Genomic DNA, 144,179 nt, shown 5'->3' on the forward strand with positions numbered 1-144,179 from the left:
TCTGAAATGGTATAGGGTTTCCTGCCTGAGTAGGGGGTTGGACTAGATGACCTCCAAGGTCTCTTCCAACTTTATTATTACTATACCAATAGTTTTTAAAAGAATCAAAAACCAAGATATATTATCAATTCAGGCTATCTTTTATTATGTATTCCTACTACCAATTCATAAATCACCAGCAATATAATTGTGCTGGACCAGTATATAGTCATCTGGTCCATTATATAGCTAGCTTAGGAATTAAGAACTGTGTTAGAGCATTTAGCATTTAAAGGGTTAAACGCTGTCTCCTTAAAAGATGGCCTCTGGGAAATGTAGTCTAGTTGTTTGTTGGTCAGTCCTATATCTTATCTAGTCAGTGGGAGGGGCTTCAAAGTTTATTACAGGATGTCCCGGCTATATGCCAGGGTTGTAAAAGTCTTTGTCTATCAAGCATCATGCACGCATCGTTTGGCATTCATTACCATGTCTAGCTGAGATGGGGAATTATTCCTTTTTAGCTTTGAGAATGTACAGATATGAATATGACCAGATGTATCTACTGCAAAGTAAGTCTCTGCTTAGAATTCTTGGACAATAAATCTTTGTTTAAAACCATTTTCCTGGAGTTTATGCTATACCAGAAAGTCACTGGACTATGCATAGAGTCGTTTGATGGGAGTTCACAGTCCCTACCGCCGCCATTGCTAGAATGGGACTCCTCACTAGATGATCGCAGTCAAAGTCCAACACCAGAGGTAGCAAGAACCATGCCTCACCTGTCGCACCCGGCAGATCACTTCCCTATCCTAGATAAGACGATCCAGAGTGGACACGCCAAGCCTGCCCCACCACTGAGGAAAGATGAAGAATGCTAGTACACTTCTCTGGAGTGTACCACCCACAAAAACCAAGTCAGATAAGAGTAGTCTTTGATGCCAGTGCACAAAGAGTAGTCTTTGATGCCAAGGCATCTCTTTGAACAAAGTCCTGCTCACAGGGCCTGACCACACCAACAGTCTGCCTGGAGTGCTCATCCGCTTCAGAAAGGAAGCTGTAGCGGTCATGGCTGACATCCAGCAGATGTTTTGTTCATTCTACGTCAGGGAAGATCATCACAATTACCTGCGCTTCCTGTGGTTCAGTGATGACCAGCACAGCCAGCAGATAACAGAATAGAGAATGCGAGTGCACGTTTTTGGAAATGGCTCTTCCCCCGCAATCGCTAACTATGGCCTGCCACACACTGCCTGTATTGGGGAAGCCAAATACGGTGCAGACGCCAGACGCTTCGTAGAACGGGATTTCTATGTGGACAACGGCCTCAAATCTGTACCCACTCCAGCAGAAGCCATCTATCTATTAAAAAGGACACGCCAGATGTTAGCGGCAGCCAACCTTAGGCTGCACAAAATTGCATCCAACAGCGAAGAAGTGTTGGAAGTCTTCAATCCTGAAGACCACGCTAAGGGTCTACAGGACTTCGACTTTGGCACAGACGATCCTCTTATCCAACGCAGTCTCGGTCTGTGTTGGGACTTGAAGAAGGACATCTTCACTTTTAGAATTTCGGCAAAGAACACCACCTTCACAAGAACAGGAGTCTTGTCAACAGTAAATAGCCTGTTCAACCCTTTAGGGTTTGTTGCACCTGTAACAGTCCAAGGGAGCTTCTTCTGTGTGCACTCTCCCAAGACACCACAGACTGGGACAAGCTGCTTCCGCCAGAACAGAAGCAAGACTGGCAGATGTGGTACGGATCCCTAAGTTGTCTCCAAAGCGTCCACATACAGAGCACATATGTTCCCATTTCACTTGCTGCCACAACGAAGAAAGAGCTGCACGTGTTCTCAGATGCTTCAACAAAGGCAATAGCAGCTGTAGTATACATCAGAGTCTACGGCGGGGAGAGTTACAATGTTGGTTTAGTCATGGGAAAGGCGAAACTAGCAACACAACAAGCCCACACAGCACCAAGGTTAGAACTCTGTGGTGCTGTACTGGCTATAAAACTCACCAACCTGACAACGAAAACGATAGACCTTGAGCTACAATCCACCACTTTCTATACAGACAGCAAGGTGGTGTTAGGTTACATCTACAACCAAAGCAGACGCTTCTACGTCTATGTAAGCAACAGAGTAGAAAGAATCAGAAGATCTTCAAATCCTGAACAATGGCGATGTGTGCCAACAGATCAGAATCCAGCAGACCAGGCTACGTGGTCCATTCCTACATCACAGTTGGCAGCTCGAATGCTAAGACATGTGAAAAGAATGGCCCAACAATTGCTGTTGGCTTGATCACCTCTGGTCCGACGAGCACTGTCCACATTGAAGTAATTGAATCTACGGACACCTCTTGCTTCATCAACGCTCTAAGAAGGTCCCAAGCCTACCGAGGCCCAGTTAAAGTGTTTAGATCCGACTGTGGAACCAACTTTATAGGTGCTTCCAAGGAACTGCAGGTTGATGAAGGCATTTGTCCTGATTCAGAAACTGACAAATATCTAAATGCCTACTGTGTATGGACATTTAACCCTCCCCATGCATCCCATATGGGAGGAGCATGGGAACGCATGACTGGCATAGCTCGCAAAATCTTAGATTCCATGCTGGCAAAGACACCAACTCTGACACATGAGGTCCTCACTACCCTCATGGCACAAGTAGCAGCTATCATCAACGCTCAACCTTTGGTTCCAGTATAATAATTCTATTTTTGGAAATTTATGATAAATAGATTCAGTTGGGCATGGCCGAGCCAGAGTAAGCACTGCTCCTGCAGGTTTCTTAGAGCAAATTTCTCAAAAAGCAGAACTATTATATATCAGCTCAACAGTGAACTTAGTCAGAAGATTTGGCTTGCATTTTCGATTCCCACAAAGGGAGAAGGATGGCCTTAAGTAAACTGACCCACAGTTCTCTTTAGCCCACTATGTCACACTGTTAAAATGCAAGCTTTTTATACACCAGGAATTGAGCATCACTGTTTTCAATAGATGCCAGCATCTGGTTGGGGCTTTCTTTCTAAGGCAGTTTGGCCTGCATCATTTGGATGGGAGGTCACCCAAAAAATACAAGTAGTCCTCAACTTACAACAGTTCATTCATTGACTTCGAAGTTACAACGGCACTGAAAAAAGTGGTGACCCTTTTTCACATTTACCATCACTGCAGCACTCGCAGCCACAAGTGATCAAAATTCAGATGCTTCACAACTGATCATATTTGCATTATCCGGGGGTCATGTGATCACCATCTGAAACCTTCTGACAAGCAATGGAGGGAGCCAGATTCACTTAGCAACCATGTCACTAACTTTTAACGTCTGCAGTGTATTCACTTAACAACTGTCTCACTTAGCAATAGAAATTTTGGGCTCAACTGTGGTCGTAAGTCGAGGACTACCTGCAGAGGGCAGTAGATTGATAAAATCAAAAATTACCCAAAGGACATGGCCAGCCACTTTAGCAACAGCACCAAAACAAGCGAGCGTCGAAGTTACCAGCAGTCGAGACTGCCCTCGGACTGGTGTCAGTGAGCGCGCCAGGCGTGGAAAAGCCAGCGCTGATATCTTACCTTTGAAAGATCCATCTAGTTGCTCCTCTTTGGGATGCTGCTGCTCGGTCCTTGTTTCCTTCTCGGCCAGCCATGCCGGTTGGAACTCCACACCAAGTTCTTCTTCCTCTTCTGCCGCCGCCGCCGCCGCCGCCGCCGCCGCCTCTCTTTCATTTTTTGCAGCCCTCCTGGTAAGCCGTCTTCCTGACATCGCAACGCCGTGCAGCCTCGGCTCAGTCCCCGCAGTCGAGTACTCGAGCACTTCCTCAGAAAACCTCACTTCCCGCCGACGACCACCGCGATGGCTTCCGCCGCTGCCTTGGGGGATGGAGGCGCACGTTCTAAAGCTGCCGCCGCCGCCATTTTGCGAGGGGGTTCTCCTCAGAGGCTTCCTGGGTGTCACGTGATACAGGAAGAGCCTCTCCTCATCCCCGCCCGCCTCGCTCTGGCGGGGAGAGTCCGAGGAGGCTACTAACTTTCCAATAGGCATAGTCGCCTCTCCGGTCTGTTATAAGCTCACCAAGCCCTGGCTGGGTTTTTTTACCGCCGATGAGCTTAGCCGCCCCGGGGACTGGTCTTCAGCGTCGCGGTCTTCTTTCTTTTTAATCGATTTGCACCAGCCAACTTTCATTCTGCGCTGCAGGTTGAAAAGAGAAACGAAAACCAATGTTGTAGAGATTTAATCCTTGCCTCTCCGCATTTGTTTCGTAGTTTTCCTTCTCAACTCTTCTACGTTTTTTTTCTACGCCCTTATTTGTCGTCCTCTTCCCCTGTGTCGTCTTCACGGGAGCAAAGCGGTCGAATTAACACACGCCCTTGGTGAAAGTTAATTTGAACCTCTTCAACAGCCTATATTTTTGACGGACAGCCGCTCCTGGCCCGGGCATCTATGGCATGCTTTACTGACAACTTTTTCCTTTTCCGAAGAGAACAACAAACTGATAGGATAGCAACAACAACAAAAAAGAATAAAACCATTTTATTCTCCCCCCAACTCCTCTTATGGGTTGTCGCGAGAAAAAGGGTTGCCTCGAAAACTAAGCCCTGATAAGTGTCCCAAACAGTACCTAGTCCAAAAACAGCAAGTAAGAGTATTTGGCTCAGCCCAGCATCTTAAAAAAGTAAATAGGTCACCGGAACGGCGACAAATATTAACCTCCTAATTGAATCAGCCAAATAAATAAATAAATACTTTAATAAGGGAAAAATATTTGGAAAACAATATTTTGGAAACTGCAATTTCCAAAGAAGGCTGCTGCAATTCAAAGTTAAGGAATAAAGATATAGACATTGTTGTCTATTCTATATAAACTCAGAATGATAATACTGAGATTCTATGGCCTAAACCAGGGGTAAGCAACCTTGGCTCTTTTATCACTTGTGGACTTCAATACCCAGAATTCCTGAACAAACCATGCTGACTCAGGAATCCTAGAAGTTGAAGTCCACAAGTCATAAATGAGCCAAGGTTGCCTACCCCTGGCCTAAACTAACAACTGGCTAATTTTGCCGGCTGATATGCACCATGTTTATTAGAGGGAGACAAGCAGGGAATTGAAAACTCCAGAAAAAGGCAATGACAAACAACTTGGGCCTTTTTGGCCAAAAAGACCTGCATGAGTATGTAGTCTCCAGGAGTCAAGGTCAACTTAACTGGATTTTTCTTAACCTGTTATGTAAATTTAACTTAAATAGGTTTATTATGCAGCAATCTTTGCATGCTCAGGGTCTCTATTTTTTTGAAGTTCAGAAATGTCAACTGAAGCAATACAAACATTTATCTAAAATAGTAAAAGATGTGATAAGAAATTCATCTCAGATACTGCTATACACTGAAATAGTACCTGTTTCGATAGTACCTGTTTTTATTATGATGAGATTCAATATTAGAAAAACTGAGAGCAAGCTAGATGTATAGCATGTTATGATAGTTATTTTTCACTTTTTAAAATTCTACCAGTGCACATTTATCTATAAATTTCTATACATAACTGTGATTCAAAATAAGTGTGCACAAGACTACATTCTTAGTGTGAGATTCTATAAATCTCTACTCAAGCCCCTTTGAGATCAATACTTTTTATTGGTAAATGAATATATGTAGGAGTTCAGCATTAATATTTTATGTACTCAACATTCTATTTACTGTATTCTTTTGATGCTTTTCTACCATTATTGTACCTTATTTTCTCCAGTATAATTCACCATAATCAGTTTTTATTTAGCCTTAAACCTGTTTGGAACGTGGCTCAAGATCCAAAACAAAACAAACACACTTCGAATTCCAGCAACAAAGTTTTTATTTCAAAAGAAGCGTTTGCAAAGGCTTGGTGGACTGAAACACACACAGGAGTGCAGCCACACCTTAGAGCTGTTTAACACATTTTTATATCCTATCCCTGACGCAGATTCCACCTCCCCTATCGCACTCAACACCCCTTCCCTAATCATCCGATAAACTTTCCAGACCGCCTAAAACCACTGTCCCTCCCATGTTCCAGGAAGCCCCTTTGTCCATAGGCTATCTTTCACCATCTGATTTTCTGTTACCACAGGCCATCTCCTATGTTTCAAGAAGCCTCTTACAATTTGTAACTTCTGCTTTTTGTATTTGTACTTGTCAATACTTAGATAAAATATTATTTCTGATCTTCAGTTGGCTTCTGCTTCAACCTTTAGACTCATTAGAAATTTCTGAGTAATACTTTTATTCCTTTCAAACCTATTTGCAATTCCAAATTTCTCTGTAAACTCAGTTTAGATGTAATTGTTCCTAAATAAATTCCTATATGTACAAAAGTTTATTTTATCCCATATTATTCAAAACAATCCCCCCAAAGATTCCCCTAGAAATATCTAATTGACGTCTTAAGTTTATGTCCCCAGATATGTTCTTACAAACTCTCCTAATGAACTACATTAACTTTAATCTTCATTAAAGATTCTGCATCATGATTACAATGCTGTGCTTTCCGAAGAAGATGGTTATCAATTAATTTTATTACTGTCAGAAACCAGCATTACAAATAAAAGCATTACAGGGACTTCCGGATGGCAAGGCGTCGCCGGAGGCAGCCATTTTTAGGCTGTCAGCCCCGCGGCTCCGTAGAGCCGCCGAAAACAGCGCCGATCAGCTGTTTCGGCGGCTCGGAAGCCCCCTCCTCGGGAGAAGAGGAGGGGGTGAGCGCCCAGGTAGGGGTAGAGCTCTCCGGGGCTGCCAGAACTTAAAGTTTTGGCGGCTGAAGGATTGAGCCCCCCGAAGCCTGGGCTTGCTCCAGACTGCGAGGCGCTTCTGCTCCGGGTTTTTTTGGAGCAGAACAGGGCGTCCGCAACCATCCCTGCTAGCAAGAGAGAACTTTGGAAAACTTGGACGCAGGCAGAGCGATGCAGGAGATTCAGGTGAAAATGGATTTATGATCTTTAACTCAATGGACTTTGCGGAGTTTGAAAGTGAAAGTGCGTATCAGGCAATAGTGGGTGAAAATGGCGGCTAAATCCTCTAAAGTTCTTAGAAGCGCGGGGGCTTCTCCAGTGCAGCAGTCTTCGTTGCAAGCTTTATTGCCCCCTGCACCTGCACCTGCACCAGCCTTTATAGTTAAAGATTTGCAGAATGTGATGCAACAGGCTTTGGAAAAGCAATTGCAACAATTAGCTGAGATTATGGATGAAAAGCTGGATGAGAAGTTAACAGAGAAATTAACAGAATTAAGGGCAGACATCTTACATGCATTCCAAGGCATGGCTATATGTATTGAGCGTTTGGATGAAAGAGTGGAAGATCTCAGCCAAAATAACATCAGATTAGAAGCAAAAATGTCAGAGACTGAGAATGTGGTGGAGAAAATTGATAGTGATTTGATCCTGGTACAGTATCACAAGATGGTGTTTGCTGTCAGAATCAGAGGCTTAAAAGAGGATCCTAAAGAAAATTTGAAGGAAATAGTTTCTGAGGCTTTGGAAGGGGTGCTGGGGCGACCAGCAGATGTAATTATGGAAGATATAGATAAAATTTTCCATGCTAATTCGTGGATTGCAAGACAAAGGAAATTACCCAGAGATGTGGTGGTTTATTTTACAAAGAGAGCAATTAGAAATGAGGTCATCCAAGCCTCTTACAATACTAAATTTGCAATTGCGGAGCAAGAAGTTTTGGTTTTAAAAGAGATCCCTCCAAGAATCTTAAGGAGAAGGAAGGAGTTTGCTTTTTTAGCACAAGAATTAAGGCGACGTGATATTAAGTTCAGATGGGAGATACCAGTGGGTATGGTGGTGATGCATGAAGGTACGAGACATCGTCTTACTACAGTGATGCAGGCACGTGATTTTTACAGTAATGTTTTAAAAGCAACCCCCATACCACTTTTGGAATCTACAAAGAAAAATGTCGAGGGAGAGCCTCAACTACGTAGTGAGAATCTACGAGCTGCTGAAGGAACAACGCAGATAGAGGAGAAAGCTACGGGAGTGGATCAAATTTCAGTATCATCGGAAGAGGCTAGAGACCAGCGGGTGACGCGTGCTGCTTCAAGACGAACGAGACGAGAGCAAGAACAAGACTAGCAGAAAGTCATGGGACCTCCAAAACGTACCTATAGCGAAGTTGTGGGAAGGGCGTTACCTAAGAATGCAAAGGGGATCTTGGAAGAAGCGCTCCAAAAGCTTTGGGTTGCGAAGGATGGCGATAAAGTTTCTAATTTGGAATGCTAATGGTTTAAATTCATCGTAGAAGAGAAAGAAAGTTTTTTAATATTTAAAATAATTTAAGAATGATGTTATTGGTTTACAAGAAACACATATTAGAGTCATGGACCCAAAGTACTTATTAAATTCAAGACTGGGTGCTCTAAGAACTATGTCTGATCATAGTCCAGTCTGGCTAGAGATAGATAAGGATAATAGAGATAGGCGCTCCTGGCGTCTAAATGAGATTTTGTTTAGAAATCAGGAAAATGTGGATGAATGTAAAAAACAGATGAAGGATTTTTTTTCTGTGACCCCTGAGGAAGTGGATAGGATTATGGGGAGATTGAGCTCCACCACATGTTTATTGGACCCATGCCCTTCCTGGCTGGTGTATGCAGCTCGGGAGAGGACACGAGGCTGGTTCCAGGCGGTTATATCTGCCTCTTTGAGTGAGGGTAGTTTCCCTGCCGTCTTGAAGGAGGCGGTGGTGAGACCTCTCCTCAAGAAGCCTGCCTTGGACCCAGCTGTGTTAAATAACTTTCGTCCGGTCTCCAACCTTCGCTTTCTTGCGAAGGTTGTTGAGAGTGTGGTGGCGCATCAGCTCCCTCTGGTCCTGGATGAAGCGGATTATCTAGACCCGTGCCAATCGGGTTTCAGGCCCGGGTACAGCACGGAGACGGCATTGGTCGCTCTGGTGAATGATCTCTGGAGGGCCCGGGACAGGGGATATTCCTCTGTCCTAGTCCTATTAGACCTCTCAGCGGCTTTCGATACCATCGACCATGGTATCCTGCTGCAGCGTCTCAGGGGATTGGGAGTGGGAGGCACAGGTCTTCAGTGGCTCTCCTCCTATCTCCTGGGACGTTCGCAGTCGGTGTTGGCAGGGGGGCAGAGGTCGACCCTGAGGTCTCTCGTTTGTGGAGTTCCTCAGGGGTCGGTCCTCTCGCCTCTCCTGTTCAACATCTATATGAAACCGCTGGGTGAGATCATTTGTGGTTTTGGAGTTGGGTATCATCAGTATGCTGATGATACCCAGCTTTTCATTTCGACCCCAAACCACCCCAGTGATGCCCTCGACGTGATGTCCCGTTGCCTGGAGGCAGTTCGGGTCTGGATGGGGAGGAACAGACTTCAACTCAACCCCGACAAGACTGAGTGGCTGTGCATACCGGCATCCCGGGATATTCAGAATATTCCACCTCTTTCCATGGGGGGTGAGTTTTTACCCCCTGTAGATAGGGCTCGCAACTTGGGAGTCCTCCTAGATTCGCGGCTTACTCTGGAAGATCATATAGTGGCTGTGACTAGGGCGGCTTTCGCCCAGGTTCGCCTGGTGCGCCAGTTGCGGCCCTATCTAGACCGGGATGCCCTGTGTACGGTCACTCATGCGCTCGTGACCTCTCGTCTGGACTACTGCAATGCTCTCTACATGGGGCTTCCCTTGAAGACCACTCGGAGGCTCCAGCTGGTATAGAATGCAGCCGTGAGAGTTGTCTTGGGAGTTTCCCGGTACTCCCATGTTACACCTTTGCTCCGCGAGCTGTATTGGCTACCAGTTGTCTTCCGGGTGAGGTTCAAGGTTTTGGTAATGGTTTTCAAGGCCCTACATGGCATGGGTCCGAAGTACCTCGGGGATCACCTGCTGCCGGCGTCAACTTCCCTCCGCCCTGTGCGTTCCCACAGAGAGGGCCTCCTCAGGGTGCCACCGGTCAGAGAATGTCGGCTGGTGGCCCCCAGGGCGAGGGCCTTCTCTGTGGGCGCCCCGGCTTTATGGAATCAGCTGCCGGTTGAGCTCCGGATGGCACCTGACCTTCGCTCCTTCCGACGCGGTCTGAAGACCTACCTATTTGAGCAAGCCGGCCTGGCCTGATGGGGGATGTGCGGGGGTTTTTATTGGGGATTTTTATATTATTCTACTGTTTTTAGCTCGGGCTCTTATTTAATTCTTTTTTTAATTTTTGTATTCTGTATTTTTTATGTGCCCTGTTCACCGCCCTGAGTCCTTCGGGAGAAGGGCAGTATACAAATATAATAAATGAAATGAAATGAAATTATTGAAATGGTTTGGGATGCTAGTAAAGCTTATATGAGAGGTTAGATGAAGTCTGGAATTTAGTTATTACATAAGAACAAAAGGAAGAGATGAATCAATTGATAATTGAGGAAGAAAAAACTGCTTTTATTTCTTTGATACCGAAGGAAAATTAGGATGTCACTCAAGCAAAAAATTATAGACCAATATCACTTTTGAACACGGACTACAAGCTATTTGGTTAAGGTTTTAGTTAACAGATTAATATGGGACTAAAAAGTTTCATTTAGTATTTGAATAAGTATTGATGTGATATTTACATTTCTTGTAGTTATTTTATAAGAGTTAAAGTGTGATAGATTTAATAGTTTATTGCTGTTTGTATATGGTAGATTATGATTGTTTCTACTTTTATATCTTGTATTGAGCTCTGGGAATCATTTAGCATTTGAATAAGTACTGGTGTGATATTTATATTGCTTGCAGTCATCTTATAAGAGTTAAAGTGCGATAGATTTAATAGTTTATTGTTGTTTGCATACGGTAGATTGATTGTTTTTACTTTTATACCTTGTATTTAGCTCTGGGAAGTCGGGGAGGGGGGAGGGGGAGGGAGGGAGGTGTTGGGGAGGGTTGGGAAGAGGGGAAGGGGTTGGGAGGGGTTTTGTTTTGTTATAAATAAAATGTACTGTAAAACTTTTTAATAAAAAATAAAAGCATTACAAACAATAATAGTAATCAATAAAAATGAAAGACAGAATAATACCCTATATTGCAATTGATGGTGGATTATCAGTGGGCAGTTAGAGTCTGTGTAATTTTGCATACAGCATAACAGAATTTGGCCACTACTGATATGATAACAGTAGTTGCACGTAAGAGAGATCAGTATTTCCCAGATATTTTATTAGGTAAGGTGTTATAAACTGAATCTGTGAGTCCTTATGGAAGATACAAACATCATAATTTCTCCTTCCAGTAATTCTCATCTGCTATTGTCTCTACCATTCATCCCCAATCTTCCATTTTATTTGGTATTTGACTTCCAAACGAAATTCAGACAAAAGTATTGGTATTTGTGAGACCCAGCTGCTCTTTACATACTTGCATATTCCTATTCTGACACACTCATGGGAGCTATGATCCATCATAACTGAGTGCAAAGACCCAGAATTCTATATCCAAAGGCCATGTTTATTTCACTTGTCTTTTTTGCAAATGCATCTTTGTAGACAGGCATCACCTTGGGAAAAAGAATCAGCAATGTATTTGCTTTCAAAACCCTACAGTTCGGATTCATCCAAAGCCAGCAAAATTGCGATTTTTTTTTCGTCCATATATACACAACTATTAAAAAAGCAGAAGCCGTATTTTACTCTTTATCATGTTTAAGTCAGTATTTTGTCCTTCCAAAGAAAGCTATCAGCATTATAGCTATCCCGCCCTTGCTCAAGAGATAACAGAGGCGCTGCTGAGTGAGGAAAAATCCACCACAAAACAGAAACATTCCAAAGTGGAATGAACATTGGTCGGGGCGACAACCTTACAAAGAAACGTCATCGAATCAGCTATTGAAAAGACGGCTCCCAAGGATCGCTTTCTCTCATAGTCATGGAAGAGTGGGGGGGAAAAACTACACCTCCCAGCATCCCTCTGCAAGGCCTTGTACTAAGGAACAAATCATTCGGACGTTGCTAGGAATTAAGGATTCTGGGATTGTTGTATGTCCGGCTTCAAGGAAGTTATTCTAAATCTAAAGGAGTTTCACTTTACTTTTAGGAAGATAGAATCTGGATATAATCCTCGTCTCCTTTTAACACGACGAGGGACGGAGCAACGCGCATGACCTTCTGCGGAAAGGTAAGTCTTGGTTTTCTCGCTTTCATTTTTTTGTTGGGGGGGGGGGTTTGGGGAGGGGAGGAGGAGGAAGGGACGCAGCTTCCAAATTCCCGGTACTGTGTTGAGGGAGAGATTTTACCGGCGATTATCTAACGACCCGTTGCAGTTCGCCCGCATAAGGTTAGCCTTTGCCGTGATGCATTTCTATACCAGTCTGAGGCTACGAGTAAGCTCGAAGTATTTAAAAGCTGAAAAAGTAGCACCTAAAGTAGCTCTGGACCCTCTGCAGAGCAGCGAAGGAGATCCATTCGTTCGTTTAGTAGTAGAAAAGTGAGTTCCCGGATTGGGGGAAGAGGACGGTGAGAAAGGCGTTTTGGACTTAGCGCCCACCGAAAGATGACAAGCTAACGTGGCCAGGGCGAGTCCAAAGTGAGAATTGGAGGCGATTTCCTGGAGGCTTCCAGGGCGATATACGTGGAAGACACTAGATAATTTTTTCCCCTATTTCAGGTTAATTTCCCAAAACTGTAAGAGAAGATCATTCTCTTTTCCATTCAAGTATTTCTCAGCGGCTTGGACATTATGAATAAACTAAACAGATAAACGTAAAAATACTGTCTCTATCTATGTTGCTCTTGCTTTTCGTAATGGTTACCCTGTTTTAGTCCTGTTTTACCCGCGATGCGTGGAAGTATCCGTGTCTAGAAACAAACCAGATCCCACCTTCAAATAAGTGTAGCTTTTGCATTATCGGGGAATGACCTAGGGCAGGGGTAGGCAACCTCGGCTCTTTTATGACTCATGGACTTCAACTCCCAGAATTCCTCAGTCAGCTATGCTGACTGAGGAATTCTGGGAGTTGAAGTCCAAGAGTCATAAAAGAGCCGAGGTTGCCTACCCCTGACCTAGGGACATAATGAAGGCTTCCTGCATCCTGGGACAGAGAGGGAAGTGCCGGCTCAGGATGTCAAATAAACTTTATTATTCTCTATATTGAGGCCATACTCTAGTAGTTCATGGTTGTCTAACCTTTGGCTTGCCTGGGCTGCATTGAGTGAAGAGGAATTGTCTTGGGCTGCACATTAACTGTATAATTACCGTAATAGATAGATAAAAAAACTTTCTTTTGTTATGTTTTTTGTTATTTTATGAGGAGCATTACTAGCTGTCCAGGGCCACATGCAGGCTATGGGTCAGACACAGCTGATCTAATTCATCCACCCAAAGCTACCTTTTTTTATGATGTGATGAGACATAATCTGAGTTACCTGCAGTCTAAAATATTTAGGCATCATGTAAAGATACTTTAACTCAGGGGTCTTCAAACTTGGCCCTTTTAATGACTTGTGGACTTCAACTCCCAGAATTCCTTAGCCAGGCACGCTAAGTCATAAAAGGGCCAAGCTTGAAGACCCATGCTTTAACTCAAGTGGAAGAGTATAAACTAATAATGACAATATCTGGTTTGACCAGCAAGGCTAAAAGTGGTATAATCTCTCAAACTGTTATGGTGGTTAAATATTAAAATAATCCTTTATAATAATACTTAAAACAGTCTATTTTTAGTAGACAAGAAGAGAAATTATTACACAGTAAAGAATTACACTGTCTGGTTGTAAGAATGAAGTAATTAAGGAAATGATTTAATTATAAATTAACATTTTAGAGACTAAACAATTGGTGAGTGATTTTAATCAGTTATTTCTATTGCTCTTCCTCCTCAGTTTAAATAAATTTAATTCTGATTATCATTTTGAGAAATATCTTCATTATTTTAATAACATTTGCTGCTAAATAAATTAATTAGACTTGATATTTGTTCAGGTAGAAATTATATTTATATGATTTATTTGAAAGTTCTTAAATTGTGTATAATTAAATTATAAGCCATTATAATTTTAACCTGGATAAATTAAATTTTATAATTCTTTTGTATTACTGAGCACTGCAAAAAAAATAAAGTTTGAGAAAATAGAAAAGTTAATAAATCATTAATCTTGTTTCTGCACAAATCAGTTCTTTTGACCATTGCTTCATTACATTTTGCATCCATAATAATTTGTTATAAAATATAATATTTTAATGTTTTGACATATTCTTTTTCTTGTTTTCAGTTAATTTGTGGCTAATGTATACTATCCAGAGATGCCTCAGAAATTTTTTCATGTTGTAGGAATTACTAGGTTCTTGATAAATATTTCTTATAGAATTTTAGTTGAAAATAAATAAGTTTCAAATATTAAAAATAAATGTGTAGAAATAGTGACAGAAAATTTATTGAGTTTAGTGCCATTCTAAGCATGTATTGAAAAAGTACAGTAAATTCAGTGAGGTATTCTCCTTTGCAACATAGATTAAAGTTATAGTCTTAGTTAAGACTTTTTCACAACTTAATTATTTTGGATGTTTATTTGAATTTTCTTTTTCTTAGCTGGGCAAGATATATATTTTCCAAGAACATTGGGGAATACATCTAGAAGAGATCTTCAGAATAGACAAAATAATGTTTGCTGTTTAAGCAAGAAAGTAAAACTAATCAAATCATTGAAAGTTAAGAAAAGATGGCAGAGGAAAACAAGCAATCTGCTCAGAAAGGTATGGCTCATTGTTTTGCATATTATACATGACTGTTCAGAACTGACGGGACACACTTGTCTACAATGTTAAGAAGTTCTTAGTTCAAATCCACTAAGTGTCTTTAGGCAAGTCATTATTTCTCAGTTCTACTTTGTTGCATGGGTTGTTGTATGGAAGAAATACGAAAGAGTGTTTAGGTATATTGGCTTCAGATTAGGAGTAATACCTTTAAAGATGGGAATTCGATACATTTAGGAAGTAGCAAGTGGTCAAGTAGCAAGCTAGGTACTTTTGTTCAATATACTTTCTGAAAATAGTAAATAAATAAATAAATAAACAAATAAATAAATAAATAAACCTTTATTGTCAAAGTACAACATGTGTACATTGAGATTAGCTGAGCCTCCCCCTGTGCTCTCTCCCCCCAACACACAGTGACAACAAACCCTCCATCCCACCACACTATGTGAACCAACTACACCACACACCGGCCTCCCAAGTCAATTCTGCATAAGATTATGTCCCATTTAAAAGCCTAACAGCCCACGGATAAAAGCTATTTTTCAGTAGTGTGAGCAGAGTGTGTGTGGTAGGTGCCTGTTTTATAAATCGGGGACTTTTCCAGTATGAAGTGGTTTGTCCCCCTGTCTAAATGGATAGCAAATTGGTAGCTGCCAGCTGAAGGAATAGTGCTTAGATCATTTATTCAGCTGGAGTCAGTCGAGTGTCTAGCTTGAAGTTACTGGAGGGACATAAGTGAATCAACTGTAAACAATTTTTTTTCTCAGAAGTTTAAAAGAAGTGTCACAGCTTTGAAATCCTTGACAGAAAGGTGGGATATAAATAGAGAGAGAGCATTGGTTGGCAAAAGCAGAGGTTTTTGTTTTGTTTTGTTTTTTTACTGATGTAAGATACTTAAGCTTCCAGTGTGGCCTCTGAAGAATAACAAGGCCAATGTGAAAATAAAAATTATTAAATTACTAAAAGAAAGCTAGAAACTGGTGAAAAATAATCATTTGTGATAATTCACTGGAGATACAATGCTTTGCTTCCTTTATCCTGGAAAGCAAATAGTTTTCTTGAGCTCGTAACAACTTAAGTTACTGAAACCATATTTTGTATGTTGCCCCATACAGGCCTCCCTGAAGAAGAAAAAGAAAAGTCTACGTCAGAGAGGCAGATGAGTCTTCAGTCCCCCTATGTAGAAAATATCTCAGCCAGCCTTCAACAGGATAAGGCAGAAGAAGCAAAAGGGGATTCCTTGGTAGAAAACCTGTCGAATTCTGATGGATTTCCACCCAGAACCGAGGCTACTGATGAAGCTACAGGGTGCACTGTAGGGCTTCCATCTGATTCTGCTGGTTTGCCTGATAGTTGTGTAGATTCAAATTTGTTGAATTCTTTACATGAAAAGACAGAGTGTTCCACCCATACTGACCTCCCAGATTCTCAGAAAGAGGAAAAATCTTCAACGGAAACTCTTCCAGAAGATAAAATCAATTCACAGGGCCAGCAAAGCCAGTACTCTCCGAAACACACTGAAGAAACAAAAGAAGATAGTTTGGACAAGGAAAGAGAAACAGTTCAAGATCTTAAAGGCACAGAGAAGGCATACCCGATTGCAGGTAAAACAATTAATGAGAAAATACAACAGCATATTCTGTATTAAATTTATTAAGTATATTTTAACTGCACACATATAAGACAAATGGGGTTGGCAAACTCCAATGTCAAATTCGACAAGTGGAATAAAATATTTGACATTGGTCCAGGTTTCATAAACACGATTCTAATTACATTTTCTAGTTGCAGTTAGTGCCAATAAGTACAGTTTTGTTGCAGTGGTTCTTCAGATGAGAGCTTTGCTAAGATTTATAAACTGTAAAGAGTAAAAAGGTTGTTAAAAATCTTTTTTAGTGCAAGTTTTAAGGAAAGACATATCAATCTTGGTGTCCAATAGACTGAGTGTCCTATTTAATTCTGTACACTTGCTATGAAATCAAAACAAAGCTGAGTAAATAAGCCATGCAGTAATTAATGAAATTCAAGTCTTGATAATATAATTTGTAGTAATCATAGCTGTTTATTTCTAGTTTATTTACTGTGTAAAACAAAGGGTATTAACACCTAAATCAAGTAAAATGAAAAAAAAACACCATCTTGCTGTAACTAGGGACCATGAAATCTTATTTAAAAATGGTATTTTAATACAGACTTTGCAGTCCAGGAAATGTCTAAAGAGCTTATACAATTGAAATATTCTAAAATACCACAATACTTCATTTACATCCGCTGTTATGATGGAATTGTGTATGTTGCGCTTCTTAACTGCTGTATATCTACAGAAATTAGTAAGACTGGGACACCAAGATAGTTTGCTGTGCCTTGCTGAATAAATCATGGTGACTGGGTTCACACCACAAACTAGGAGCAAAGCCAAAGAAATTATAGAATGGTTTGGTATGATATTTCAAGTTGAACATAGAATGGCCAGAAGATGTGAAAAGGTTGAACTATTGCTGAACTTTTGCTGATTACTTACAGATTAAGGCAGGCATCTCCAAGCCGCAGCCCACTACTGGGCAGCGAGCTGTTCAGAACCAGGCCAAGGAAGCATCTGGCAAGTGATGCGTGCACATCCCCATTTATGCAAACATGGTTGAGTCGTGTGCGCTCCATTTGTGTGAGTGGCAGGCGTGTGTGCCCACTGCTCGTGCAAATGGAGCTGCATGCATGCGCTTGCTAGCCACTTGCATGGAACCAGTGCTTTTTTTGTAAAAGAAAAAGGTGCCGGAACTCACATATGTCATACAACCCACCTTGCCTACCCTACAAGGTTCCATCCAAAAAAGGTGCCGGAACTCCGTTCTGAGCGTTCTATGAGAAAAAAAGCCCTGCATGGAACCATCCCCTCTCTCCGCCAATCCAAAAGGTTGGGGAACTCTGGATTAGGGCAGTTTTCTGAACTTCAACTCCTCAGTTATTAGATTGTAACATTCATAACTCATATCTATTGGCATGTAGTGAGGAATTCTGGGAGCAATGGTTGAAAAAGCTTGCTGTACTGATTGGAAAAATTGTATAATTTCATATAACTGGGCAGGTTGTTTCTCATAATACTGCTATGCTTTTTTGAAAAAAAGATGAACAACATAGGACATCCAAATTAGTGCCTGAAGTCTATCCTCAGAAGACAGTTGAATGCTTTACACCAGAAGAAAATCAACAGAACTCAGTGAAACAGCTAGTAATAAATAATTCTCAGTCTCATCAAGATAATGGTAAGAATATTCTTGTTTTTTTTACAAAACTGATAAAATAAGCCATATGGTAATTCATGATATTCGTCCCGATAATATCATTTGTAGTCACCCTAGCTGTTTATTTCTAGGCTTATTTTACTGGGTAAAAAAGGATGTTACAGCTACTGTAAATCGAAGTAAAATGAAAAAAGCAATACCTTGCTGTGACAAGGGACCATGAAATCTTCATTTAAAATTATATTTAATACCTTAGAGACTTTGCAGTCCAAATGTGTAAAGAACTTCTTTGTTTATGCATGTGGAATATCATAAAACATCACAATACTCCATTTACTCTGCTGTTTTGATGAAATTGTGCATGTTGGGCTTCTTAACTGCTTGGGGCACTGTGACATACTTTGCTAAGCTGTGACTAGCTAAAAGAAACTATGGTGCCTGGGTTCATGCAAGCAATTTGGTGAAAAAAATTATCTTAAAGCCAAACAAAAGACATTAATGCTATAAGCGAGAATTGAACCTGAACTCTTTATATATTAAGTAGAGGTTCACCTGATGCCTGGGGGTAGGAAATAGTTATTACTACTGTCTCGAGATTGACCCCTTGTCTTTGGGATGTGAGATATTTCCATTAATAATAAATTGCTTAAGTCTTTGGCATGTGACTTTTGCCTTTGTGTGATGTTGTTTTCTGAATGGCTTTCTCTGTCTTCATTTTTCATTCCCTGCCCTTGATTATTAGGTTTTTTCTTCTACGGAGTTTTTCTGGCAATAACATTCGTGTTCATTGCTATAAGTTGCCATTATTGCTACCCTTTACACCCTCCAAGTGTGCCAAAAAATCCAGTGGTGGAAGTCTTCTTATCAAAGTTTGATCCACTGAAAGACATCTTCCCAGGTCAGAGCCCTCACCTGTGGGGACGAGTACGGAAAATATTGCAGAAACACCTTAATACATCCTACCACACTGAACCAGCTATCTTAATCTTTACTGCTGCCCAAGAAGCTAAATCAACGCTGAAGTGTCTGAGCACCCAGGTTGCCAGTGCCTATTCATCATCCCTGGGAGGCAGCACAGTCCACGTAGATGGAACTTCTAAATCCACTCTAAGCAATGATCTTGCAAAGCTGGCAGTTGATGAGGAGCTGAGCGCTGGTTTCCATGGAGGAGGAAAGGCAGCAGTAGTACATCAGTTTGAATCCCTGCCTGCAAGTTCCACCTTAATCTTTTACAAATACTGTGACCACGAGAGTGCTGCTTTCAAAGATGTGGCACTGATTTTGACAGTTTTGCTGGAGAATGAGAAGTTGGATCCTAGCATTGGCCTACAGATTGTGGAGGAAAATGTGCGGGATTTCCTCTGGGCCAAATTCACAAACTCTGATTCACCCAGTTCTTACGACCTTATGGATACTGATAAGCTAAGTGGGCTCTGGAGCCGCATATCCCACTTAGTTGTGCCTGTTTGTCCTGTGCCATTAATAGAAGATAATGGCTGCTTTCAGCAAGTGGCAAATGAAGATTTCGCTTTTAAAAATTAAAGGTAAACGTGGAGCCCACTTTTAAACCTTCCTTTTACAGTCTTCTGAAGGATTTGCACAAATCAGGTTTTTGGTGTGTGTGTTTTTTTTGATTGCTTAAAAGGACTAGCGGTATTAAGAGGAAACAAGCTGATTTTAAATAAATATGCATTGTGATGTTGGTTTTGATTATGGCTTTCATAACAAACCAGAGAAGAAATTATTGAATTGATTTTATACTTGAGTTGGCATTTGCAATGCAATTTAATGCAATATTTTTAAAGATGGGTAACTAGTATAATTTGCACATTTATATATTCATAACAAGTTTGCCATTGGAGGAAAATGGAAAGACTACTCTTAAAATCTTCCTTATGAACAGAATGGTTAGCTTAACCTAGAACTCCTGATTGGCATGTGAGAATTCTAGTAATTAACTAGTGTTCATGTGAACTTCTACTCCTAAACAAACACTACAAAGTTCAGCGTATTTGCACAAAATTTCCATGTACTAGTTCAGTCAACTTACTGAAAATTAGATGCTGATATTAAAGCTAATTGCAAAATAAACTAGGTCCAATTTTCAAATTTTATGCAGTTAATATATTGAATTTAAAAAAAGTTTTTGTAAATACAGGCTCCACTTGGATTGACTTGTCAAATAAGTCAAATGCACTGTATTTGTGCAACTAAGGCAGACATGTCAAACTCTCAAGTCACGTGACGTCACGTGATGTATCAGAGCTTTTTCTCCATTGCCGGCAATGGGGTGGGTGTGGTTTCCTGATGACGCTTCCGGCCCGCGGACCGGCAGTTTGACACCCCTGATCTAAGGAATATTTTCTAAATGGTAATTCTAAAAATACCTTTTACTGTAATATGATATACTATTCTATATATAAAGAAGCTGTTGTATATTGCATCTCTTCTCAGTTTTGGTTATTTTTAATTTATGATGCAAGCTACAATTCTTTCCAAAGATATAATATAAATATCCTTTTAGGAACAGAAGATGATGCCTTACAGCCACTCAGTTTACCATTTCATCTAAATTAGTATTTTTTTTTCAGCCACTGATGAGGACTCTTGGACCTATCTGGATATCTTGGCACTGAAGGTGGCTGAGAATTCTTAGAACTGCTATTGTAAAAAAAGTGAAGAGGGTATAGTTGGAAATGCTACCTTCGAAATTACATAAGTTTAATTCAATTCCATTCTAGTAATAAATTGGGACTGCCAAGTTAGGGACTACAAAGTTCAGAGATTTAGAAAAGTGATGTAGTTGTCTTCACTGAAATGATGCTGGGTTAACAAACATACAGATGTCTGTAAAGAACTGACAGCCTAAGCATATGGTAGCTGCAATACAAAGAAATTATTTTCATTTTATTTAACTTTATTACAGATGAAATAAAAGAAATTGGAATTTTCCCTTGCTACATATATTTCTATACTTTGTGGTAGTTACGAGAATCTATGAGAATCTCCATTCTCTTTTAGTAAATGATTCTCCTGGACAAACATACTGAATCTATTTTCATGTAATGATCCTGTGGTTTTTAGCACAGTTCGGTGCTGGGCAGAGCTCTTCAGATTGCAGTTGAGTAAATTGTTGAGTAATGTGAAAGTAGGCAACTCACGCAAGCATCTATTGATGCCAGTCTGCACTGAACTTAAAATTTCTGTTCCCAAATTTATAGGACCACAAAAACCTGGAATAAGGTAGTGACATACCACTTCCAAAGTAGTGCCCAAACCCCCTGCATGAATAGATCTGTGTAGTTACCAGGAGTAAAGCTCAATTTCAAGACAATTTTTATCTATTTCATAAGTGTACAATAATAATAAACCACTATACAACATAAAAATTGGATCTAACTTAAGTTAGTCATGTGTTTGTCTCATTGAATTCAACAGGTCTGAAGTTGGTCATCACTGCCTTGTCTCATTGGTTTCAATGGAACTAAAGTGGGATGTGACTCAAGTCTAATGTAGCAGATAGGAACTAAGTCAGTACAGATCTTTTTCAACAGCATTCTTCAATGTATATTGAGAAAACTCACCATTCCCTACCCAGGTTTTTTCTGAATATGTTCTACAACAAACTTAGCATGCGAGTTATTTTCCACTGCAGTGTTTTGGTTGAAAAATTACCATCACCTTTTAATCTAACAACTCATGAAAAGCAAATTAATCAAGATTTTTTGAAAGATTGAAATTCAAAAAAGCTCATGAAATGGCAGAATAATTAATGGAGAGTTTTTTGAATGTAAATCTAATCAAATCACCTACAAATCACCACAGATGGAGAAATTGGTTAAGATGGCTAACTTGGAAAGGTTTGACACGAGTGACCCAGAAAATTTTCAGTGCTGCAGAATTAAACTTTAGTGACACGTGTCTTTTAACTGGGCCGCCGAAGTGATGTGCAAGCACATACACAAAGCTGCATTTGCGAAAGCAGCAAGCACACGAAATCATCACCTCTCCCCCCCCCCAACCGCTGCTTCTGCTGATTTGCCAAGCTGGAAAGGTTGGATGCCGCTGTTTTAAAGGGCATCTGTGAGAGAATTTACTGCGTGCCCTTCATGATTTGTATTTGATTTGCATCTAGCAATATTAACAGTTGCTAGGATATGTTCTCATTAAAAATATTATGACAATAAGAAGAAAAATAGCTTTATGACTGGTGAGAGAAAAGACAGACAGAGAGGGAGAGAGAGAGAGAGAGAGAGAGAGAGAGATGGGGCCCTGTACTACTAACCTGGGAATAAATTCTATTGAACTTGGTGGATTTTACTTTTGTGTTAGGCATAGATGTAGTTCTGCTCTTAGGAAATTTAAAGAAATATTCTCAGAATGGATGCTCTCAACATCTGGTTAAATAATGGGAGATTATAGGAGTTGTAGTCCAAAACATCTGGAAGGCACTTGACTGGGGGGGCTGATTATAGTAATAAGTCTAAATTCCTATCTCACTTTGCTGCTCTTCACATTTAGAAAGGTGGGATTTGAAACTATAATGCCATCTAGTGGTTGTATTAATTAAGGCAAACATGTATGTCTTTGTGTAACTATAGTGTCAACCTATATACAGTAGATAGTCCTCAACTTAGGATCATTCATGTAACAAACAACTGTTCAAAGTTACAAGAATACTTGAAAAGTGACTTATGTCCAGTCCTCACACTAACGGCTGTTCCAGCGTTCCTGCAGTCACATGATCAAAATTCCAGCATTTGGCAATTGACGTGTATTTATGATGGTTGCATCCTGGTGTCACATGATCTTAATTTGTGACCTTCCCAAGAGGTTTCTGACAAAGTCAGTGGGGAAATCTGGATTCATTTAACTGTGTGATTCACTTAACAAATGCAGCAATAAACGTTGTAGAGTCAGGCACAACTCACTTAACAATTGCACTGCTTAGTCTTTAGTCTGGTCCCAATTGTTAAGTTGAGGACTACCTGTATTTTTCTGTGGGTGGTTTATGGATATCTTACATGGTTGCTAATGCATCAATGTTTTTTTCATATATCTTTAAAACATGAATCTCACACTTTATTTAAGTGGCTGTCATTCATTCATTACTTTTATATATTGCCAAATCAGTACAGAATTCCTGTCTGTTAACTGCAGCATGAAAGCATCAATTGTGCGTTTAAAATCCTCCAGTTATATTAAAATGACATGATACATATTCAAAATTCTCACCAATCATATAAACCAGAGTTCCCCAACCTTTTTGGCTTTGCGGGCCAGCGGGGTAGGAAGGAGATGGTTCTGTGTGCGCAACAGGCAAGTCCGCACGCAGCTTTCTTTGCATGAGCGGCATGCATGCGCACTCACCACTTGCGCAAATGAAGTGTGTGTGCATGCACTTGCCCTCTGCTTGCACAAGTGGGAATGCTTGGGTGCCCCTCGCCTGCCACTTCCATGGCCTGGTTTCAAAAGGCTCCAGGCCTGGTAGTGGCCACGGCCCGGGGGAAGGGGACTCCTGATATAAACAGCAAAAAGAATAACAGATTTTCCAAGTACAGTTTAAAAAAAAAGACTATCTCTGTTATCCCCCAGCAGTCTCTGGATGAGCTGTATGTTATAGAAATTAGCTCCCAGAAACTTACAAGCATAATTTCTGAAGGGAGCCTATTTCTCAAACTTTGACAAAGATGTGTTTGCTAATCTTAGCCCTCTCTATGTCACATGGGGAACAATTTAAAATTTGTGCCAGGATGTCCAAGGGCTGGTCAGTTCCAACTGGAGAAAGTACCTGGGTACTTTTATTGATCAAAACAGCAATTTCATTTGGAATTGGAATGGTTTCATTTGGAATTGTGTTGGTAACCAAGGCAGGATCCACAATGCAGGTGTTATGCAATTTTAGCAAGCAGCACCATATAATAGGCTGCTAAATTCTGCATTAGTTGTGATTTCTGGCTGATCTTCAAAGGTAGCCCTATATATAGCACATAATAGTCCCAGAGAATAAAGATATGAGCATGAATTACCTTTGAAATATCTTTATATTGGAGGTATGGTTGCAACTGATAGACCAGGTGGAGCTGGGCAAATACTGATTTATCTATCCATCAGTAGCCAAGAGTCAGAGAAATTAGATTTGTTCACTCAGGAAACCAAGAACCTGGATGGACAGACAGTAGCATGGTGTTGCTGTTGTTCAGTTTAAGTTCATTTTGTGCTATCCAGACCCCTATACTCTCCAACACTGAGTCAGGATTTCCATTATATTTGCCAATATTGCCTCTCGCGGCAATTTTCCCTTGATATCGTTATTGTAAGCAGGGGTCCCCAAACTTGGCAACTTTAAGACTTGTGGAGTTCAACTCCCAAAATTCCCCAGCCAGCATAAATTGCAGAATTAGCCTGCAATACTACATTGTAATCACTGCATCATCACAGATAGTCATTGCTAACCGACTACTTATTCAGTTATGATTCGAAGTTACGACAGAGCTGGAAAAGATTATGACCAGTCCTCAAAGTTGCGTCCGTCACTGTGTCCTTGTGGTCATCTGAACATGATTCAGGCATTTTGCAACCAGTATATATCAATTGTGGAGCCATGATAGGGGAGATAAAATCAGAGGAAAGAACAAGATTGGAGCTCTCTATGGATTTAGTCAAATCACAGCTAAATCACAGATTCACAGCCAAGAATCACCCTTTCAATTGCCATAATCAAGAAATTTAAATGAGGTTCAACTTTTGAGCTAAAATCTCAAATACAGCAGTTTATTTTTGCTAGTAATTCTCTTCCCTTTCCTTTTTCTTCCCTGAAAAAGTTTTCTCATTCCCTGGTTTTCATCTTTCAGTATTTACACTTCAGCGTCTTGGGTAGGTCTACAGAGAACAGCAGTTTCTTTTTTGTGCTCTTTGGTTTCTGCTTTGACAGCTAAAGTTGGTTTTTGTTACACAAACCCCAGCTTTAAGATTACCTTTCTAACCAGACCTGTGATGTTGTTCTTGGATTTTTTCATCAAGAGTAAAATATATTTTGCTGTTCAAATAAAGTAATATATCTTTAATTTTACTTTTTTTTCAATGAATACTTTAGGAGTATGACTTTTAACTTGATGAAGGCTTTGAGACGTTTTTTATTTAACGGAAGTGGTACACCCCTGTTTTATATGCTGTTCTATACAGGAATACATCCAAATATTTTAGACGGCTCACTATGGCAAAAAAGAAGCATAAGTATTTTTCGTCCCATATTTTATAAATAATGAATATAAAACTCAATTCAATTGGAATAATTTCACAAAGTTTAATGTATATAAAATCATGAATTTTATTTTTAAGTTCATTTTAATGTTAATGTATAAAATATATAAGGGAATGCAGACAAAGTAATCTAAATGTTGTACAATACCTGATAATTATAAAGAATCAAAACCCAAGGAGAAATTTGGACATTTTGATAATGTCCATAAGGCTGCAAAAACCACATAGGGAGACAGAAATGATGAATTCTAGGTGTCTTACCAGAGTTAATGGCAATAATTATAGACAATTGTTTTTGTGGAATGCAGGGAACTATAAGTTATGGCATATCAACTAAAAGAAGCTTTCTCATTTGGTTGTGAGGTTCCTCCTGAGAATTATTGGGTAAACAACACAGACCATTGTTTATAACTAAACTTTATAATACAACAATATCTGCTGTGATTCATAAGATCAGAACATATTTAAAATATCAACATACAATAGTGGCCAAAATTGTGGAAACCTTTTGGGAAAAGTGTATTTATGAGGTTTGATGGTTAATAACACCATTTTTGGGGAGTAGTACCATAAGATTATATATTAATGGAAAGATAATTTAATCAAGAATGTAATGCAACAAAGCTTGTTGAATTATCTGTACTGTATTCTATGAAAAGTTATAGCCAAATAACCAGAAAAAGGAAGCACAACTTGCTTAGGTTGATATCAGGTAGCTTTCCTTCATCTGATTGTAGCCAATGAGCACAAATGTTTAGAGAGCCAATCAGGTGTCATCTTGTTTTGGCAATGAGCCAATCAGATCATAGTAGGATTCAGTTATTGATGTCATGTATTGAAGCTGAGAGGAGGACATTTGTCAGTGTGTTACATGATCGCTATAAAGTTGGTTGGGGTTTTTTGTGTTCTTTCATTTAGTGAGCTTGTAAAATGTAATAAAATTAAAGTAATGGTGCAAAGAGTTGATTGGTTGTCCAGAAAGCGATGTAAAATAGTATTATTAAGTGAATAAGGCTACAGTTATAAAGAAATTAGAAGAAAAAATGGTGGAAACTTAACCAAAGGTGGCATTTCTACTGTACACTTTTCCCAAAAGGTTTCCACAATTTTGGCCACTACTGTAATTAACTAAAAAATAGGCCAGGGACTGAAATCCAGGAAGAAATCTTTTGCATGAAAAAAATAGTTTCTGACTGTTTCAAGTTACAATTTTCCTATAGTCCATCACAGATAAGAAATTATCATCCTGTTTGTTTATAGATATTTCCAAAATCTATAAAAGCTACTTACCATGAAACTATAATGCAAAAGATTCAGACCCAGGACTGACAGGCAGTATTATTATAGGATCTATTAACTTCTTCCAGTGCCATTTACTTGCCATCTTCCAATGTGATATATTCTATAGATCAACCTGCTAAACTCCATTGAGCAAACTATCCTTATACTAGAAGACTAAGTTTCATTTGGTTAACACACATTTCTGGATGATTCTCACTGAGTTGGAATTAATTTGGGAGTTTAAATACTTTTTCAAGAATTAAGGCTTATCATACTACATCCGCTAATTAGCTCACCAACACAGGATTGCCTTGTAAATAACCAGTCTCTGCTTGTTTGTCTTTTTATGTGTCTTCTCTAAGATATTTCTTTTTGCTATTCTTTTATCACAAATCAAATCATGAAAACACACACACACATACATATAACTCAGGAAATCTGACAAATTAGTCTGTAGTCAACTAAGACATATGCCACAAGCAGCATATGTACTATACCTTTAAAGCGATACATCTGTTGTTTTGTACGGTTATACTCTGGATGTCTAGAGTCTTACAAAAGTATTCCTGAAATAGCTATCTTACCTTTTAAAATAAATGAACAAACATTATTTACTGTTTTATTTATTTAGTTTGTTTATTCAATTTTTATTGCTACTCATCCCAATCAATGTCTCTAGACAGCTTACAATTCAAAATACGGTACCTCAGTACTTGTCCTTAATTAGTTCTGGGAGATGTAATGAGTACTAAAAATAATGTACCAAACAAACCATGTGATTTAACCACATGATCCTTTGTTTCGGCTGGGAAGGATTTCCTATCTGTCCCATATCCTATGTCAGTGACCTTCCCAGCATGGTCAACTTCCTGTCCTCCCTCTGCATCTGTCCCCTGCTTCCTTTTGCAGCGCATTGAGTATCAAACAAATGATGAGTACCAGGACAACATTTTTGCAACAAAATGCGTTGAGCACCAAATTCGACAGGTTTTGAAGCAATCGACTACCGAGGTACCACTCTGTGTGTGTGTATGTATGTGTAATGCATATGTGTGTGTGTATACACACACACACACACACTAAAAACATTTTAAAACATTAAAAATAACCATCTAAAGTAATATACATAGCAATGTCAATGCTGTGACAATGGATGTTGTCGCTCTGACAACTGAGAACCAGCAGCCATTTTTACTTTTGCTTTTAATGTGCCTTTTTATTCTTTTAGAATTCAGATGTAGAAGGGAGGATGGGGTAAATGCCTGAGGGTTTGGCTAGCCATAACAATGTAGAAAGTGTGGGAACTCAAGGACGACTTCTGATAAGGTTTTGGCAGGCTGGGGGGGCCAGAGAGAAAAGCCCACATTTTGTGCTAATTGGGGAATGTGACTTATGACAGCTTTTGTGGGGTGGGAATTGCAGTTTGTTACTTTGTATCTGGGAGGAGGGAATCTCATTTTTGGGTTCAACTATGTAAGTGCCACTACTTTGTTTCCTAATAAAATGTTCTTTAAGGAAGAAATCTTGCCTTGAAGTTTTTTTAACTGGTTTCGTCTATCAGAACCATGACAAGCAGCTGAGAAACCTGGCCAGTTAGCAATCAAACCAGGAAATGGGGCCCTTGACACGTTCAGGACCCCATACAATATCCACATCTGACAGTTGGGATTATATCAATAGTCCATTTATAGGTAGTCCTTACAACCACAATTGAGCCTAAGATTTCTGTTGCAAAATGATACATTTGTTAAGTGAATTTTGCTCCACTTTACAACCTTTCTTGCCACAGATGTTAAGTGAATCACTGCAGGTATTAAGTTATTAACATGGTTGTTAAGTGAATCTGGTTTCCCCATTGACTTGGCTTGTCCGAAGTTTACAAAAGGTGGTCACATGACCCCAGGACACTGCAACTGTCATAAATATGAGTCAGTTGCCAAGTGTCTGAATTTTGATCTTACGATCATGGAGATGCTACATGGTCATAACTGTGAAAAACGGTCATGTCACTTTTTTCAGTGCCGTTGTAATTTCAAATAGTCACTAAGCAAACTCTTGTAAGTCAAGGACTATATTCAGTTTAAAATCCATGTGCATTATTTCTATTGCTTAAACTTTCCCCAAAGATGCTTCTAGATATGCTGCTACTGTAGCTCTCAGTATTATGAGCAAATATGACTTGCTTCTTATCATTCCATAATTTCAAGGTTTACAATTGCTTTTACTTTCTAATAACATTAAAACAAAAAAGTAAGTTATCAATTCTAAAGAGAAAATTTGCATAAAGCAAAGGAAACATACGATCAGATATTGGAAGCAGTATTTGCACAAAAAGGTAATGTTACAATAGTGACATCTGTTGGAGATAAAGGAATGTTTAACATACTGGTACTTCTAAAATACAAAGAAAAAATTCTAGATATACAAAGAAGAAATTCTACATGTTCTGATTCCTGCCAAAAACAATTCTACTGATTTTTTTAAAGATTGAAATATTATTATTTAGAAATTTCTTGACATTACATTATAGACTATAGCTTCTTAAGCCATTTATAACAGATCACTTAAACTTTCTAAATATCTGATGGGTATTCATTTCGTAATTTATACATTTAACAAACAAATACATTTATAAAACAGATAAAACAAAGTGAAAAAATAGGCTTCCTTTGTTTTTTAGCATGTGAATATATTAGTCCTTCTCAAGCAAGGCAATCAACAGAATCTCATGAAACCCTTTTTTTTAAAACAAAAGATCATTCAGATATTTCCATTGGTGGGTAATAATAGACTTTGTTGCTAAAGCAGCTCAAAGAGTAATTGTACCATACTATATGCCAACTATTTGTAAATATGTAAGTAGTCCTTGACTTACAACAGTTCCTTTAGTGTCCATTTGAAGTTACAACGGCACTGAAAAAAGTGACGTATGATCGATTTTCACACTTACAACAGCTATGGCATTCCCATGATCATGTGATCACAATTCACACATTTTGCAACTGACATATATTTATGACATTTGCAATGTGCTGGGGCTCATGTGATTGCCTTTTACGACCTTCTGACAAGCAAAATCAATGGGGAAGCCAGATTCACTTAACAACCGTATTATTACAGTTGCAATGATTCATTTAACAACTGTGGCAAGAAAGGTAGTAAAATGGGGCAAAATTCACGTAACAACTGTCTCAGCAACATAAATTTGAGGCTCAATTGTACAGGGGTATCAATTGTTGAGAGACACATGCCCCTGTACATCCTGTTTTTCAGCCAAGTCTTATTATATTCACTGGCCCTTGAGGACCACCCGGAGGCTTCAGCTGGTGCAGAATGCGGCCGCGCGAGTCGTGATGGGGGTCTCCCGATACTCCCATGTAACACCTCTACTCCGTGAGCTGCATTGGCTTCCGGTTGCCCTTCGGGTGAGATTCAAGGTGCTGGTGATGACCTATAAAGCCCTAAATGGTGAGGATCCGGGATATCTGAGGGAACACCTGCTGCCAGCATCAAGCTCCCTTCGTCCAGTGCGCTTCCACAGGGAGGGTCTTCTCAGGGTGCCGCCGGTTAAAGATTGCCGGTGGGTAACACCCAGGGGTAGGGCCTTCTCAGTGGGCGCGCCTGCCCTTTGGAACCAGCTGCCTGCGGAGCTTAGGACTGCCCCCGACCTCCGTTCATTCTGCCGGGACCTGAAGACCTGGCTCTTCGAGCTCTCTGGCCCAGGCTGAGAATTGTTAATTTTTAATTTTAACTGGGGTTTTTATTTTCTCTCAGGGTTTCATTTAATCTTTTTTAATTGTTTTAACTTTTGTATGGATTTTCTTTTAAATACCCTGTAAACCGCCCTGAGTCCTTCGGGAAAGGGCGGTATATAAATCTAAATAAATATAAAATAAAATAAAATAAATAAATACAACAGATCCATATATGCCCCCCCACCTAAAGGTTTGGGAAAGGCCTCTTTATTGTTGAATCCAATCCCGCCGCCCCCCTCACCCCCATCTAATAAAAGATTCATCTCTGTTCCAACATCTGCAACTCTTAGGTGCAAGAAAACATAGTTCCAAAGAGTCCAGCCCACCCTGGAACCTTGCCTACTTTTCCGGCCCTGCTGTCTAATCTGGCAGCTCTGGCTGAAGGGCCTCTTTGACTGTCAAGCAGGGGAGGATGTGGGCCCCTCCCGCCTTCCTTTCCTCGGCCAGCAGCGGGCAAAAGCTGCTGCAGGAAGGCTCCCGCTGCGCCGGGATCCTTTGTCTCTCCTTTGAAGAGGGAGGAAGGGGCAGACAGAAAGACCCCCACTCTTCCCTTCCCTTCCGACCCACTGGCGGCCTCTTTGGGTGGCTCTCGGGTCGCCTTGTCAATCACCGCCGTCCAGAAGCCAGAGGGTTGCCCCGCGCTCCCGCAGACACCATATCAGATTGGAAAGCCATTATTTACTTACTCGGCCATGCCGGTTTGTGTTCAGGCAGCTGCTCCTGCTGCCGCCGGGACTTCGCTGCCGCCTTTTGGCCGCTCATGGAGCGCTAGAGAGCACGATGGCCGCGCCTCCCGCCTTCTCCGCCCGCCGGCTCCTTACCCTGCAGTTGCTACTTCTGCTATTCGCCTGTGCACTCCGCGCTAAGGTAAGGGGCCAGAGGTGGCGAATGCGAGGCAACCCTTGGCGGCGACCGACTTTCAGCCGCTGCTGCACTTTGGGGGATTTTGTGTGCCCTTCCCGAAGGATTCCCTGAAAGGCACTTTTGCAATGCGCTCCCGCCGCGGCTTCCCCTAGCTGGGCTCGCTTGCCAGCAGACGCCGCCGGCCGTAGCCACCCTGCCCCATTTCGGAAAAGCAATACCCCTGAACAATCCGTTCTTGAGTAAGGTCTCATGGCTCTCCCGGCGACACGACGCTACTCGGATCTGTCGCGAATCTTGGCTCCGTCCGAATCGACCTCTTTTCTAGGGCGTTTTCCCGCCCCATTCCTTTTAAAATTCTACGACCGGTGCCGAGCAAGGAGAGAAATGCGTGAAACGACGGCGCTGATTTAGCCTGCTGCGCTGCCCTCTTGAAACTTCCCACGGCGTCTGCTTTAAAATTCAGGCTGGGATTTTACTTTTAATTATTATTTTGCTTCCGAAACCTTTTTCCCTCTTGCAGCTAGTTCATCTCTACAACTCATGGCATTGTCACTTTAAAAGCGTCTCTGGACGTCTCGAATTGGAAGAAACCCACCCCCCTTCCCCCTCCTAATGCAGGACAGAAAATGGACAGGCGTAGGTTATTTGTGGTTTATCGAGTACACAGTTGAATCACTGAAACAACCGTCCTGCGTGAAAATTCAGAATCTGGTGGTTGTCTTTTAAAATTTATTCATTGCTGAACCTCAACTCTTACTCCGATGTTATTCTAATACTCAAGGTGGTTTGCAGCAATAAAAATAGGGACAAGGAAACAAAGTAACTCGGTTAAAATCAAAATCAAAGTTAATGAAAATAATCAAGAAGTTAAACCTTGCCAGAGAGATCCTAAATAATGGGAGAGCAGGAGCCAAGCTCCTTTCCTTAGGAAGTGCATTGTGTGGCTTGCCCAAGTTCCCGATTGCCCCATCTTCTGGCAGCAGGGGCATTTTCAAAGGACCTCTTCTGCTTACATCAGGAGCTGGCCAGATTCATGCTGGGACCGGGAGTGCAGCAAATAAGCCCTATCCCTATTTAGGATTTTGAAGATCAAAAAGGTACTTTATGTTGTGCCAATAGCTATGATAACCAGTGAAAGTGTTTCTAGTACCGGCATCGTATGATCACAGAGCCGTGCAATAATCAGTAACTTGGCCCCTGCACTTTGTACCTTCTGGACATGTTTCATGAGTAGCTTCACATAAAGGGTGTTGCATGTCAAGATGAGTTGTAACCAAGCTGCTGATAGCTGTTCTATCAAGTAGGTCAGGAAGGGTACTCGGTGGCCCATTAGCTGTAGTTCTGCATATTTATTCTTCACCACAGCCACTTTGCAAATCCAATGACCATGGTGGTCAAAGAGCCTTCTTGATTCGCAGGGGAAACGAGCTCTACCCTAACCAAGTCAGTTTTCTCTCTACTAAATAGCACTTCTGTCTTATCTGGCAATAATGTCAGCTTATTTTTCCTCATCCAGGTTATCAAAATTAAGCATTTATCAATCATGTCAATTCCTTCCATGGAATTTATTTTATTTTATTTTATTTATTTATTAAATTTGTTAGCTGCCCATTTGGTTGCAAGGCATTAAATTAAAAGGTAGAGAGCAATAACAACTGGCTGTCATCATCTTGCTGATGGCATCCCGTTCCAAAACTTCAGTAATTTCATGTATACCTTAAAAAGCACAGGAAGCAAAATAGAAAAGCATATTTCAGTGTCGAACAGGAGATGCCCAAAATACCTTCTGAATATACGCTTATCCAAGCATCCAGTGACTAGCAGGATATTTATTTATTTATTTATTTATTTATTTATTTATTTATTTATTTATTTATTTATTTATTTATTTATTTATTTATTTATTATTGGGACTTATATGCCGCCCTATCTCCCGAAGGACTCAGGGCGGCTAACAACAATAACGTACAATAAATACAGAAGTTAAAATAAAAATAAAAATTAAAAGCCCCTGTAGAATAAATAAAAATTAAAATTAAAATAAATTAAAAATTAGAGTTAAAAATTAAAAAACATAATTAAAATCCCTGTCAGTCCAGGTCAGCCAGGTGGAAAAGGAGTGTTTTGAGGCCGCGGCGAAAGGACTGGAGATCTGGGGCTATCCGAAGCTCAGGGGGGAGGTGGTTCCATAGGGCTGGCGTTCCCACAGAGAAGGCTCTCCCCCTGGGGTCGCCAGCCGACATTGTCTAGCCGACGGTACCCTGAGGAGGCCGCCTCTGTGTGAGCGTACTGGGCGATGGGAAGTTGTTCCCGACAGCAGATCGTCCTGCAAGTATCCCGGGCCTAAGCCATGTAGGGCTTTAAAGGTAAGTACCAGCACCTTAAATCTCACCCGGAGGACAACCGGTAACCAATGCAGTTCACGCAGGAGGGGTGTAATATGGGAGTATCGGGGTGCTCCCATCACTACCCGCGCGGCCGCACTCTGCAGCAGCTGAAGCCTCCGGGTGGTCTTCAAGGGCAGCCCCATGTAGAGAGCATTGTAGTAATCTATACGGGAGGTAACGAGTGGGTGGGTGACTGTACGTAGGGCATCTTGGTCCAGAAAGGGGTTCAACTGGTGTACCAGGCGAACCTGGGCAAATGCCCCCCTAGCCACGACTCCAATGTGATCTTCAAAACTGAGTCATGAATCCAGGAGGACGCCTAGATTGCGTGCTCTATCAACGGGAAGTAACATCTCTCCTGCTATAACCAAAGATGGAACCTCCTGGGCTAAACAAGATGCCGGTACGTAAAGCCACTCAGTCTAAATATAATAACTTTTATAGAAAGAAGAACATTTCACATGTGGGGGTGATCAAGGTATTGTAGGAATGAATTTGCTGTGGCTGTTTCTACTGTATCTAAAATTTCAGCACACGGGTCAGAGAAGTGGCTTATCCTGACTCCTGTAACCTTCTGTGCCATTTTAAAGAACATTTGAGATGCACTTTTCTAAGTATGTTGCACAACACTGGGAAACAAAATTCTATAAAAATAAGGGTGTGCCATGCACAGGCCCAGTTCATTCATCTTAAACTGCTTTCTCTTTCATGTATCATGTTCACAACTGGTAATGTCCAAATGTAGTCAGTTCTAGTAATTTAGCTGAATATGTTAAAAGATTTTGCTTTCTGGACAAAACAACGATATTGTCTATTTCAGAAGAATAGTTCTTTTCCCTGTTTAGTTTCTTCTTAGCTTTTGGATTGCTTATCCCCAGAACGTTTTTAAGAAGAACTGCCAGCTTTTCCTTCTCCCATTTTAGGTAGGGAAGAATGGGGTATTCATTTAGCCTTTTGTGAGACATGCAAAGACATACCTTCTGACCTGACCAACATGAAGTTCCAATTAGAGCCCTGTGCTCTTTAATAATTCTGGTCTCCCCACAGTTGTAAAAAGTTCTCCATCACACCCTTTCCTTATTACAGAACATCCATTGAGAATTCAGGCCATCAAGCACTACCTCTGTCATTAGATGAAGGAGGCAACCCCTCCCCATTTTAGTCCACTTGCTTTAGCTGCCTTAGATTTCATGGATCACTGAACCCATTGTAGTTTCTGTTTTTCAGAAACCCCACAGGGAACCCTCCTCCTGTCTTTCGTTTTGAATAAGAAAGAGTCACCTCTTTTTCCATCTGGGATGGGGAGCATTGCTGGTCCATTCAAATGCATCTCAGTGATTTTCTTATGCAAGAACCCCAAACCTCTATTAGCTGGAAAAATATATCAGCTCTCTTTGTTCAAAATAGATGCACGCTTGTCATTAGGCAAGCTGTGATTTTGTCATCACCTTCAAATGCTCACGCTGATACGTAAGCACCAACTTCCCCCAAATTAACAGAAAAACAAAAGCAGTGTGCAGTGCCAATGGCATCATCATCATCATCTCTCATGGATAGAAATGTAATCAGGATGCACTATGCCACTTCTTTGCAGTTCTGTAGCAGCTACTAACATTCCAGGAGATGCAACAGCTCCTCTCTATTTTCCACTCCTTCCCATACTCACTGTCACTCTCTGGAAGATCCAGGACAGTGACTCACAGATATGCAGCAGACAGTCTTTTTCACGTGCTGGAATTCATAGCTTATCTGTGTACCCTATGTGGATAGATAATTCTGTCAGGAACCGATTGCAGAGGCTAATATGAAGCCTACCTTATTTCTCTATAGCATCTCAATCAATTCTGTTTTCTCTGTATTATTCACATATAGATATCTAACCATCCAGAGTAATGCAGGAAAGTGATATTATGGCTGCAGGTGATACAAAAGAAATTCAGGTTGTCCTAGCTAAAAGACTATAATTGGGACCAGAATCTCTGTCACTAAATGATGTCATTAAGCATGATGTCATATAACTGCACTGCTCAGTGGCAGCAGTTCCATCAGTCTCCAGTTAGTAAGTGAATCACTGTGGGTCATTAAATGAGGACCTCACAATCAGAGCCTTCCACTTCTTACTGGCTTCCCCATTGACTTTGATAGTGGAAAGCCAGGAGGGAAGGTTGCAAATTGCGATCACATGACCATGCAACACAGTGATGTTCAGAAATTCGGGCTGGTTTCTGAGTACCCGGATCACAATCATATTACTGCAATGCACTGCAATGATCAAAACTTCAAGGATTGATAATAATCACCACTCATTCAGTGCTATTGTAGCTTTGAATAGTCGCTGCACATCTTTTGTTTACCCAGGTGTCATGAAACCCATCGAAAGAATTTCGAGGTATTATTTTCCTTAAAGAATCTTTTATTCAGGAAACAAAGTATCTGCACCACATAGTTCAACCCAAAAACTAAATTCCTCTCCCCTGGATAAAAAGTAACAAAGTACAATTCCCACCCCCAATAAACAGTCATAAATCACATTCCCCAATTAGCTTGAAGCGCGGGCTTTCTCCCCAGCTCTCTAGCCTGCCAAAACGTTATCAGCTCAGGACCCAGTTTGTCCTTGGATTCCTACGGCAGAGTTATCATTATTATGACTAACTGAACTCTCATTCCAGTCCCCTCTCCCAGCACCAACTAATTCTAAAAGCATAGAGAAAATGGCTGCATTTTCATCTGTTGTCAAAGCAAGAACATCCAATGTTAGCAGCATTGACATACGGCCCCTCTTACAAAAAGGACAAATCCTGTAATGCAAACAAAATCATACGTTAGGAGGTTGCCTTTTGGTTTGTTAGGGTGTTTCTTATAGAATTTATCAATGGGTCTGTCAGCTTTTACATCGCTAGATTTTACCCAGGTGGCTTCAGACAACGGATCCCCTTTCCTTTGCACTAAGTACTGTAGCTTCCCTTTAAAAAGTCTAGAATCAAGAATACGCCTCACTTCATAGTGAGTCTGTCTTGCTACTATGAGAGGTCCAGGTGCCTTTCTAGGGGGAGGTCTTAAGGTGGAATCCTGAAAAGGTTTCAGCAGGCTACAATGGAACAAAGGGTGGACTTTCCCTAAGAGTCTGGGAAGCTTTAATTCTAACGTGACCAGGTTAATGATCCTTACAATGGGGAAGGGTCCCAAGTATTTCGGGTCTAACAACTTACTAGGTAACTTAAGTCGTAAATATTTTGTGGACAAATAAACCTTTTCCCCCAACTTGGAATGACGTTTGAGGAGATCTCTTTTTATCTGCTTGCTTTTTATATGTCTCCGAAGCCTTTTTCAAAGCAATTTTCATGGTTCTCCAGACTTCTTCCCACCCCCTCACCCACTGATCAAGAGCTTGGGAAGTGGAGGGTCCCTGAGGATATTCAGGTATTGGGCTGAACTCTTTTCCTGTGGCCATTTTAAAAGGTGTGAAACCGGTGCTGCTATGAACAGAGTTATTGTAAGCCACCTCTGCAAAAGGGAGGAGATTAGTCCAGTTTGTCTGCTGATAATCCACATAGCATCTGAGATACTGTTCCACCATTGAGCTCGCAGATTCAGCCTCCCCCTTGGTAGATGGGTGAAAAGCCAATGACAGTCCAATTAGCTTAAGAGAATCCCTCCAAAACCTGGCTGTAAACTGCACCCCCTGGTCTTAGATTATACGTTTCAGTGCACCATGCAGTCTGTAGATGTGTTTTAGAAACAACTTGGTTAGTCGCTGGGTGGACAGGAGCCCTTTGCAGGCAATGAAGTGAGCCAGCTTTGAAAACAGATCTATCACAGTCCAGATAACTGTATTTCCCTTGCTTTCAGGTAGGTCTACTATAAAATCCAAAGCAATTTCTTCCCATGGTTGGGAAGGGTCTGCTACCGGTTGTAATAGTCCAGGGGGGTTCCCTGGAATTCTTTTCATGGTGTCACATACAGCACAACTCTTGACATAGTTCTCTATATCCTGTTTCAATCTCAGTCACCAAAATTGCTGGCAAATTAGGTGTAGTGTTTTTAGATATCCAAAGTGCCCAGCCTGTTTTACATGATGGCCATGCCGGAGCACGTTAAGGCGGAGGGTTTCAGGCAAGTACAATTTGCCCCCTTTGTAAGCCAACCCATCCCTGCATGTTAGGGAGGTTTGATTGTCTTTGAACTCTTGGTCGGTGAGGAGCTCTTGTTTTATTTTCTTTGCCCCAGGGTTGTTGGGGTTTGGGGCTCTCGAAGGTGGGACTCTGCGTGGCGTTAGTTGAGAAGCAGTTTGTGGAGTAGATATAATTGCTTCATTAACCTCTTCACGCTGGATCTTGTATTGGGGCAGTCTGAATAAAGCATCAGCTAAAAAATCCCCCCCCCAATGTACTTTAGGGTGAAGTTAAATCGGTTAAAGTATTGGGCCCATTGTACTTGTTTCGGGGACAATTTGCGGGTAATTTTCAGAGCTTCTAGGTTTTTGTGATCAGTCAATACTTCGAAAGGCACCTTGCTCCCTTCTAGGTAATGTCGCCAGTTTAATAGAGCCCAATGAATAAGGGGTAAAGCAATTTCAGCAATGGAGGGGATGAACTGGTGGTAAAAGTTGGAGAAACCTAGAAAGCTCTGAAGCTGTTTGCGAGTCTTTGGGGGTTGCGATTTGACTACGGCTTTCACTTTAGCTGGGTCCATTTCAATGCCTTCACTAGAAATTCTATAGCCAAGATAATCTAGTCAGGTTTGGTGAAACTCACACTTTGATAGTTTAATATAAAGTCTGGCATTCAGCAGTTTCTTTAGTACTTCTCTCACTAGTTTTACGTGGTCAGTCGTATTCGTGCTGTATATCACAATATCATCAAGATACACCAAAACCCCTTTGTATAAATGGTCATGTAGTACCTGACTGATAAGCTGCATGAAGACAGCCAGAGCCCCCTGTAGTCCAAACAGCATGACTTTAAATAGGTAGCTCCCCATGGGACAGTTAAAAGCAGTCTTCCACTCAACTCCCTCTTTTATCCTCACTCAGTAATATGCCTCTCTTAGGTCCAATTTAGTGAAGACACTCCCTTTTGCCAGGTGGGATAGTAAGTCCTTCAGGAGGGGGAGGGGGGTATTTGTTCTCCACGCTCACAGCGTTTAACCCTTTATAGTCCATGCAGAAACAAAGTGACCTGTCTTCTTTTTCTTTAAATAATACCGGAGCTCCCACCTGAGATTTGGCCTGTTCAATAAATCCTCTTGCTAGATTCTTGTTCACATACTGCTCCATTTCCTCCATCTCCAGTGGGGTCATGACATACATCCTCGGCGTGGGAGTTTATATCCCGATAACAGTTCAATGGAGCAATCATTAGGCTGGTGGGGAGGCAAGGTGTCGCATTCTGTCTCACTAAACCCCTCTGCTAGGTCCCGGTACTCGCTGGGGATGAGTGGCTCTCCTAGTTGAAGCAGAGCAGCTATGTTCGCTAGCTCGTTAGAAGGGCTAAACTGTCCGGTAATATCAGTCGAGTTAAGGGGGGGCTTGGGTCCTATAGGTAATCTCACAGTTCTCATTCCCTTCTCCCACCAGATAAATGGCTTCCATTTGTCTAACCAGGCTCACGGCCTCAGTCATTTTCGGAGCCACCATGAAATGAATGAACTCCCAGTGTTCACCTATTTCTAAGTGTATGGATTCAGTTAATTGCGTGACTAAAGTTCCTCCCATTACTTTGCCTTGGTTTGGAGAGCAGCATTGTTCATATGCCTATTTTCAGGGCAATTGGCAAACTAATAATGCACCGGGAGCATCCTGAGTTTACTAGTACTTTCAGATCTACCTGTGCCTCCGTCTTAGGGATTATGAGCTTGGCAGGCAGAAAAAAAAGTGGAACGGGTCGACTGACCATTGGGTCATTCTCTTCTTTGTCATCACTGTCATAGGAGGGCAGAGCGACAGCACGTACGGTTTGGGCCTCAGCATTCTCATGCGTGGGCAACGTGACTTGGGCAAAGGGTTCCAGTTGGATTTCTCTTTCATCGGCTGCTGGGCTGGTTTCTTTCTTGCCGGTGGTCCCGGTCTATTCTGCCCTTGAGGGTAAGGGACTGGGTAACTCACTGCTCGATGTCCCTGTTGTCTACATCTGAAGCATTTGATTGATGGGCCTACAGGTGGCTTGGGGTTTTCCACGGCTACAGTGGTTGGAGGCTTTTGGGGTGGTGGTGGCTGCCATCTGGGTTGCTCTGGCCTTGGCCCGGCTTCTTGCGGTGTTGCTTCTTATAGCGGGCAAGTTGGATGTTCAGCCTTACTGCTGCCTGGTACCATTCTTGCAATTGATTAGGGACCGCTCGATAGACACAAGCCTGGGAGTGGTGATCATCCAGTTCCTCCTTGAAATGGACTAGGGATTGCTCGGGCCACCTCTCTATTTGGCCGGCTATCTTGAGAAACTCTCGCACATATTCTAGTGCGGGCCTGCCAGCCTGTCTTATTTTATGAATTTGCTTCTCTGCTTTGAGGGGTATGAATGGGTCCTCAAACCTTACTCTGAGTCCTAGGAGGAAGAGGTGGAGGTCCCCCAACTCAGGTGCTTGCTCGTTGTATAAATTTTTCAGCCGTTTGGATGCTTCCCCTTCCAAGTTGGCCACAACCATGTCGATCATAGCGGCTGGGTTCGGGTAGTAATAGGCACAGCGGTTCATGTGAGAACACACTTGGTTGAGGAAGATCAGCTTCTCTGGGTCTCCATCAAAAGTTGCTCGAAGGGGTGGCACCATCAGTGGTTTCTGCAGTCCCCACTGAGCCTGCATTCTCAGTGGTTGTTGGCCTCCCAACTGTGAATGTTGCACCCTCAATGGTTGCTGACCTCCACATGGTGGCTGCAGCATCCCCAGTTGCTGAAGGCCCCTCAGTGGTTGGAATATGTTCAGGGACTGCGGCCACCCCCACTGCTGTTATTGCACTGCTGGTGGCTGCTGGCCCCCCAGCGGCTGTGGCATCCCCAACTGCTGTGGGACCCCCAATGGTCTCAGCGGCTGCTAAAGTGGCCCTCCCAGTTGCTGCAGGCCTCCCAGTGGTTGCTGCATGTTCAGGGGCTGTTGCCCCCCCCCGTTGCTGCTGACCTACGAGCAGTTGTGGCATCCCCAGTTGTTGTAGGCCCCCCTGTGGCTACTGCACATTTAGAGGCAGCAGCCAGCCCCACTGCTGCTGCTGCGCTCCCAACGGTTGCTGACCTCCTGGAGGCTGTATCATTCCCAGTTGTGGCAAGGCCCCCAGCTGCTGTTGCTGCACTGCCAGAAGCTGTTGGCTTCCCTGCTGTGGCATCTCTCATTGCTGTAGAGCTTCGGGCTGGGTGGCCAGTAGGCACGTCGGTCTGGGCTTCAGCTGTTCCAGTGGTGGCTTGGGCTCTTGCCTCACCAGCAGCGCTCTGGGCTTCTGGAGGGGCGACGGCACTTCGGCCTGCCATGTTTGGAACAGCCGCTGGGGCTGTCATTCTCTGCGGGGCTGGAGGCTAATGTATATGGCTTCATGGACAGGGAAGCCGCTTGCCCTGCGCAAGTTGGTGACTGCCCCGCCGATCATCATGATCGATTGCGTATGGAGAATGGGACGGTTGTTTCCCACTTCTCATCTCTAGCTCCTCAAATCTCTCCACTAACTTCTCTACTGTTTGACTACAGACTGTGGACAGGTACTTCCACTCACCAGAGTCCTCAGCTCTGGACCCAGTTTGTCCTTGGATTCCTACGGCAGAGTTGTTATTATTATTGTGACTAACTGAACTCTCATTCCAATTCCCCCTCCCAGCACCAACTAATACTAAAAGTATAGAGAAAATGGCTGCATTTTCATCTGTTGTCAAAGCAAGAACATCCGATGTTGGTAGCGTTACATCAGGACTACTTGTACTCATAAGATTATCTGTTGCCACCTTTGGCAATCTTCCCAACAAGGCAAAGTGATGGGCAAGGGGACACAATATGGCTTATACTACTAGGAGTTTTGGGGGAGTAGAGGAAATCTCATTCAAAGCCCCATAGGATGGATGGCTCAACCTTGGAAGACCATGTAGGAGCTGTGACTAGGGGGGCCTTCGCCCAGGTTCGCCTGGTGCGCCAGTTGCGGCCCTATCTTAGCCGGGATGATTTGTGCACGGTCACTCATGCGCTCGTGTCCTCTCGTCTGGACTACTGCAACGCTCTCTACATGGGGCTGCCCTTGAGGACCACCCGGAAGCTCCAACTGGTACAGAATGCAGCCGCGAGAGTTGTGTTGGGAGTCTCCCGATACTCCCACGTTACACCGCTGCTCCGTGAGCTGCATTGGTTGCCAGTTGTCTTCCGGGTGAGATTCAAGGTACTGGTAACGGTGTTCAAAGCCCTCCATGGCATGGGGCCGGAGTACCTTAGGGAACATCTGCTGCCGGCATCAAGCTCCCTGCGCCCTGTGCGTTCCCACAGAGAGGGCCTCCTCAGGGTGCCACCGATCAGAGAATGTCGATTGGTGGCCCCCAGGGGGAGATCCTTCTCTGTGGGTGCTCCGGAGCTGTGGAATCAGCTACCGGTAGAGCTCCGGATGGCGCCCGATCTTCGCTCCTTTCGTCGCGATCTCAAGACGTTTCTGTTTGTACAAGCCGGCCTAGCCTGATGGGGATTGGTGGGGTTTTTTATTTTTGGTGCTTTAATTTTTAATTTGTTGTTTTAGAATTCTATTTTAACTGTTTTAACATGGGCAACTATTTAATCTCTTTTTAACGTTTGTATTTAGTATTTTATTCTGCCCTGTGAACCGCCCTGAGTCCTCAGGGAGAAGGGCGGTATACAAATATTATTAAATTAAATTAAATTAAATTAAATTAAATTAAATTAACAGCACAAATTAGCCCAGTGGATTGGAAGTTCCTCAGTGGTAGAAAGATATGAGTTAAGATATTTAAAAAATGAAAAAAATCCAATGTAAAAAAGAGTTTGGGATAAAGGTTTTAAAGAAAATCCTATGGAGGAAGGAGAAGAGAGTCCAAATAATAACTTATCAGTCCCAAGTACAGGGCCTGGGAAGCATACTCAGGACATGGAGGCATCCAATAATGAACAAATATATAGGAAGGAACAAATATATACAGGAAGGTACAAATTGTTATATGTTATATGTTTCATAATTTCAGACTGCAGATAATTTACATATATCCAACAGTCTATATCAGAAGAACCAAAACATTGTCACACAGCAAATATGGATCTAGGAATAGCTTGTGAGATTAGAAAAAATGGAGATAATGGGAAACATTCTGGAGTTCTTAAGGTAACCTTTCCCTGTTTGTGTCAGGACAGTAGTGAGGCAGCAGAAGAAGCTGGTACCTGGAGTGAAGAGGTCACCAAATGGTGGGGAGAATGGAGCTCCTGGTCTACATGTTCACGCACCTGTGGAGGAGGTGTAATGTCAAGAGAGAGGCACTGCTTATGGCAGCGGTAAGTAGTTGACCAAGGCCACTTGAGAGAAATGTGGGATCTTTAGTTGGATAAGCCAATTTTATCATCACAATACATTTGGCATTAAAAAAAAAGAACATTGAGATCTGGCAGAGCAATTCATGAAATCACTTTTTCTCCATGTGGCTCTATTTCTCTCACTTCCTCTTCATAATCCTCACTGTTTTTTCTTTATTTTCTTGAGGTTCAGCAAGTAACACCCTGAGCTGACTCCCTGATTAAAGTGCAGGGAAGGTACAGTTTGCATAAAGGTGATGATAAATTTCTTTCTGAGGACTCCTATACTCCCATTCTTAGCCCGGTTGCTCAAATTTCCATCTAGCTAACCATGGTGAACTTCAACCTGCACTCAAGAGTTGAATAAACTCCAGGAAGGCACCTCTTCTAACCTATTGCTCCAGATCCCTGAATGCTAATGAGAACTTGCATTGGAGACTTCTCTCGACTGTGATTATCCACATTTCTTCTACTTCTTAAACATAAACATACTTCTGAGGCACTCCTCTTTCCTTCTATCAAAATTGTGTGAGTTTACGTGTGTCCTTTTATGTGGCATGGCTGAATAATTGAGGTATGGCTATGCTGAGGTTCTTCCTGTTTGGAAATAACCCTGATTCACAATGTACTTAGAAATAAGCTTTACTTTTGGCAAGGCAAACTAGGTTCTCCTTTTAAGAACCAACTAGCAGGATTATCTACAACCTATAATTTGTCTCTCCACTTTAAAAAAAATATCTTATGTTGTGGAAAAATGGGTCATAAAATCAGGTGTGACTCAACCGCTTAACAATGGAAATTTTGGTGCCAATTGCGGTTGTTAAGTCAAGGACTATCTATATTAGGACCCAGATTGTTGGAGGCAATTAAGCTGACTTTGTAATAATGCCGCTTGGGGTGTGTGTGTGTGAAAGCCCTAATAAGCAGGCATATACATAGAATGAAGGCTACTGCTAAGCTTGTAAGCCGCCCTGAGTCTTCGGAGAAGGGCGGGATATAAATGGAATAAAAATAAAAAATAAAATAAATTAGCTAAATTAAGGGCAAAACTCTGTGCTCCAGTCCCAGTAAAACAGAGGTGTCAAACTGCTGGCCCACGGGCCAGATGCGTCATACAGAAGCTGCGCCCACCCCATTACCGGCAATGGCAAAACCATCCCGATACGTTGCACGATGTCACATGACATCACGAGTTTGACATGTCTGCACTAAAAGAAGGAGCCATCTGTCTTTCTAACTGGTTGAAGGTCTTCAGGCTTAGCGAGCAGCTTCCTCACTTTAGGATCAAAGTTAGGCAGGGAAGTAAGCTTCTTTGATAGCATTCCAGCTTGTTCTGATATGTAGAATTTGATATTGTCCTTTGGTGGATCTTTAAAGAGTAGATGGTGTTTTATTTATTTTTATTTTATTATTATTACATTTATATACCGCCCTTTCCCGATGGACTCAGGGCGGTTTACAGGGTAATTAAAAACCAAGATACAAAAGTTAAAAACAAATATTTAAAAAAATTATATTTGTCCCTGTATAAATAAAACCCCAATTAAAATAAGATTAATCCTCAGCCTGGGCCAGAGAGCTCGAAGAGCCAGGTCTTCAGGTCCCGGCGGAATGAACGGAGGTCGGGGGCAGTCCTCAGCTCCACTGGCAGCTGGTTCCAAAGGGCAGGCGCCCCCACTGAGAAGGCCCTATCCCTGGGTGTCGTCCGCCGGCAATCTCTTACCGGTGGCACCCTGAGAAGACCCTCCCTGTGGGAGCGCACTGGACGAAGGGAACTTGATGCCGGCAGCAGGTGTTCCCTCAGATATCCCGGACCCAAGCCATTTAGGGCTTTATAGGTCATCACCAGCACCTTGAATCTCACCCGGAGGGCAACTGGAAGCCAATGCAGCTCGTGGAGTAGAGGTGTTACATGGGAGTATCGGGAGACCCCCATCACAACTCGCGCAGCCGCATTCTGCACCAGCTGAAGCCTCTGAGTGATCCTCAAGGGCAGCCCCATGTAGAGAGCGTTGCAGTAGTCTAAACGGGAGGTCACGAGCGCATGAGTGACTGTGCGTAGGGCATCTCGGTCCAGATAGGGTCACAACTGGCGCACCAGGCGAACCTGGGCAAAAGCCCCCCTGGTCACGGCTCCTATATGGTCTTCAAAATTGAGTCGTGAATCCAGGAGGATGCCCAAGTTGCGAGCCCTATCAACGGGGGGTAACACCTCACCCCCCATCATTAGAGATGGAATAGTCTGGTTGACCCGTGATGCCGATATGCACAGCCACTCAGTCTTGGCGGGATTGAGACGAAGCCTGTTTCTCCCCATCCAGACCTGGACCGCCTCCAGGCAACGGGACATCACGGCGAGGGCATCGCTGGGTTGGTTCAGGGTGGAAAGAAAAAGTTGGGTATCATCAGCATACTGATGATACCCCACCCCGAAACCACGAATGATCTCACCCAGCGGCTTCATATAGATGTTGAACAGGAGGGGCGAGAGAACCGACCCCTGAGGAACTCCACAAATGAGAGGCCTCGAGGCGGATCTCTGCCCTCCCATCAACACCGACTGCGAACGTCCCAGGAGATAGGAGAACCACCGTAAAACGGTGCCTCCCACTCCCAACCCCCTGAGACACCACAGTAGGATACCATGGTCGATGGTATCAAAAGCCGCTGAGAGATCTAATAGGACCAGGACAGAGGAGCAACCCCTGTCCCGAGCCCTCCAGAGATCATTCACCAGCGCGACCAATGCCGTCTCCGTGCTGTATCCGGGCCTGAAACCCGATTGGTACGGGTCCAGATAATCAGTTTCCTCCAGGAACAGAGGAAGCTGATGCGCCACCACACTCTCAACAACCTTCGCCAAAAAGTGAAGGTTGGAGACTGGACGATAGTTATTTAAAACAGCCGGGTCCAGGGCAGGCTTCTTGAAGAGGGGTCTCACCACCGCCTCCTTCAAGGCGGCAGGGACACCTTCCTTCAAAGAAGCAGTTATTACTGCGTGGAACCAGCCTCGTGTCCCCTCCCGGGCCGCATAAGCTAGCCAGGAGGGGCACGGATCCAATAAACAGGTGGTGGTGCTCAGCCTCCCCATGATCCTGTCCACATCATCAGGGGAAACAGGATTGAACTCAGTCCAGATAACATACATGCTCAAGACCGTCCGATTCCTCCACATCAGACTCTGCCCAGTCAGAGTCCAGACCGGTCCAGATCTGAGCGATTTTGTCCGCCAGATGATGACTAAACTCCTCGGCTCGTCCCCGTAAGGGATCCTCCCTCACCTCCTGATTAAGGAGGGAGCCAGTTACCCTAAACAGGGCGGCCGGGCGATTATCTGCGGACGCGATAAGGGCAGCAAAGTAGTTAGACTTCGCCGTCCTTATCGCCGCAAGATAAGACCTTATAAAGGTTCTTAACTGCAATCGGTCAGATTCGGATCGGCTGGACCTCCAACCGCTCTAGACCTCGTCTCCGACGCTTCATCTCTCGGAGCTCCGCAGAGAACCATGGAGCCCAACGGGATCTGCGCCGGGTCAGAGGTCGCAAGGGTACAACGCAGTCAAGTGCCCCGGCGGCCGCCCTTTCCCAGGCATCCACCAGGACATCGACTGGGCTGTGGGTAAGGGTGATGGGTATAGGCCCAAGCGCCCTCTGGAACCGTTCCGGGTCCATTAGGCGCCTGGGGCAGAACCACCTGGTCGGTGTTGGATTCTTCAAACTTTAAATTCTACTTTCCCGTTAAAATATGAAACTTTGCACAACCATACCAGGTAGAACTGAATTTGGATAGAAGACCACACTATATACTAGACTGGGAAACTGAAAACTCATCCTGAATGACGGGAATAGCACACTGCTACCATATATATGGTATATATATATATATATATATGTGTTTCATACTCTAAACCAGAACCTCTCTGAAGTCAACATTTTCAATTATTTTGAAGAAGGATTCTCTTTTTATTGCAGGCTACATGTATCTCAGGGGACAAATAGTAGCATGTGCCTGGGTCAGTCGAAGCACTATCAATTATGCCAACAGCAGGTAAGCTAATCTTTTATAGATACTATATTTGATTTTCAAGATTGATTTTGATTCTTTGTGTGCTGCAGAGCCCAACCAGCAGTTAAACAAGTATGGGGACAAATAGTGATGTTATACATGTTATTACTTTATGCACAAAAATGGAAGGACACTGTGAGTCCCACAATGGAAAATGGCTGCAAAATTTGATGGAGTTAGCAAAGATGGCTAAATTGACTGCTTTGATTAAAGAAAAAAAACACAATTAATTTTGGTTCTACTTGGAAACTGCTTTTGGACTTTGTACTTAAAATGGAAAAAAATGAAACTTTGATTTTGACTGATTAGATAGGTTTGGTATTATATAAATGGCTATTATGTATTACCGTATATACTTGAGTATAAGCCGAATTTTTCAGCCCACTGTTTGGGCTGAAAAACTCCACTTCGGCTTATACTCCAGTGAACAAAAAAAAAAGAACTGTCCCTTCGTTCGGAACAGGCTGCTGAGAGAAGGGAGCGGCAGAGCCTTGCAGAGCTGGCGGCAGTCCAGCGTTGTTTCTCCCCCTCGTGCGTGCGTGTGTGTGTCAGACCCACGGGAATGGCTGGTAGGGAAGCGGCATTCCGGCATTCCCCCCCTTCCTGTGTGTCGAGCCCACGGGGCTCGACACACAGAGAAACGCAACTAGTCATTCCTGCGGGTCTGACACACACACACACACACACACACACACACACACACACACACACACGCCGCCGGGCTCGGCTCCTCGGCAGGAGGGGCAGCCCCCGCCGCGCCCCCCTCCCCTCCCGGCCCGCAGCGCCGTGCCGCCGCCGCTTCCCCCATCGCTTGCTCGCCCGCTGCCTCGCCCGCTGCGCCCCGAACACACCGCCGCCGCCGCTTCCCCCCATCGCTCGCTCGCCCGCTGCGCCCCGAACACACCGCCGCCGCCGCTTTCCCCCCCATCGCTCGCTCGCCCGCTGCCTCGCCCGCTGCGCCCCGAACACACCGCCGCCGCCGTTTTCCCCCCCATCGCTCGCTCGCCCGCTGCGCTCCGAACACACCGCTGCCGCCGCTTCCCCCCCCATCGCTCGCTCGCCCGCTGCGCCCCAACTCACCGCCGCCGCTTTCCCCCCCATCGCTCGCTCGCCCGCTGCGCCCCAACTCACCGCCCGCCGCTTTCCCCCCCATTGCTCGCTCGCCCGCTGCGCCCCAACTCACCGCCCGCCGCTTTCCCCCCATCGCTCGCTCGCCCGCTGCGCCCCGAACACACCGCCCGCCGCTTTCCCCCCCATCGCTCGCTCGCCCGCTGCGCCCCGAACACACCGCCGCCGCCGCTTCCCCCCATCGCTCGCTCGCCCGCTGCGCCCCGAACACACCGCCGCCGCCGCTTTCCCCCCCATCGCTCGCTCGCCCGCTGCCTCGCCCGCTGCGCCCCGAACACACCGCCGCCGCCGTTTTCCCCCCCATCGCTCGCTCGCCCGCTGCGCCCCAACTCACCGCCTGCCGCTTTCCCCCCCATCGTTCGCTCGCCCGCTGCGCCCCAACTCACCGCCCGCCGCTTTCCCCCCATCGCTCGCTCGCCCGCTGCGCCCCAACTCACCGCCCGCCGCTTTCCCCCCTATCGCTCGCTCGCCCGCTGCGCCCCGAACACACCGCCCGCCGCTTTCCCCCCCATCGCTCGCTCGCCCGCTGCGCCCCGAACACACCGCCCGCTGCTTTCCCCCCCATCGCTCGCTCGCCCGCTGCGCCCCGAACTCACCGCCCGCCGCTTTCCCCCCCATCGCTCGCTCGCCCGCTGCGCCCCGAACACACCGCCCGCCGCTTTCCCCCCATCGCTCGCTCGCCCGCTGCGCCCCAACTCACCGCCCGCCGCTTTCCCCCCCATCGCTCGCTCGCCCGCTGCGCCCCAACTCACCGCCCGCCGCTTTCCCCCCATCGCTCGCTCGCCCGCTGCGCCCCAACTCACCGCCCGCCGCTTTCCCCCCCATCGCTCCCTCGCCCGCTGCGGCCCGAACACACCACCCGCCGCTTTCCCCCCCATCGCTCGCTCTCCCGCTGCGCCCCAACTCACCACCCGCCGCTTTCCCCCCCATCGCTCGCTCTCCCGCTGCGCCCCAACTCACCGCCCGCCGCTTTCCCCCCCTTCGCTCGCTCGCCTGCTGCGCCCCAACTCACCGCCCGCCGCTTCCCCCCATCGCTCGCTCGCCCGCTGCGCCCCAACTTACCGCCCGCCGCTTTCCCCCCATCGCTCGCTCGCCCGCTGCGCCCCAACTCACCGCCCGCCGCTTTCCCCCCCATCGCTCGCTCGCCCGCTGCGCCCCGAACACACCGCCCGCCGCTTTCCCCCCCATCGCTCGCTCGCCCGCTGCGCCCCAACTCACCGCCCGCCGCTTTCCCCCCCATCGCTCGCTCGCCCGCTGCGCCCCAACTCACCGCCCGCCGCGTTCCCCCCATCGCTCGCTCGCCCGCTGCGCCCCAACTCACCGCCCGCCGCTTTCCCCCCCATCTCTCGCTCGCCCGCTGCGGCCCGAACACACCACCCGCCGCTTTCCCCCCCATCGCTCGCTCTCCCGCTGCGCCCCAACTCACCACCCGCCGCTTTCCCCCCCATCGCTCGCTCTCCCGCTGCGCCCCAACTCACCGCCCGCCACTTTCCCCCCCTTCGCTCGCTCGCCTGCTGCGCCCCAACTCACCGCCCGCCGCTTTCCCCCCATCGCTCGCTCGCCCGCTGCGCCCCAACTTACCGCCCGCCGCTTTCCCCCCATCGCTCGCTCGCCCGCTGCGCCCCAACTCACCGCCCGCCACTTTCCCCCCCATCGCTCGCTCGCCCGCTGCGCCCCAACTCACCGCCCGCCGCTTTCCCCCATCGCTCGCTCTCCCGCTGCGCCCCAACTCACTGCCCGCCGCTTTCCCCCATCGCTCGCTCGCCCGCTGCGCCCCAACTCACCGCCCGCCGCTTTCCCCCCCATCGCTCGCTCGCCCGCTGCGCCCCAACTCACCGCCCGCCGCTTTCCCCCCCCATCGCTCGCATGCCCGCTGCGCCCCAACTCACCGCCCGCCGCTTTCCCCCCCATCGCTCGCTCGCCCGCTGCGCCCCGAACACACCGCCCGCCGCTTTCCCCCCCATCGCTCGCTCTCCCGCTGCGCCCCGAACACACCGCCCGCCGCTTTCCCCCCCATCGCTCGCTCGCCCGCTGCGCCCCAACTCACCGCCCGCCGCTTTCCCCCCCATCGCTCGCTCGCACGCTGCGCCCCAACTCACCGCCCGCCGCTTTCCCCCCCATCGCTCGCTCGCCCGCTGCGCCCCGAACACACCGCCCGCCGCTTTCCCCCCATCGCTCGCTCGCCCGCTGCGCCCCAACTCACCGCCGCTGCTTTCCCCCCATCGCTCCCCCGCTGCGCCCCAACTCACCGCCCGCCGCTTTCCCCCCCATCGCTCGCTCGCCCGCTGCGCCCCAACTCACCGCCCGCCGCTTTCCCCCCCATCGCTCGCTCGCCCGCTGCGCCCCAACTCACCGCCCGCCGCTTTCCCCCCCATCGCTCGCTCGCCCGCTGCGCCCCAACTCACCGCCGCCGCTTTCCCCCCCATCGCTCGCTCGCCCGCTGCGCCCCAACTCACCGCCCGCCGCTTTCCCCCCCATCGCTCGCTCGCCCGCTGCGCCCCAACTCACCGCCCGCCGCTTTCCCCCCCATCGCTCGCTCGCCCGCTGCGGCCTGAACGCACCACCCGCCGCTTTCCCCCCCATCGCTCGCTCGCCCGCTGCGCCCCGAACACACCGCCCGCCGCTTTCCCCCCCATCGCTCGCTCTCCCGCTGCGCCCCGAACACACCGCCCGCCGCTTTCCCCCCCATCGCTCGCTCGCCCGCTGCGCCCCAACTCACCGCCCGCCGCTTTCCCCCATCGCTCGCTCGCCCGCTGCGCCCCAACTCACCGCCCGCCGCTTTCCCCCCATTGCTCGCTCGGCCGCTGCGCCCCGAACACACCGCCGCCGCTTTCCCCCCCATCGCTCGCTCGCCCGCTGCGCCCCAACTCACCGCCCGCCGCTTTCCCCCCATCGCTCGCTCGCCCGCTGCGCCCCAACTCACCGCCCGCCGCTTTCCCCCCCATCGCTCGCTCGCCCGCTGCGCCCCAACTCACCGCCCGCCGCTTTCCCCCCCATCGCTCGCTCGCCCGTTGCGCCCCAATTCACTGCCCGCCGCTTTCCCCCCCATCGCTCGCTCGCCCGCTGCGCCCCAACTCACCGCCCGCCGCTTTCCCCCCATCGCTCGCTCGCCCGCTGCGCCCCAACTCACCGCCCGCCGCTTTCCCCCCATCGCTCGCTCGCCCGCTGCGGCCCGAACACACCACCCGCCGCTTTCCCCCCCCATCGCTCGCTCGCCCGTTGCGCCCCAACTCACTGCCCGCCGCTTTCCCCCCCATCGCTCGCTCGCCCGCTGCGCCCCAACTCACCGCCCGCCGCTTTCCCCCCCATCGCTCGCTCGCCCGCTGCGCCCCAACTCACTGCCCGCCGCTTTCCCCCCCATCGCTCGCTCGCTGCGCCCCAACTCACCGCCCGCCGCTTTCCCCCCCATCGCTCGCTCGCCCGCTGCGCCCCAACTCACCGCCCGCCGCTTTCCCCCCCATCGCTCGCTCGCCCGCTGCGCCCCAACTCACCGCCCGCCGCTTTCCCCCCATCGCTCGCTCGCCTGCTGCGGCCCGAACACACCGCCCGCCGCTTTCCCCCCCATCGCTCGCTCGCCCGCTGCGCCCCAACTCACCGGCCGCCGCTTTCCCCCCCATCGCTCGCTCGCCCACTGCGCCCCAACTCACCGCCCGCCGCTTTCCCCCCATCGCTCGCTCGCCCGCTGCGCCCCGAACACACCGTCGCCGCTTTCCCCCCATCGCTCGCTCGCCCGCTGCGCCCCGAACACACCGCCGCCGCTTTCCCCCCCATTGCTCGCTCGCCCGCTGCACCCCAACTCACCGCCCGCCGCTTTCCCCCCATCGCTCGCTCGCCCGCTGCGCCCCAACTCACCACCCGCCGCTTTCCCCCCCATCGCTCGCTCGCCCGCTGCGCCCCAACTCACCGCCCGCCGCTTTCCCCCCCATCGCTCGCTCGCCCGCTGCGCCCCGAACACACCGCCGCCGCTTTCCCCCCATCGCTCGCTCGCCCGCTGCGCTCCGAACACACCGCCGCCGCTTTCCCCCCCATCGCTCGCTCGCCCGCTGCGCCCCAACTCACCACCCGCCGCTTTCCCCCCCATCGCTCACTCGCCCGCTGCGCCCCAACTCACCGCCCGCCGCTTTCCCCCCCATCGCTCGCTCGCCCGCTGCGCCCCAACTCACCGCCCGCCGCTTTCCCCCCCATCGCTCGCTCGCCCGCTGCGCCCCGAACACACCGCCGCCGCTTTCCCCCCATCGCTCGCTCGCCCGCTGCGCTCCGAACACACCGCCGCCGCTTTCCCCCCCATCGCTCGCTCGCCCGCTGCGCCCCAACTCACCACCCGCCGCTTTCCCCCCCATCGCTCACTCGCCCGCTGCGCCCCAACTCACCGCCCGCCGCTTTCCCCCCATCGCTCGCTCGCCCGCTGCGCCCCAACTCACCGCCCGCCGCTTTCCCCCCCATCGCTCGCTCGCCCGCTGCGCCCCAACTCACCGCCCGCCGCTTTCCCCCCCATCGCTCGCATGCCCGCTGCGCCCCAACTCACCGCCCGCCGCTTTCCCCCCCATCGCTCGCTCGCCCGCTGCGCCCCGAACACACCGCCCGCCGCTTTCCTCCCCATCGCTCGCTCTCCCGCTGCGCCCCGAACACACCGCCCGCCGCTTCCCCCCCATCGCTCGCTCGCCCGCTGCGCCCCAACTCACCGCCCGCCGCTTTCCCCCCATCGCTCGCTCGCCCGCTGCGCCCCAACTCACCGCCGCTGCTTCCCCCCATCGCTCGCTCGCCCGCTGCGCCCCAACTCACTGCCCGCCGCTTTCCCCCCCATCGCTCGCTCGCCCGCTGCGCCCCAACTCACCGCCCGCCGCTTTCCCCCCATCGCTCGCTCGCCCGCTGCGCCCCAACTCACCGCCCGCCGCTTTCCCCCCCATCGCTCGCTCGCTGCGCCCCAACTCACCGCCCGCCGCTTTCCCCCCATCGCTCGCTCGCCCGCTGCGCCCCGAACACACCGCCCGCCGCTTTCCCCCCCATCGCTCGCTCGCCCGCTGCGCCCCAACTCACCGCCGCTGCTTTCCCCCCATCGCTCGCCCGCTGCGCCCCAACTCACCGCCCGCCGCTTTCCCCCCCATCGCTCGCTCGCCCGCTGCGCCCCAACTCACCGCCCGCCGCTTTCCCCCCCATCGCTCGCTCGCCCGCTGCGGCCCGAACACACCGGCCGCCGCTTTCCCCCCCATCGCTTGCTCGCCCGCTGCGCCCCAACTCACCGGCCGCCGCTTTCCCCCCCATCGCTCGCTCGCCCGCTGCGCCCCAACTCACCGCCCGCCGCTTTCCCCCCATCGCTCGCTCGCCCGCTGCGCCCCGAACACACCGCCGCCGCTTTCCCCCCATCGCTCGCTCGCCCGCTGCGCCCCGAACACACCGCCGCCGCTTTCCCCCCCATTGCTCGCTCGCCCGCTGCACCCCAACTCACCGCCCGCCGCTTTCCCCCCCATCGCTCGCTCGCCCGCTGCGCCCCAACTCACCACCCGCCGCTTTCCCCCCCATCGCTCGCTCGCCCGCTGCGCCCCAACTCACTGCCCGCCGCTTTCCCCCCCATCGCTCGCTCGCCCGCTGCGCCCCGAACACACCGCCGCCGCTTTCCCCCCATCGCTCGCTCGCCCGCTGTGCCCCAACTCACCGCCCGCCGCTTTCCCCCCCATCGCTCGCTCTCCCGCTGCGCCCCGAACACACCGCCCGCCGCTTTCCCCCCATCGCTCGCTCGCCCGCTGCGCCCCAACTCACCGCCCGCCGCTTTCCCCCCCATCGCTCGCTCGCCCGCTGCGGCCCGAACACACCACCCGCCGCTTTCCCCCCCATCGCTCGCTCGCCCGCTGCGCCCCAACTCACCGCCCGCCGCTTTCCCCCATCGCTCGCTCGCCCGCTGCGCCCCAACTCACCGCCCGCCGCTTTCCCCCCATTGCTCGCTCGCCCGCTGCGCCCCGAACACACCGCCGCCGCTTTCCCCCCATCGCTCGCTCGCCCGCTGCGCCCCAACTCACCGCCCGCCGCTTTCCCCCATCGCTCGCTCGCCCGCTGCGCCCCAACTCACCGCCCGCCGCTTTCCCCCCATCGCTCGCTCGCCCGCTGCGCCCCAACTCACCGCCCGCCGCTTTCCCCCCCATCGCTCACTCGCCCGCTGCGGCCCGAACACACCACCCGCCGCTTTCCCCCCCCATCGCTCGCTCGCCCGTTGCGCCCCAACTCACTGCCCGCCGCTTTCCCCCCCATCGCTCGCTCGCCCGCTGCGCCCCAACTCACCGCCCGCCGCTTTCCCCCCATCGCTCGCTCGCCCGCTGTGCCCCAACTCACCGCCCGCCGCTTTCCCCCCCATCGCTCGCTCGCTGCGCCCCAACTCACCGCCCGCCGCTTTCCCCCCATCGCTCGCTCGCCCGCTGCGCCCCGAACACACCGCCCGCCGCTTTCCCCCCCATCGCTCGCTCGCCCGCTGCGCCCCAACTCACCGCCGCTGCTTTCCCCCCATCGCTCGCCCGCTGCGCCCCAACTCACCGCCCGCCGCTTTCCCCCCCATCGCTCGCTCGCCCGCTGCGCCCCAACTCACCGCCCGCCGCTTTCCCCCCCATCGCTCGCTCGCCCGCTGCGCCCCAACTCACCGCCCGCCGCTTTCCCCCCCATCGCTCGCTCGCCCGCTGCGGCCCGAACACACCGGCCGCCGCTTTCCCCCCCATCGCTCGCTCGCCCGCTGCGCCCCAACTCACCGGCTGCCGCTTTCCCCCCCATCGCTCGCTCGCCCGCTGTGCCCCAACTCACCGCCCGCCGCTTTCCCCCCATCGCTCGCTCGCCCGCTGCGCCCCGAACACACCGCCGCCGCTTTCCCCCCATCGCTCGCTCGCCCGCTGCGCCCCGAACACACCGCCGCCGCTTTCCCCCCCATTGCTCGCTCGCCCGCTGCACCCCAACTCACCGCCCGCCGCTTTCCCCCCCATCGCTCGCTCGCCCGCTGCGCCCCAACTCACCACCCGCCGCTTTCCCCCCCATCGCTCGCTCGCCCGCTGCGCCCCAACTCACCGCCCGCCGCTTTCCCCCCCATCGCTCGCTCGCCCGCTGCGCCCCGAACACACCGCCGCCGCTTTCCCCCCATCGCTCGCTCGCCCGCTGCGCCCCAACTCACCGCCCGCCGCTTTCCCCCCCATCGCTCGCTCGCCCGCTGCGCCCCAACTCACCGCCCGCCGCTTTCCCCCCCATCGCTCGCATGCCCGCTGCGCCCCAACTCACCGCCCGCCGCTTTCCCCCCCATCGCTCGCTCGCCCGCTGCGCCCCGAACACACCGCCCGCCGCTTTCCCCCCCATCGCTCGCTCTCCCGCTGCGCCCCGAACACACCGCCCGCCGCTTTCCCCCCATCGCTCGCTCGCCCGCTGCGCCCCAACTCACCGCCCGCCGCTTTCCCCCCCATCGCTCGCTCGCCCGCTGCGCCCCAACTCACCGCCGCCGCTTTCCCCCCCATCGCTCGCTCGCCCGCTGCGCCCCAACTCACCGCCCGCCGCTTTCCCCCCCATCGCTCGCTCGCCCGCTGCGCCCCAACTCACCGCCCGCCGCTTTCCCCCCATCGCTCGCTCGCCCGCTGCGGCCCGAACACACCACCCGCCGCTTTCCCCCCCATCGCTCGCTCGCCCGCTGCGCCCCAACTCACCGCCCGCCGCTTTCCCCCATCGCTCGCTCGCCCGCTGCGCCCCAACTCACCGCCCGCCGCTTTCCCCCCATTGCTCGCTCGCCCGCTGCGCCCCGAACACACCGCCGCCGCTTTCCCCATCGCTCGCTCGCCCGCTGCGCCCCAACTCACCGCCCGCCGCTTTCCCCCCATCGCTCGCTCGCCCGCTGCGCCCCAACTCACCGCCCGCCGCTTTCCCCCCCATCGCTCGCTCGCCCGCTGCGCCCCAACTCACCGCCCGCCGCTTTCCCCCCCATCGCTCACTCGCCCGCTGCGGCCCGAACACACCACCCGCCGCTTTCCCCCCCATCGCTCGCTCGCCCGTTGCGCCCCAACTCACCGCCCGCCGCTTTCCCCCCCATCGCTCGCTCGCCCGCTGCGCCCCAACTCACCGCCCGCCGCTTTCCCCCCCATCGCTCGCTCGCCCGCTGCGCCCCAACTCACCGCCCGCCGCTTTCCCCCCCATCGCTCGCTCGCTGCGCCCCAACTCACCGCCCGCCGCTTTCCCCCCATCGCTCGCTCGCCCGCTGCGCCCCGAACACACCGCCCGCCGCTTTCCCCCCCATCGCTCGCTCGCCCGCTGCGCCCCAACTCACCGCCGCTGCTTTCCCCCCATCGCTCGCCCGCTGCGCCCCAACTCACCGCCCGCCGCTTTCCCCCCGATCGCTCGCTCGCCCGCTGCGCCCCAACTCACCGCCCGCCGCTTTCCCCCCCATCGCTCGCTCGCCCGCTGCGCCCCAACTCACCGCCTGCCGCTTTCCCCCCCATCGCTCGCTCGCCCGCTGCGCCCCAACTCACCGCCGCTGCTTTCCCCCCATCGCTCGCCCGCTGCGCCCCAACTCACCGCCCGCCGCTTTCCCCCCCATCGCTCGCTTGCCCGCTGCGCCCCAACTCACCGCCCGCCGCTTTCCCCCCATCGCTCGCTCGCCCGCTGCGCCCCAACTCACCGCCTGCCGCTTTCCCCCCCATCGCTCGCTCGCCCGCTGTGCCCCAACTCACCGCCCGCCGCTTTCCCCCCATCGCTCGCTCGCCCGCTGCGCCCCAACTCACCGCCCGCCGCTTTCCCCCCCATCGCTCGCTCGCCCGCTGCACCCCAACTCACCGCCCGCCGCTTTCCCCCCCATCGCTCGCTCGCCCGCTGCGGCCCGAACACACCACCCGCCGCTTTCCCCCCCATCGCTCGCTCGCCCGCTGCGCCCCAACTCTCCACCCGCCGCTTTCCCCCCCATCGCTCGCTCGCCCGCTGCGCCCCAACTCACCGCCCGCCGCTTTCCCCCCCATCGCTCGCTCGCCCGCTGCGCCCCAACTCACCGCCCGCCGCTTTCCCCCCCATCGCTCGCTCGCCCGCTGCGCCCCAACTCACCTCCCGCTGCTTTCCCCCCCATCGCTCGCTCGCCCGCTGCGCCCCAACTCACCGCCCGCCGCTTTCCCCCCCATCGCTCGCTCGCCCGCTGCGCCCCAACTCACCGCCCGCCGCTTTCCCCCCATCGCTCGCTCGCCCGCTGCGCCCCAACTCACCGCCCGCCGCTTTCCCCCCCATCGCTCGCTCGCTGCGCCCCGAACACACCGCCCGCCGCTTCCCCCCCATCGCTCGCTCGCCCGCTGCGCCCCGAACACACCGCCCGCCGCTTTCCCCCCCATCGCTCGCTCGCCCGCTGCGCCCCGAACACACCGCCGCCGCCGCTTCCCCCTCCATCGCTCGCTCGCCCGCTGCGCCCCGAACACACCGCCCGCCGCTTTCCCCCCATCGCTCGCTCGCCCGCTGCGCCCCAACTCACCGCCGCCGCCGCTTCCCCCCCATCGCTCGCTCGCCCGCTGCCTCGCCCGGGACCAGCGGTGGCACAGCAGCCCAGCCAGCCACGTGGAAACAACGCTTTACTGCCCCCCCCCACACACACACACGAGGAGGGAAACAAGCTTGACTGAGGAAGAAACAACGCTTGGCTGCCACACACACACGCACGAGGAGGGAAACAAGTGAGGAGGGAAACAAGCTTGACTGAGGAGGGAAACAAGCCCCCCCCCACACACACACACGCACGCACGAGGAGCGAAACAAGCTTGACTGAGGAGGGAAACAAAGCTTGACTGCCACACACACACACACACAAACACACAGGCAGGAGGAGGGAAACAAGCGAGGAGGGAAACAAGCTTGACTGAGGAGGGAAACAAGCCCCCCCCCCCCACACACACACACACGCACGCATGAGGAGGGAAACAAGCTTGACTGAGGAGGGAAACAAGCTTGACTGCCCCCTCCCCCACACACACCCAGGAGGAGGGAAACAAGCTTGACTGAGGAGGGAAACAACGCTTGACTGCCCCCTCCCCCATACACACACACACCCACGAGGAGGGAAACAAGCTTGACTGAGGAGGGAAACAACGCTTGACTGCCCCCTCCCCCACACACACCCAGGAGGAGGGAAACAAGCTTGACTGAGGAGGGAAACAACGCTTGACTGCCCCCTCCCCCATACACACACACCCACGAGGAGGGAAACAACGCTTGACTGCCGCCTCCCTAGCAGACCTCCCCATTCCTGTTAGAAATGGAGCCCAGTACTTCTAATCCTGCACCAAAACAAAGACGCAGGTCATACGAAGCTGCTTTCAAACTAAAGGTTGTGTCAAGAGCAGAAAAAAGCAATAACAGTATTGCAAGTAGGGAATTTGGTGTTGATGAAAAACAAGTTAGGGAGTGGCGGAAAATGAAAGCTGAGTTGGAAAAGATTCCAAAGGCAAAAAAAGCTCAACGTGGTTTAACAACTCCATATGTGGCTCTAGAGACTGAATTGCATAAATGGGTTATGGAGTGTCGTCAAAATGGTTACTGCGTAACACGCATGGGAATTCGCTTACGTGCCCTTCAAATGGCTAAAGATGACAAATTAAAAGTACCAGGCATTGAAAATTTTGTTGCGTCAGCAGGATGGTGTACTGGCTTCATGAATAGGTATGGCCTATGTTTGTGGCAAAGAACAAAGATTTCACAGAAGTTGCCAAAAGACCTTGATGAAAAAGTGATGTCATTCCATTCATTCATCATAAAACAAAGAAAGATCCATAACTATGACCTGGGAGATATTGGGAATATGGATGAAACACCTATGACCTTTGATCTTCCAAGCAACAGAACCGTGGCAAGTTTGGGAGACAAAACTGTTTTACTCAGAACCACAGGTAATGAGAAAAACCATTTTACAGTTGTTCTGTCATGTTTGGCTAATGGAACTAAGCTGCGGCCTGTCATTATTTTTAAAAGAAAGACCTTGCCTAAAAAGGTCAAATTCCCACCACGAATTACAGTGTGCCCACATGTTAAAGGCTGGATGGATGAAGATGGAACAAAAAAGTGGCTGGAAGAAGTTTGGAATGGACGACCAGGAGCAGCCTTAAAGAAAAAACCATCATTGCTAGTTTGGGATATGTTCAGAGCCCACACATCTGATGACATAAAAACATTGGCAAAGTCTTCTCAAGTTACTTTAGCCGTTATTCCAGGTGGGCTTACATCTGTATTACAGCCCTTAGATGTGTGTTTAAATAAACCTTTCAAAGACCGTGTGCGAAAGATGTGGTGCGAATGGATGTCATCTGGTCAAGCCCAACTAACAAAAGGTGGAAATATGATGAAGCCTGACATAGAACTGATAGCAAAGTGGGTTCGTGATGCATGGGAAGAGATTCCAGAGGACATGGTGAAGCACGCCTTCAAGAAATGTGGCATAAGTAATGCTATGGATGGCAGTGAAGACAGTGCTTTGTATGAGGACGACAACTGTGATAGTGATGACAGCGAACTCTGTGACAATGTATATGATGATAACCTCACACCAGCTACAGCTGAAGCTCTGTTTGCAGATACAGATGAGGAGGAGGAATCCAGTTTTGAAGGATTTTGATGCTTGTGTTTTAGCTTGGTTGCTTATTGAGTTAAGGTTTTTGTACATTTAAAGTTATTGTTAATACTTTAATGTTATATATTGTTTTTGTTGAATATACTGATAATATATTGTTTTTGTTGAATATACTGATAATATATTGTTTTTGTTGAATATACTGATAATATATTGTTTTTGTTGACCCTCTTTTCCACATGCCTCAATTAAAGCAATTTTATTGTTATCTACCTGTATTTTTATTTTTGAAATTTACTGTGAGCTGCTGCATTTCCCAGCCTCGGCTTATACTCGAGTCAATACCTTTTTCCAGTTTTTTGGGGTAAAATTAGGGGTCTCGGCTTATACTCGAGTCGGCTTATACTCAAGTATATACGGTATTATATAAAAGTAAAAAGTTGAAGTTTCATGCTATTACCTTATTCTACTGTACCAAAAGGAGTCAGAAGTCCATGGTTTTTTTTCTTTTCCCCCTCTACCCTATACTTTTTTCACTTCTGCTTTTCCTCTCCTATTTTACCTTTATTTTCTTTTTTAAAATATATTTTTGCTTTGATAAACTAATAAAATTTTGAACCATGAAGTATGGGGCAAGTGGGAAGAGCTTATTTCAGGCACTATTTATACTTTATTGTTACTAAATCTGCAGTACTTGCTAGCATTTCAAAATAAAAGAACAGAAAACACAATTCTTTCAAAACCAATGGTTGTATATAATTTGTCTCATTCTTCATATTTATTGATCATTGTAAGGGCATATAGACTTTCTTAAATGTTCAGTAATTCAGCATTTTTTTCCATCTCATGCTTTTGTCCTTATTTGAATAATAAGTAAGTGACTTAGCATAGAGAATTTGCTTGGAAGGTTTATTTTTACTCCTACTATACCTGTTAAATTTGCCTCTCTACAAATTTGTTATACTTCAAAAACCAATTGAAATAGAGATACTAGGTAGAAAAACAAATTACAGATGCAGCTGAAGGAAATGACAGAATCTCCTGGTGATGAATCTATTGGTCAGCAGTTGGAGTTAGTATTTTTAATAAGCTTGCTGTCCCAATGAAAAGATCTTTATCAGAAGAACCTTAGCTTGGGAAAGAGAATGAGTTTAACATAATTCAACCCTTTTCCTTGTCAATTTTCTTCACTCCTTAAGGATTGTAAATATACAATGCATCTTTATTTCAAACTCTTGTTCTGTATCACAGAAAATCCTGTCCTATCTTAACCCACTGTAGTATAGTAGTAGTAGTATAGTAGTATAATACCTAATTGAAACATAGTTGCTATGAAAGTTATTATCTAAATCTTGGGAGGAAGAATGTACTCTATTGTGCAGATCCATATGACCAAAGTCCAATTACTCAAGGTCCTTCTGAAAAGCAAAAGATAGGAGATGTTGCAGCCAGACCATCTTTATGAATGTTCCAGTGGAGTGTTCACAAAACTAGCTTTAATCTGCAGCCACATATTTTCCCATTACACAGCACATCTCTTTTAGAGAAATCATTCCTTTTCAGGTATTGTAAATTCTCTTTAATGAATAAAATTTGAAAAGGTATGTCCATCCCGTGCCCAGCTTTTAAATGCTAATAAGTAACAGGATTGCATGTCTCCCATTAAGAATCTTGAAGAGAGGTACATTAAAACACATGTTGCAGATAGAAAACACCTCTTTGTGACTCATTAGAACAGCCATGCCTTTTTGATATTGGCATGGCTGCTGCAAAAGCTGCTTCTGACTTCTTTATTTCTGGTGGAAATTAAAATCCCACTTGATATAATAAGTGGAAAGAAGGGAAATAAGGGACTAATGAAGAGACTCATACATGCTATTTACTTTCAAACAATGTCTTTGGTTGTTAATGATATGGATGGCCTCTGACCTCTTTTTGTCCTAAACCTTTACATTTCTCTGAAAACTTCAAAATCTTCAGACAATGAAATAATACCATTCAGATTTTCACTCCATTGTTTATCAACCTTTTCCAGCTGGCTGAGAAATTCTGGGAGTTGTAGTCCATGCATCCTAAAATGCTAAGGCTGGGAAACACTGCCTCATGTTATATTTGGAAATGATTCCATGTCAACCTGATATAGAAAGGCAATGGAACAAGCACCAGATTTATGTTTCTTTTCTCCCCAGCTTTGCCCTGCCAACACAGCCAGTTTCAAGCAACATCAGTGTGCCAGTTTCAATGCCAAGGCCTTTGGGAAACACTATTATCATTGGATGCCACTCTACCCAGGTTTGCCTTTGCTAAATTACTAAGCAGAAACTATAGATCAAAAGACAAGGAGATAAGAGGGTTTGCAAGACTGTGAAGGTTGAAGACAGCAAATGTTTATTCCCAGAAAACAAGAAAACATTGCCATTTTAAATAGCAAGATACATTGTAGTGTGAGCTTTTATTGACTAAATCATACTGAGATGCAGCAAGCATATTTAATGTGCAGATAACATGGATATAGAGAAAAAAGGTAAATGATGTACGAGAAAAGCTACTTATTTCCTATTCCTGTTTCCTACAAAGAGGAAAAGGTTTAATTTGCAACAGCAGTTATATCTGGCAACATTATATTTCTATCTCAATTATTTTAATTTGGGATACTAGCTTTCCTCAAGATATTCAGATATCTGAATTTCAACTACTAAAATTCTCAATTATGACCATGTGGTTAAGGGATTCCAAGAAGTCACAAATCAAGGAGATATTTGGATTGGGGAAGACAGAACTGTATTTGATTGAGTATTCTCTAGCCAGGAAGATATGTTATCAAGTAACTGTGGTTAAAGTTCATTTTCATGTGGTCAAAAGTAAATGACTAGATGCTGGTTCTGGCCATTATGAAAACAAGCAAAAAAAGAGATGGAAGCAATAGCTCCCACTCAAAGGAGAATTTATTCTAGCTCTTTACAAAGAGCAGGCAAGAGAAAGAGACCTAAGAAACGTGAACACTGTTCTGTACCAGCCTACTACTGGCCCTGCAGAAAAGGTAGGGACAACCCCTTTACAAGAAGGCAAGAGGCTGGAACTGAGCCTGCCAAATTTATTAACATAAAACAGAGCAAAACAGAGCAAACACGAACCATGAAACAGGAGCTATTCAAATGGTTGCCTTCAGCAAACCAGCCCTCCCACACATTCCCCTTTTAAACAGTTCAGGGCGTGGCTTCTCTCTGCCTCCTTCCGAGGTGCCCCATTGCCTTCCTCTGTTTACTCCTGATTGACAGCCTCCTGCGTCGGGCGTCCTTGAACAGGGCCAGCTGTGGGTCATCTTCATCCACGCTGTCAGGCTCACACAGCTGGGTCTGCGTCGTAACCAGATGGGTGGGGCCTGGCTGAGGGCTATCCTCAGCAAGCTCTCCAACACCCCCCTCCTCCTCCTCTGAATCGTCCGACCCAACTGCCGAACCCACAGGCTGACCCTGAATCACAACAAACACTGATTATTATAAATAGAGCTTGCATTTAATACACAGCAGTCACTGGAATGATTCTTTCAAAAGGGCTTCTTAGGTTTTCTGCAGTAACAACTGCTTGCCAGAATGGCTGAATTCTTGTGTGCCTATTTAACTTTATTTTAGCCAGCTCAGAAGAAGCCTGAAAATTGCTGCTATAGATGAAGTAGGGCCATGGAATTGAGAGCCATAATGAAACCATAGACCAGTGGTTCCCAACCTTTTCTATACCCTGCACCCCTAGAACGTTTCTGATATATTCTTGCACCCCTTACAAAAGTTTGAAATAACGGCAAAGAATTATGTGTATATACTATAATTTTGAAAACACAAGTTTTCGCACCCCCTGGAATATCGTCTTACACCCCCAGGGGGTGCGAGCGCCCCTGGTTGGGAATCCCTGCCGTAGACTTTAAGAACACCAGGTTTCCTTCAAATAGGAAGGGGCAACACTCTAGTCATCTCCCCCAGCCCCCAATCATTTTGTATTGAAATTCAGTAGCAAGATGGCCAATTTTCAGCAGCATGGGTTTTCTATGACCTGATTCCCCATTAAGAGTGAAAATAGGAGCAAGTTACATTTGAAAGGGAAACTTACCATTTCAGCTTTAAGTCCTTCCTCTGGTCAGAATTTTTTTTTATTATTTATTTATTTAAATTTATATACCGCCCTATTCCCGTAGGACTCAGGGCGGTTTACAGGGAAAATTAAAAGTTAAAATAGTTGATCTTTGGCCATTTTACTGGCAAACTTTGACAATCTAATTTCAAAACATATTTTAGGTTTTTAGGAAGATTGTTAAATGTGGAAATAGGAGTTGTTTGCTGCGAGGCTCACTCTTATATACTCCAAAGAGTAAAAAGAGATCTAATCTAAAGAAAATCTAATCTAAAGTGACCTCACGCATGAAGGAATAGTATTCTATGGCTTTCCACTGTTTAAGGCAGCAATTTGCAAATTGCTTACGTCCGTTTTAGTCAGGTTCTAGTTTACATCAGAAGATAAGTACATTGTATATGCTTCTACTAGCAAGAGATCTCAGGTAAGTTTTTTTTTAAAATAGCCATGATTTTTTTAGAATTATTTAATTCTGAATTGGAAAAATTTGTAATTTGCTAGGCTAGGTTATTGAATAACCCAACGGTACTTTTCAAAAAGGGAGGCGGTGGCTCAGTGGGTTAGGACGCTGAGCTTGTTGATCAGAAGGTCGGCAGTTTGGCGGGTCGAATCCCAAGTGCCGCGTAACAGAGTGAGCGCCTGTTACTCGTCCCAGCTTCTGCCAACCTAGCAGTTCGAAAGCACATAAAAAATGCAAGTAGAAAAATAGGGACCACTATGGTGGGAAGGTAACAGCGTTCCGTGCGCCTTTGGCATCTAGTCATGCCAGCCACATGACCACGGAAGACGTCCTCGGACAAGCGCTGGCTCTTCAGCTTTGAAACGGAGATGAGCACCGGCCCCTAGAGTTGGAAACGACTAGCACGCATGTGCGGGGGAACCTTTATTTAATCCCATTTTAATCCCATTTATATCCCGCCCTTCTCCGAAGACTCAGGGCGGCTTACAATCTAAGCACAAATCAAATGTGCTTAGCAATAGCCTTCATTCTATGTATATGCCTGCTTATTAGGGCTTTCGCCCCCCCCCCCAGTGGCATTATTACAAGGTCAGCTTCTGTGTTTGCCATGCGTTTCTGAAGTGGTTGTTTTGTTTCTCCAAAGATGCCATCTATATTAAAATTGAACAGCCCTCTCTCAACAGAGGGGGAGGGATACAACTCCACCTATCTCCTGTCTGCAGCACAATCCTTTCAGATGACCAAGAAGGTACCACATCCATTTGCACTCTGATTCAGGTGACCCTGAGAGTACACATACACCCCCAAGTGGTTTCAATGACCTTCAGAGAATTAATGACCCGATCACAGCTAAGAATATAAATCTTTCCATTCCCTATCATTCAGCCAGAACCAAAGAAGCTTCTTGGATGAGAAGTGAAACATTTTTCAAGAAAAAAAACAACAAAGTCCAGTTGCCTTTTGAAAAGCATCTTTGGGAGAACCACAATCTAGATGATTGAGAATCTCCATGGACATATTGCTGAATAACAACTCATAGCAGTCACAATAAGAATAGACAATGGTGATGATGGCTAGGAGGGTCCAAATTCCCATTCTTTATTTGATTTTTAACGTCTTCTTGTATATAAGTCTCTTGACCCAAATTTTCACACACACCCTGTTTCCTTTTCTCCTGTGCTTTTCTGTAGATGATTACACCAGCATCTCTAACAGGCCCTGTGATCTCCAGTGTACTTCCAGGAGTGGGGAGAGACAACTCATGGCACAAGCCCAGGATGGCACATCGTGCAAGGATAGGGCTTACCAAGGAGTCTGTATCAGTGGGAAGTGTGAGGTACAACTTTGGTCAAAGGAGCTGCTTTTTAGATTTATAGTTGATCCAAAGGAATATTTTCCCAGACTCCTACTGTGGTAGGACGACTCTTATCTTTGAGATGTATGAGCTCAGCTGGCCAAATCTGTTGGCCAGATCTATTGGGAAACAATAAGGGTACACAAGAATAGTCTGCTAGAACAGACCAAAAGCCTCCTATTTTAACATCTGTTTCAAGCTAGAGGCCTTAGGGAAATCAAGAAAGGTAATACAGGAGTGGGGAGAGACAACTCATGGCACAAGCCCAGGATGGCATGTAAGCTGGTGTTGAGATGTAACTTCCATTTCACTTTTAAGGCATCTATTTTTGCATTAATGTGTCTAATATATACCACATCAATACTTTTCTTTGTCTGATGATGCTTTCATCTACTTTAACAAATCACTGAATTCTATTCTGATTAGAAAGAATGTTTCTCAGTCTGTGCATAATTTTTTGTGCCACTTTAAAAATCTCTAAATGAAGGAAGATGAAATTGTCAAGGTCTGTTTCGTGAAGTGAGAGAAGAAGAGCCATGGAGCATTATGCTGTGCTAAAACCACATTCCAAAATGAGAATCTAAATTTTGAGGAAGGGAAATGGAGCAGAGAAAAGAACCAAGCTTTAAAGAATATATATATATATATATATATATATATATATATATATATATATATATATATATATATATATATATATATATATATATATATATATATATATATAAAAAAAGAAATATTGCTATACACATCAGTTGAGGGGAAAAACCAAAGAGCTTGATCCAAAAGCTGAAGAGTCAAAGTGGGCTTTTAAGCATGGATCTATAGGTAAGAATTTCAAACTGGCCTTTCCTTTTTCTCCTAGCCAATAGGGTGTGATGGCAGCCTTTACTCTTCCCAGGTGATGGATCGATGCCGGGTATGTGGAGGAGACGGAAGTACTTGCTACCGAGTTTCAGGCAGTTTCCGAAAGGGGATCTCACAGTTAGGTACACTTTGCTAACAGCACTGAGCTGTTTTGTATTACGCTTTGTGACCCTCTTGCTTCTGATTAGACAATTCAGTCAGTTTGGTGTAGTGGTGAAGGTGCTTGCTTAGGAACCAGGAAATGGTGAGTTGTAGTCCTGCCGTAGGCATGAAAGCTGGTTGGGTGCCTTTAGGCCAGCCACTCTCCCTCAGCCCAACCCACCTCACAGGAGTATTGTTGTTGTGGGAAAAATAGGAGGAGGAAGAAATATTAGATACATTTGCCGCCTTGAGTTATTTATAAAAATAATAAAAGCAGGATGAAAATCTAGTAAATAAATACATTTAGCCTGAGGCTAATACAAGAAAAAGAGAGAAAGAAAAACTGCAAATGTATAGTATTGCTTAATACCAAAGACTTGTGAAGGATATTGAACCCATCTGATCCTTTATGTTGGAGTCTGAGACTGAATTGGGCATCTTTTTAGAGCAGAATGATAATGTGCAGTACATTGCCGTAGCCATATGATATGGCACTGTTGAATTCCATTTGCATATTTATCCTTTCATACTGCGCCTAAAACGTATCACAGACAAAAGCATATGGAATAGAAACCTCCAATGAAAAAGCAGGAGACAGAGAAAAGTTCAGTGTCTCTTGTGAGGTCATTTTCTTTCATGAAAAGTAGCTAATGTCATTTTGTAATGGGGAATAGTTCAGATAAATAACTTTCTAAATATTGCTGAACAACAATTTCTGCTGTTTCATTGTCATTAGCCATAAATAATGAACTTACAGGGAAGTGTGGTTCAATACACTTGGGAGGCTCGAAACTCTTCATGTTATAAATATTTTCAATTGAGGTTGCACAATAGAAGTTCAGTTCTATTTTTAAATTAATTAAGATTATATTGTGCATGTGGCATCTTTGTATTTTTAAAAGCAAGTAATGAATTGGTTGAATGAGGGATTATTAAATAAGCTATAAGAGAGAATGAATTGAAGAAAATAAACAGAGGCCAGGAAGATGAATCAGAAAGCAATGCATACATTTGAAGCTGTATTGTTGCAGTCCCATGCATTTCTTTCTGAGAAGAAATGAAAAATGTCAAATTGGAAAATCTATATAACTATCAGGCTCTGCACAAAATATTCCACATGCAGAGTCACAGATACTGTACTTGATAACCTTGCAACAGCTCTTTTAGAGAATTGAAAAGAGCTGCTTTTCAGAATAAGATGTGTGGCATATAAATTTAATAAATAAATAGTTCTTTCCTTTGGTGAAGCCAAGCAACTGGGGCTCTTGGTTAACTCAGATAACAGCCTCAAAAATGCTGGCTCCTCCAAACATTATCAGAATACTGAATGAGGATTGAGCACCATACTTCATTTTGATTAAAAGAAGTAAAACTTTTTATCTAGATATGTTTTAAATGGACAGAAAGCCCCTCATTATTTATATCAGCCCACAAATACCCACGGTGTTTTGTTATATCATTTATTGCTCTCCCAATGGCTTGGATTTAGATCATGTTCTGCCTTGACTGATCAGGGTGGGCTGTGTCCTTCAAAGCAGCCTTAATGAATAATAATAATAATAATAATAATAATAATAATAATAATAATAATAATAATAATAATAATAATAATAATAATAATAATAATAAAAAATAACTATCCCAGGTCCTTGGTAAGGACTCAATAGGTAGACAAAAATGCCAAATCCAGTCTGAACATCTGGCTGACTGTGCAATGAATAACAACAACAACAACAACAACAACAATAATAATAATAATGATAATGATAAAAGTTGGAAGGGATCTTGGAGATCATCTAGTCCAACCCCCTGCTCAGGCAGGAAACCCTATATCAGGGGTGTCAAACTGCTGGCCTGCGGGCCGGATACGTCATGTGGAAGCGGTGTCCACCCCATCGCTGACAATTGCAAAACTGTCCCAATACGTTGCGTGATATCACGTGATGTCACAGGTTTGACATGTCTGCCCTATACCATTTCAGCCAAATGGCTGTCCAGTCTCTTCTTAAAAACTTCCAGCGTTGAGCATTCACCGTTTCTGGAGGCAGGTTGTTCCACTGATTAATTGTTCTAACTGTCAGGAAGTTTCTCCTTAGTTCTAGGTTGCTTCTCTCCTTGATTAGTTTCCATCCTTTGCTTCTTGTCCTGCCCTCAGGCGCTTTGGAGGATAGCTTGACTCCCTCTTCTTTGTGGCAACCTCTGAGATATTGGAATACTGCCTGAGGGAAAGTAGTAATGACTTCCCAGTTCCTGATCTTTGTACTTCAAGCTCTCATATAATTAGAAGAACAGAGATGTGTTTAGCATGTGTCCTGATTCCAGGGATGAAAAAAAATACAACCATCAATCCTTTTTATTACTGTAAGTGGAGAGGAGAGCTAGTTGTCCTCCTTCACCGAGGCAATCCACATGTCTTGGGCCAGTGCTTGGAAATCTTGTGGATTGAGCTGACCCTGAACTGTAATTAGTAAGGTTTTTTTGAGGGAGAGAATGCATGTTAATGTGCATTGTCATTAGGCATTCACATAGAGCAGAGGTGGGGAACAATGGCCTTTTTATGACTTGTGAACTTTAGGATTTAGGATTTATTAAATTTATTTATTTATTTTATTTTATTTTTTATTACATTTATATCCCGCCCTTCTCCGAAGACTCAGGGCGGCTTACAAGCTTAGCAGTAGCCTTCATTCTATGTATATGCCTGCTTATTAGGGCTTTCACACACACACCCCAAGCGGCATTATTACAAAGTCAGCTTATTGCCCCCAACAATCTGGGTCCTCATTTTACCTACCTCGGAAGGATGGAAGGCTGCCCTTCTCCCTAAGGACTCAGGGCGGCTCACAACAATAAAAATTAAGAGACATAAAATACAAAAATTAAGAAAGAATTAAACAATGGATATAAGAAATACGGGACAATTTACACAATAAAAACCAAATTAAAAAACCATGGTCAGTCCAGGCCCGCTTGTTGGAACAACCATGTCTTAAGGTCACGGCGGAAGGATCAAAGGTCAGGGGCCGTCCGCAGCTCTGGAGGCAGTTCATTCCAGAGGGTCGGCGCGCCCACAGAGAAGGCTCTCCCCCTGGGGGTCGCCAGATGGTATTGCCTGGCTAACGGAACCTGGCTCAGGAATTCTGGGAGTTGAAGTCCACAAGTCATAAAGGGGCCATCATTCCCCACCTCTGAGATTGAGGGATGTGTCAGTCTGGTGGAGAGCTGCAAGGGTTCCAGTTTACCTTCTGATAAATCTCCAGCTACAGAGAGGAAGTTTTGTAATAATATGGAGTAACATATCAAAATAATCTCTCTGCATGTTTTTTCTGACCAAATCTAACATAATGATAACAGTATTACCCTGTTGTTATTTTTTAAAGAATTGAGACTGTGTATAATTAAAAGCTTTAAAACATTGTATATTTTGCAGGTATATAAAATATTTTGAATGAAACAAGCATATTTATCATAAATAGACCCGATGCCCTCCAGATGTATTAAAATTGTAATTCCCCAAAGGCCAAGCTCTATAAGAATGCAGAGAATCTCATTCCCTGTACATCTGGAGATAAACTGAGGAGATTATCTGTAACTCTCTGCTGAGTATAATGCATGCAGTAGTCCAGACATTCTCCACATTCTCAGTGAGTTAGCTGCTATGGCAAAACCGAAAGAAAAAAAACTGCTTTGTAGAAAAAAGATCTGTTCATCTGATTTTTGTTTTCTGGTTTTTCTATATTTCTCACTTCCCAGGATATGTATTTATCACCAACATTCCTGCTGGTGCTACAGATATACTCATCATTGAACGAAGGAAGACAGAGAATATCTTGGGTAAGCAATCTATATCAGTATTACACTAATTAACCTATAAAAAATCTGGGCAAGCAATGAAATAGAATGTTGTTCCAGTGCACAGTTATCTAACAGGTCAAAAAAGAGTATGCTTAGGGGACTTCGTATTTTATTTATTTACTCATTTAATGCATGTAACTTCCAACTGCATGCAACGGAACAATGAAGTGGAATGTTCTTTTAGTGCCAGGTTACCTAACAGGTCAAAAAAGATCCACAACATAACCCTAGGCTGCTCACAAACAACAATAAAATCAATAAAGAACATAAAAACTAACAAAGAAACTCCCAGTGCCCCCAACTACATCCCCATATATCCATAACTAAGTTTTCTGAGCTTCAACCTCATACATCAGATACTCAATGGTTCTAGAAAAAGCCAGGTCTTTGAGGTTTTTTTGGAAGGGTAGGACAGTAGGGGAGTCTGTTGAATCTCAGTGGGAACCAAAAAGGCAAGGAGTGGCTACCAAGAAGGCATACTTCTTAGGTCCTGCTGGATAGCAACATTTAAGCGAAGGGACCTGGATTCTTCCCACCTTATCAGGCACAGCAGAATGGGCAGATTGCCTTGGAGAGGATCTGTGCATTCTGGCTTTAAAGGTAATAACCACCATGAATTCCACCTAGAAAGAAACAGCTCCAGCAGTGGCATAACATATGTCACTAAAAGAGATACTCCAAGTCCCACTTCATTCCAGACCTGTTGTAATTTTTGGATGTTCTTCAAAGACAGTCCCATGGAGAATGGGTTGTTATGTATGCACATGTCCCTTAAAACAGCATTTCTCAGTCTCAGCAATATTAAGATATGTGGGCTTCAACTCCCAAAATTCCCCAGCTAGCATAAAGCTCACACATCTTAAAATTGTTAGGTTGAGAAACACTGCCTTAAAGGATTTTCAGACAGTTAAATTGATCGACCCAAAGCATGTAAATATAACTCTCCAATCTTCAGAAGTACAGTATAACAGAGGATTAAAGCAATGCAATTATAGAATTTTTATGGACGTGTTTTCACTTCATAAATAAGCTGCTTTTGAATGTGACTTGACTAGCTTTTTATTCAAGATAACACCATTTTTCAAACTCCTGTAGTCTGCATCAATGTTTTACAATCCCAAAGTTAACCTAGACATGTGATATTTCTTGATGAAAATTTATGGAGGATGGGTGAAGGAGGTGAAGTATATAATGGGGATGCCATTAGGTAGTATGCTCATCCAGACTCCCAAAATGTGTAGCCCATGTGGGACCCTTCTTGGCAATATATCAAATATTGATCAGATGTATTTAGCAAAATTTTAGCAATAACTACGTACAGCAATAACTGCCAGCAGTTTGGCAGTTTGAGTCTTACTGGCTTAAGGTTGACTCAGCCTTCCATCTTCCAAGGTCGGTAAAATAAAGATCCAGTTGTTGGGGGCAGCATGCTGACTCTGTGAACTGCTTAGAGAGGGCTGTGAGGTGGTATATAAGTCTAAGTCCTATTGCTATTAAAACAGAGTAGTTCGGAAGTAACATATATTCCATACACATAGAAAGATTTTGAGTGTAATTTCCAGCATCTGGCAATACTTTTGCTTAATACATTGGCAGACTTTATATTTATTGGCCTGGCACCAACTTGCAAGACTGCAGAACTATGTAGGTCCTTTTTCTTCTTCTGAGATGTTGATGGGGATCCCTTTATTGACAGACTATAGGAGTTCCACGGTCCTTCTTTGGTGTCCCCTTTGTCTAGCTCCATGTGCTTTTACTTGGGGAAATTGGTGGCAATGAGAACCATTATGCTGTGCAAGCTATTGTGGGTCTTCTCTTGAAATGCCACTAATGGATTACACTACACCCACATGCTCCAGTCGTTATGAGTCCACTTCTTCACAGGGAAGAGGTCAGGATATAAACCCCAATATGCACCTTAAGAAGAGTGCTCTTGAGATCAACAAATAGGCTAAGAAACATTGTGGAACTACAGTACTAGAACTTGGATGTTAGCATCTTGATGACCACCAGGTAGCTGCAGGGAGTGGCAGTAAACTCATTCTTTTTGCTAGCATCTACTGGTTTTTGCAACTCAGATCTGTTAAACTTAAACCAGTGGAAATCCTCTTGGGCTGGATTGAGTCATTTGGCTTCCAGTTGTGCATATCTAAATTAATATTTGCACACTAGATGTGTTTCATTCTCATTTTGTTTATGTTTCCCTGGTAGCTCTGGCTGATGATTTGGGGCATTTCTTCTTCAATGGAAATTCTGCTATTGACAATCCACAGAATTTTAGAGTGGCTGGCACCGTGTTCAAATACCGCCGCCCTTCCAATCTACATTCAGATGGTCTGGAATACATTATTGCACAAGGTCCCACCAATCAGTCTCTCAACGTCATGGTAAATAAGGCAAACTACTGTCTGACTATTTCTTACTACATTTTGCAAGCATCTGGCAGTTAAATAGAACCAGATATCTAATCTAAAATGCAAGATCATTAAACATTTCAAAATTGAATTAACTTCAGACAGGCTAAATCTGTTTTAATCTAAAATCGTCTGGTTTTTGGACTAGGTTTTCACAGCAATTACACCATGTCTGAGTATATTTCAACTGATCTAATAAATAATCAGTGCCTTGTCTCTAAATTAGCACCTGCAAATAATGTTTTTTCTGGATTTCAGTCTCTCTGAAGCTTAGCATATTTACCTCCTCCAGGCTTATTTCAGACTAGAGAAAGGGGTAACAGCCACGGGGTAGGAGAAGAGAAAGCAAGGAACAGTAATGGATAGGGAGTAAAACTGGCTTATTTTAATTGATTATGAGCCATCAAGTCATTTTCAACTTCTAGCAACCACTTAGATAGATTTTCTCCATGACTATCAGTCCTTAACCTGTTCTTTCAAGTCTCTCAACGGTGCACTTATCACCATTGCAATGGAGTCCATTCGCCTTGCTGCTAGTCATCCTCTTCTTCTTCTCTTTACTTCCACCTTTCCCAGCATTAGAGCCTTTTCCAGGGAATTGGGTCTTTGCATAATGTGTCTGAAATAAGATAATCTTAGCTTAGTCAAGGGTTATTTTTAGGGGTTTATCATTGGCTACACTTTCTTTTTGAGAAAGTTCACTACTGCCTCCTCCTACATAGTCCCATCTGAAATTAGGTGTATGAGAATCTACACATTTTCTTCATATTTTAAAAAAACATTTTGTTCCATCCCGTTTCTGCCACAACTTATTAATTTGCACAAAAATGTATAATGACTGGAAAAAAATCATGTCAAACAGCACAATTAAATACTTCTCAGGTACATTCAGGATAATTTCTTCACCTGTTTTAAACTTGTATGTACTAATTCTCTTACACTTAGTTTTTCCAATCAACAACAAATAATAGGTATGTTTAACGGGCCAACTCCTGCCCCTTTCATGATTTCAAATTTTTCAGCACACAAACTTTCTTTTATTTCAAATAAACCACCCTTGCTGTTAGATGATTATATTTCTTCTACTTCATGTCATAAATGCTTTTTAGGCTCACAGAGATTGGCTCAACAGCCACGGTACATCATAATTCCTTCCCCCCCCCCTTTCTTTTTTATTACTAGCAAAACAAGACAAGCTTTTAGTATCATTTTCAGGCACAGAGAACAATTCAGGCAGTATTTTTTACAACAGCCAAGAAAGCTGGACTTATTTTTGCCCATTCTCTTGATTCTCTACAATCTTTTTGTAAAGTGGAGGGAAAGTAATAATACAAATGCTTGGTTTATGCACAGCTGCCAAGAACTTTAAAGTTAACAATGTTCAGCCAACAGTGTTACCTAATAGTAATTAGGTCCCTACCTAGAATTAAACAAAGGCTGACTGGCATTCTCTCTCAAGCTGGCAAGACTTGATCCATTTCTCAATGTCTTGTTCCCTGTCTTCCTGATCCATGGAAGACATCTATTTTGAGTAGAAATATTCCTTTGGCACCACTTCTTCTGGTCTTTGGGCTAGTGGAATCAATATGTCTTCAATAGTTCAACACTCCTAGTCTGTCTTAGGATCAACAGAAATTGATTTTTTTTTCTTTACCCCAAAAATTTCTCTTTAGCTCTCTAAATATAACAGTTCCCCACTTGCCTGATTTAAATTCACAGGAAGTTCCAGTAAGAAGAGCTGCCACCTCCTCAGTTTCCAGCTTCTACTACTACTGCAAGCTCATGTGAAGAATCTTAGGCTGTGACATGTTATCGCAATTTAGATCAGGAGTAGGCAGTTTTACTTTTATGAACATATTCGGATTTTAAAGCATGGGTTCTAATAACTTCATGTTCATATAATCAGAAGTAATTTCAGCTCAACCTATCCAAGGGTAAAATTGTAATAATCGGATGGAGAGCAAGACTTATAGGAAATGTTTAGAGGGAATTGTGCTGTTTTTAGATAGAAAATGCAAAGGGCCAGAATGATGCTCCTATGTCTTGCCAAAGTTTGAAATTCACCTCATTATATCCAAACAAACCTTGATGACTACCAGAACTTCCTCTCTCAGATATTGTTGCGGGGAATTTAAGAGGGTGCTTACCTGGCTTGGGAATAGGAATTATCGTATGGTGTGTTCATTCTTGGATCTGTTCCTGATTTCTTCTTCCATAGGGATTTTTAGGAAAGCAAAATTTGGGAGAACAAATAGAGATGATAAAAATGGTATCTTCAAAGAGGTGCTCTGAGAGTTCACTTTTTGATTTGAAATCTAGTAGATTTGGGGGCTATGAAACCTTCTGAGTAGATGTGCAAAATGTTTCAAGGTTGAAATACATTTGTTTTTTTTTAAACCCTATTTTACTAGAAAGGCTGCTCCAAACTTTGTGGAAATGTTCCAGACTCACAACAACATTGGACTTCCAATCATTTTGCACATGGCTACATCTGATTACTATATACAGTTGCTATGTGAAGAGTCTTTCTCAGAGTTCTTTGGACTATAGTAGAGTCTTGCACAATTTAAAAGTGAGAGTAAGCTTGGTTATTTTTTTTCTTTTTGTTAAAAGTACTACAATTTCAATGGAAAAATGCCACATGTAACATATGACTACACTGTGCCCAGAGCATTGTCACCAGCTGTTCAGACAGTTCCGCCATCCATCAAGATGCCCCTCTATCTTCACTTACCAGAGCCTAGCCAAAATTACCAAGATGCAGTTTCATCCATTTCTCAAGATTTCAATGCTTCTTGGGTTTCTGTCACAGAGATGACAGACAACACAGAAGAAGAACGTGGGGGCATGTCTTTCAATAGCCAGAACTTCTTCCCAAGTAACTCCACTCCCCAAGGTAAAGAATGGGGCTGGAAGCATGGGCCACAGGAGGACAATCTCAACTTTCAATTCCAACAACTTTATCATACAAGTGAAACAAGTGAAGATGAAGAAGTGACAGTTGAGAAAGAAGCAGATCTGGGTCAGTATCCTTTCATAGCTTATTTAATCAATCATTTACAATACAAGGTGGATGGGGATTGGTTGGTGAGATGTGTTTCAAGGGCTCCACAGAAACAACTCAGAGTGTTGCTTGCCCTGTACATGTTCTTAACTATGCAACCCTTTGTACTTTTCCATATTCAGGGTTCTTATTTGGAGATGGAAAACTAAAAGGTGGGATTCTTTTTGATAGTCCCATTTTTGACTGGAAAAAACAAACATGTTTATGTGGAATACTAACATTTTCAAAAATTTAATACTGAAATTTAATTCTCATCATGACTTCAGTGCAGCGTATCTTGATCTAAATCAATGTAAATCTTCTTCGTGTGCCATATCCATTATAGGACGTTGGCGATCATGTTGGCAATCCTATTTTTATCAGCAGCTGCCTGAAAAAGTGCTGCTGAGTTTTGTCCAAACCAGTCCCTTAGATTTTGAAGCCTTGATGTTCTTCTTCTGCCTGGACCTCGTTTGCCTTCAATCTTTCCCTGGAGGATTAAATGGAGTATGCCGTATTTTTCTGGGTGTCGCATCACATATCTGAAATATTCTAACTTTCATTTTTTAATTGTTTTGATGATTTCCCTTGGCTTTCCCAGGCAGCTTACCACCTCCTCATTTTTGATCTTGTCAACCTAGCTTATAGGTAACAGCTGCCTGTAAATCCACATTTCAAATGCTTCTAGTCTCTTCAGGTGGTCTTCTGTCAGAGACCAATTCTCTACTCCATAGAATAGGATAGAAAAAATATAACATCTGACAAGCCTGATTTCTGATCTTAGGCTTATGTTGTGACTGCAGAAGACCTTTTTCATTTTGAAGAATGCTGTTCAAACTTTCTGTATCCTTGTCTTTACTTCAGTGGTCATGTCCCAGCTTTCATGTAAATTACAACCGAGGTGCGTGATCCTTTCAACTTTTTCTAATGGCATTCCTTCTGAATTTATTGGTGGTAAATTAACGGGTTGTTTGCTGACGATCATGATCTTGGTTTTCGAGGTGTTAAGCTTCAAGCCGTATTTTTCAGATATTACTGTGACTCTGTTGATGAGGAGCTGAAGGTCTTCATGCTTACTGGCAAGCAGAACTGTATCGTCAGCATATCTTAAATGGTTGATCCAAACCCATTTACTTTGATGCCAGCATCAATGTTCTCCACTGCCTCGTTGAAGATTGACTCAGAGTAGATATTGAACAACAATGGAGACAGAATACATCTCTGTCTGACCCCTCTTCATATTTCTGCATCAGCTGAGTATTTTTGGCCTAGTCTGACATTTGCTACCTGATGCCAATATAGATTGTTTATGATTTGGATGTCTTTGTCATCTAGTCCCACTTGTTTCAGGATTTCTAATAGTTTGTTGTGTCTTATTTTATCAAATGCTTTTTCAAAATCAATGAAGCACATGTAAAAACTGTGATTGACATCTCTACAATGCTGTACAAGAACGACTGCTGAATAGTGCATCTTGTGTACCAAGATTGTTTCTGAGACCAAATTGTGTGTTACCTAGATGCTCCTCAATTTTGTTGTATATTCTTGTGTGAATTATTCTCAGGAATATTTTCAGGGCATGACTCATTAAGCTTATTGTTCTGTATTAAGTAGACATCTTTGCATTTATTGGGGGGGGATTGTCACAAAGGTTGATTTTAGCCAATCATTTGATATCTTTACTGTTTCATATATTCGATTGAAGAGCTGCAGTAAAAAAATATTCCCATTGTCTTCCAGCAATTTTAAATTTTTTATTGGGATATCATCAGGTCCTGTGGCTTTTCTTGTTTTTGCTATTTTTATTGCATGTTCAACCTCTTCCATAGTGATGTTTGGTCCAGTTGTTATATTTCCCATATCTATATCATCCCTAGTGTCCTCAGAAAGTTCTTCAATATATTCCTTCCATCTTTTTAGTTTTTCATCCTCATCTAAGATAATTTTCCCCTCTTTGTCAGCTGGTTTTCTTTTTGTAGAGGTCTGCTGCTTCTTTCACTTTTTTGTGTAAATTGAAATTATCATGCATATGTTCTGTCTCTTCTATTTCCTTGCATCTTTTTGCAAACCACTTTTCTTTTGCTAGTCGAATTTTTCTTCTAATTGTTTTCTGCAGTTCGTTGTATTTTTCTTTGTTATAAGGTCTTCTTTCATCCATGAGATGAAGAATTTCCTCCATCATCCACTGTTGTTTCTTGTGGTACCCCTCTCTCTGTTTTGAATTTGTTACTTCTACTATTGCATTTTTAAATTTATTCCAGTTCACTTCTACATCTTCATCATTCAGGTTGTTGGTTTCTCTTAAATGAATTTCTAGTTCTTCTTTTATCTTACCTCCATGTTTAATGATAAAGTCTCTGTCAATTCTTGGTTTAGCAGGATTCGGGTTTTTCATCCTTTTTAGTTTCAGCTGGACTTCACAAGTAGTAGATTATGATCAGGTGGTACATCTGCACCTGGCTATGTCTTTACTGATTTTGCTGAGTTTCTAAATCTTTTGTTTATTTTAAAATAGTCAATTTGGTTCCTTACTATATTATTTTGTGTATCTACTGGTGATCTCCATGTGTAGAGGTGTCTTTTTGGCAACTTGAAAAAAGTATTCATCACACATTGCCTATGTGTTAATACAATGTAAATACTGATATATATTCAAAGTATATTGAATACTGACCTAAATCTACATTGATTTAAAGTCTCTCTCTTTCTGTCTTTCTCTTTCTACACACAAACACACACACACACATGTATATATGTAGACTGCAATTTATAATAATATTACCCAAGTCCTGAATAATAACACTTCATAATATTAAGTTTGGACCTTGTCAAAGTATAGTATCTCTCTCCTCTTTATTAAAGCAGTCTATCTTTTTGCAGATTTCCACATATGTCTGAATGAAAAGATGCAGCTGATTTATTGAATAACAAAGAGGTGTTATGTTTGCCTAAGGATCAAAGTCCCTTTGTCAAAGAAAGCAACACATATAAATTGTACATTCAGATTGCATATTCCAAATTAAATTTCAAGCGTGAGGCAGATTATCTCTGGAACTTTTTTGATAGTATGTTGTTTGCTTAAATGAAATTTTGCTGTTTTTCTATGTAGTCATTAAAGACAGGAAAATCATTTTCAAATGTGGAAAGAAGGATGATCGTACCTAAACAGGTGCAGAAACTACTGTAGATTATTCATGGTCAAATGAGAGTATTCTCAAGTGTTTAAGGGGGAAATGCTTTTAATTGTAGAAAGTGAACTCTGAATTTTCTGGGCCTCTTGGTTCATTTTCATTCTTCTTAAGCCCTCAGACTCAATAAGATTATGATCAGCACAGCCACGCCACATGGTACAGCAAGATTTGAATTCCATGAAGCCAATAGGATTGGTCCATCTAGACAGCATCTCTTCAGATCACTGTGTCTCCAGGATCCACAAAATGCTGCTTTTTGTAGGGCATTGCATTACATGACAGCCAAGCTTGGGAGAAAGAATTCAACAGTCGGGTTGTGGGGTCATGCAACTATCAATTGGCCAGAAGGACCGCCCAAGCAACCTGCAAAAAAGAACTTTCCAGACAAAGTGAATGTCAACCCTTTTGCAGTGAATGAAGCAACCAATGACACTGTCATGGCAATTTCTTCCAACCCTGTTTCCAGTTCCAGGCTTCCAACCAGCTTTGGGAATGAGCAGCTGTCAGAGCCTCTTCAAGGTCCAGGTGCTGAAAGGTGGGAAAGAAAAATAGATTTGGAAGAAAAGGATTGAATGTTCTAAGAAAAAAAGTGACGTAATGTAAAAAGAGAGTATCCAGGAGGAACCTTGGCAACAGAGCAAGCTTGGCTTCCTCTCAAATTCTCCATTTGAAGGAGAGAAAACTAAATCCAATCGTCCCTCAGCCCCAGAATTAAGATGCACTACGTACTAGATAAGCCAGAAAAATCCTCTCTCATCTGCTTTCTTCTTAATTTTCCCAGCATATCTAAGATGACAGTCCCCTTTTAAAAATAAATTATTTTGGAGAAAATGTAGATTTTATGTAAATATACTATGGTATTAAAAAGTTAATTACACATGCTTAATGTTTATGGAGATTCTTAGTTATCCAGGTCATAGTTATCCCAAAGATGCTTTTTTCTTGTTTTTCTTTGAAGATGTTTTGCTTCTGATCCAAGAAGCTTCTTCAGTTCTGACTGGATGATGGGGAATGGAAGGATTTATACTCCTTGCAGACAGCTGGTTTTGCATTTTTTAAGAGAGTCGTTGAGGCCACCTGGAGGTTTATCTATGCACTGCATATCTGTACATTGGGAAAACAAAACAACACTTTATAAACGCATGGCACAACATAGGAGAACAAACCCATCAGGACAAGATTCAGCAGTCCATCTGCATTTAAAAGACAAAGGCCACTCTTCTGAAGACAGCAAATTCCACATTTTGGACAGAGAGGGCTGCTAGTTCGAAAGAGGGATCAAAGAGACAATCTGTGTCAAAATTGAACATCCTTCTCTCAACAGAGGGAGGGATACAGCATCATCTATCTCCAGTCTACAACACAGTGCTTTCAGCAGTTCCAAGAAGGCTCCACATCCATTTGCAATACTTAGGTGACCCTGAGAACACAGATAAACTTCCAGGTGGCCTCAACGACTCTCTAAAAGAATGCAAATGACCAGCAAGGAGTACAAATCCTTCCATTCTTCACTATCCAGTCAGAGCTGAAGAAGCTTCTTGGATCAGAAGCAAAACATCTTCAAAGAAAAACAAAAAAGGCCAGTTGCCTTGTGAAAAAGCACCTTTGGAATTACACATGGTTCTTCATTCTTGAATTCAATTCAGTTCGTAGATTGGATTATTTTTATGTATGTGAATATCAGAATTATCAGCCATTATCAGAAAGTAGCTTCATCTATCATTGGGTAATTGCATCAGTCGTGATGTGCTGGTCATTTAGTTTGGAGACAGAGACACAGCGCTAATACACAGCCTTAGTGGAGGCCGATTACATACTGGGACAGTAAATCATAGAGACACAATGGGAATCCTTCTCCACTGGGAAGGCTCTTAGTATTTAAACTGCATATTTGTTGATGCAGTGTGCCCTTTACTTGAAGAACATTTCTCTTAAATGATTAAATTCTCTACAGGCCCCACACTTGTGACAGTCTGTAGATAAAGAAACTGGAGAAATAATATATTGCTGTCTGGGGATTCCTTTTAACCTCTGTGGAAACCAGGGAAGGACAACATATTTCCCTTCCTGTAGTAAATCATCCACCCAGAAACTTATACTGAGGTTTTTTTTTCCTGCAGCAATGACTTTGAACTGAGTCCCCTTGGCCGTGAGGACATCAGCTTGGCTGACATGTATCGCTGGAAGGTATCAGCCTATGCTCCTTGCAGCTCCACATGCACATCAGGTGAAATGACATGTAATTTTGGGTACTAGTATGGGTGTTTTGCGTCTTGTGAAGGATTCTGCCTTGCGGTCAATTTCTACCATATAGAATGAGAACTTCTTCAGAAATGAACAGCAGTGTATATAGTTGTATTAAATTCTGTTTGCTGTATATTTGTGATTGTTCTACCTCTGAATGTATTCTTTCCTTTAATACTGCAAAAAACCCACCTTCCCTTGATGTTACTTTATTATTATATCAGCTGAAACTTACGAGCAGTTGTAGGCTCTTTGCATTTACATAATAGAAGTGTGTTACTTGTTTGCTTGTTTGTATCTTGCCTTTATTATTTTTACAAATAACTCAAGGAAGTGAACATATCCAATGCATGTTCCTCCTCCTATTTTCCCCTGTGAGGTGAAGCTGGGCTGAGAGAGAAAGAGAGTGACTGGCCCAAGGTCACCCAGCTGGCTTTCCTGGCTAAGGCAAGACCAGAACTCTCTTGGTCCCCCATGTTCTAGCCTGGTGCCTTAACTGCTTTTGTCTTTCTCTTTAGCTTTTCAGTGTAGTCTCTGGAGCTAAAGCAGGAGCTGTAATTCAGACAGTTTTAATTAGGACTAACATTATTCTTATTAATTTGAATGTCTTTTTTCCCCGCATGAATTTTTATTAAGTCTGCATGAAGTGATTTGCTTCCACAAAGCGCTTCAGGTTGTGACATGATGTGATTTTCTCTTATGCGCGCATTCTCTCCTTTCTCTCTTGCGTGCTGTCTCTCGCTCTTTTACTTTCTCTCTCTCTCTCTCTCTCTCTCTCTCTAAATTTTAATAAAGGTTTTTCTCAAACAATAAAAGACAAATCTAAAAGAAAAAAGTAGCAGAAAGTATAAAAATAGAGATAAGGGAAAAAAAGTACAGAAAGCAAAGGAAAAAAAGAAAGCCAGGGGAAAAAAAGAATAAGAGTACTAAAGTCAGAAAAAGAAGTGATCTCTGACCTTCTCTGCAACAGAAATTAACTTTCTTATTATCCAACCTCCCTCCTTAATATTACAAAAATCTGTTTGGTCTTTGTTGTAGTCCTTTTTTATTAATCAAATTCATAAATCGTCACTTTTCTCTATTTTCAGCAAAAAGTCCATAAAAGTTTTCCTGTCTTTTAAAAACATATTTATTTATTGTTTTATCTCTCACCACAAAAGGTCAAGCTCCACCATTTGTGACAACTCCAACTTCCTCACAATCCGCTTGTTGGCTGAGGGGATTTCAATGTTCCTCCATTACTGTGCATACTGTATAATCGCCTTGTGCTGTTACCATGTATAAAGTCAATCTTCTGTGATTTTTTTCCCTAAGTGGCTATCCACGTCCCACTAAGAAAGTCACACAATGTGCTTCTCTTCATTAAGCAATGATCTGCCTTCATGAAGCATGTTGTGTTGTCCTGAAGCTTTTCAAAGTATTCTTGTGAAAGCTGGAAAAAGCTTCTCTGCAGCTCTGGACCTGCACAGGAGTCATTTCCAGTTTTTGTGAGGCAAGGTAAAGAGACTCATTTTCACAGCAGAGTTTCCCATCATTTTGGTACCAAAGGTGAGCAGTGCACCTTCTATCATCAAAGCAGAAGTAAGCAGCACATCGCCTGGCACCCCTCGACCAAGGACTAGGCAAGTGATACCTGAGAAGGGTAGCAGCACCTTCTCTTGCCAAAACTTGGCTAATTATGCCAGAGATGCTTTCAGGGACTGCAAAACCACAAAAAGTGCTCATAGAGTTGTATGGCTAATAAATTCAAACAAGCAAACAAATAATAGAATCAAAGTGGCCAGGTTATTTTGCAAAGCAGACTTGAAGGAATGTATTGCTTGAAGTTTTGAAGATCTGCACAGTTCTAATTCTTTCCCCAATGTTAACTACTAGTACTATAGCTTTTGAGCATTGTGTATCCAGTGATTGAACAACTTTTAATTATTTTATATTTCTGGGTTTCCTTTAGAAAGTTGGGAACATACTGTAGTATACACAGGATACTGTTTTAGGTCCAGTACTCTTCAACATCTTCATCAATAATTGGGGGATAGATGGGGAACTCATCAAATTTCCACACCAAGCTGACAGAAGTAGCAAACATTCCAGAAGATAGACTTAAGATACAGAAGGATCTTGACAGTCTTGTATATTGGGCCCTATCTAACAAAATGAAATTTAATGGTGAAAAAAGTAAGGTTCTACATTTAGGCAAGAAAAACCAAATGCACAGGTACAGTATAGGTGGTACATGGCTCAATAGTAGTAACTGTGAGAGGGATCTCGCAGTCCTCGTGGACAATCACTTAAATATGAGCCAGCAGTGTGCTGCAGCTGCCAAAAAAGCCAATACAATTCTAGGCTGCATTAATAGAGGGATAGAATCAAATTCATGTATTCAAGTGTTAATGTCACTTTATAACACGTTGGTAAGGCCATACTTGGAATACAGCATCCAGTTTGGGTTGCCACAATGTAAAAAAGATGTTGAGACTCTAGAAAGAGTGCAGAAAAGAGCAACAAAGATGATTAGGGGACTGGAGGCTAAAACATATAAAGAATGGTTGCTAGAATTGGGTATGTCTAGTTTAATGAAAAGAAGGACTAGAGGTGACATGAGAGCAAATGTTCCAATATCTCAGGGGCTGCCACAAAGAAGAGGAAGTCAAGCTATTTTCCAAAGCATCTGAAGGCAGGACAAGAAGCAACGGATGGAAACTAATCAAGGAGAGAAGCAACCTAGAGCTAAGGAAAAATTTCCTGACAGTTAGAATAATTAATCAGTGGAACAACTTGCCTCCAAAAGTTGTGAATACTCCAACACTGGAAGTTTTTAAGAAGACAACCATTTGTCTGAAATGGTATAGGGTTTCCTGCCTGGGCATGGGGTTGGACTAGAAGACCTCCAAGGTCCCTTCCAAGTACAGTACTCTACTCTACTCTACTCTACTCTACTCTACTCTACTCTACTCTACTCTACTCTACTCTACTCTACTCTGTTCAGTATATTCTTGTCAGCCATCCAAAGTAGACCAGACTAGGAAACAAAAGTTACCAAGTTAATATTACTTTTATTATAAGGTTATAGTGACAGAATATCGCAAGTCTGAAAATGCTTCTGTCCCTCCCTCCTTTTATCTTTATGAGGACTAGGAAGGGTCTTTTCTGAGATGCTTTCTCAGATTACAGTTCTGGCCCAGACTCCGGTTTCTTTCATCTCACCACTGTCTTATTAAGACCTTCTACCATCAAAGCAGAAGTAAGCAGCACATCGCCTGGCACCCCTCGACCAAGGACTAGGCAAGTGATACCTGAGAAGGGTAGCAGCACCTTCTCTTGCCAAAACTTGGCTAATTATGCCAGAGATGCTTTCAGGGACTGCAAAACCACAAAAAGTGCTCATAGAGTTGTATGGCTTATAAATTCAAACAAACAAACAAATAATAGAATCAAAGTGGTCAGGTTATTTTGCAAAGCAGACTTGAAGGAATGTATTGCTTGAAGTTTTGAAGATCTGCACAGTTCTAATTCTTTCCCCAATGTTAACTACTAGTACTATAGCTTTTGAGCATTGTGTATCCAATGGACCATAGTTGTTAGTGAAGCACTTAATCCTGTAGGACAGTTAATGATGATTCAGCTTTGCTGTGCATCCAGGGATCAGCACCTCCTATGCTATGTGTGTCCGCTATGATGGAGTGGAAGTGGAAGAAACTTACTGTGATGCATTGACTCGTCCTGAACCCACCCATGAATTCTGTGCAGGCCGAGAGTGCCAGCCTAGGTGAGTGGAAAGAGCCAGCTCTTTTGAAGGCATTCTGGAACCCTTGTGATGTGTGTGCAGTTGTAATACTGAAATTAAACCCTGTCGCTTAAGTTTGTAGAAGATGATGTGAAATATTTTTTTTGTCCCTTTTGTTCCTTGTGGAAATGCAAATGTATGAAAATTGCTATGGAAGTTGTAAAGATTTTGAATTTCAAGGGAAAAGTTCCTTACAGAGCAGATAGAATTGCTCCTACATAGAGAAAAATGAGAGGCAACTATAATAGATCTTTATGGAAGAATCTTTGATTTAGGAGACTGTATAGATCCTTAGCCAGTTTTATTGTTTATTTTTTCCTTTGCATTAAATTATGCCCAAACTGCTTTTCCTTTCTCTTGCCATTGTTTACTGTCTGAAGGTGGGAGACCAGCCAATGGAGTGAGTGTTCAAGAACTTGTGGTGAAGGTTATCAGTACCGAATAGTGCGCTGTTGGAAGATGCTGGCTCCAGGCTTTGATAGTTCAGTCTATGATGACATGTGTGAGTCAGCTGGGCTAACCAAGCCTATGGAACGGAAATCATGCAAGAACAAAGTTTGTGGCCCGCAGTGGGAGTTGTCAGAATGGTCTGAGGTATGTTGATCTTGAACTTGCACAAAATTAAGATAGTTCTTTCCAGATGTTTTGAACTCTACCCTTGCCATTAGTCATCCTGGCAAAGGTTGATGATGATTGATGTCCAAAACATTGAGAACTTGAAGATGCTTATCCCTGATTTTCAATGTGGGTTTAAGGAAACAGTTAAGTGTGCATCTCTTCTAAAAGACACCTGAGTTTAGAAACAAGTGCAGATAGGGTAAAAAGATGCACAAAAGGACAGGGCACCAGCATCCTTTCTTAGCTGTGCAGAAGAATAAATGTTAACAGATATATTTTATCATGAAATTTTCATCTGACAGTAAAAGTGCAAGAGTCCTACTCTCATATTTCACCATTGTTATATTTTTCCTCTTCCTTAATGGAAATAGAATAGCCTCTTCCTTAGTAGGCTAAAATCTATTTTACAGAAGGGTACCAGTTGTTAGCCTTTAAGTTAAAAAGTTGTATAATATTGGCCACATGATGGTCTCAATGTTTTGCAGAGATGGTCCTAATCCTGGGTCCACACAAGTTGTGGCAAAGCAGTATGAACTGCAAGTGTGAGGACCAAGGTATTATTATTCATTTAAATCTTCCAAATACGTAAATATCTTAGCTAATGTTTGGTATAAAATATTGACTTGGCAGGACTGTTGATTAAAAGAAAGAAAAACTACAAGCACCCAATCCTTCCCTACTCTTCCTTTAAGGAATGCAATAGCTTCAGAAAGCAGTTTCATTTTTGGAAAAAATAGAGCAACAAATGACTATGAAGATACGTTATTGAACCTTGCTTGTAAAGAAACCTGTTTGATCCTATATGAATTTCAAATATCACAGTGCAAGGTACTGGTATAAATTATTTAGAAAACTAGAGCTAGAAAAACTACTAGCTACTCTCACCCAGCTCTTGTTCTTGGCAAGTTGAAAGTCAGGCACAATCTGTCCTGTCCCAGTTCACACAAAGAGCATTTGGAAGGGATTTAGTATGTTTATTTCACAACTAATTCCCATGTAGCATTCCCCCAAGCCCCAAGTCAATTTCCCACAATTTGTGGGAGTTCAAGAGTAGTGACTTCAGTGACCAAATGCCTTCCAACAAGGGCACCAGGAGTTCACCACAGAGCATGGCTAACAGAGGAAGTCTGACACCTGAAGCACAGGCAACAATGAGGAAGCCAGCTGGCTGCAAAGTAGTGAGGCTTGAGTGCAAAACAGAGAAAAGTGGCTGAGGGAGCAAACCAAAGAGGACACCACTATTTTGGCTTCAATGGGTCCAAAGGAAATTCTCTCCAAATCCAAGTTCGAACACAAGTCCCAGGAACAAGGTCAAGGCAATGAAATAGTCTTGAATAAAATTCATGAACTTTGGCCAAGGAACAAGGCTAGAATCTGAAGACATTGGACTTCTGGTTTGCCATGCAGCCGCCATGGACAGCTGGGAGACTTGCTCTCTCTCCCCCGTCCAGTTTCGCATCGCTGGGGGTCCTGAAAAGGGCTGAAAGAGGCGACCAGGAAGGAGGGGCATTCGCTGGATCGCAGGAGAGCTGCAACTCTCCTGTTAGACCTGGCGATCCTTCCAAACCAGCAGACAAAAGGACCGGCCAGAGAAATATGGCTCGTGCCTAGGCTGCAAACAGCCGAAGTCATATTTTCCACCAGGCAACCTTAAAGCAGCGCGGAAGAGACTGGGTGAGATCTACCTCTTTTACAACCTGCTTAAGCTGCTAAGCATTTTCCTCTCTGTGGTGAGGGAAGGGGAATTTTAGCCCTCCCTCCAGAAAGACCAGCGACCAGCCACCCAGGGGAGTTTAAAATGTTGAAAAAGTAACTGGATCCCAACTGGAATTTTATTTCCTACAGCTTGTGGACTGAAAGATTTTTTACTTTTTATTTTTCATTATCTATTTCTGTTGAAAATATGGGTTTTTCCTTATAAATAAGAAGAAAAATTGAAAAGATTAAAATAACTCTGGGACTCAAAGGGAAACTTTAAAAAGTAGAGATGACACCGTGTGGTCAAATTTGGTATCTTAATCTGTTATTTTTCAGGGGCTTGGCTGACAGCCCAGGGAAATAGATAAGACATATAACCTTGAAAATTTTGAAACAACAGATGTGAAAGGCTCTATGCTCCATACCTAGAAAAAAAACCTTTTCCTTTCTTTTGGATTTCTTATTGTAAAGCCTTTAGTCTAAAATATTAATATGAAAGAAGATCAGGAACAAAATCTCCTTATGGATGAAGATCAACAAATTCTCTATATGTTGAAAACAATAATTCAAACTCTCATCACAGCCAACAAAAAATTAAGAGGCTATGGGAAGGAACAAAAAAACAGCCCAGATATGAAAGCCCAAACTTTGACCACAACTAAAGAATCATCTATACAAAATACAATAGAAAAAATGAAACATTCAAATACCACGACAGAAGAATTAACTGCTCAACAAATATTGACATTTGAAAATCCAGAAAAGACACCAACAACTTGGAAAAAGGAAAAGGTTTCCTATATAAATCAGAATGAATTGGAGGATCCAGAAAAAGAACAGTTGGATGAGAAGAAAAACAATTCAGAACAACTATATCAATACGGAAGAGTAAAGAGACGACCCACCAGATCTACCAGTCCTCTCAAAAAAATGGTGACCGGATGGTTTTGCCAACATCAAATAATATATATGACATTACAAGAAGATTGGTTTGATGACCCAAAAACAAGGACACGGAAGACGACTTAGCAAAGGAAAAAAGCTAGAATAAGACTGAAGAAGAATGGAGTTTCGACCATCTTATCGAAATCTAAAACAGAATATACTTAAATAGATAAGATGTGCATGTTGAACATAAGACATTGTTATGAATTGAGATAAAGAAAAGTTTTTTGTAATTAAAACTTAGCAGTATAAATACTAATAACTAAATTTGAATATCGATTTGTGCATAAAGGTCATGTAAAGGTGAAAAGGATGTAGATAAGCTAAAAGGTTATTGATGAAAGTAATAAACAGGTCTATATGGAATGTCAAAAACAAAAATTATTAGTTTAAGCATGAGATAGCAGATACAAAGAGGAAGAGAGGGGAGGCATTAAATACTGAAATAAAAAGAAATTTTGATTACTACTTTAAAAAATCAAAAACTAGCAGAAGGGAAGGATATCACTGTATTATTAATTTGTTGATATAGAGGGTGAGAATTTAAATAGATAAGATGTGTACTTGAATATTAGATCTTGTGAGGAATAGTGATAGAGGAATTGGGAATATATTAAAAATCTTGGGAATGATAAATATCAAACGTTAAATTTAAATGTTAGTGGAAATTAAAACTGGAAAAATTTATTAGGTCATTGATTGTCGAAAAAATTGTATACTAAAACAACTAGAATATATATAAACTAAAAACTAACGATATATGTAAGAAAGTTATTTTCTGTGTGATTGATAGAATAAAACTTGTTTTAAATCCATAAGTAGACAGTAGATATGAAGGGAAAAAGAGAGGAAATGTTTATGGTAGCAACTTGAAATCTGTACTAATGGTATTTGTATGTAATTGAATTACTACAACCCAGCCGCCACACTGCTTTTCAAATCTGTGAATGTAATGTTAGAAAATCAATAAAATTTGTAAAAAAAAAAAAGAATCTGAAGACATTGCACCAAAAAACAAAGGGTTGTTTCTGGCAACCAGCCCACTCCCTCTGCTCGCTTAAGTCAGTCTTAACTGGTGCTTCTTATTAGGAGGGTGAGGCTGCTTCCTAACAAGTAGCCTTACCACCTCCACTGTGCCTCTCAGCCTTCTGTTCTCCTTGTCTGCGGATCGGGTGGGGGCAGCAGCTGTTCTTCATCAGAGTTACCCCACTGCCTCTGTGCCTAACCGGTCTCTCCCTCTTCTGCTTGCATGGACGACTGCTCATCTGATCAATCACTCATCCTACTTCCCGATGTTCCTGGGACTGCATACCCTTTCTGCCACAGAGTTATCTGCAGACACCCCATGTTGCCCCTTTCTGAATGTCCCAGATCCGGCTTGTCCTCATCGGAGTCAGCCTCTGGCGGGGCCATAACACAATCTTTGGTTTGAATTCAAATTGGATGGTGTTATTTTTCCTAGTTTGGCTGAAGGCTTGAGGATCAAGAGAGTTAATGCTATAGTAGTAAGACAATGAAGATTAATTTCAAAAACTTGGTTTGAGATCTCATACCAGGCCTTTTAGTAGATGTACCTTTCTGCATCTATCAGATACATTTTATTTCACCTGAGATACCAAGTTTTTTGTCTGAAACTGAAGACCTTGCTAATAAGAGAAAGGAGGGGGGGGCTAACGTTCAAGAGAAAATTTAGACGAAAAGTTATATAAAATTGAACTAGCACGGTTCAAGAAGACTGCACTATTCCAGGGAACAGGGATATCCCAAATTCCATTTTGACAGTAAATTGCACAATAATTGAATTATGGGTGCTGAAAATCTGCTGCCTGAAGCACCTTCTTCATTCTGCCTTTGTCAGGAAGGCATGTACGTATAAACTGACCCATGAATTGTTAGCATTCATTACTTGAGTAATAGTCGTAATAAGCGAGTATAGCAGGGCAAAAGAAAATGTAAATGGTAAATTTGGTGATAATATGATTTTATAACTTTATCTTCATCACTGCTGGCACATGTCACGATTGTTTGTCTCTTCTGGTTCCCACTTTCTTACAGTGTTCTGCTCGCTGTGGCAGTCAAGGGACAATGCGAAGAGAAGTGCGTTGTTCGGTCAAAACCAAACTCTGCAATCAATCTACAAAGCCTGTAAATGAGAAGGAGTGTTTAGGTCCTCCCTGCGACAGGCACTGGGCTGTTTCTGACTGGGGACCGGTGAGTCAAGGCTGGTGTGTGTGTGTGTGTGTGTGTGTGTGTGTGTGTGTGTGTGTGTTAGAGTCTTCATGGAAGGTTTGGGAATGGGAAATTTTCTAATTAATTTTAGAAAGGCATAAAGATGGCCTTTAAGAAAATACTCAGAGAATTCCCAAGTCTGGGAAGGAAGATAGTATTAAGGAAAGAATGTAGAAGACTCCTTCTTGTCTCACTAGAGAAACATAATCAAACTTGCAAGAGTCCATTATTGTAGCTTCTCTCAATTAGTTCTTGTCTTCCTGTGGAATCAGTTTCATGATCTGGCTGATACTAATTGTAGTCTAGAATAGAAAGTGCTTGTATGTTTTCTGAAATTATTGTAGAAATCATGAGGCTAGAGGCGTCCTTTCAAAAATAAGTGAAGACCTCTGTGAAGACCAATTTTGCATGTCTAATACTGTATATTTGCCTAGAATTTCAGTACTAAAATGTGCCAAAGGTTTTAGAAGTATGTCATATATTGCTCCATCTAGATCAAAGGCTACTTACTAAATCCAGTTACCTTGAAAATTCTCATTATTTCTTCAAGTGCTCAGGTTTGTGTGGTGAGGGACGGATGAATCGCTTGGTCACCTGCCGCAATGTGGAAGGGAAGTTGATCTCAGAGTCCCAGTGCAATCCCAACACTAAGCCCCTGGCAATCTACCCCTGTGGAGACAAGAACTGCCCTGCCCATTGGGTCGAGCAAGAATGGGACCATGTGAGTTTGCATCTGATCACACACCTCTGTTCTTAGAGAAGACGATGGAAGTTATTCATGCCAGCCCAAAATCAAACTAAAAAATTGGCTCCTGTTAATGAATGAATGAAAGAATGAACCTTTATTGTCCAAGTACAACCATGTATACATTGAGATTGGCTGAGCCTCCCTTCGTGCCCCCACCCCCAACTTACAGTGACACAAACCCTCCATCTTATTACACCCTGTGAGCTAATTGCACAACGCACCGGCCTCGCAAGTCATCCCTGAGAATTTTCCTCACTCTTCCAAGGCAGCGAGCCCTGGCGATGTCATCCAGTGGTGTCAGGGGACAGCCCACAATGTCTTGTGCTGTGCTCACCACCCTCTGTAATATCTTCCTATCCGCGGCTGTCAGACCAGCATACCAAACCACAATACCATACGAGAGGACGCTCTCTACAGTAGACTGGTAAAAGAGGGTCATAAGCCGTTGTTCTACCCTGTTCTTCCGCAGAGAGTGTCTGCTGGCTAATTTAGAAGCTCTTCAGAGTTTTGTTTTCATCTGTACTTCCATCATGCAGCTTGAAAATAGGGATTCAAACAGCAGGTTCTGCTTTTGGTGTTCTCTCAGTTGGGAGTTGATGGGGGCAGATTTTGGCTTGTGTCAGCTCCCTGACCATGGATGGCCTGGGAGATAGTGCAGCAACTCCTAAACAACAATTGGGAGATATAAGAAGGCTCTATAAACTCATATGCTTATCTGGCCCCTTTGAGCTGTTCCTAGACTGACATTCTGTGTTAAGCCACCTATCTATTTCTAAGCCATCAACCCAGACATATAAAAGGAACAGCCGGTAACATATGCAAAGAATTTGTAGAAAGATCACGATTCTTCTCACTTTCACCATTCACCAGCTTAAGTCAGTTCTGCCTCCCTTTCTTCTTTTTCTCATTAGCCTACCCATCAACTAGTAGCTTAGGAGAAACAAACCTCTTTTGCATGGGAAATACTCTTTATTCTGCATGTCTTTTACCTAACTTAATTTTTCCTTTCCAGAGTAAAACAAACATCTAAACATGAAAAATAAATAAACAAGAAAAAATGTAATCTTTAGCTTCTTGAATGGTATGAAGAGGTAGATATTCTTTTAAAGAGGAATAGTTTATTTTTCCCTTTTGCAATATCGTTAAACATAATTTGCATCAAACATAATTTCAAGATACATATATACACAAAATATAGGGAAAACAAAAACCCTACTACAGTGTAAATGAAACATCAGCTACCATACATGTGAAAATTTGTCATAAATAAGCAGTACACCAGGTTATAATGCATTGCTATTCAGGTAATGTCATGGTTCCGACAAATGAAACTCTTCAAAGAACTTCAAGGCATTGTTTACCTTAAAGCCTTGGTGGAGCAGTGGGCTAATGCCTCCTTAAGTAACACCAGCTGCCTGCAATTAGTGCAGGTTCGCATCCCACCAGGCTCAAGGTTGACTCAGCCTTCCATCCTTCCGAGGTAGGTAAAATGAGGACCCAGATTGTTGGGGGCAATTAAGCTGACTTTGTAATAATGCCGCTTGGGGGGGGGGGTGAAAGCCCTAATAAGCAGGCATATACATAAAATGAAGGCTACTGCTAAGCTTGTAAGCCGCCCTGAGTCTTCGGAGAAGGGCGGGATATAAATGGAATTTTTTTAAAAAAAGAATCTTTATTCAAGTAGCATAAATTCGGCATATACATGGTCGAAGCCAAAATCTGAATTCTCCTCCCCTTAGCACATAGTATCAAACACAATTCCCTCCTCTAATTAGCAGTTATAAATCACATTCTCCAATTAGTCTGAATTGCAGGTTTTCCTTCCTGTTCTCTAGCCTGCCATCTCTTATCATCTCTTATTTCAAAAGCCCACGAGTTCATACACCTTTATAATATTGTTATGTCTAACTAGTTCCCATCACATTCCTCCTCCTCTCCCAGTATCATGTAATTCTAAGAATAAAGCATAGGAAAGAAAAAGGCTGCATCTCCATATGTTATCAAAGCAAGAACATCCGATGTTAGCAGCGTTGACAGGTAAATTATAAAATTCAACCAAGTTTGATAAAATTGTGGTTCCTGCATCTGAAATCTCATTAACTTTAACTTAGAGAAGCTTTACTAATTCACAACAGTTTATTTATTATCTACAGTTTTCCAGTTAAAGAATCCTCTATACCAGAGTTCCCCAACTTTTCTGGCTTTGGGGACTGAGGGGAGGGAGAGGGGATAGTTCCGCATGAGCATCAGGTGAGAGCGCACACAAAGCACTATTTCCACAAGTGGGGGGGGCATGCACTCCTGCCCCTTGTACAAAGGGAGTACACGCACAAACACTCACCCACTACTCACATAAGTGGGGATGCGCACGCTCACCGCCACTTCTGTGGCCCGGTTTTGAACTGCTCAAGGCCCAGCAGTGGGCCACAGCCCAGGGGTTGGGGACTCCTGTTCTATACAGTCTACGGGGAGGGGGGGGTGACTTACTGAGATTCCCTCTTCCCCTCACCAGCCTATAACCTCCCAATTTTAATTACAATAATTCCTTAACTATAGTTTTACCTATTTTAGTTTTTCATATAGTTTTCTCTTATTTATTTAACTCCCTCCTTTTTCCCTTTACTCTAAACCTGAAAATTTCAAAAAAAGGAAAACAGTCTATATAATTTCTGTTTCTCCATATCTCAATGCAGTGTTCCCATCTAACCTTCCACTTGTAATTGAGCCTGTTTTCCACAGTTCCAAGGACGAATCATAGTTTTCTTCCTCTCTTCTTAGAAAGCTTTGTCAATCAGCTCTGCATCTCAGTTGAAACTGAAATAACTTTCTGTCCTTGTAATATAAAAACAATTCATTTGAGAGGAGAGTCCCATTTGTATTGAACCTCATTCTGCATAGTTTTTTCTGTAATTGATTCTAATTCTTTTCTTTCTTTGTAACCACTGATATCTTGGAAAAAGCATATTCTCCAGTCCACCTATTTTTCTCATAATTTTATTTTTTTATATTTGGGTTCACAAATCTATAAAATGTCTGTAAAGCTGATAAGCACGTTCAATGTCTTTATCCATTAAGTTCATACTAGAGCTCTGGTAATTAATTTTAGAGATGGGAGAAGTAGTCAGATTTGTTTGTTCCGCTTTACTCTGCCAGTCCTTTAATCCTTAAATTATTTCTCCTGCCACAATCCCTTAAACCTGCCAACTCAATCTTTATTTTATTTATGTATTTCAGAAATACACTTTTGAGCCATGTGTCTCTCAAGAGTATTATTTGTAGCCATATCATAAACATTGCTGGCTTTCAGAGCAATATCTGCTATTTGCATTTTCTTAAAGTATTTATTCATTTGCTCTGCCAAGTCTTTAAATACTCGTACAGCATGTTTGTCCAATTCTGGCTTCAGTTCTCTTTTTTTAAGTTGTTTTATTAACTGTCCAATTATGTCCATATCAGATGTCCATCCTTGGCCCTGCAGTGCTCTCCTCCATTGCTTCTTCTTCATTGCAGAGAACCATCTCAGGCTACTTCAAGTCTTCCAAATAAGCTTTAAACCCCTTTCCGTTGAGCAGATTGCCTTTCCCAAACATCTTGTTTACTTATCTCACTATTTGATAAAATAAGGGAACCAGGCTCTGTTTAAGAAAATAACTGGATCAGGAAAACTCAGCATGCCATCCTGGTCAGTGGTTAGCCATGCCCAAATATATAATAAATCTTACTCTGATCTAACAGCATTGGAATTTGGACTATACAGGTAGTCCTCGACTTACAACAATTCATTTAGTGACGTTCAAAGTTACAACAGCGCTGGAAAAAGTGACTTATGACCATTTTTCACACTCACGACCATTGCAGCATCCTCATGGTCGTGTGATTTACATTCGGATGCTTGACAACTGACTCATGATTATGACGATTGCAGCATCCCGGGGATCATGTCTTTTGCAACTTTCTGACAAGCAAAGCCAAGGGGGAAGCCTGATTCTGTTACTAATTTAACAACTGCATCGATTGACTTAACAAATATGGCAAGAAAAGTCATAAAATGAGGCAAAACTCACTTAACAGATTTCTCACTTAGCAACATAAATTCAATTTGGGCTCGAGGACTACCTGTATTAGGGTTATTGTGGCCGTTTATACAGCAAAACTCTTGCATTGTTAAGCCCAAACTCACTGCATTTTCTATTAATTCCTGGCAGCCTTGCAAATGAAAAGAATGAGCCCAATGTGGGTTTGCAGAGGCTGTTGCTTTTTAATGCAGATGGAAAACGGTGTTTTGCTTTCTCCGTTGCAGTGCAATGCCACATGTGGCCGAGGTGTCAAGATGCGGACAGTGCTGTGTGTGGGATTAGAAAATGGCCTGTACAGGGAGTATCCTGAGAAGCGCTGCGAGGCTGTTCCAAAGCCAGAAACCCAAGCCCCGTGTTTCCAGAGACCCTGTTCCACGTGGTTTTCAACCTCTTGGTCTCAGGTAGATGGAGAAGCTATGGCAACCTGGAGAGGGGAGGGAGCTGATGACGTTTGGAACAGGGTTGGAGGGAAGTGGCAGGGAAGATCCTCCTGAACAACTCTTCATAGGAGAAAATAAAGGCAGGGGCGGGGCGGGGTGGTGGTTGTTCTCTGTTTCATCCATTGAGATTCTCAGCATTGCTTTCCCAAGTCCTGTTTATTTTGAGTTTGTAGATACCACCTTTCTGAAAACCATTACGGCAGTGCACAGCATTTAAAAAAATCATCATAGAGCATTAAAAAAACCCATCACAAAATACAATAAGCATTTATAGAATGCTAAGATTTTAAAAAATGTGACTTTATGCTTTTGTAAAAGCACCTGGGGCTTGATTGCAACTGTAAAAGCAAGCACGCCCTCTCATTTGGTTGTGAGATACAGTACAGCCCTTTCATTTGCGCCTGGCAAATTGTACTGTGCTCTGATTAAATGAGCTGAAGGGTATCTATACAGAGCCGGAAGCAATCGTCTAAAGAGGTGTCCAGGACAAAGGTAACCCTTGCTGGATCAGGAAAGATAAACATAATTGCACAAATCTATAACTTGCCACTGCTGCTGCTTGAAGATGCAGCAATCAGACAAAGTAGCTGTGCAACCATTCCTGATCTTGGTGTATCTATAGATGTTTAAATGTGGTCCCAGTATTGGAGTAGTAAATTAATTTAATTAATTTGGCTTTGTTTCATTTCATTGCACTTGCAATCTTTTTTCTTTTTTTTTTCTTTATTGATTTTAATGTAATGCCTTTGCTTGATTGTTGTGAGCCACCCAAAGCCATTGAGAGCTGGGTGGCATACACATTTCATACATTATTATTATTATTAACATTAAAATCTAAAGTATGAAATCACACTGGTAAATGAAGCACTGCTACCATTTTCTAATTTAACTTGGGTATCCATGCTTGCCCAAAGTGACACCATTCTTGAGGATGGTGGGATTTCTTTTTATGCCCTTCTTCTTTTGGCTGAGCTTTACATCCATACTTTGTCTGAAAGGAGAACACTTTTCTCTCTCCCCCCCCCCAAAAAAAAACCCTTGCAGTGCAGCAAGACCTGTGGCACTGGCCTGCGTTTCCGTGAAGTGAAGTGCTACCAAGGAGAAACTTTAGGCCAAGGCTGTGAGTCAGCATCCAAACCTGAAGCCAGACAAGCTTGCCAGTTACAGTCGTGTCCCACCGATGCTCCAGGTAAAAAGCAACCTGTCCGGAGCTCTAGCTTAAGGAAGTAAAAAGTATTGCAGCTCTTGAACCAACAGGGCCCTCAGGGAATGAGCTGTGAAGAAGCGGATAGGGCCGTAAATCCAAGCAATTAGTGCTAGGATCACTTGTGATGCTAAGGCATGATGTGGCTCTCTGATTAATTTGAAACTTAGTGCAATGGGTTGAACCCAGTTTGTGAATAATAGAAACTGGAGCTGCCAATTTCTGAATCCAGAAGGACTGGCAGGCACATAGAAAGAGATAGCAAAGACCACTATTCCGAGAGGCTTAAAGAAGAGGCTAGCTCACAGGAGGAAGATAAGAGGAAGAAGTGGAGAAAGAGAGAAGATGAAAGAGTCTGTGTGGAACTGCAGACATAAGGAAAGTTGCATGCACCGTATCACCTGAAGCCAGCAGTATTTTTGAAATACCAGTTAATATTCTGGTGAGGTAGCCCAATTGCAAGAGGATTCAGGTGACCCACCCTCTATCTAACCTTTGTGCTATGTTTCCCCTCCACAGACGAAGACTGTGATGACAAAGCAACAGCTAATTGTGTGTTGGTCCTGAAAGTAAAGCTCTGTTCACACTGGTATTATAGAAAGGCTTGCTGCAGGTCTTGTAAGGGCAAAACACCCTGATCTGGCTCCTGCTTCTTCCACTTCAGAATAAGAAGCATTCTCAAGAGGGAAACTTGATGGAAACCTGCCTTCTCGATCAGAAAGTGCATGATCCTTATGGACAGTCCAGAACATCGGTCGACTTACTAGCATGTTGCTGTAAAAATGACTCTGATTACAGGCCTTTTTGTTAGGAGGCCTGCTCCTATATATTGCGCAGGTGACCTAATAATCAGGCTCCATGATGCTATCCACAGGCATTTTGTCATGCTAAGTAATATTAAAAATATTAAAATCTCTGCTTCTCATTTCCTTGAGTTCCTGGAACTGGATGCATCCCTGATTGAGTTTGAATTTCAGTGGCATCATCTGAGACTGTTCAGAAGCTACATATAGCTTGGGATGTGCAAATCGTTTGTGTTGCTTTAGCAGCCCCCTGATAATGATGCCATTTCATCCTTTTACTGTATATATCTAGGTGAATTCCACTCTTGACAGGTATGTCATGTTTTAGAGAGTGTTTCTCATCCTTGGCAACTTTTAAGATGTGTAGAATCCCACAGCCAGCACTGGAGTTGAAGTCTACACATATTAAAAGCTGCTGAGGTTGAGAAACACTGTATTTCCCTTTATGCAGTGCTTCTTTTGGTTGAGCTTTACATCCACACTTTATTTTAGAATATTCACTTACATTAAGACATAACATGAAATCCAGCAGTGGGCAAGGCAACTTAATCTGGTCCAAGCTAGTTTCTGACTGTGTAACCCAATGGCTGTAGGGGAGCCCATGTCAGGTATAAAGACAATAAAAGGTAAAGTGTTCTTTTGTTTCCTGCTCACTTTGCAGGACACAGCTTTGCACTTTACTTGCCAAGTGGGCTACCGCTGTCTTTTCCTGAGAAGTTTTCCTATTTCTCAGTCTATCCTACAGCCTTAGTACTCCTCGATCGTCTTCCATCCAAGGATTGACCAGGGCAGTAGCTTTTCTAGATTGGCCAGTTGGGTAGATTGGCCCTACACAATCCATTTTCTTCCTTATATAAGGATCCAAGTGGCAAAGAGGCTGACATCAGAATTTGAGAGGAGGGGAAATTTTCAATGGCCCTCTGAAAGTCAGAAAAAGATGTTAGTTTAGGACAGGGTCTTCAAACTCGGCCCTTTTATAACTCATGAACTTAACTCCCAGAAGGCTGAGGAATTCTGGGAGTTGAAGTCCATGAGTCATAAAAGGGCTGAGTTTGAAGACCCTTGGTTTAGGATGATAATCTGGGCCTTCTAAAAACATGTACAGTGACAGACATAACTTCAGTTATCTTGCTGGGTGGTAGTTGGCAAAGGGTGGCAAACAGCCTTTGCCTTCATGAGGAGGGGTGGATCCTTCATGCAAAGCCATTTTTGCCACTTTAGGTCTTATGCAATTAGATGTACAGGCTTCCTTAGGTTCTTTTGTGCCAAAAGCAGTCAAACTTAAAATGGCCTTTCATATTTTACATGTGACGGTTCTTTAGTGTGAAACCAGATCTGGTTGAAAGCTAAAGGACTCTGAGAGGAGAGAGTAGGGACCTTCAGCTGACCTATCAAGAACAGACTGAGTACCATTCCCATCACCTGTTCACACTTTTCTCCACTATGGAGGAAGGTATTTGTTTTATTTTGTTTTGTTTTTAATTTTATTTACGGTTCCTTCTAAAACTGCAGCAGGCACATTTCATAGAAACCTGTGCTGTCTTTTTGTAATGCATGGCCTGGTTTTTTGACAGTGAAAAAAATACTGCAAAAGTAGTTATTGTATTATAGTGGCGTTTTCATGGTGCTTCTCTGTTCTGATTTGCCTGTGACATTAGCATTAGATCTTTGGGAACTGGACTAACAGTAACAGGGAAAACCTGCTTTGGGCTTTCCTGTCTGAATTTTGGTGTAAAACTGACCTTAGGGATTAGGAAGGAAGGAATGCCATTAAGGAGGGGCCTGCAGAAAAAAATGCAGAGTCTTGAAAAAGGGAAGTGCAAGAAAGAAACTCAAAATAGACCTCCCTCCACTTGAATTTTTTATAGTATAAGATGGGATAAAGAGATACTTGGACATACTTTCTGACTCTCTACCTTGATCCCAATAAAGAGCTTTCATTTAATTCCTGCCCTGTTTCTTGATCTGATCTACCTTGAAGGCTTGGGTTCCTCATGGTATCCCAGTAGCTGCAGCAATTTTCCTGACTTTGCCATGATGCCATTGCCAGAGTCAATGACTGAGTGGCCTTAAAAAAATGGATGGATAGATGGAGGAAATACCAGGTTTGTAGGAAGAGACGCCCAGAAAGGTCTATTCAGTTCTTTTCCAGATTAAAACAAAGATCAACTTTCCTCAGTTGATAAATGGAAAAGGACTATGTTAAATCTTTCTTCTCAATTGGATAGGTTAAGAGAAGATCACTTGGTTAAAGCACTGTAAGAATTTAACGCAACTAGTATATCATAATAGGGACGCGGTGGCTCAGTGGGTTAGGATGCTGAGCTTGTCGATCAGAAGGTCAGCAGTTTAGCGGGTCGAATCCCAAGTGCTGCGTAACAGATTGAGCGCCTGTTATTCGTTCCAGCTTCTGCCAACCTAGCAGTTTGAAAGCACGTAAAAATGCAAGTAGAAAAATAGGGACCACTAGGGTGGGAAGGTAACAGCGTTCCGTGCGCCTTTGGCATCTAGTCATGCCGGCCACATGACCACGGAGACGTCCTCGGACAAGCGCTGGCTCTTCGGCTTTGAAACGGGGATGAGCACCGGCCCCTAGAGTCGGAAACAACTAGCACGCATGTGCGGGGGAACCTTTGCCTTTACCTTTTAGTATATCATAACATTAAACATCTAAGGTAAAAGTAATTAAAACAATGGCAAAAAGTAAAAATAAATAATAGTGTTTTATTTTTGCCCCATTTACTAATTTGCCACTTCCTTTTCTTCTACCACCACAAAAACACTACTGAGAAAGCCAGGCCCTTCTTGCCATTCACCTTTTTTTAAAAAAAAATAAAAGCATTTAGAGCAGAACCATCCATTCTGATGTGGCAAGCTGGATTGTATGGGAAAAGGCAATGCTATAGCTGCCTTGTTCCCAGACCATTTGGAGCTGGGGACTAGGGGAATTTAGGGATTTTGCGTTACATCTGGAACCAGTTGGATGTCAGTGTGCAAGTTGTTCAATAGATGCTCCTCATGCAGCAGTCTAAAAGGAGATAATCCAGATTTTTTCCAGCTTGCTTTCCATTCAGGGTCCTCTTTGGAAGGGCTGTCAATCCCTTTTCATCACTTTCAAGTGAACCTAGGCTGATGCAGAACAGGAGGTTGCATACTTCAAACTGAAGGTGAGCAGTAAGTTTTCCCACTTGTGCAAAAAACCTCATCCTCATTAAATAAATAAATAGCACCATAGACAGATGATTAAGCACAAGTCTATTTCCTTGCTATCTTAATTCCTCCCCAAATAAAACTAGGATTAGGTTTTTTTTGTATATATGGCTAATCTGCAAAAAAGGTACTACTGTAGTCAAAATAAACTAGATTCCTTTGTATCTGAGTTTTTGATAATCAGAACATGGTGTTATGGATTAAATCAGTCCTAAGAAGATTTAGCTGTAGCCAACCTTTCACCTTACATGAGAATGCATGAAAAATTCAACTAGGAATAGCCCCTAGTGCAAATTTACAATTATGGATACTTGCTCCTGGTGGTGGTATTTAGCCTTGTTTAGAAAGATGTCTAAATCATTTTGAAAATCTGCTCATAGAAAGCCACAGGTATAATGGGTTTAATGGTTTTGGCCATGGTTTTTAGGCACAAAATAAGATTAAACAACTACTATGTAGAACGGTGTAATTTGGACAAAATTTACAGTGATGGCGAACCTTTTAGAGACCGAGTGCCTACACTGCAACCCAAAACCCACTTATGTATCATCCGGTGCTGGGTGGGTGTGGCCCATTGGATGGGTATGGCCCATTGGGTGGGCGTGGCCCATTGGGTGGGCGTGGCTGTGGTGGTAACAGCAGAGTGAGTGGGACTAAAAAGTTCAATCAATCAATTCCTACTTTGCAAGATCTTTTTTTTCCCCGCGAGAAGTTGAAATTGATTGATTGATTGAACCTTTTTTTTTGCACGCAGCAGTGGAGGCCTAAAGCATAAAACCCAGCTGAAGGCCTAGGACTGGGGCAATGGCACGCATGCCCACAGAGAGGGCTCTGTGTGCCACCTGTGGCATGCGTGCCATAGGTTCGCCACCAGAGAGAGAAAACATCCATATAGGAAACTGTGTGCATTCCTAGATGGCTTTTAAGCAACAACATCTAAAACCATAATTCTATCATATAGTCAGGTGTCATTAGCAAAATTAAGAAGTTTGTCTGGGCAAATAGCCACTTTCTAGAAAGCAGTACAAGTGTGGTGTAGTGCTTAAGGCATCAGGCTACAAACTGGGACACTGAGTTCTAATCCCATTTCAGATTTAAAGCCAGCTGTGTAACCTTGAGCCAGTACCTCTCTCTGAGCCCTAGAAAGCAGGGAAGGGCAAACCTCTTTTGAAAAACCTTGCCAAGAAAATTGCAGGATGGAGCCAAAAACTGACTCAAAGGCACAACAAAGAAAAGAAAAGAAAAAAAGACAGGAGTTCTCATTGCATTGGATTGAAATGCTACCTCTTAAGTTAAGGTTTCCCAGTGTCATCTCAACCCTGGAGAAATAAACAGCACATCTCAGCAAAAGTACAAAGAAGGTGTGCCTAGTTGGTAAGGGACCAATTGAAAGGTGTGGCAACATCACACCTTCCAATCTGTCATTTAGGAACATCAACCAAACAGTTCTAAGAAATTCAAAGCAAGGCAGAAACCTTCCCTGAGTTAACAGAAACAACAGGATTTTTTCCAGCTTGGAGAACAATGAAATTTACACAAAGTGTAAATCATGGGCTGCCAAGCAAAGGAAAGTAGAAGCATGCAGTCCATATGAATCTGGAGTTAAGGGATGTGCTTCAGGGCTATGGCAACCATTTTGTGTGTAAAACTTTTTAAAACTCTAGTTGTGTGTATCCTTGCAGCCCTAAATTCCAGGTCTTTCTCTGATAATAACCTGGAATCTTCTGAGGGCTGTTTTACTGCTCCTTAATGACTTCTAAGGTTGTTTTTTTTTTCTATGCCCAGTGAAGCTTTTCTCTTTTCTTTCAGATTTGTCACTGGAAATCTGCCCCTTCCTGATGTATAGACAAAATATAAGAAAATAAGCAAATAATACTTTCTCCCCCTATGGAGTGTTTGTTCTCTTGTTCTCTGAGCGTGGTTGTTTGAAATATCTGCAAGAAAGCAACCAAGCTCAAAGAGCACCAAGGACTTCACAGTTCAACTTTGAGTTACTTACGGTACATTCTCTTCTATTGTGACTATTTATGCCTCCAGTTTTCAAATGCCAGTGTAATCTCCTTAGTTTGGGTTTTTTCTTTTTTTAAAAAAAGAATGGTCTAAAAATCAGTCTTTCTAACCTGTATTTCTTTCACTGCTGATCATACAGGCAGTTTTCACAGCAACTGATGAAACTGTCTTTTGTTGGATTTTTCATATTTTTTTTAAAATGGAAAGCCTTTTGAGTTTATTTGGTGGCTCCATATAGCTTATAAGGCACTTTATTATCATGATTAAATGATCTGAAGCACACACACTGCTTTATCATGGATTGGAAGGCTGTGATAGCTTCAGGACTCTTTTTAACGTTACCACCCTTGGCTGCTGAAGCTCACTGGGCCAGTCAATTCCTCTCAGGAAAATGGGAAAAGGGGGCATTATGTATGCTGCCTTGAGCATCTGAAAGAAGGCAGGATTAGAGAGAGAAAGAGGGGGGAGGGGGGAGGGAGAGGGAGGGAGGGAGGAAAACTTCATATGAGAAATAGTTATCTGCAGACACTTGAGTTAACTTCATCCTGTTCATTGACCCCAAATATTTTATTCCCTGAATACTAAGAGTTTCCAGACATATACAGGACCAAGAAGCTGGAAGTGTAGTTATCTGTGTGCTCAGCATAAGAGTTATTCATGAACATGAGAAGGGTGGTGCTGGCAATATACAACTGTATTGTTGACTGTCCTATCTCAAAGGACCAGAGGCACACATTTGTCACATCTCTCCAGATTAGAGATGCATGTTACCTCTGTGTGCAAAAGTACATTAGGTCTCCCCCCACTGCAACCCAGAAAAGTCTTGTCAAACTCTATAGGTAAAGAGGAACTGTGTAAACAGAGATGCAACTCTGGTGTGTTGGTTCTCCACAGACTTTTAAATGCTACAAAATTAGGATTCTGTTGTGGAGGGAGCTGTGTTTTTGCTCAAATGCAGCTCCACTGGAATTGGGGACTGGGATAAATGGATACAATCCAGATTAAACTCAAATAGTTCAAAATATAATTGAAATGAATCAAGCCTGTATTCCTGTACATAACACCGATTCCTTTATCGCCTCAGCGTTCTTGTGTTCTTGAGATAATTACCATTTTAGGGTAAGGTCTTAAATTTCTTCTCTGATAAACATTTATAAACATATAAATAAAGAAGAGTATGCAAGACTGGCTGCTTACTCATGCTTCAGAGAATGACTCTTGTGCTTGTTCAAAAGTGTAGACCAAGTAGTTGCCAAAATAGCCTCATCTACCATTCTTAGAAGATCAAATCATCAGAATTTCAAACACATGAACAACATTTCACACATAGCAAAGGGTAGACTGGAAGAAGTTATCAATCAAATTTTGAAACCAATTCAGTACGCTTTTCTTTGTATCTGACCTGTTCTATTTTAAAAGGTATTACCTTACAAAAGTCATAAAACTGTTGAATTTGGCATTGACCATCGTACTCACTTCAATCCTTCCTTGCCATGGCTTAATCATAAAAATATGACCTTTTGCAGTTCTACCAGCTTTAATTACATGAGGACGGGAAGTTAGAAAAAATGACTTAACAAAGCTTGGGGTGTGGGTGGCCGTTAAGTGTCAGGTATGAACTGTTCTTAAGAAAGCCTGTTAAGAACTGAGAATTTGGAGAGAACAGGATGTTTTTGCCATGTAAAAAATAATCAGATTTCAGAAGAAATTGGTAATTTCTCCAGTTCTTCAACCCCCAGTTTCTTACCCTTAGTAAATGTATGTGCTTGTGTATGCGTGTTCATGTGTGTAATAAATACAATATGGCTGCCTATTTTACATTCTAGTACAAATATAGCATTCAGTTGATAACCAATGGATTACAGAAATAATCAAAACATTTCATTCTTGTTAGTTCTTGTTCCACTTTCAGAAATGTTGTCATCCTTCTCACTGATGTCCCCATCCTGGTTGGGAATTATGATGTCCCCTAACAAGTTCTCGAACTGACCATTGTGAGCCTACTCTACTAATCAAGGGTCGTGAGCGGGTATTGCTTTGAAGAAGGAGACAAATGGGAATGCCTAGTGGTAGGCCCCAAATCTCTTAGCGGGGGTGGAATTGTAAATTGGATTCCAAAAACCTTGAAATGCAACATAGTTTGTATTATAGATAGCCCTCTTTAGACAAGAATCCTCAGTGGAAACAACAGTATCACTTTGCAGGTTGAAATTTGCACAACTCCACCCACCTACCCTTGGTTATAAAGTTACAAATCTTTTACTGCAAAGATCAGGAACAAGGATGGGTCTTGGACACATGTTCCATTTTGGCTGAAACATATAACATTAAAATCCCCACCCAAAAAGAGGATCACACTGAAGCACCCGTGATAGTGATAAACAGTGATCATACTTCTGTACTGAAAGCCCTCAGATTTGGAAAAGTCCCATGGATGGCGCAGTGATGGATCACCGGGTAATTTTGATGGGTTGCCAGATTGGCAGGCAGCCCCATATCCTTGCAGCATATGGGTGTGTAGGTGACACTCTCGCCCCCATTCCGTACCATGTCAGCGGTCCGTATATAAAAGGGAGACCTGCAGGGGGAACAGACTGGGCCATAGTTCCGGTTACTCTGTTTGTTAAGCTCACAGAGTGGAAAGGAGGAATTGCCTTGCCCGTCCATGATACGACAGTTGCAAGCATTGCACATAACGTAGTGTGAGTGCAGGGGGAAATTGACTTCTTCTTCCTCCTCCTCCTCTTCCTCCTCTTCTTCCTCTTTGGCTTCCTCAGATTCATCTTTCTTGCAGCAATAATACTAAAGCACGAGAGGAATATTTTTGTAAGCACACAAAAAGTTTGTTTCCTAAATAGAATAACACTCTGAGAGTTCAGCATATTGACACACATTAAATTCAGCAATTTTCATATCATGTTATTCAGCATTTCTGAATATTGTTGTCTGTGGAATTCTGGGAGTTGAAGTCCACACAGCTTAAAATTGTCAGCTTTCAGACACATTGAGATACATCTGAACTACTGGCTGGATCAGACCAAAAGATTCTGTTGCAGAATTTTATTTCCACGCTGGCCAGTAGGAAGCCCACAAGCTGCATCAGAGTTAAAAGTACTTCCTCCAGCAACTGGTATTGAGGAGCATATTCCTGGGACATCATAGATAATTTACTGCCATCATAATTAATAGGCATTGATAATATCTATGAATATGTTCAATTTTTTTTGCTAATAACCTTATTTGCTGTGAATAAACATTTAGCCTGTACTATTCTAGACCTCCTTCTGAAGGCCAGACACAACTGCCACCAGCATGAAGAAGAAGATTCCAAAGGTCAGCTGAAGCCTGTGTGGGGCACCAGGCACAGGGTGGCCAAAAGGGCAGAGAGGAGGGGAAGATAGGTGAGAGAGGTCGAAGCAGAAGCGAGCACAGCAGGGCAGGAGAAACATGAAGTCCTTACTTAACAATCATAATTGAGATGATCAGAACTTCTGTCACTAAGCAGTAGGATTACATGATATATTGCTAAATGACTGCTTTGCTTAGAGATGGAAATTCTGGTCCCAGTTAGTGTTGTTAAACGAGGACTACCTGTAGCTGGGATAAGAAGAAAAAATTTACAGTAGAACAGGAAATTTTAAAAAATGCAGTGCGTGCATAACAAGAGCATTGTGCCAACCAATTGGAGAATGCTTTTCACTGAGAGGGCTGATATTGGGCAAGACTGAAATTTCAGTACTGTAGAGCTTAGAAAGTTGCACATTGAAGCTGAATGGGAAAAGTATAGCAACAGCCTATTCAAGGGGCATGGTAGCAGTAGCACTTAGACTTTATATACCGTTCCACAGTGCTTTACAGCCCCCTCTAAGCAGCTTGCAGAGTCAGCATATCTCCCCCAACAATCTGGCTCTCCATTTTACTGACCTTGGAAGGATGGAGGGATGGTAGACAGTGTCTACAGTGTCAGCAAGATTTAGGGGAAGCACAACAGAGCAGTTGTGTGGATGAGGATATCTAAGTGCAGATCGTAAAATAGTGTTGGAGGAGCAGCCCAGCTCAATGCCTACTTTATCTGACATCTAGACTTTTTTTTGTTTTTACTCTTTTACTTTTCTCGTCCCATTTTATCTTCGATTGATTTTTATCTTATTTTATCCCTATCTATCAGATGAACCCCAAACTCTGTCCTTTAGCTTAAAAGTTCTCAGTGCTGTGGGCAAGCAAAGGAGACATAGAACCAGCCTAGGCAGCAAAAAACAACTCAAGATTAATGAGCTCCTGGTGTCAAAGGCTGCTACAGAAAATCTAACCTCCTGGAATCTGATGAATTCAGTGGACATAGTTGTGGTGCTCTCCCAACAATCTGATGAAGCACAGAGCTCCTCTTTTTTAAATGAAAGCGATACTCTTACGGAACGAAGACTTTCTGAAAAACACTCTGCCCTGGTTAGCCTGTTGCCCACCATGAAGTTAGCTTTTGTACTCATGCCCTTAATGAGGATGATGAACCAAATGAGGATGTAATTGTAAAATCTTCCTCAGATTTTCTGGCTAATTATTGTCTTTTAACAGCTCGCACTGTTATAAGTCTATTTGAGGAATAACAGCTATCTCTATTAAAAAAGATGACCTAAGGAAAACATTTGATATGCACATTATTGTATCTTAGTGAGTTTCCTTGACAGACTGTCTGACAGCTGCAAACCCCCAAGCCCAGACCAAAAAAAATTAATTTTTTTTCCATCATTTATCAACACAATTGGTTCCATCTAGTCTTAATACTATTAATGCAGGAAGATGGGTTGCCAGAGGTTCTGGGCATTTTTCTTTAAGCCAACTTGCCACACTGCCAGCCTTATACCGTTGATCCTGTCCCTATTAACTGGCTCCTCCATATGCATGAAAAGTATCCAATTGTTTTTCAGCAGTGCTACTAAAAATGAGGTCCTTTCTGGAATGTTTTGGGATTTATCCCATTTGAGTGTTCACTGATTTAATCGTTGAGACCCCTTTTAGACAATATTACATTAGGTCATTCACTCTGAAATGCTGCCCAACTTGGACATTGTCATACTTAATCTAATCTTATCTCTATCCTTGACAGCAAGGAGTGTATCTAAACCTTCACTAAGATGAGGGAAACATTGCTTTGCCCATTTCAAAGTGAACTGATTAACTCTTACAGTGCATTGGCCAAAGAGCTAATTCCCTTTAAAAGTGATGGGCTACCAAACCTAGGAAACAGCAGAGCTTTTTGCTGCTTAAAAGAAGACTTTAATTCTGTCCACACTACAAAACACTAATCAAAACAACAGAGATGAGACTAAAGACAATTTATCTACACCATGCCCTAAATGGATGTTCTATCTAACTCCTGTACCCAAGATGCCTGCCCCTCTCCTCTTGAAGCTCTTGAAAAGCAAGACAAACAGCCCACGGCACCCATCAATAGTACAAATATGTCTCTCTGTAAGTATGTAAAAAGTACTGGTAATCCACTACAGTTCAGCATGAGGGAATGACACATTTGTCCTATATAGGACATCCCTCACAGTACAATGAATTGCAACTCCAAACAAACTGCTATTCAACCTGACTTTTACTGAGAATCCTTCAGGTAACATTCTGTCAGTCCTTCAAGGCTGATCAGACTAGGAATCCAATGTTATGTAGATCAGTAATAGTTTTATCATAAAGCTTGAGTGACAGAATCTTGCACTTCCCCCATCCCTCCCTTTATCTTAATTTATTTTGATTACATTCCTAACCTGGAAACAGTCCTCCTTTACATGAACAGTGTCTCGGTAGCAACAATCCCTCTGGCCTCTACACATCCATCATCTAATCTGACCTAATGATTCCATCTCCTGGGGGGAGACATCACGACATGGGTCCACCTACAATGCTTCTTCCTTTGTTCCAACGCCATCTTGTTAGTAGGTTTTAAGATTTCTAGATCTTAAAAAAAGTTACAGTATAAACGGTTAATAAAAAGGGAGAAACAAAGCTGGGAACAACGTTTCCAAGCCACAAGAGACAAAATCTGTACTGCAGAGAATCAGGGAAATAGATGGAAAATAGGCAAAGAGGACTGAAACGTTCTTTAAGGGCTGGGAAATAAGCATTCAGAAGAAACTCAGGCAGAAAGCCCTCCCTGATTCACTGGGAAAGTGAAGCAGTCAAGCTTGCAAGATTCTATAATTACAGCCTGTCTCAATTAAGTATCATTCTAGTCTTCTCTAGAGTCTAGACTGACCTTTACTCTCATTTAGAAGATAATTGCAAGCATTTTAGCCAAGACTACAAGCTAAGATTGTAGCAAAAATGTGGGGGATGTCTTATAGCCAATTATGTAGTCCTCCACTCACCAGTCTTTCATCTTAGTTAAGGCCCCCCCCCAATAGTATTCTCCCTTGGCCATCCACCTCCTGGCTGGAAGGAAACTCTTGAATCAATCAATAGTTGTTGTTTTTTTTTTTAAAAAAGTCTCTAATAGTGATTTGGTACCTGCTGAATTGTTAAAAATTAAGGATTGCTGGACCTTCCGACCTCCTTATACACCCACATCAATAATGCTTTCCATATGCCTAAAGAATGAAATTGTTCTATTAATGTTCCCCTCTTTAAAAAGGGTAATATCATGGGCTCATCTAATTACTGCTCTATTAGTTTTCTCAGCATCCCTAGTAAACTAGATGCACACTTCTTATTTCATAAGCTTCTAAACTAGTTAGAATAGGAGAAATTTCTTGCTAGCTTTAGGAATATATGGCTATATCTGCTCTCCTGCAGTTTGGGGCAGAGAAATAAATGCCCACACTCTCTTTATATGTTGCCTTTATTGATCTACTGTAAGTCAGCATTTGAGTCTATACCTGGAAAAAGGCTGTAATAATCACACTGGACAATACATTTTTTTCAAAAGTTTTGCTTCCTGAAAAACTTTTGGTGATTGTGATATACCCCTTCAAATTACATGCAAGTATAATTTCAGAATGACTGTATCACGTAGGAATTTTGAGAAATAGGAAATTAACTTTTAATGAATATAATTATTTAATCATGTTCTTGACATGCTGCGTGAGTTCAAAAGGATAAAAGTGTTTTGCTGCTGAATTTTGTTTGTGTTCCAAAAGCAGCACTTTGTTAACAAACTAGGTTGATTTCCTTGGATTTTAGGGGGTACACACACACACACACACACACACACACACACACACACACACACACATATATAGGCTCTACTTATGGCTTAATTAATGTTGCCATTTTGTTTTTAGCACTTAGGTCCTTAGTTTTAATGTTCTGCTATTCTTCACTATTTCCCAAAGATGCTTTTTTCAAAAGTGAACTGAACTTTCTTGTTTTTCTTTGAAGACATTTTGCTTCTCATCCAAGAAGCTTCCTTAGCTCTAAAGAAGCTTCTTGAATGAGAAGCGAAATGTCTTCAAAGAAAAACAAGAAAGTCCAATTGCCTCGGGGAAAAAAGCATCTTTGGGATAACTATGACCTGGATGACTGCCAATCTCCATAAACATTTTCACTATAGTAAATACAATACGCACTCCTGATGATCTTAAAAATGTTTTAAACATTAAGGCATTTTATTGCTCTTTCTAGATAATATCTATGCTTTCTTTCCTACCTCATGCCTCACTGCACCTTGTTTTTTAAATTCTTTTTATAATTGTTGACTATTCAGTTTGCTGAGATGTCTAAGAACAACAATTAGGTTTGTGCCTTAGATAGTATTTTATCTGAGTCTGCTATCTTCATATCCATGCATTAAGTTGTGTTGCTATTTTATAGAAGGGAAAGTCTTGTGTTACACCTGAGGAACATGAAGCAAACATGCTTGTTGCATACAATGTTCTATTGTCCTTGAATACAAAATGAAGTTTATGTCTCATACACTGGTAAGAGTCTTACCTGTAGCCTACAATAACAAAGAACTGCAACGATACACAATAAGATGACAGTTGCTAGTATTCCGCCAGTGATGACAACAGTTCCTGCTGTCATCCGACCGATTCTCCATCAAATTCTAGAAATGGAGAAAAGACAGGAGATCTAAGCTAATAAAACTAGTGATAAGAATTAAAAATCCCTCCAGCCCTGAGATCCCTTAAACAGAATGGAATAACAGTGTTGGAAGGGACCTTGGAGGTCTTCTAGTCCAACCCGGGGCTTAGTTGTCCAATCTCTTCCTATTTCTCCTGTTGTTTTTGTAACCTTATAAACATAAAACTAATCTAAACAGAATTTTCACAAAGCATATTGCTTAGCTGGTTGGTCAACAGCTGAGTTGATTTTAACCATTAAAACTCTTCAACTAAAAATTAGGGTGATGTTTATTTGGCTGCACAGCTACATGTTTTATTGTAAAGAGGAATATTGTTATCTCCGACAATGAATGAATATATCTATAATGTATGTTTCCTTCAGTATTTTCAACGCTGATCTATCTCTTTCTACCAAAGTAGCATGGCCATTGAGATGTAAATCAGTATTTCTTTTAAATTGAAGTGAAAAAATTAGCACATTGATCCTGAGCATTATCTATATCAGTAGTAGGTACTGCATATTCAAGGACAGGGATGAGGAATTGAATCTGATTCAAGAGCCAGCCATAATCTCTGGGCTGGATAAAAACAGGAGGCTAGGCTTCACAGGAGAAAACCCTTCTTTGGAAGGTCCAGCCATACTTTCTTTGTTCAAACGGAGGAGTTCTTCGGAATCCATCTGCTGTTAGAGGGCAGAAAGACAGCTGTCACCCCCAACTTTCTCCAAAATGGAAGAAGTGTCCCTTATTTCTCACAAAGCGAATAAAGAAAGATTTTTGTCAATCTCCTCTTGCACACAAAAAAGGGATCAACTTGGTTTGTGCAACTCATTTATTTATGCGGGCAGGTAAAACAAATCATGACATTTGGACAAGCCAGGGTTTTAATCCAGGAATCAGTTAGCTTTTGCTGTTGGTTTCTTGCTTGTACTTATAAACTGAATTAAGATCAAAGGATGCCTCAAGTTAAATGTCACCCCTGGTTGTATGAAGCTGGACTCAGAAGCTTCTCGGAAGCCACAAAAAGCAAGAACTCTTCCTTGGTTAAGTTAATTCCAGCAACTTGTATACTCTGGCATACATTCCTTTGAACACAGAGATGCCATTTCAGTATGGGGGACAGCAAACTGATCAAGAAGACAGATCTCTTTTCAAACTATTCCATTTTGTACTTTCTTCTTTTCAGTTTCCAGTTTTCACTCAATATATGTGGAGTGAAACATAGAAAACATAGAAACGTGGAAAACTGACAGCAGAAAAAGACCTAGTGTTCCATCGAGTCTACCCTTTACGTTTCTTCGTTTGTTTGTTTTTTAAATTGATTTGTTATTTTTATTTTTAATTTCATTTTTAATTTTTGTCAGATGATGGACATGTATTTAAACTCACTCTCAGATGATTGATTCCCTATCTCTGCTGGATGTTGGTACCAAGCTTCCACTACTCTTTATGTGAAGTAATATTTTCTAATATTACTTTTGAACTTCCTTCCTGTCAGTTTCAGCTTATACCCCCATATTTTTGAAACATGCTTGTATTTCTTCCCCTCTCTCAATTACTTTTTTCCCCTACCTCTGCAAAACGTTTCAGTCTGCTAATATCTCCTGTATTGATGTCATTTTGGTGCATGATGAGCCATAGTCACATAATAACTTTTCTGCCCATATATAGACTATGAATTGTATAATATACCTGCAGCAGGCTTAACCCAGTGAATCCAATTATTAACAGCAGCTATTAGTGCTTACTTTTATTTGTAGATTTGTTTGTACATTTCTTACAAATTTTCTGGAAACTCTCAAGCAAATATGTTTACACAGAAAGTGAATTAACACACATATGAAATAATTAAAAACACTTACGTTCAGTAAAGGGTGTATTGGACCTGCAAAATAAAATAAAAGAGGGAAAGAGATTAAATTGTTCTCATTCGGCTTCTCAACTCCCCAATTGGTTAAAAACACTTTTTTTCATTCCTAATACACATTTGCAATATTCCCAGTGGACATACTGTAATTTGTTCCATCCCAGTCATATAATCTTATAACTTTAGCTAGGCATGAAGCCTGATGCATGAATGCATGAACTACATATTTATTCACATCTTTTTTGGTTTGAAAATCTGTTTATTTGTCTGGAATCTGGAGTCTGGAATTATTGTGATGTTTATTGTCTTCTACCAAATATTCTTCCCTCCTGGTTATTCAAAGAAAACTCTGGGTAATATTAAACATAGAATGTATAAATTGTCCCTCTACACTATTTATTAACGGTGATGAGAAGTCATAGCAGAGAGATAAAAAGCAATCCATTTAATTTGAGGGAGGAAATAAATGCATCTCCCCTTACCTGGGAATAAACATAACAATGGAATAAATTTCATATTTTTTCACAGGAATAAGAGGAGACAGATCGGGATTTCTGGGGGAGGTGTAGTGAACGGAAGATATCCTCATGAAAGTGGAGTTGACAACTGCAGCAAAGACCAAGGAATTAGTGAGTAAATCATTTCTTAGAAATGAGATTGGCACATGTGCTCCAAAAAGCTGCTCCTTGCAAGGAGACCACAGGACATGGGTTGTTTGCCAATTTGAGCACCAGGAGACAAAAATATCAGCCATCTTGCTCACAACTGCAGAGGAGCCTTTTTTTAAGCATACTAAGTTCACAAACCTCACTTTCGAATCATTTTTGGAAATTGTCTATTAACCATCTTAAAACTACTAAAGACCTTAAATATGACAAGTTTGAAAAGTCATAAATTGAGCTTTATTGTCAACTCTGAACAATGAATTATAAACTTAAAAACTCAAATAATTTAAGAGAAATAACAAAACAATGTTTTATGGATTTATATATAGATAAGGGATGAGATATATGAAAAAATGATATCATAGGGGTAAAAGTAACTAAATGTGTTTAAACTTGTGATGAAAATAAGAAGTCACTTCTTTTCTTTTCTTTTTCTTAATTATATTCTTTTTTATTATACTTTTCATTCTTTTTTTCTTTCTTTCTCTAAATATAATTTGTATTAGTTTTTACTATTGTAATAATTTTTTTTATTAAAATTGTCTTGTGGAAAGTTCCCAAATCCAGTTAGGATTTTGTTCGAATGCATAAATACAATAAGTACAAACTTCTGCTCCATTGCTTGGTGACTGCACACACCTGGATTTTTCCTTGTAATTTGAATGTAGAATGCATCTTTCTAAGGAAGAGAAGCAAGTGCCCATGTTACAACAGATATTCCACATTGTAAATGTTTGTCCTGGATGCAAATGCAGATAACTGAATTCATTGATAAGGTTACTGTCAGTCAGTGGTTGAGCAAAATCCCCCCAATTTTTTGATCCACTTAGCTCTAGTATAATTTAATATATTATAAATATATAATATTCTAAATCCCAGGCTTGGGATTAATTTGTTTATGGAACTCCTGTTGTGTTTTTTATATTGTTATAACTGTTTTTCTCCTGGCTCTTATGTTTTTGAATGTTTTAATTGTATATTTTGATATGTCCAGAGCCTTTTGGAATGGGCAGCCATAATAAATATAATAAGTAATAATATTCCATCCAATAAAGCAGAGATAGTCTGTGTTTAATAACTGCAATCAAGATAGCCCTTGTTTAATAACTGCAATCAAGATTAATAACTCTGTTGCTAAGGGGGTATTGTTGTTAAGTAAAATATCATGAGACTGTTACAGACTTCGGCTTTCAGTTCCACTGCAGATGTTAAGCAAATCACCTGCAGTTATTAAGTGGGACATAATGTGACTGTAACTTGAGATTTTGTTGCTGGCCAGCTATAAAGCTTACAAATAGTGATGACATAATCCTGAAACACTGTGACAGTCACAAGTTCATGGACAAATTGTACAGTTGCTTTTTCAGTGCCATTATAACTCTGAATGGACACTAAACATGGCAGTTGTTAACCGGGGGGGATCTCTTTCTTTTCCAGGATATGAAAGAGTTGCATTGTTTAATATACCAAACAATTTCAATGATCTTTTCCAATGATTAATTTACACATAATGGTATAATTTACACATCACACTAAAATGATGAAGTTTTATTTTAGTTTAGTATGCTACATAAATCCAGAGAATGGTAGCTTTTCAGCAAAGTACAGTTAAGTAGCCCATGGCTTAGCACAGTGCAGAAAACTCTGTCAAAGTCAAGTTATAAGAATTGCAGGCTAGTTCTGCCCACAGCCAGGAGTTTGATCTTGATGGACTCAAGCTTGACTGAGCTCCTCCATCCTTCTGAAGTTGATAAAATGAGGACCCACATTATTGGGGGCAATATGCTGACATTATAAACTGCTTACAGAGGGCTATAAAACACTATGAAGCAGTATATAAATCTAAGTGCTATTACTATTGCTATAAGTTTCACTGAGATTCCTGTGGGGGATGAATTACCTTGTGAGTTTTTTTTCTAAAAGCCAGTGTTCTCCGAAACTGATATAATTCCCACTCATTTCCATGGACTTTGCACAAAAGATCAATGTAAGCCCCATTCAAGACATTCAAATCTTGGAATCTTTCCTAGCTCTCTTCTTTATCTAAGCTCTAAGATGCATTGAGAAATGGGGAGCTTCGTCTCCTGCAGCGATCAGGTTGATGTGTATTTCAGAGACTCTATAAAGGATCCTCCAAAGGGAAGCCTTAGAAAAGTTATCAAGAGTTGGAAAAAATGCAGAAAAAATTAATTAAAGCGATCTGCACACTAGAGTTAGTCGCCTATAAAGAATGGTTACAAAAGACAAGAAGATCTTATTTGATTAGAGAAAGACCAGTACATTTATTATGGACTGGAAATGGCTTATGAACTTTTTGCTGAAAAAAGAAAAAAATGAACTTGTAATTCTGTGTGTGAAAATTAGAAAGACTAATATATGGAGTTATATATGGAGACGTCCTCAGACAAGCGCTGGCTCTTCGGCTTTGAAACGGAGATAAGCACCGGCCCATCTCCGTGGTCATGTGGCCAGCATGACTAGATGCCAAAGGCGCATGGAACGCTGTTACCTTCCCACCGTAGTGGTCCCTATTTTTCTACTTGCATTTTTACGTGCTTTCGAACTGCTAGGTTGGCAGAAGCTGGGATGAGTAACAGGCGCTCACTCTGTTATGCGGCACTCGGGATTCGACCCGCCAAACTGCCAACCATCTGATCGACAAGCTCAGCATCCTAAACCACTGAGCCACTGCGTCCCTTGATCTATCCTTACTTTTATTTAAACCTCTTATGCCAAAGATCATTTCTTTCATTTTTAGTTTCCAGTTGTTTTACTCCCAGTTCCCATTCTTCACGCAACATAACTTTATAAATAAGGTTATTTAGCATACTTTGTAAGTGATCCCATTCTTGCCATAAGCATACCTTATACTTCAGTCACATAACATACAGAAATAAATCTGCTCATACCCTAATGCTTTGAGCAGGTGGTGCATTTCCTAATTCTTTGCAAGCCTACTTCTTACAATCAATCTGGTGGAAATGTAGTTCTTACAGTAATACATAGATTAGTCTATTAAGGGCATATATTTCTAAGCCTACTTGAGACTTGTGCATAGCTATCCTTACCATTTAGGCTTCTCCCTTACTTGTTCATACTAGTTTGACTCCAAATTGGAGTAAGGAAATCCTGTGTAAACTGAGACATTTGGGCAACAGCTTGTATAATATTCAGTCCAGGCTTTAGTCTATTATGTTCCCCCACTGGACAGTTCCTTGGCTGGTCTGCCTTCCCACCTTTCTGTTCTGCAAAAGTAGTTGACAATCTTCCTGGACAAATTTACTTTTAACTTTTATATGTGTTTCTGTTTCTGTTTGTGCATGGGTGTGAGGATATGCAGAAGACTACAAAACACATGCATGCACACACATACACATATGCAAAGTAAAATGTCAAAATGCAAAATATAGGCAAGCAGAACAAGCAGCTTTAAAATAAAAAAATCCTTTTTTCCCCACTCTATAACATGAATTATAACTTATATCCTATTGTGACTATGGCCCCTATTATGATGATTTTATCGTGGTTTTATTTTATCTCATATATTGTATGAGATTTCACACACACACACACACACACTCCCTTTCATGAATATAGAGAGGGGGGGGAGAGGGAGAGTGAAGTTTGCCAGTTTGAAACTGTGCCAAAATGTTTCTTTTTAATTATGTTTTTTTTCTTTTCCAGATTATTTATTTTTCTTCCTCAGCTCTTTTAATATCCAGGAATGCTCTGTTTTACTGTTTTTCCAGTTACCTGACATTAAAGGTTTTAGATGTCCCAGGTCATTTTACAGCAGGGGTGAAGCTTCTTTATGTCACAAGACTGGTAAAATAAGGCAACTTGGAAAGTTTTTTAAAAAACAAAACACCATTGAGAAAACTAGTTACTTAGGAAAAGAAAATGTGTAATTAAAAAAATGCCAGGGTTTCAAACCAGTAATCTTTTCTATATGAAGTGACAACCATGGCCACTGAGCTATCTCAACTCTGCTGATAAGGGATGATACAAATCCACTTGTGCATGGTAGAACACTACTCACCTGAAGGTACAGCCCTTCCTTTGCCACGTAGCCAGTGAAGTGCTGAGACCAACTTGCAGCTAACTGCTCTGGCTCCGATAGTCAAGGAGTTGTAATATAAAGAATATTCTTTAGAAATGGATCAGAAAAATAAACCCTGAAGTCACTTGGAACGTGAGAAGAGGACACAGCTTATGCCCTCCAGAAATGGTTGCCTGCGTATTCTGGTGAATGGGCGATTGGTCTTCTTATGTATTAGAAGACACATTATCACCCACTCCTTAGTATACCAAATGATTTGCACCAGAGGCAGCTGGCATCAGAAGTAACAACAACAATAAAGTTGGAAGAGACCTTGGAAGTCATCTAGTCCAACCCTCTGCTCAGGCAGGAAACCCTATACCATTTCAGACAAATGGCTATCCAGTTTCTCCTTAAAAACTTCCAGTGTTGGAGCATTCACAACTTCTGGAGGCAGGTTGTTCCACTGGTTAGTTGTTCTAACTGTCAGAAAATTTCTACTTAGTTCTAGGTTGCTTCTCTCCTTGACTAGTTTCCATCCATTGCTTCTTGTCCTGCTTCAGGTGCTTTGGAGAAAAGCTTGACTTCCTCTTCTTTATGGCAACACCCGAGATATTGGAATACTGCTATCATGTCACCCCTCACCCTTCTCTTCATTAAACTAGACATAGCCAATTCCAGCAACCGTTCCCTATATGTTTTAGCCTCCAGTCTCTTGATCATCTCTGTTGCTCTTCTCTGTACTCTTTCTAGAGTCTCGACATCTTTTTTACATTGTGATGACCCAAACTGGTAAGTTTTGTATACAGTGAGTTTTTTAAAATGCTAGCTCCAGAAAAATATCACAGCTTAGAGATTCTGAAACAAAAGAGGGTAATGGAAGATCTTCAAGCTAATCTTTGCTACCAAGACCTTTCTGCAAAGTTATAGATATTTCCAGAAGCATTTCCAGCTGTTTTAAATAACTATCGTCCGGTCTCCAACCTCCGCTTTCTGGCGAAGGTTGTTGAGAGTGTGGTGGCTCATCAGCTTCCTCTGTTCCTGGATGAAACTGATTATCTGGACCCGTACCAATCGGGTTTCAAGCCTGGGCACAGCACGGAGATGGCATTGGTCGCGCTGGTGAATGATCTCTGGCGGGCTCGGGACAGGGGTTGTTCCTCTGTCCTAGTCCTATTAGATCTCTCAGCGGCTTTCGATACCATCGACCATGGTATCCTACTGCGGCGTCTCAGGGGGTTGGGAGTGGGAGGCACTGTTTTGCGGTGGTTCTCCTCCTATCTCCTGGGCCGCTCGCAGTCGGTGTTGATGGGAGGGCAGAGGTCCGCCCCGAGGCCTCTCGTTTGTGGAGTTCCTCAGGGGTCGGTTCTCTCGCCCCTCCTGTTCAACATCTATATGAAGCCGCTGGGCGAGATCATTCGTGGTTTCGGGGTGGGGTATCTTCAGTACGCTGATGATACCCAACTTTTTTTCTCCACCCCAAACCAACCCAGCGATGCCCTCGCCGTGATGTCCCGTTGCCTGGAAGAGGTCCGGGTCTGGATGGGGAGAAACAGGCTTTGTCTCAATCCTGCCAAGACTGAGTGGCTGTGCATACCGGCATCTCAGGTCAACCAGACTATTCCATCTCTAATGATGGGGGGTGAGGTGTTACCCCCCGTTGATAGGGCTCGCAACTTGGGCATCCTCCTGGATTCGCGGCTCAATTTTGAAGATCATCTAGGAGCCGTGACCAGGGGGGCTTTTGCCCAGGTTCGCCTGGTGCGCCAGTTGCAACCCTACCTGGACCGAGATGCCCTACGCACAGTCACTCATGCGCTCGTGACCTCCCGTTTAGACTACTGCAATGCTCTCTACATGGGGCTGCCCTTGAGGACCACCCGGAGGCTTCAGCTGGTGCAGAATGGGGCCGCGCGAGTCATGATGGGGGTCTCCCGATACTCCCATGTAACACCTCTACTCCGCGAGCTGCATTGGCTTCCGGTTGCCCTTTGGGTAAGATTCAAGGTGTTGGTGAGGACCTATAAAGCCCTAAATGGCGAGGGTCCGGGATATCTGAGGGAACACCTGCTGCCAGCATCAAGCTCCCTTCATCCAGTGCGCTCCCACAGGGAGGGTCTTCTCAGGGTGCTGCCGGTTAAAGATTGCCGGCGGGTAACACCAAGGGGTAGGGCCTTCTCAGTGGGCGCGCCTGCCCTTTGGAACCAGCTGCCCGCAGAGCTTAGGACTGCCCCCGACCTCCGTTCATTCCGCCGGGACCTGAAGACCTGGCTCTTCGAGCTCTCTGGCCCAGGCTGAGAATTTTTTAATTTTTAATTTTAACTGGGTTTTTATTTTTTCTCAGGGTTTCATTTAATCTTTTTTAATTTGTTTTAACTTTTGTATTGATTTTCTTTTAAATACCCTGTAAACCGCCCTGAGTCCTTCGGGAAAGGGCGGTATATAAATCTAAATAAATAAATAAATAAATATTTTATGCTGATGCAACCATGGCCATGGAATCTGTGTGAATTCAATGAATTCAGATCCACATATTGCTTCCAGCTTAATCAAAGCCCCTGGGCTGATGCTGCGTGATGGGCCTTCCTGAACCTGCCTCAGATTCATGCTAATCTGATGCCAACATTAATTAAATCCCATGGCAAAATCCAGAAGGATTTCTATAGAAGACAAAACAAAGCCATCAGACAAGATATGATTTGAGTGAGAAGATGCCAAATTGTCCTTTCAGTTAATTACATTGAAAGGGCTTTGTTCCCTCTTTGTCTTGGCCTCAATGAATCCTTGGCCCTGTGGCATACTCTGCAAAGAAAACAGCTGTAACCCATTCAGATCCAGCCTGAGATGAATTGTATTAAAGAAAGAGCATTTCTTCCTTGGCATTCACAGCTGCCTTGCAAAAGGCTGAAGCTTTGAGCTACAGCCTTTATTTTCATTACTCCTCTTGTAAAACTTTCTTTAAATATTACTCCAAATGTCACCTCCTCTTCTTGCACCTAGAGAGAAAAGATAACTCCAGATGGATTTTGTCAAGGACAGATTTGCATTATTGTGCCTAAGGCCTCTCAAAAGAAATACATATTTTTAGGTTCATTTCAGCTAAAGACAGAAAAGAGAGGGGGGAACAGGAAGCCATATTTTAAAAAGTATGGAATACAGATTACATGAAATATAATAGATGAGTGTTTTCCATCTTTGACTACTTGAAGATAAAAGTACTTCAATTCCCAGAATTCCCCAGCCAGTCATTTCCCATGCTGGCTAGAGAATTTTGGAGTTGAAGTCCATTCATCTACAAATGGTCAAGGATGAGAAACACTGCTGTAGATTATATGGACTATTTTAAAATAAGCTTCCCCAGATCATCTATTCCCCCCACCCCAATGGCTGGAAGTATTTGTACAGGAATTATTGTTCCCTGGAAATTAAGCACACTCCACAACTGAACAAATAATTAGCTTGACTAAATTATATATTGTTTTTTTCGAATTGTTCATATTTTTCCTCTCTCTCCTCCCTTCCTCTCTCTCTCTCTCTCCCTCCCTTTTTGTAGCCTCTACCAGAATTGCCTACAACTGTGATGCCTCTCTATTTTAATACACAATCACATCTCAGAGGTTTAGATCATACTTCTATAAATAATATCCACAGGGATAAGCAAACACTCCAAACAGTGTATACAGTAATTAAAAGTCCAATGTAAAAAGCATTATACAGAACATTTTTAAAAGTTTATTATTATTTGGAACATTCATTATTATTTGGGATATTCATTCTTTTTTTTCATTTTGGGAAGGTGATTGTGCAACAACATATTAAATACCTTTCCACTTAAATAAGAAGACTTTTCCACTGAGGGTGGGGTGAGGGGAACGCAAACTGGGCATGTTATGGGAACAACAGAGCCATTTCTCCAGTGGGGGGGGAAGCAAAGATGTTGAGGGGCAATTGTTAAGTTCTCAGTTTGGTGAGACATTGATGAGGCAGAATGGTGAAAACGCCTTTATTCAGTACAACAGAAGCAGCCCCAAACGCTGCTCAGCTTCTATTTATCCAGTCTGCCGCTAGTCGGCAGCCAATGAGATTAAACAGTAACTTTCCGCCTTAAATGCAAAGTAACAACTCTGGAGACAAGCTGTCTGGAGCTTACCGTAACAGCTGTTAACCGTTGCACACACAGTTTACAAGCAACTTATCCCAATATATAACAGCAATAACATAGAAATCCACACCAATTGCCATGGACCCACTTCCAAATTGATTGTTGCATCTCCCCAAGAACCAGAATAAAGTGAATTAATCAACAGCAGCCATTTGATGTCAGGAAAGCATGCATGGGAGCAGGGAAATCCCAATGCAAAGGTGGAATATAAATCTAATACATCAATAAATGTTCTCGCAATGCCTAATTCTCTTTGCCATTGATATTCTATCAACCACTGAAGGACTTAATGCTAGTTAAAGAGCCTTGGCAATGGTTAGAATGCACTATTGCAGGGCTTTTCAACCAGTGGTATGGGTATCACCCGTGGTACATTGGCACCTGGCAGGTGGTACGCGACCATCCTAGAAAAGTGGTAGCGGGGAGGGGAATGAGCTGAACTGGTGGCAGCACTGCACAAGCCTGAGTGAGAGACGGCTGGAGCTGCAGAGCTGTCAGGGCTCAGCGGAAGCGCCAGGATCAGTGCTTTTTTGGGGCTGTCAGGGCTCAGTGGAAGCGCCAGGATCAGCGCCAGGCTCCAGCTGGAGCTCGGTGCTGATCCTGGTGCTTCTGCTGAGCCCAGAAGAAGTGCCAATCAGCTGGAATGTTGCAGCATCTCCAGGGTCTTGTGATTTACATTCAGATGCTTGGCAACTGATTCATATTTATGACGGTCACAGTGTCCCAGGGTCATGTGATGGTGTACTGGTGGTACTCGGATGTTGCCATATCCTAATACAATGGGTGAAAAGGTTGAAAAGCCCTGCAGTATTGCAGGCTAACTCTGCTGACTGCCAGCAATTCGATCCTGACGGGCTCAAGGTTGAGTCAGCCTTCCATCCTTCCGAGGTTGATAAAATGAGGAGCCAGATTGATGGGGGCAATATGCTGACTCTGTAAACTGCTTAAACAAGGTTGTAAATCACTATGAAATCATATATAAGTACTATTGCTATTGTTAGTTAGTACTGCCAAATATTAAATTTCTTCCCACTCCCCTGCTCTGCCTAGTCTAGCCTAGTCTAGTCTAGTTTTGTGCTTTGTTTTTTAAAAATTTTAACGACTCTATATGTTTACTGTTTTATCAATTTATTGTGTGCTGCCAAAAGTAATTTTTTGTGAGATGGGTGGCCATATCAATTTGCTAGGTACAGTAGTTATAAAAAGTTTACACACCTGTGTTAAAAAACCAGGTTTTTGAGATGTAAAGAGGCTTTATACTTTCTTAGGGTCTTGCAGAAGAACAGGGTAGAACAACAGCTAATGACCCTCTTTTACCGGTCTACTATAGAGAGCGTCCTCTCGTATGGTATTGTGGTTTGGTATGCTGGTCTGACAGCCGCGGATAGGAGAGTATTACAGAGGGTAGTGAGCACAGCACAAGACATTGTGGGCTGTTCCCTGACACCACTGGATGACATCGCCAGGGCTCGTTGCCTTGGAAGAGTGAGGAAGATTCTCAGGGATGACTCACACCCTGGACGGTATCTCTTTACTCTCCTAACATCTGGTAGGAGATACAGGAATATAGCCAGCCGTACCAACAGGTTGAAAAATAGCTTTTATCCGTGGGCTGTTAGGCTTTTAAATGGGACATAATCTTATGCAGAATTGACTTGGGAGGCCGGTGTGTGGTGTAGTTGGTTCACATGGTGTGGTGGGATGGAGGGTTTGTTGTCACTGTGTGTTGGGGGGAGAGAGCACAGGGGGAGGCTCAGCTAATCTCAATGTACACATGTACTTTGACAATAAAGGTTTATTATTATTATTATTATTATTATTATTATTATTATTATTATTATTATTATTATTATTATTATTATTATTTTGTAAAAAAAATCAGACCAAAATAAATCACTTCAGAACTTTTTCTACCTTTAACATAATGTATAAGCTGTACAATTCAACTGAATTCAATTTTTAAGTTGAAAAACAAACTGAAATATTTTAGAGGGGAAAAAATAACAATAAAAAACTAGAATACAGTGATGTGGCTGCATTAGTATTCACCTCCTCTTATAAATATGGATGTGGCTGTGTTCAGAATTAACCAATCACATTCAAACTGATGGTAAATAGTAGTCAGTAGTCATGTACACACCTGGCATCAGTTACAGTGACTCTGATCAAGCCTATATAAATTTCAGCTATTCCAGTTGGCTTTTTCTGACATTTACTCAGTTGTCTTTTACAGCAAAAGCCATGATTTGCAAAGAGCTTACACAGCATCAAATGAATCTCATTATTGGAAAGTATCAATCAGGATAAGGGTGCAAAAAAATTTCCAAGGCATTGGATATACCACGGAACACAGTGAAGACACTCATCAACAAGTGGAGAAAATATGGCACAACATTGACATTACCAAATATTGGATGTCCCTCCAAAATTGATGGAAAAAACAAGAAGAAAACTGATCTGAGAGGCTGCTAAAGAGGCCTACAACAATATTAAAGGATCTGCAGAAATTCCTGGCAAGTTCTGGTTGTATACTACAACTGACAACAATCTTCCATATTCTTCATATGTATGGGTGTCAAGATGGAAGCCTTTTCTTATAAAGAAAAACATTCAAACCCAGCTACATTTTGCAAAAACCTACATCAAGTCTGACAAAAGCATGTGGGAAAATGTATTATGGTTTGATGAGACCAAGTTTGAACTTTTTGGCCATAATTCCAAATTGTATGTTTGATGCAAAAACAACACTGTGCATTATTAAAAGTACACCATATCCACAGTGAAGCATGGTGGTGGCAGCCTTATGCTTTGGGCTGCTTTTTTTCAGTTGGAAATAGGGCTTTAGTCAAGGTGGACGGGGTGATGAACAGTTGCAAATATCAGTCAATTTTGGCACACAACCTCCTGGCCTCTGCTAAAATGCTGAAGATGATTTTCATCTTTCAACATGACAATGACCCAAAGCATACCTCCAAATCAACACAAGAATGGCTTCAGCAGAAGAAGATCAAAGTTTTGGAATGGCCCAGAGCCCTAACCCAAGGCCAATTGGAAATTTGTGGGAGGACCTGAACAGAGCTGTGCACAAGAGATGCCTTTGCAATCTGACAGATTTGGAATGTTTTTGCAATGAAGAATGGGTAAAGATTCCCAAGGCATGTTCCTCCAAAAGACTAAATGCTGCCATAAAATGAAAAGGTGCTTCAACAAAGTATTATTTTAATGGTGTGCATACTATGAAGGCACATTATTCTTTTTTAATATTTTTATCCCCCCCCCCAAGATTTCAATTTGTTTTTCAATTGAACTGTAGAGGTTGTATCAGACTTGGGCACTTTATGGGCCACATCCAACCCATGGGTGGTCCCAATCTGGCCTGTGGTGTTGGCAACAGGGAAGTGGGGCATCAGCAGTGTTGAGGGTGGGACGTTGGCATCAGGGGCAGGGCATCAATGGCAGAGGGAAGGTGTTGGTGCAGTGGCAGCATTGGGGACAGGGTGACTGTTGTTGGGCAGGGCAATAGCCCTCCAAAACCTACCAGTTTCTCATGGCCCCTCGCAAGATTAATTGTCTGCTCCTGACTGACAGTATATGTTATATTAAAGGTGGGAAAAATTCTAAAAATCTTGGTCTGATTTTTTTTTTCATCTCAAAAACCTGGCATTTTAACAGAGGTGTCTAGATTTTCTATTCTACTGCAGATAAATTAATGGATGTAAATTGATTTTAAATTGATGTGAACTATAGACTGCATTTCTGAAAGATAGAGACCTAAAAGCATTAATATTTTCCTCCCTGCCTGTCATTTTCCATATCTCAATCATTTTTAGTAGATTAAAAAAAAAAGGATCTCCCACTGTATGTTTTTCACCACCCTGCTTGGTCCCAGGTGTTTTGTATTCTTTTATATTCTTTTAAGCTTTTTTATCTCACCTTTATTATTTTTAGAAATAACTCAAGGCAGTAAACATACCTAATACTTCTTCCACCTCCTATTTTCTGCACAACAATAATCCTGTGAGATGAGCTGGGTTGAGAGAAAGTGACTGGCTCAAAGTCATATAGTTGGCTTTCATGCCTAAGGCAGGACTGGAACTCAGTTTCCCAGTTTATAGCCTGGTGCCTTAACCACGAGATTAACTGGCTCACTGTTTCATTCTGTAAATTTCTTTTTCAAAAAAAGACCTCCAAGCAGCTGAAGCAAAAGATTTATAATGGGATCAATTGCCAGATCAGCATGCCAGACGTGAGACATCACCCTTGCCTTTCACAAGAAGCCAAAGTGGATCCAGGGTGCCTTGTTTTGACCCTTCTCACCTCTTTTTTTATTCTTCTTTGGGGGAGTCAGTGAAATGAAAGATGAAAAACACACACAACAAGGTTTTATTACAGCGAGGTCAATCAACTATGCCCATTTAGAACAATTTAAAAGGAAAATCTAGCCAAGCAGAAACCTGGAAAAAAGAAGTAAAACCTTTTTAGTACCGCTCTTAGTAACTGGTTTGGATCCTTTCACCTCTTGTGTCACACACATTAAAATTGCTTAGAATGTGCATGACAAAAGAGGTAAAAAGATCCAGACTTATGGTATATCAAAAAAGACAGAAAAAAGAGGATGGAGAACTTAAATGCAATTTGATTGCATATCATTTATATGCAGTGGTCAAATTCACTCTAAGGAAGGATGCTTTGGATGTGAGAAATGGATAGCGTGGGGGGAAAAATGATCACGAGCATCCAAATTTTCTCTTTTCCCTCTCACAAAACACACTTTCAACACATCCTCATTACTCCTACATTTATTGGCAGTGTGGTGAAGGATATTATGATTTTCCCCACCTGCCAGCTCAGACCAACAGAACAAGATGCTCTTCATGGTGAATTCAAACTTAAGACAGCTTTACTTGGTCAGTTCACTGTCAGCTGCAGTGAAAAAAACTGGGGACAGTACCATACTTGGCATATTTGACACCCAGAGCACATCATTTTTCTTAAACTCCTCCCTCTTTCATTGCTGAGAACCAGTTAAGGCTAGAAATCAGGAGCATGTGAGTTCTAGTTCTGCTTTAATCACTTCTGTCAGCTCCAGGCAGAAGGCAGTCACAAACCACTTCTAAAAATTGCAAATACTGCCAAGAAAACTGTAGGGGGCAGTTGCCAGGAATGAAAACTTATTTGAAGGCATACATTCTTTCTGCCACATCAATTGGCATGCAGGTTGACATGCAGGTACCAGCAACCCAACTCCATTGGTGCTTCTAACCTCCTTGTGTCTTGATAGAGGGCAGAGGGCAGACTGCCCTCCTGTCTTCTCCCACTAATGTGAGAAATAAAGTTTGGGCAAGAGTTGCCCAAATTCCATTGCTTCAAATGAAGAGAGAATACTGCAACCAGTTTTGGTCACCACACTATAAAAAGATGTTGAGACTCTAGAAAAAGTGCAGAGAAGAGCAATAAAGATGATTAGAGGACTGGAGGCTAAAACATATGAAGAATAGCAACAGGAACTGGGCATGGCTAGTCTAGTGAAGAGAAGGACCAGGGGAGACATGATAGCAATGTTCCAATATTTGAGGGGCTGTCACAGAGAGGAGGGGGTCAACCTATTTTCCAAAGCACCTGAAGCCCAGACAAGGAATAATGGATGGAAACTGATCAAGGAGAGATTCAACCTGGAAATAAGGAGAAATTTTCTGATAGTGAGAACAATCCACCAATGGAACAGTTTGCCTTCAGATGTTGTGGGAGCTTCATCACTGGAGGCTTTCAAGAAGAGACTGGACTGACAACTGTCAGAAATGGTGTAGGGTCTCCTGCTTGGGCAGGGGCAGGGTGGCGATTGGACTAGATGACTTACTCGGTCCCTTCCAACTCTGTTATTCTATTCTATTCTATTCTATTCTAGAATAGGTTTAGGATTTAAATCCTGGGGCTGATGTATATAGGCCTTGTTTCCGGGATGCACTATGCAGATCTTTTCCATCTGCAATAAAGCAGCTTCTCTAGCTATTCCGAATCTGCAAAGCTTCTACTACTGTTGAAAGTGGGGCTGACTTTCTTTTGAGTTAATATTTATTGCCAAACCTGATGTGATGGCTAACAGATAATTTGCTACCAAATCAGAATGTCCTCCTCAGTAATTTCCCGCTATTTATTGAAATATTGTTCAACCACAAATTAAATCAAATGGATTTGGCAAACTCTGACCAGTTCATATTTTGAATGGGGAATGTAAGAATGAGCAACATGACTAAATCCACAGCAACTGGTTTTGCGCCTAGCCAAACTGATCTCCAAAGAGCTAAGTAAATGGATCAGATGGGAATTAGAAAGAAATCCCAGTGACATAGGAAAGTCTGAAAATAATAATACTAATCCCAGAAAATAAACACAAACATGTCTATATCATTACCAAACTGGAGTCAATTTGACCTTGCCTTAAAATATACTTTTAAATGGACACCAATGCTAATTGTTTCTAGGATGCAACCTAATATGGCAAGCCTTTTGAAAAGTTTATTAATGATCAACAACCCATCTACAGATAAGCATTCTGATCAACATTCTAACATGGGCTCTGAGAGAAAGGGTTGTTTTTCCCCAAATCTCCAGGCTTTTCATATCACAGTTCTTCATCACCCAATATAAAATACCTTCTGCAAGATCTGGTTTGCTTGGCTCTGTGTAAATCTATTTAAATATTAAAATGCATTATGATGTTTATTTAAAACATTTATATGGCTAACCAACTCAGTTAAGAGGACTCGGAGATGTTACAATAAACAATTAACAAAATGTAATGCAAAGAATATAAAATCACATTACATAAACTATTAAACAACCATGAAACAATAAAACAATAAAATGGCAATCCAGTTCTAAGATGGCGGGACCTGGATCGGCTGCATTGGCTCTTGAAGGTGAAAAGTTTTGGGAGGGATATTAAGGCAGGGCTTTTCAACCAGTGGTACGGGTACCACCCATGGTACATTGGCACCTGGCAGGTGGTATGCGACCATCCTAGAAAAGTGGTAGCTGGGGAGGGGAATGAGCTGAACCGGTGGCAGCACCACACAGGCCTGAGCGAGAGACGGCTGGAGCTGCAGGGCTCAGTGGAAGCGCCAGGATCAGCGCCAGGCTCCAGCTGGAGCTCGGCGCAGATCCTGGTGCTTCTGCTGAGCCCAGAAGAAGTGCTGATCAGCTGAAATGTTGCAGCATCTCCAGGGTCTTGTGATTTACATTCAGATGCTTGGCACCTGATTCATATTTATGACGGTCACAGTGTCCCAGGGTCATGTGAAGTGACCAAAACCTGCTGCAACCACCCAGCAGAGAGGGGGGGAGAATAAAAACCAAACAAACTCCCCTACCCCCGCTGCCAATCCTCAACAGAAATACTCACAACAATGAAAACCTTGGACAGGAGGAAGAATGCCGCTCGGCTGTGGTTTGGGGGGGCACTTTTTTCAGTGCCATTGTAACTTTGAACAGTCACTAAGTGAACTGTTGTAAGTTGAGGACTACCTGTACTTTATCACTTTTTTCCTTTTCTTTTTTTTTTTGTTCATCAAGTTTTTGACACCTTGCTAGGTAACTGGTGGTACTTGGATGTTGCCACATCCTAAAAGTGGTACAATGGGTGAAAAGGTTGAAAAGCCCTGTATTAAGAGATATGGGCCACATAATCAGGAAGGTTTTGGTGTGTTTGAGCAACGTGATGGAACTAAGGTAACATACGACCGACAATCTTTGCTGGCATGGCAAGTTTCTAGCTGTTTCGGAACTGTTGGTGAGACCATTAAAAGTTGTTGGCGCTGTTTGAAATTGTTCTGCCGGCAGCAAGATCTGACTGCTGGCCCAGCAACGGATTCTATTGCAAATCAGGGCTGTTTCCAAAGGAGGCAGAGGAGGAGAGGTCCCGGGGATTATGGAGCAAAGGAACTGGATGAGGCTGTCGGCAGGCCCAGAGGAAGAGAGAGAGGCTTTTGGAGGAGTTGGTGGTGGCGGCAGCTTGCTCCAGGGACAAAAAGAAGCAAGGCCTTTTTAAGGAAAAGGTGGAAGAGACAGGATCAGCAAAAGAAAAGGAGGTGAGGTTGTCGTGCAGGAATACAAGCTAATTTGAGAGCTAATCCACATAGAGCTCCATTTCCATCTGTCCTTTTTGCCATCGTTCGCTCCCTAGAGACTAAAATGGATGATCTGAAACTTGAGCTGGCCAAGAACAAGGAGTGTATATCGGAGGTGGTGACCCATTTTGATGTATGCCGATTGGTGTACATTCAAAGTGACAATAAAGTTGTTGTTGTTGTTGTTGTTATTATTATCATTATCATTATCATTATCATTATCATTATCATTATTCAGCAGTAACACTATCATCATTTAATCAGAAAGCCATCCCTTAAGATAGGCATTGCATTGAGAAGGCTCATTTACTGGGCCCTACAAGATGGCATTGTTTTAATGAAGAGACCAGGACCTCTCTGTCACAGCTTGTACAATATCAACTATCCCAGGGCGAAACAAGTTTATGTTTGCAAGTCTTCAACTCATAGAAAACTGTTACCTAGTCAATGCCTCCTTTAATGACCAAAAGGTGAACAAAAAGAAGTTCATACCAGTAGTAAAGTTTAAAGTAAAGTAAAGTAAAGTAAAGTAAAAAGTAAAGTAAAAGTAAAACACTCTTCTTACACTCTACATAGCAAAGGGGCTGATTATCTGAGAGACTGTCTCCTAGTTTTTGCCATCCAAGATGATTGGGAACAATTGGCATGTTCTGGGTCCCACTGATTAAATAGTTTCATCTGATGGAATTGAAAGTAGTCCCTGACTTACAACCACAATTGGGACCAAAATTTCTCCTGCTGAGCAAGGTGGTTGCTAAGTGTGTTGCACCCAATTTTATGATCCTTTTTACCATGCTTATTAGGTGAATCTTGCAGTCATTAAGTAAATTTGGCTTCCCCTCATTGACTTTGCTTATTGGTAGCTGGCTGGGAAAGTAGCAAAATGCACTCACATGACCCCAGGATGCTACAACAGTCATAAATGCATGCCAGTTGCCAAGTGCCCAAATTTTGATCATGTTACTGTGGAGATGCAGCAATGGTTGTTAGTCTGAGAACCAGTCATAAATCACTTTTTTCAATACTGTTGTAACTTCAAATGGTCGCTAAACAAATGGTTGTAAGTCAAGAAGTACCTATACACAGCTGTTGCATTGTCTACCCTCTGGAACTATATTTCCGTAGGGTTTCACACACACACACACACACACACACACACCCCTAAATTTATTTAAACAAGACTTTAAAACAGGGGTCCCCAACCTCCGGTCCGTGGACTGGTACCGGGCTGTGGCATGCCAGCAACCGGTCCGCACAAACAAAGAAAGCCCCATCCGCGGGATGCAGGCAGCACACAAAATCACGCCCTCTCCAGTCTGTGGAAAAACCTTTCTCCATGAAACTGGCCCCTGGTGCCCAAAAGGTTAGGGACCTCTGCTTTAGAATACAGTTTTTCCCCCTGGCCTTGGTCAGTTACAGTTTACAGTCTTTTATTCCAGGTATATGGTTTTTTGTATGGATATTATATAGTTTAAAATTGTTTTGTAAATTGCCCAGAGTTCTGATGAAGCTGGACTGCCTATAAATCAGATCAATCAATCAATCAATCAAGAAGAAACATTAATTAAATATCAGTGCTCCACCTAACCCTGCATTCAGGAGGTTCCTTAGCAAATATTTGTGAATATTTGTCCCTTGTTTTATGATTTAAGTCCCAGAAACAATTTGAGGGGAAGCTTTTAAAGACAAATAGTTGGTTCAAAAAAAAAGGGAAAAAAAGAAATGCACTTACAATTTCTCAATACCTCCTTAGTCATCCAATTGGAAAACTCTGTAGTCTTCTAAACCCTCTAATGCTGGCCAACAGACAGTTCTGCATTTGGACTCCTTTTCCCAGCGATGCCATTCCTGTGGGAGGCTGCTGCAAGCCAAGGAATTTCTTTATCTGGAACATAATCGCTCATTGCAGCGATCCCTACTATGAAACTGCATTTCTCTGACCATGGACACAAAGCTCTCGGAAGAATAGATCAAAATTGCTCAGAACTGGAAGCCCAAAATGGAAATGACTAATATGGGTTCTTTTTACCCCACTAACTGGATGTAGCTTCAGTTAAAATGGGCAGCATCTGGGGAAGTCTGGGTTGTATTCAGTTTTACATCAAATATGTTCCTTTGTGTTTAAGAAGAAGGGCAGTGTAGGAGAAGGCCAATTAGCTTAACAGCCTTTAATGGTTTTGATAATAAGAAACGGTAATTGCAAGCTGTTGGGAGGAGGTTGTGGAGAGAGAGAGAGAGAGAGAGAGAGCTTTGGCGACTTCCCTCGAGTGAACAATGTCCAAGAACAGGCCATGATTTATGAAGCCAAGAGCTCTTTGCATCCAGAAAACTTCATTTTACAGTGGCCATGATTTGATTTAGAATTCTGAGAACAGTATGCAATTATCCTAACGCTCAGAGCAAGCCAGCAGCCAGGCAGTAGAAAAATTACAGAGTGGGAAAGAAGGAGCAGCAGATTGTGAGATCACATGAAATATCCTGGGCAGAAAAGCAACAAAATTCACAGACATTTATTAGCTGTCCCAGTTTTTGAGGGAACTCTTTTTGCTAGTTAATTTGCTGATATACAGTCATGGCCGAAATTGTTGGCACCCCAGAAATCAAGTATTTCTCACAGAAAAGTATTGCAGGAACACATGTTTTGCTATACACAGGTTTATTCCCTTTGGTGTGTATTGGAACACAACAAAAAAAGGGAGGAAAAAAAGCAAATTGGACATAATGTCAAACAAAACTCCAAAAATGGGCCAGATAAAATTATTGGCACCCTTTCAAAATTGTGGGTAAACAAGATTGTTTCAAGCATGTGATGCTCCTTTAAACTCACCTGGGGCAAGTAACTGTTGTGGGCAATATAAAAATCACACCTGAAAGCAGATAAAAAGGAGAGAAGTTCACTTAGTCTTTGCATTGTGTGTCTGTGTGTGCCACACTAAGCATGGACAACAGAAAGAGAAGAGAACTGTCTGAGGACTTGAGAACCAAAATTGTGGACAAATATCAACAATCTCAAGGTTACAAGTCCATCTCCAGAGATCTAGATTTGCCTTTGTCCACAGTGCGCACCATTATCAAGAAGTTTGCAACCCATGGCACTGTAGCTAATCTCCCTGGTCATGGACGGAAGAGAAAAATTGATGAAAGGTTGCAACACAGGATAGTCCGGATGGTGGATAAGCAGCCCCAAACAAGTTCCAAAGGAATGCAAGCTGTCCTGCAGGCTCAGGGAGCATCAGTGTCAGCGCGAACTATCCGTCGACATTTAAATGAAATGAAACGCTATGGCAGGAGACCCAGGAGGACCCCACTGCTGACACAGAGACATAAAAAAGCAAGATTACAGTTTGCCAAAATGTACTTGAGTAAGCCAAAATCCTTCTGGGAAAACGTCTTGTGGACAGATGAGACTAAGATAGAGCTTTTTGGTAATGCACATCATTCTACTGTTTACCAAAAACGAAATGAGGCCTACAAAGAAAAGAACACAGTACCTACAGTGAAATATGGTGGAGGTTCAATGATGTTTTGGGGTTGTTTTGCTGCCTCTGGCACTGGGTGCCTTGAATGTGTGCAAGGCATCATGAAATCTGAGGATTACCAAAGGATTTTGGGTCGCACTGTAGAGCCCAGTGTCAGAAAGCTGGGTTTGCGTCTGAGATCTTGGGTCTTCCAGCAGGACAATGACCCCAAACATACATCAAAAAGCACCCAGAAATGGATGGCAAGAAAGCACTGGAGAGTTCTGAAGTGGCCAGCAATGAGTCCAGATCTGAATCCCATTGAACACCTGTGGAGAGATCTTAAAATTGCTGTTGGGAAAAGGTGCCCTTCCAATAAGAGAGACCTGGAGCAGTTTGCAAAGGAAGAGTGGTCCAAAATTCTGGGTGAGAGGTGTAAGAAGCTTATTGATGGTTATAGGAAGCGACTGATTTCAGTTATTTTTTCCAAAGGGTGTGCAACCAAATATTAAGTTAAGGGTGCCAATAATTTTATCCAAAGAATGTTCAAACTATCGCACCATTGCACTCATTTCTCATGCTAGTAAAGTTATGCTTAAAATTCTACAAGCTAGACTCCAGCAGTATGTGGATTGAGAACTACCAGAAGTACAGGGAGGATTTCGAAGAGGCAGAGGAGCTAGAGATCAAATTGCTAACATACGCTGGATCATGGAGAAAGCTAGAGAGTTCCAGAAAAACATCTACTTCTGCTTCATTGACTATGCTAAAGCCTTTGATTGTGTGGATCATAACAAACTCTGGCAAGTCCTTAAAGAGATGGGCATACCAGACCATCTTATTTGTCTTTTGAGAAATCTATATGCGGGCCAAGAAGCAACAGTGAGAACTGGACACGGAACCACTGATTGGTTTAAAATTGGGAAAGGAGTCCGGCAAGGCTGTATACTGTCGCCTTGCCTATTTAACTTATATGCAGAGCACATCATGAGAAAGGCAGGGCTAGATGAATCAAAAGTTGGAATTAAGATTGCCGGAAGAAACATCAACAACCTAAGATATGCAGATGATACCACTCTAATGGCAGAAAGTGAAGAAGAACTAAAGAGCCTCTTGTTGCAGGTGAAGAAGGAGAGTGCAAAACATGGGTTGAAACTAAACATTAAGAAAACCAAGATCATGGCATCTGGCCCTCTCAATTCCTGGCAAATAGATGGGGAAGAAATGGAGGTAGTGACAGATTTTATTTTCCTGGGCTCCAAGATCACTGCAGATGGGGACTGTAGCCAAGAAATTAAAAGACGCTTGCTCCTCGGGAGGAAAGCCATGGCAAATCTAGACAGCACACTAAAAAGCAGAGACATCACCCTGTCAACAAAAGTGCGTATAGTCAAGGCTATGGTCTTCCCAGTTGCAATGTATGGCGGTGAAAGCTGGACCATAAGAAAGGCTGAGCACCAAAGAATTGAAGCCTTTGAACTATGGTGCTGGAGAAGACTCCTGCGAGTCCCTTGGACTGCAAGGCGATCAAACCAGTCAGTCCTAGAGGAGATCAACCCTGACTGCTCTTTAGAAGGCCAGATCCTGAAGCTAAAACTCAAATACTTTGGCCACCTAATGAGAAGGAAGGACTCACTGGAGAAGAGCCTAATGCTGGGAAAGATTGAGGGCAATAGAAGAAGGGGACGACAGAGAATGAGGTGGCTGGATGGAGTCATTGAAGCAGTAGGCGTGAGCTTAGATGGACTCCAGAAGATGGTAGAGGACAGGAAGGCCTGGAGGAACATTGTCCATAGGGTCGCGATGGGTCGGACACGACTTCGCAACTAACAACAACAACAACAATTTTATCCAGCCCATTTTTGGAGTTTTGTTTGACATTATGTCCAATTTGCTTTTTTTCCTCCCTTTTTTGTTGTGTTCCAATACACACAAAGGGAATAAACCTGTGTATAGCAAAACATGTGTTCGTGCAATGCTTTTCTGTGAGAAATACTTGATTTTCTGGAAAAAGTTCTGGGGTACCAACAATTTCGGCCATGACTGTATCATGTTTTGAAAACTGTGGGGAGATTCCTAAACTTAGCATCCCTGTGTTCAGTTCCCATGATTTCTCCTATAGAGGAATAGGATGTGATGTTATTTTATTCCTTCACATCATCGCTTTGCATATATCTGATTTATAAAGGTGTAGAAACGCAGAATGTGGTAATGTCCCACGTTTATCATTACACCAGGGGTGTCAAACTCAATTTCATTGAGGGCCACATCAGCATTGCGGTTGCCCTCAGGGGGCTGGGTGGGCGTGGCCATGGTGGGCGTGGCCTACTGGATGGACGTGGCTAGAGTGCATATGGCCTACTGGATGGGCGTGGCCAGCTCTACATCATTCGCATCAAGGGTGCCTGGGTAGGAGTGGGACAGATCTGAGGGTCTCTGGCAGAAGGAGGGTCTCTGGGCCAGGGCCAAGGCAGTGGGGGCCATTCCCTCACTGTTTCCAGGATGGCTTCGCGGGCCACATGAAACCACTTCGCGGGCCGGATCCGGCCCCCGGACCTTGTGTTTGACATGTCTGCATTACACTATTACCCTATGTAGAAACAGGTAGACCAAGGGTCCCCAACCCCTGGGGCTGCGGCCCATTACCAGTCCATGGGTTTTTCGGAACTGGATCATGTGAGCGGTGGGCTGGTGCATGTATGCAGCTCAATTTGTGCAAGTTGAGCTGCATGTGCACACGCGCCAGCCTGCCACTCATGCAAGTTGAGCTGCATATGTGCATACACTGGGCTGCTGCTTGTGTGTTTCAGTGCCCCTCTCCCCCTAACTAGGCCATCAAGCTGCAAAGGTTGGGGACCACTGTGGTAGATGACCAATAATGTGGCAGAGGAACTGGAAAACATTGCATAATTTTAGAATACAATGTGAGAACTCTATGTATGGAAAATAGAAAACTGAAGATCAAGATACTATTTCCATGGCATCTCCATCGCACTAAATACGTTAGAAATCTTGGCTTCTAATGTTAAAAAACAAACAAGAGACTTTGATCTATTCCAGACATTTTGAACTTACATTTTCAAAACAAAATCATAAAATAAAAAAATTGGAAGAGGTTCAATATTCCTGTTTTACACAGGAATCTGAATTAAAACATCCCTGCCTGGCGGTCACCATCTGACTACACGCAATGAAAAAGAGGCTGGTATAAGTTTAGTGAAAGCAATTCCATTTTAACATTTCTTAAACTTTGGGAAATAACAAGCAACTGGCACAGTGATAGTTAAACTAATGAAGATAGTCCTTGACTATGACTGGTTCCCTACCACAAAACCCTGTGGTTATGTGATTCCATGTTGGGTGTTCAGCAACCAGCCTGCATTGCAGCTGTTTACAACATCCCATGGTCACATGACCACAATTTATGATGTGTTTTTGACAGAAATTGTCATCTACTTCTGGTTCCTAGTAAAAATGCTCAATGCAGATAATAGGTTCACTTAACAACCATGATGTTTGCTTAACAACCATGTATTCACTTAACAACACCACAAAAATATTACAGAATTGGATTGGTCACATGATGACTTATGACCATAGTTACAGGCTAAATTAGGGGTGTAAGTAGAGGACTACTTGTGAAGGCCAGTGATGTGTAAAAGGAAAACAATTTTTGTATTTCATAGGGATAGAAGAATGGGGTCTACACCTAACCACATGCTAAGATCAAAAATAGATGCCTGGAACTGGTAAGTAATTCATTAAGATCAGATTGCAAAAATATAGGAGGACCACAACTAGAAAAAAGAACATTAATTATTAACAGTAAGTCATATTTGGCTAAATAACGTAACAGGTCAATGAAAGGTTGAGAAGAATTGAGTGACAGATGCTGTTGATAAAGATTAAAAGAACAAACTCTACGGGATTCTGTTTGAAGACTCCATTGTATTTGAGCTTTCTTTCCCAACAACCTCAGGTTGAGTTTGGCCAACTCAGCCTCAGGTAAATATATAAGTGGTACTGTATAACGCGGTGGTACTGTATAACGCGGTGGCTCAGTGGGTTAGGACGCTGAGCTTGTCGATCAGAAGGTCGGCAGTTTGGCGGGTCGAATCCCGAGTGCCGCGTAGCAGAGTGAGCTCCTGTTACTCGTCCCAGCTTCTGCCCACCTAGCAGTTCGAAAGCACATAAAAATGCAAGTAGAAAAATAGGGACCATTACAGTGGGAAGGTAACAGCGTTCTGTGCGCCTTTGGCGTCTAGTCATGCCGGCCACATGACCATGGAGACGTCCTCGGACAAGCGCTGGCTCTTCGGCTTTGAAACGGAGATGAGCACCAGCCCCTAGAGTTGGAAACGACTAGCACGCACGTGCGGGGGAACCTTTACCTTTACTTACTGTATAACTGAGTGAATGTATATGAATTTTTTTTAAAAAAATGTTTGAAATCAATAAAGCTTTATGTCTTAATGTCTTATGTTATTCACTGCATCAAATTAGGCTACCTCTCTGAAGACTAGCAAGGCAAGTCTTCAGAGGTGTAAGCTCCTCAACCAACTGAATGAGAAAGCAAGGATTTTCTTGGAGCCAAATTTCTGTGTAACAGAGACCAACATCTCTTTGAGTAATTTGTTCCACTCTCAAACAAGTTCTTACTATTAAGAGGCGGTGTTTTGTTTTGATTTTTTTTGTAAGATTCAAGCCAGATTCCATCTCACTGTGATGTATTATTTACTCTCTCTCAGATCATGTAGATTTTCTACTGCATGATCTACTCTCTCAGATCATACAGATTTTATCTTTCTCTTTGCCATTCTTTCAAGTATATGAAGAGTGCTATCAAATCTCTTTCCCACTCTTTTCAGATATACATTCCTAGTTCCTTTAATTTTTTTTCGTACTTAAGTTTCCAGTTCCCTGATTATCCTTGTTGCCTTTCTATGAACTTATTCTAATTTGTCTGACTTTTTCTTAGAAAAGCAAAGTGCCCATTACTCTACTACTGTCCAGCTCCCTTCCATTTGATGAGTTATCTTTGAATAGAGTTGCCCAGACAGTTATGTATCCATTGTTATATACCATCCAGTTATTGGATCCAATTCATGCTTAATTAGCTTATTAAAACATCATGTGGTAGCTTCTCAAACACTTTGCTGAATCAAGATATATTATGTCTATAGTGTTTTCACACATTATTAACATTCAAGACATGTTTCCCTAGTGAATTTTGATAATCAGGGATTCTTTTTGAGATGCTTAGAGATTGATCACTTTCTGATCTGCTTATGACGCTTCCCAAGTATCAGTGTCAGAATGATTAATTTTCAGTTTCCTGGCTCATTCTTTTTCTCCATTCTAAAGATAGGGACATTTGTCTTCCTCTACTCATCTGATACTTCAATCATTTTTCCCCAAAATAATGGATGTATTACATGTGTGGCCAATCCAGCAATTAGTTCTTTCAATGTCCTAGGGTGCAATTTCTCTGACTCTGAACATTTAAAATAATTCAAGTTTTCTCTGTTCAAGTTTCTATATTGCTTAAAATTCAAATTCATTCTTCATCTTCCTCCAACTGTTGTCTACTTAGCCCAGAAGAATGTGGTGGATGCTGTCCTCAAGAGACAATTATGAACACAGCCATCCTGGGCAATTCCTATCCAGTGGGCAGTCTTTCCTTTTTAGGGAGGTGGTAAACAGGGTGGTTGGGCTTCAGAGAGATGGGCACATGCAAAAATGAATAAATGAACAAATGAACAAACGAATGATCAATGTAATCTGGTTGTTTTTCCCAACTCTTTTCTTCAGTAGAAACTAGAGGGATACTGTAAAAGGAAAAGATTAATGACCTTTGCTCATCAAAGGAACCTAAGCAGGAACTTCAAAATTAACAAATAGCAACACAGATCTGTTACTCTTAAGTCCATTAAACAGGATATATTAGGAAAATACTCCACACATACTTTTTAAGGATATCATTGTCTTTTGATTAGATAAATTAGATAAATGAACATTAAGAGCCTTGGTGGAGCAGTGGGCTGATGCCTCCTTAAGTAACACCAGCTGCCTGCAATTAGTGCAGGTTCGCATCCCACCAGGCTCAAGGTTGACTCAGCCTTCCATCCTTCCGAGGTAGGTAAAATGAGGACCCAGATTGTTGGGGGCAATTAAGCTGACTTTGTAATAATGCCACTTGGGGTGTGTGTGAAAGCCCTAACAAGCAGGCATATACATAGAATGAAGGCTACTGCTAAGCTTGTAAGCCGCCTTGAGTCTTCGGAGAAGGGCGGGATATAAATGTAATAAAAATAAATAAATAAATAAATAAATAAAAATAAATTGGATGGGTTCTCATACAGTAAAAGACAAATGTTCCTATATGGAAGGTCTGTTGAGGGAGATTAAACTTTGTTCTTGTCTATAGCATTGCTGCCTTTGAAAATGCAGTAGGGTGGAGAGTGTCCTGTAGGACAGGTTCATAGTCCTGTGGTTCTAAATTGTGCTTCCTTTTTCCTAATTTCCCTGTATGGAATCATACAGCAATAACAATATAACAACAATAACCACACATTAGAATACAAAATATAACAGAATAGCAAACCATTTTTTGCTAAAGTATTTTTCATACATAAGCTCCCAGTTTTAAAACACAGTTAAGCTTAACCAAGTAACACAGCAAGAATAAGATTATGCAGGGAAAGGCTATCCAAACACCAGATGGCAAAGTACCCTGACAAAGGCCGGATATAGTTTTTTTTCCCATTAGCCATAATTGATGACTACCCTGAATCACTCTTTTAAAATCACACTCCTATCTGATGAGGAACCCAATCCATTACATATTTATTCAGAAGTAAAATATCACAGTGTGGCTGCAATTTATCCCACAAATTATACTTAGAACTTAGTTTGCCAAGGAAAGTTCCTTGGTGTTTAATGTAATGACTTCCAGGTACATATTGAAAATACTGCAATTCTGGTCACATATAGACTGGATTTTTTATCCCTCCTAGTTTGCAAATGCTAACATTAAGATGCACAAATTGTACTCTAGGGTTATAATTTCCAGCACATTAATCTACAAAGCAATGAATAAAATGGTAAACCTGACTGTTCAAAGTTACAATGGCACTGAAAAAAGTGCCCCTCAAACCACAGCCGAGGAATACATCTGCCTGCCCACCCGGCGGCGCTATTCCTCCTGTCCGAGGTTTTCATTGTTGTAAGCATTTCTGTTGAGGATTGGCAGTAGGGGTGGGGTGGGGGGTGTTTGGTTTTTATTTTCCCCCCCTCTGCTGGGTGGTTGCAGCAGGTTTTGGTCACTTCACATGACCTTGGGACACTGTGACCATCATAAATATGAATCAGTTGTCAAGCATCTGAATGTAAATCACAAGACCCTGGAGATGCTGCAACATTCCAGCTGATTGGCGCTTCTTCTGGGCTCAGCAGAAGCACCAGGATCAGTGCTGAGCTCCAGCTGGAGCCTGGCGCTGATCCTGGTGCTTCCACTGAGCCTTGACAGCCCTGCAGCTCCAGCCATCTCTCGCTCAGGCTCGTGCGGTGCTGCCACTGGTTCAGCTCATTCCCCTCCCCCGCTACCACTTTCCTAGGATGATCGTGTACCACCTGCCAGGTACCAATGTACCACAGGTGGTACCCGTACCACTGGTTGAAAAGCCCTGCACTAGAATACACAAATATCTTAATTTGACTTTTATAGGTTGCCATTAATTTGGCTTTAACTGCATATTTCCTCAAGGTTTCATAATTTATTAATGATAGCAGAAAAAGAATTAAAAGTATAAAAGAGAGAGAGCAGATAATTTTTGTGGAGGATAGAAACAGTGTGAAGGTCTATTGGGGCCAGTTGGTGCAGAGATATTTGCTCTAATTGACGCTGCACTTTAATGTGAAGTTATGCTCTGAAAAATGACTCTGTAAATTAAGAACACTATGATATTCTATATTAATTTTCCTCCAATGACATCTGTATCATTGATGTATTGATTTATCATTGATACAATGTGCATACTATGCAGGACAACATGAGATATACTGCCAACAGTTAGAACATTGACAGCACAACCCACAATATTTTAAGATGTTAAACTCAGATTCTACTCTTTCATTACAAACCGCCTCCCCCCCCAGAAAATGTTGATTGCTTACTTGATTAAATATTGGAAATTGAACACCTGTTCTTGAATTGTAGCCAAATGTTGAAATGCAGAAATAAAGGATCTTTTCCCCCAAAACAACATTTCTGATACCCTTTTTGAGTCTGGGTAAGATATATTCAATACAGCATTCATTTCTAAAAAGTGTAGAAAACAAGAAAAAAACTGAATGCACATCCAGTGTAGCATTTAGTTATAAAAAATAAAACAATATTCATGGGAAGCCTATAGAAGCAGGACTTCATCTGGTAACATCACCCTCCCACTCATGTTCCCTCACAGCTTATAAAGGCAATAAAAGGTAAAGGTAAGGTAAAGGTTCCCCCGCACATGCGTGCTAATCGTTTCCAACTCTAGGGGACAGTGCTCATCTCCGTTTCAAAGCCGAAGAGCCAGCGCTTGTCCGAGGACGTCTCCGTGGTCATGTAGCCGGCATGACTAGACGCCAAAGGCGCACGGAACGCTGTTACCTTCCCAACGTAGTGGTCCCTACTTTTCTACTTGCATTTTTATGTGCTTTCGAACTGCTAGGTTGGCAGAAGTTGGGACGAGTAACAGGCGCTCACTCTGTTACGTGGCACTCGGGATTCGACCCGCCAAACTGCCAACCTTCTGATCGACAAGCTCAGCGTCCTAACCACTGAGCCACCACGTCCCTTATAAAGGCAATACATCTACTAAAACCTTATCCTTCAAAAATTCTTGATTAACACTATTCAAGACAGTGGCTATCATCACACCTTAAGATACTGATTTGCAAACTTGGTGAGAAAGGTAATGGAACTAAAGAAAAAAAATGTGCACTATAATCCTGAAGTGCATCAAATAAAAATAAATTGAATATTCCAACATTAAACATATAGTACCTTTTAACTGCACTATTTTAGTACAATGGATGGTACCCTTAAACCTCAAAGAAGCAAATTTTTCTCCTATTTTGGGCTTGTCAACCTTGAAGATTGAGGACATTTAAATTGCTTTACAGTTACTGAAAGCAGAGTGAGCATGGCAATAATGGGAAGAATAGAAGCAATATATTTGTCTCCTTTAAAACATTGTTTTGGTATTCAGGTTTTGTGTTTGTGTGTGTTTTTTTGTTTTGCTTTGTTTCTTACAAAAATATGTTTGTTAGGCCAAAGGAAAAAAGAGTTTGAAAAACAGGTAGTCCTTGTTTAGTGACTGCTTCATTTCGTGACTGTTTGCAGTTACAACATTGATGAGAACTAACTTTATGACCAATTCACTGTTTTACTTAGCAACTGCTTCACTTGATGACTGAGTTGCTGGCCCCAATTGTAGTCACTAAACAAAGAGTATCGAAACAAGAAATGTCTAGCCCCTCCTTGATTCTTTCTTTTTCTTTTTTCAATGAGTACTGTAGTAACAATGACAGGCATTCAGAGTTCCTGCTTCCGCCTTCCCATCACAACTGTTGAGGAGGTTCAGAGGTGAAAGATGTATTTAGCATATATTATCTAGTCTCACAAAGGTTATCCCAAGGGAACCTTTGGAACTGGCATTAAGGTTGCCGGATTGTCCAATAAGCCAAAAGCTACTCAAGAACCCCATTAATCTATTGTATCATTCTGTGGTGGCTCCAAAGTGACACATTGGGTTGCTTGTGCACTTTGGACAGTTAGACCAGGTGCTTTAATTGCTGTGAAGGCAATTAAATGCAAGAGACATGGCTGCCCAGAGGATGTGCCAGGCACAAATAGGGCAGCCCAGAAAATCTCCATGGCTATTTCTGAGGAAGGAATTATTGAAAGCAAATCTTCTCCTGCCTTAGAATTTGACTCTCATATTTTGAACAGATGACAAAAGGAATACACATGTACATATATACACATACACACACACATATACATATATACACCAGTTCAACAATGGTCGTAAGTGTGAAAAATGGGCTACCTGTAATCTTTATATAAAAGATAATTTACAGCAACAAAGTTAGCATCCATATTTCAGTAAGGACTTCATGGTTACGACACATGAAATGTGCACACAAACACACACATTCAGATGTAATTGGTGCAAGCCATTCACATCACCTTGAAATGTGATGTTAAAGTGTAGAATACCTTACAATTTAAAAAGCATTTTCTCCATCAGAAAAATCTTGAAAAAATGATTTATTGATTCAAATGTTGACAGATGGGCACGTTTAATCCTACCAGATGCCAATTCCATGTTCTTGATTTAGATCATCCATTTCATGCTGAAATACAGTTATTTACTGTATACTGAAGACATAAGCTGTATTACTATTATTACAAGCATCATTTGTGCTAGTGAAAGTTACTTAATCTGTCAGATTAAGCAGTCCTGACATTTTTGGAGATGAACAATAAGATGTAGACTTTTGAAAGAATGCAATAAATGATTAACATTGAGGAACCTTATTCTTTGCCTGTTAGATTACTGTCTGCCCCTAGAAATAAATCCAAGAAAATGTTATTTTTTCCA

General features: G+C 43.2%; 4 protein-coding genes across 6 annotated transcripts in view; 2 read left to right on the forward strand and 2 right to left on the reverse strand.

Annotated features, from left to right (window-relative positions):
• Nucleotides 1-4,318, reverse strand: part of LOC308665861 (uncharacterized protein) — a 19,735-nt gene extending 15,417 nt beyond the window's left edge. Inside the window, exon 1 of one of the 2 annotated variants that reach the window (XM_081324169.1) lies at nucleotides 3,560-4,318. In XM_081324169.1, coding sequence (XP_081180295.1) covers nucleotides 3,560-4,028 — 469 coding nt within the window. In that variant the 5' untranslated portion in view covers nucleotides 4,029-4,318. The remainder of the gene's footprint in view (nucleotides 1-3,559) is intronic. The other variant, XM_081324168.1, reaches the window with a different exon arrangement.
• Nucleotides 4,319-11,889: 7,571 nt separating this feature from the next.
• On the forward strand, nucleotides 11,890-20,880 carry LOC308666910 (torsin-1A-interacting protein 2-like). Of its 2 annotated transcripts, XM_081325913.1 has the most exons (5): nucleotides 11,890-12,113; nucleotides 14,524-14,687; nucleotides 15,806-16,294; nucleotides 17,813-17,950; nucleotides 18,672-20,880. In XM_081325913.1, exons 2-5 carry the CDS (start codon nucleotides 14,654-14,656, stop codon nucleotides 19,469-19,471), a joined length of 1,461 nt encoding a protein of 486 aa, XP_081182039.1. In that variant the 5' UTR covers nucleotides 11,890-12,113; nucleotides 14,524-14,653; the 3' UTR covers nucleotides 19,472-20,880. The 2 variants fall into 2 exon arrangements, with proteins under 2 accessions (XP_081182039.1, XP_081182038.1); XM_081325912.1 differs by lacking the exon at nucleotides 11,890-12,113 and having other exon boundaries at nucleotides 14,263-14,687.
• A 10,128-nt stretch (nucleotides 20,881-31,008) lies between these two features.
• On the forward strand, nucleotides 31,009-97,763 carry LOC308666508 (ADAMTS-like protein 2; the record flags this gene model as incomplete). The annotated part of the gene is made up of 18 exons (XM_081325374.1): nucleotides 31,009-31,095; nucleotides 42,790-42,932; nucleotides 46,923-46,998; nucleotides 61,879-61,981; nucleotides 65,465-65,610; nucleotides 66,494-66,617; nucleotides 70,390-70,470; nucleotides 72,703-72,878; nucleotides 75,519-75,927; nucleotides 79,251-79,674; nucleotides 81,260-81,366; nucleotides 85,023-85,149; nucleotides 85,548-85,761; nucleotides 90,484-90,639; nucleotides 91,208-91,378; nucleotides 95,706-95,882; nucleotides 96,966-97,110; nucleotides 97,645-97,763. The coding sequence occupies 18 exons, from the start codon at nucleotides 31,009-31,011 to the stop codon at nucleotides 97,761-97,763; spliced, it is 2,985 nt and encodes a 994-aa protein (XP_081181500.1).
• A 7,773-nt stretch (nucleotides 97,764-105,536) lies between these two features.
• On the reverse strand, nucleotides 105,537-111,170 carry FAM163A (family with sequence similarity 163 member A; the record flags this gene model as incomplete). The annotated part of the gene is made up of 2 exons (XM_081325996.1): nucleotides 105,537-105,950; nucleotides 111,078-111,170. The coding sequence occupies 2 exons, from the start codon at nucleotides 111,168-111,170 to the stop codon at nucleotides 105,537-105,539; spliced, it is 507 nt and encodes a 168-aa protein (XP_081182122.1).
• Between the last annotated feature and the right edge of the window lie 33,009 nt (nucleotides 111,171-144,179).

This window comes from Vipera berus (assembly GCF_964194415.1).
Source record: "Vipera berus genome assembly, chromosome: 3".
Lineage (NCBI taxonomy): Eukaryota > Metazoa > Chordata > Lepidosauria > Squamata > Viperidae > Vipera > Vipera berus.

Excerpts from the sequence above, each read along its gene's own strand:
- LOC308666910 (XM_081325913.1), top strand. The coding sequence starts at position 14,654 with ATGGCAGAGGAAAACAAGCAATCTGCTCAGAAAG. Across the intron at positions 14,688-15,805 it reads CAAGCAATCTGCTCAGAAAG|GCCTCCCTGAAGAAGAAAAA; the intron begins GTATGGCTCATT and ends TGCCCCATACAG. Across the intron at positions 16,295-17,812 it reads GAAGGCATACCCGATTGCAG|ATGAACAACATAGGACATCC; the intron begins GTAAAACAATTA and ends TTTGAAAAAAAG.